The sequence below is a fragment of the Phymastichus coffea genome, unplaced genomic scaffold, assembly GCF_024137745.1.
Source record: "Phymastichus coffea isolate CEN01 unplaced genomic scaffold, Cenicafe_Pcof_1.1 PCOF00039, whole genome shotgun sequence".
NCBI classification, from domain to species: Eukaryota; Metazoa; Arthropoda; class Insecta; order Hymenoptera; family Eulophidae; genus Phymastichus; species Phymastichus coffea.
In genome coordinates this window covers 891234-1025827 of record NW_026706850.1, presented here as the reverse complement: position 1 = coordinate 1025827, position 134594 = coordinate 891234, and the positions used below count along the sequence as shown (strand labels likewise).

The window sequence follows — 134594 nt, the reverse complement described above, 5'->3', positions numbered from 1 at the left end:
CACGTGCACGCTCGGCTCCTTGTACGAGTCGCGTGGACCGGCTGTTGTTTTAATGAATAATTTAATTATAGCCGACTATCATTGGCACATCGATGGTTCGATGAGATATACGAAGAGTCAAAGACAAGAGAGAAGAACGATTATTTTAATGGAACCGACGTCGAAGCAGGCTACAGTTTTACTTAATCAATTGAAAATCAATTTTACCATTTTGCACTGTCAGATTGCTTTATATAGACTTGACAAGATATTCCGACAATTAATATTTATAATTTTAAAAGTTGCACGTCGAGCTTTCCATTTTGGTCTAAAGCGATTCAATTCTTATTTCTTCTCTTCTTTAGAATATGCGAACGCAATTTTCGCATTATTTCATCCCACCTACGACTAATTAATTCCGAAATTATTGTTTTTACATTTCCATCAGAATGTCGTTATTATTAAGACTGCTTGATTATGGAATATTGTCTATTTGAAAATCATTGAATATAAATCATTGAAAATTGACGTTTCACCTTTCAACAGATTGAACAGACGCACACGTAAGAACTTGTTTATTCGCATTCATTTTTTCTGTTTATCACAGTCTTTGAATTATGCAAATCACGGGGATAGACTAGCCCGTATTATTCATCACGCGAAGTCGCTTGTCATGAAAATCAACTCACACTGCAACTTTGTCATAAACTAAGATCTCTGATGCAAGAAATAAAAAGAATCTCATTTTCAAAACTTGAACCTTACATTCTTCTCTCTCTCTCTCTCTCTCTCTCTCTCTCTCTCTCTCTCTCTCTCTCTCTCTCTCTCTCTCTCTCTCTCTCTCTCTCTCTCTTCCCTCTCTCTCTCTCTCTCTCTCTCTCTCTCACTCACTGTGTCTTCTCGAGTGGAGCAAACAGGGTTAGATGTGTTTGTGTAAGAGACGGGCAATTATGGATTTTATTTAGGTAAGTTACATGTATGTCAATTATTTTAGACAGCTTTTCTGAATATACAATGCATAGACATCCAATATAGTTCATTCACCGTGTAATCCTTGAAAATTTGGCACGAGAAATTTCGACAACAACGACCGCACGACGAAGCGATTAATATTGATCCATATTTTTTTAATGACCGGAAGGCTTGTTATATTGTATACTTTTACTTTGAAAGGGAGGTAAGCATTTGCTTTTGAAACTCCTCGGCTTGACGTCACCACGTGCTTGTATACTTTGCAATCGTGACGCAAAACTTTTAACTATCCGATATATATATATACAAAAATTATCGATTGTCAAAGCTTTTTGGTCATCTTTTCACTTTCTTTTATTTCATTGCTGCTATTGTGCTCGCATTTAATTAATTTCATGGCTACCACGACAAAGAGAATGAAAAATTCAAACTTGTTCAATCAGTTAATTATGGATAGTGCACTTGCCACTGTATGTCTTTATACGATTTGATTGTTTAAAAAATTGTTCGTAAAATTTTTATACGTCATAAAGATTCAAAACAATTGTATTTTGAATTCAGTGAAATTTTATAGAGCGCTATTTTTACGGCAACTTCTGATATTTAAACGGATATACACGACACGATTATCAATATTATACAAAACAGTTCTTTTTAACACCGCGCGTGAATCCACAAGCAAATTAATGAAGATCTTCTATTACATTTAAAAAAATTAATGTCTGCAGGTACGGCATTTATAATTATTTTATTGGAAAGACGGATGCTTTTTTTGTTCTATGAAAGTTTCATACACTTACGTAGTAGTTATTCAATTATTCAACACCATATATGCGGCATATGTCAACTTTTAGTATCTTCATCAAAAATAGTAATATTTTAGAAGTATACATTAAATTCCAATTAACCAATCCACTACTCAGTAAAAAAAAAAAATAAAATGAAGCACACGAAATAACGGACAAAGAGCGCACATAGCAAGATAAATGAAAACATACAACATAAAGGGTAATAAGGAGGAGTGTGTAAGGAGATAAAAGCTGAATGAAAAAATAAAAAACAAAAAAGGGTTAAAATTACCAGTGCTAGCAGAATACATAGAGGTTTTCCTGTGATGCGGCAGTGAGTTGCCGGCGTTGGTTTTAAGGTGATTTGGCAGCAGCCTCGATGGCAGATACGATCTGTTCATCCTCTTTTCCACCTCGACGACCACCTCGGGATTCAAAACTACATGCACATCGCGCGACATTCGCGGTTTTTTTGAACGAGGAGTTGGTGGTGGTGGACACATTGTATAGGTGTTTGTATATATGTATATATGTATATATAGATATATACACACACATACACACACACATTCGAGTATTTTTTTGTTTGGTAGATGTGCAGGTGAACACAACAAAACCATGCAAAACCAAACAGAAAAGAACCAAAAAATATAGCTTCATTGACGACAATAATCTTAATAAGGAAAAAAAGGGATATTTTTCAAATTTATCAAGGGAATTCTTTCGCAGTCTGGCAATAGACAAGAATTTTATTTTTGGTTGGTTAGATATGATCCATATCGAGAGAACATTGATGCACTTCACAGTTCTATTATTACGATTACTAAATTTATAAACGTTTCTCATATTTAATGCAGCGTTCTTCATCATCTACTACAACGCACTATGCAATTGAAATTCGAAAAATTGTTACGATACCAAGAAAAGCACTGTATAATAAATTAATATAATAAAAATAATGCGTATGACGAAATCGTAAGCTGAGAAAATTCAATTGAAGCTAATTTATTCTCCAAATTCCAATACTGCACAAGATATCCCTTAATTATTATTCAATATGCCCTGGTGGAAACTTATATATAGTATTATAAGATATAATTAAGTAGCACAAATACTCCGAAAATATCTGGACGTAACAGTACTTTGAAATATTAAAAAAATAACTAAAAATACTATACAAATAGTCATAATTCTAACAAAAAATACAACTAATTAAATTTTTTTGCTATTCTACATTTCTACCAGAGCACTCCGTGCAAAAAACATACAATAACAAAAATATATAAATAAGATGTATATCGCGAACAATAAAAATGTATATTTTTCAACTAAAATACATACAACGATCCAAACGGTATACATGTATAGCATACTAATTGATCTACCAGGCCAAAAAATGAAAATACTTAGGTACGAAAAAAGATAGGAAAGAAGAATAAATCCCAGTGCTCGCATATAAGTTATAAAAAATGGAAAATAGGTATTGAATGCATTACCTGGACGTTGCATGACAGTTGTGAGGCCAGAACGACGCCTTCTGTCGCTACTAGTACTTGATGTGCTACCCTGACTACTGTCACCTCCACTCGTCCCGCTACATGGCGATAGTGCTGGACTACCAGGCTGTTGAAAGACATTTTAAAATAAAGTTTATTCAATCACACATTGTCCGTCACTGTGAAAAGCAAATAAGAAATTATTATCATACAGGTTGCAAATGTTCTCTGCTACCAGGTTGACTCCAACTGCCCTCTTCCCCACTACTATTACTATGTTGCTGTTGATAAAATACATGAAGATTTGCTCCACCATCCGAAGCTCTTCTTCCGAAACTGCTTGCTAAAAATGAAAAAGAAAAGGTGATAATGAATAGTCAATAGTCGTATTTTTTATTATCAAACTAAATAGTTAACATCGTAAATAATAGCTCTTGAAAGGTACAAATTTGTATTCAATTTACAGCAGAGTATATACGAATTTTAAATTACAAAGCACGAAGCATAAGGTTTATCTTTTATTGATTACGATTGTGAAACTATATAACTTATTTGATATTCAAAGAATTTCAACAGCCTTCTCTTTTTCCCCGTTTTAATTTAAACAGCTAAATAAAGTTGTAGAAGATCAAATAAACACGATGAATGCTTACATATAAACTAATTAAATATTTGGCCGTTATTAATGTATTAAGCACATTAAAAAATAAATTGTTTAGTTCTTCAAATATTAGAAAATTCACTGATTTATGTAAAAGAAAGTACTCACTAGCTCCCATAGCGGAGGGTGGCTTGAGCAGATGTTGATCCTTGATTTGAAAGTTCTGCGGGGGTTGATTTTGGACATACGGCGAGTTGAGCGCGAGATTCGTTTGTGGCAATACCTGTATCTCGACATTTAGATGGTGATTTGGCAGCATATGTAATGGTGGGCGACCTACGTGATCCACGTAAGGATATACGACTGTAGGTTGATGTGCTGTATCTCCTGGACCAACTGTGTGACGACGTGTCGCGTGGTATGGTGTACCTACTGGTAATTGCAAACCACTGCGTTCCTCCATCTCGGCACTTTCCACTTCGTCGAACTGCAATTTAAAGTTTCGAGATTAGATTTTCTATAGATTTTTCAATCACGTATATTATTTGATTTGAAATTGAAACTAGTGTATAATTTACCTACTACAAATTTACGAAATAAATTAATAAAATGTTTCTTTGCAACACAATTTTAATATTACAGTTCACCCATAACGCTTACCAAATACTTTCGCGCTTGTTTAACAAGAAAATATCAAAATACTTCACACTGTAGTAAATAACAAATAACACTAAATTATATTGTATCCAAGGCGAACGTTTGAAAAAAGACTATGGTCTAGCATCGCGCGAGTGTGATGTACTGCATAGCTTATATCTTTTGCAAAATAGCGCAATCAAATAATAGTCACATTAGCAATGTTAAATACAAAAGAGCGTGATTACCTTTTCCAGCTGATGAGCGTCATCGGATACGTAGCCGCCGGCCGGTAGAGTTTGTATGCTGGGCACACTCGTAACAGCAGCGTTCTCCAATTGGTCGACAAGTAAATTGTAAATTGCCGAGACGTGATTGAAGGCGTTGCCCTGGACTGCTTGCAGCAACGTATCCAAATCCAAGCCTGGCAGCGTTAACATACTCTCGATGACCATTTGATTAAGAGGCGGTGATGATTGCTGTTGCTGCTCAACTTCTGGTTTATCGTCGATTGTGCGACCATCGCCACCCATCCACGGATGTGCCAATATCTGGGGGATGGTAAAACGACGCTCTGGCTCGACTACTAGCATGTGCCTTATCAGCTTCTCGCACTCTGCAAGGGAGACAGCAAAAGAGGGATTATTTGATAAGTGCGGCTGATTGTGTAAAATGCGTTGTCGGTGTATGTTGTAATGCTCGCTCTCTTTCGCATGAACTTTTACTGATAGCAAATACTGAAGCGCTATAAGTATACATTTTATATACTTTTTTTTCACTTCGGCTTTAGTTTTATAGTTCTGTTTTTCTGGCTTTGTATTGTTTTTAACACATGAATAAATACGAAATACTTCAAACTGGGTGCGAATGACAACGATCTTTCTAAATTATTAAAAATATGGAAGTTTCTTAATGTCAAGCAGAACTGCTTACTATGTGAATATTAATTGAAAAAGTAAAAATAAATTACCTCCAGTCATGAAAAAAGGTATCCTAAATTTTCCTGACACAACAACTGCTCTCAATGTATTCATTGTAGGCCCATCAAATGGCAAAACTCCACAGACTAATACATATAATACAACTCCCAAGCTCTGTAAAGTGTGCAGGTCATGTTAATAAAATAAACAAAATATGCAATATATTTTTTAAATGTAACGAATTTCCTTACCCAAATGTCAGCTCGTGGGCCATCATAATTGTCTCCCTTAAAGAGTTCTGGTGCTGCATAAGGCGGTGAACCACAGAAAGTTGTAAGAGTAACACCTGGTGTATACTCGTTGCTGAATCCAAAATCAGCTAGTTTTATATTATTGTCAGCATCCAGCAACAAATTCTCAGCCTGAAAAATTGATTAATTATTATTATACCTATTCAAAACATAATTATTGTAATACAATATATAGAAGTCAATTAAGGAAAAGTGTTCACAATAAGTTAGCAGTTTAATTACATACAAGATAACTGATCATTTGTAAAAATATTCCATTTATTAATGGAAAGTTTTCTAAAAACTATAGATAAATGTTTCAGGATGCAATAAAGAATTTAAGACAAGAGTAAGTAACCCTGATTTTTCAGTTAATCAAAATGATTTTAATTTACCTTGAGATCTCGATGAACAACTCTTTGTTGATGCAAGTAACGAACAGCTTCAACAATTTGACGGAATACTCTTCTAGCTTCATGCTCTGCCATTCTCCCATTTCTTACAAGATGATCAAATATTTCACCAGAAGCTGCGTATTCAGTTACTAAATATATCATTTTTTCCGTTTCCATCACTTGATAAAGTCTAATTATGTGTGGATGTCTCAGTCTCTTCATTATATGCACTTCACGAAATATTTTTGCTAGATTTTCTTCGCTTAACTTAGTCTTGTCAATGATTTTGATAGCCACCTATAATTACATGACATTTCCAATTGTAATCACATGTAAACTATTAATTTGTTTTATTAAATCACACATTCTTTACATTATTTCGTTATTGACATTTATTTCATCATTTTTCACCAGGCCAATTGTTTGTAACTAAAAAAAGGATATATCCTTATCTTAATTTGATAAAACAGATGTGTATTATCTGTTGATATAACATAAGAACTTGATTGTATGGTTATAATAAACTATTTTACAATTTAGCCAAATCACTTTTGCAGGTTTATGTGTGTATTTTTTTCAAGGTTTATCCTATTTATTTGAAACATTTTCGAGGAAAAACGCCTCCAATGATTATTGTTATTGGAAACGTTCAAAGACTTCTATTTAGCAATTACGCTTGCCCTCGTCTATTTGCAACCTGAGCAAATAAATACACATACACATATATTATATGGAGCAAATTGTAAGAGCAAACAAAAATATTTTCTAATGATTCGCTATCCAAAAACAACCTCGCGCGTAAAATTTTCGTATTTTTCTAGAACTGTATTTTCATTCGTACTAACCTACGATACAACAATCTCAGACGTATTTGAAAAAGTATCAAAAAAAGCTAAAGAGGTCGCGGGAAAAAGAGGCAATGGAAAAGCAGTGAGAGAGCGCGCACCAGCGTACACCGTGTGTTAAAAAGTGAAAAAATAAATAGTCGCGTGTGCGCCGCAGTTCGAGCTAAGAGAGAGGGGGGGGAGCGTGCGAGCTACATCACGGCCCTTTAAACGTCACATACACGCGTATGCCAACTATGAGCGAGCGAGAGAGATAGAGATAGATAGAGATAGGAGAGAGAGAGAAAAAGAAATCTACAACTAGATCTCGTGACGCAAACATCATGCGCCAAATGTGCGTGTGCGGCGATTTCTCTCCCATTCATCCGCGAGAGCGCTCGATTATATGCTCTTATCACTAGACAGCTAAAATGTCTGTTTTTTCTCTTTTTTCTCTAGTTTTATCTGCACGTTTTGCACGAATACGCACACGAATATGTAGAGACGATACACGGTGAATGCACACACACATACTACGTATTCATACACGCATATCGAGGGAGAGTCGGTGAAAGAGAGAGCATTGTCACCTTGGATTTGGTGACGACGTGGGTGGCCATCTTGACGACGGCGAAGTTGCCCTTGCCGATGGTCTTCTCGAGTTCGTAGTAACCTACGCGGATGAGCTTGTTAACGGTGCTGTTGGGCGGGTGGCCTTGTACCGTCGTCGTCGTCGGTGGCCCCGCCACACCGCTGCCTGCCATAGCTAGTACACCTCGTCGTCGTCTTTATTGCCACCGCCACCGCGTGCAATATATAAACGGCACTGCGGCAACGTCTGTGTATAAAAAAAATCCAACCACGATCAACACACTCACTCACACAACACCTCTCTTCTTTTTCGAAATTGCTCTAAATGCGTGTCTATCACAAGTGCACGCACGGATTGAGTAGAGACCGAGACAACGGTAGCAGCACGATTAGAGACGACGACGACGACGATCAGACAATCGCGCGAGAGCAGCGCGAGAGAGGGCCTGCCGTCCTCTCCCTCGGCTCAGACGTCTACTACTGCCAATCGTGGATTCTCTCGTCGGATCGGAGCGACAGTGCCGCGGCAAGGCAATCGTGATTCGCGCCGCACAACACATCTTTTTGCCCAGCTGACTGTAATGATACCGTAGTGTAACGTGACGTACATTTAGTTTACTAAGTGCTTTTTAAAACCAAGAGGGGTGTGTGTGTGTGTGTGTGCATTTCATTTTCATTTTTTTAATCTGCTTTCACCAGTTCCGACAATTTTTAAGTTTTCTTTTACATAGTTTTAGATTATTGATCAAAGATAAGAAAGATAATTGGTTTGCACTAAAAACGTGCTCTTATATTGGGTGAAATTTTGCTTATAGAATATTGATATTATTAGTTTACATAATTTACAGTGTTACTTTTCATATCTTGACGATGTTTGTTGATAATTTGAAATGACACTTCAATTTTCATAACAGAAACATAGTGTCACATTCCTTTCCTATCCTATCTTAAAAAAATGATGTGTTTAAATATATCAATCAGCGCATTGTGATCGATTGGTTGATGCTATACAATGTACGAAATTTTGAATTTTCGTATACTTTGAAATATTTTTATTATATTTTTAGGAGTGTGAGATTTATATTTCAGCAGTAAATTCAATTTATGAATAATTAGTATGGATAATAATCTGCAAGAATGGAAATATGTGGTTAATAAATCGTTTTCTGAGCATAAGATGTTATATTTTGAAATTATCATTACAAATCGTTAATTTTATAACATCTGTAATATTCAAATTAATATTATCTTACAATTTAATTGAAAAAGAGAAAGTGAATAAAAAAATAAGGAAAAAAACGTTTTTATCTTGTATACATTATAAATTAAGAAGTACGCGAGCAACAGAAACTAATTATTAGAATAGTAATACCGTCAAACTTGAAGAAAATTCACGGGCATTTTCATAGAGACAACAAAAAACACACGATGTTAAGCGTATTATTCAAACTAATATACGATGGGAGCCATAATCACTACGCTTAAGTATGCAAAGTTTAATGTTGTATAATAGCATGACAGCTTATCGATCGTAAGTTGAATTAATCTTTTGGATAATTTATCTCGAAATGAGTAAAATTTTAGTTTTTTTGTGAAAGAATAGGTGAAAGTTCTATTTTTATTCATTAATGAATATTGATGTATATATGTAGTCTACTTTGAACAGTATGATTTATTCATGCTTATTAGAACCTCCAAGTTGGCATGTAAAAGGTTCCAATAATGTAATAAATAACAGAAAATCAAAAGAAAGAGCGGACGAAGCGCACTAAAGAACACTATAGTGTTATAACAAGAGAGTTTGTAAGTATTGTAATGATTTTTTTTCTCTTTGTCTTTATTAAAAAACTACTAAAACTTCAATGCAGTATTTCAGTATTGAAAATTTAACGATAATATATTTGGAACAAGATTTCAGAAATAAAACGACAAGAATTAGAAATGCAATTGATAAATACTACATTTTGAAATATATATGATACATCTTAACTAAGCATACCTGAATATTCACTTTAACATTATTTCATAAGAATGATGTATTTTGATCGTTCGAAGTTATTTTAGCAACATATTCGGCAAATGGTTTTTACTAGACAAATCATTCTCCAAACTTGCTAGAACTTATAGTTAAAGCTCCCAATCTCACGTAGATTAACAATTATGACAGACTGGCAAGGTTGACTTTTCTATAAAAATTTTTACGCAATTCCACCACCAGTGCGTTAGCTGTCTTATCACTCCACTGTTGTACATAAATACTTATTTCTTTTTTTTTTAATAGTTATAAAAATCTAATATTACGAAATACAGAGGCATTCATCCATTCATTTTTAATTTAAATAATGAACATTTTAGACGACATACTGCAACTTTTATCGTAATTAGTCAATATAATTAGCTTGTAGATATATAGGAAAATGCGACAATAATTGACTATAAACTTTTGTCGTGATAACAATTGAAAAAATTTAAAAGGTTTAAAAATGTAAAATAATTGATTCTCAGCTGCGCCTATAGCTTAATGGGAAAACGTCATCACAAATTTCACAAACTGCGGACCAAGGTTTTGTCCAGCATTGATAAGTTGTATAAAGAAAAAAGAGAATAAGAAAATGAGAAAAACATGACCGGTCACACTGTAATCTATATCGAGAGTGCTCCGAACTGAGACTTTATTTCAAGTGTCCTAAGTTATATATAATACCTATATACTTTCATACATACATACATACATACATACATACATACATACATAACTCCGCCACCGCCGGTCCCAAGCCCGGGACCCTGCTACTCAAGATGCAGGGAAGGAGGAGGGGGAGGAGTATCAACCTCGTTAAAAAACCAAGGCTCATCTGGCCCGGATGATAGCACCTTGTTAAAGGGTCCCCGTTCAGGGTAACGGACCCCCAAGCTGAAGGTGTGAAGCGACCCGTGCCGATGTAGCCTTGTTGGCTCTCGGGGGTAACAGAGAGTCTCAAACGGAGCCTTGGGAGCACCTGGCGAAACTCCCTCGTAACTAGCCTTGTCCCACGCATGCGGGGCTCTGCGTGGGATCGACGACATCTTCCCTAGCTGCTCGTGGGATCAGAATGGATACAAAAGAAAAACAAACAACAAAAGAAGACGTGGAACGGACAAAAGAAGGGGACGATGGCCAGCAATGTGCAGACTCGATGGTGAGCTTGTGGAAGCAGCTAATAGAGGGCGACAACCGAGAGCAAGAGCTCTTAAATGCGCTGGAGCACAGGATGCTTGCTATCGAGAAGGTGATAGTGCCTGCTAAAAACATTCACAAGAATGTGAAGAGCGATCACGAAGCGGCCATGTCGTACCTTAGGCGACTGCAGAAAGTGCGGCAAAAAAATTCAGAGGCAAAGAAGGTATTCGAAGATAGATTAGAGGATACGCTGAGACAGACAACAAATGAGGATGAAGATAGGAATAAAAAGAGACCTGCAAATAGTCCTCCTGTTGAATGTAGGGCCGCCAAGGTGAGTGCCACAGAGGGTCGTATGGCTGTTAGCCGGATCGAAGGCTACAAAGATATACCAGCAGATCAGGCTAGCCGGAAAATCAGAGCGGTAAGAAGGCAATCCCAGAGCAACCGCGAGGAGACGGAAGAAATACCGCAAGGACGTGCTGAAGAAGACTGGCAAGTGGCTCGAAGGCAGAAAAAGCCTAAGAAGAAAGAAGAAAGACGTCAAGAAGGCAGAGGAGAACCAACTCTTAGAAAAGTTCCGCCAAGGAAAAACCTTCCAAGGTCAAGGCCGGAAGCAGTGCTGATAAGAGCAAATGGAGAAAATAAAATCTCTTATTCGGATATGCTGAAGGAAGTTAAAAAAAAGGTTAGCACCGAACAGGTGGGGTCCCAGGTTGGTAAGGTGCGGGAAACAAAGGATGGCAACCTATTGCTAGAGTTGATAAAAGGCTCCAAACTCGAGGACATCAGTGTGGCGATACGCTCGGCTGTCGGTGACCAGTTGAGTGTAAGAGCTTTGGTCCCGACAGTGACGATGGAGCTACGAGATCTGGAAGATGGGATCACAAAAGAGGAGGTCAAACAAGCCCTGTCAACAGCCCTAGAAGGATCTGACCCTGACCAAATCGAGATAAAAGTACTCCGAACAGGACCGAGAGGTACCCAAGTGGCACTCGTGAAAGCGCCAAGAGACCTGGCGTCAGAAAAGATCCTGAAACCGGGAAAAGTTAGGGTAGGATGGGTCTACGCTCGCGCGCGTGAAAACAAGATGGTAACCAGATGTTACAAGTGCCTAGAATACGGACACATTGCGGCTGAGTGCACAAAGAAGATTCAGGGAAAGCTATGCTATAGATGTGGGGAACCAGGACACTTAGCGGCAGGATGCGAAAAATCGTATAAGTGCCTAGCCTGTGAAGCGGAAGGTAAACCACACAATCATAGGACGGGTGATACAATGTGCGCTGCATTGAAGGAAGCAAGGGAGAAGCTAGATCCGAAACATGGAAATGGCCGAGCTTCTTAACACAAACATCCTGCAGATAAACCTCAACCGGTCCCGGGCAGCTCAAAATCTTGCCTTACAGACCGCGAGAGAAAGAGAGGCAGGAATCCTCATCATCTCAGAGCAGAATTACGACATGCAAGACGTGATGTGGTTTCGGGACGCTAGAGGAAACGCGGCAATATTCGCATGGAAAATTGAGAACCAAGACACAAGAGTGCTGGCAGCTGGAAACGGATTTGTAGGTGTGGCGATAGGACAGCTGGCCATATACAGCTGCTACTTTTCTCCAAACGCCACAGATGTCATAGTGGAGCAAGATATAAACGCGCTATTGCAAGAAATCAGCAAATGGAAAGGCCCACTTATAGCGGCAGGGGACTTCAACGCCAAAGCAAGGGCTTGGACGGGAGGGCCCCAAGACCATAGAGGCAACCTGTTAGAGGAAATGATGGCAACACTCAATCTCACGGTGATAAATACACCAGGGGTCCACACCTTCGAAAGAGGATGCTCCAGGTCGGTCTTGGACCTCACTTTTGCCTCGACGATAGCGACAAAAGTCATCACATCGTGGGAGGTGCTAGAAGAGGAGCCATTAAGCGATCATCGATATATATTGGTCAAAATTACAGGATGTTCACGGAAGCAGTACAAAACGAGAGGAGGATGGAGTCTAACAAAAATAGATAAGGAAATCTTCGGGCAGAAAATTAGCATAATAGCTAGCATGGAGGGATGTACAGCGGAAGAGGCAGCAGAAAGACTTATGCAGGACATCACGGACGCATGTAACGCGTCCATGCCGCGCAGACCAGCACAATACCATAGGAAACCGGCTTACTGGTGGAGTGAAGAGTTGGCGGAGCTGAGGAAAGAATGCAATAAATGCAGACGCAAGTATCAGCGAGCGAGAAGAGCGAACCGGCCAAATATGTCAGAATACCAGCAGGACTATAAACAAGCCAGAAGAACTCTGCGAATTGCAATCATCTCGAGCAAGAATAAATGTTGGAAGGATTTAATAGAGACGATAAATCGTGACCCTTGGGGATTACCGTATAAGATAGTGATGAGAAAGCTACGAAAGACATTCGGGACGAACGTTCCAAACGATGAACCGAGCCTGCGTCGAATAGTTAAAGTATTATTCCCTGCAGGCGAAGTTCGGACGAGCTTTCCAAAAGAAGCAAGTGGTTCACCGGGAGAACCATTTACCCTACAGGAACTGACGAACGCAGCCAAAAGATTAAATGCTGGAAAAAGCCCAGGATTAGACGATATTCCAAACGAGGTTTTGCGATTGATAGTTCTCAGGAACCCTCAGATGCTGCTAAATGTTTTTAACAAATGTCTAGCTGAAGGAATCTTCCCAACCAGGTGGAAGAGACAAAAGCTGGTACTGATACCGAAGGGGGAAACAAGCTCTGCCGCGGATCCTTCAACGTACAGACCATTGGGAATGATAGATACAACGGGGAAGCTGCTCGAAAGACTCATTCTCAACAGAATGGAGATATGGATCGCAGGAGAAGAAAGCGAGGGGATTTCTCCAAACCAGTTCGGATTTCGGAAGGGAGTGTCTACCCACCATGCACTACAGAAAGTACAGGATCGGGTATCAGAAGCCCTCTACAAATTGCCAGATCGAGGGGGGTACTGTGCTATAATAGCCCTGGACGTCAAGAATGCGTTTAACTCTGCTAGCTGGGAGCGAATATACCAATCTCTCGAAAAAGAGAAAAAGATGCCGTATTATATGCTGAAGATGTTGGATAGTTACCTGAAGGATAGAACACTAGTTATAATTGCCGAAAACGGCAGAATAACTATCGACCTGACAGCGGGAGTGCCGCAGGGATCAATAAAGGGACCCTTCCTGTGGATCTGTATGTACGACGGATTGCTGAGACTGAAACTACCTAATGGAGCATCGTTAGTTGGGTTTGCTGATGACTTGGCATTGTTGGTGGTAGCAGAAATGGTAGAGCAGGTGGAGGCCATTGCAAATGAAGCCCTGGAGCTGATCGCTGAGTGGCTAGCTAGCAGGCTGTTACAGCTAACGGTTCGGAAATGTGAAGCTATCTTAGTGACGCGGAGAAGAAAGTTCAACCCTCCCCAGTTTATAATAAATGGAGAAATTATTCCTTTAAAGAGTGAAATAAAATACCTAGGAGTATGGCTAGATAACAAGTGGTCTTTTAAACACCATGTCAAGCAGGCAGCAACGAAAGCATCGATGGCTTGCACATCACTTATGAGGATCATGCCTAATATAGGAGGCCCATGGCCAACACGTAGAAAATTACTGTCAACAGTGGTGGACTCCATCCAACTGTATGGCGCCTCTACGTGGGCAGCACGGGCCTTGCCAGCGGATGTAGACAGACATATGGGATCGGTTCAGCGTAAGACGAACCTACGCATTATCAGCGCATGGCGGTCGGTCTCAAGGGACGCAGCGAATGTATTGGCAGGAGTACCTCCAGTGAGACTGTTAGCCATAGAAAGAGAAGAGATCTGGAAGAGCGAAGAGGAACAACGGCAGCGACAAGGAGACCTCTCTGAGGAAGAGAGGAATCGTATACGAAGAGAAGCGCGAGAAACACTTTTGATAAGATGGCAACAGAATTGGGAGGCAACAAAAGACGGAAGATGGACCTACGAGCTCATTCCAAGACTAAGAGAATGGGTACTCAGAGGACACGGAGTGGTTGACTATTACCTCACCCAGGCACTGAGTGGACATGGATCCTTGGAGTCTACCGGGCCAAGAGAGGGTTTCGTCTAGACAGCAAATGTGCTTTTTGCGGAGTAGAGAAGGACGACGCAGAGCACACACTATTTGAGTGCCCTGCAAACGAACCTGAGAGACAAAGACTGATAGTAGAACTAGGATTGACTCGGATAACGAAGGACAACCTGATACTGACCATGTTGACGACGCGAGAGAGATGGGACCATATAGCTACCTTTATTAGGGGAGCTATGAAGACCAAAGAAGAAAAGGAGAGAGAAACGCGAGGAAGAGACTGAAGAGATTACAAGACTGATGGGCTGAGAATCACAGCAAACGAAGAGGGATCCTTCGGAATCAGAACAGGCCCCACCGAAGTAATACTGAAAAGGAGTACCGGTGGGTGCTAGAAGTCGACAGGGGAATTTCGTGTTGCGGCTATGCGTTATAACATGGCCGTAGGACGAAGGGTTTTTAGTCGGTATACCACATATTGGAGACTCCGACACAAGACGGCACATTGGTGCCGAGGTCGTTTCGACGGCTTCGTCAACAATGGCCGTCTGGTCATTAAAAGATTTTTACCCAACCCCTTATAAAAAAAAAAAAAAACATACATACGTACATACGTACATACGTACATACGTACATACGTACATACGTACATACGTACATACGTACATATACATGTAGCAGCCATCCGTCGTATAGCTTAAAATCCTCACGTGCGTGCGGCACTCACGCTTCTTTGACGTCATCAGGCGGACGTCGCTTCACTATACATCAACATCATACATATATCCATCAAAAGATATTATAAAAACAGAAAAATGGATACAATGGTCATTTTAGAAGTATCACCCTTTAAAAACGAATGATCTTATTGAAAATACGACGTACACACGTCATAGTCGCGCAACAATAAAAAAGAAAAAAGACATCTATTTCCATCGCCTAATTCTCTTCAGATTACAGATAAAAAAAACAACACGACTGCACGTTTTGTTGACCCATTCCACTTACCATACCAGTCTAAATAATGTATGACAAAAGTACATAAGAAAACAACATGTATATATGTGCTAAAGCTAGAGATTGAGAAAAAGAAAGAGTGAAGGTGTCTCTATACGCATGTACGAATAGGTCATCGTATACGATATTTAATTGGCATGTTTCCGATTCCATATAGTGTAACCGTGCGACGTAGTCAAGTGAGGCTACAATGTAGTAAGCTTGCATCATGCCATCCACGTGGTCGCACTTCTGCCGCCGCACGTTATACAGTAAACTATACATAAGAAAGAGAGAGAAAGAGAACTAATGCTGTGAGTACATATATATATAGAAAAAGCAGGAAAAAGAACTGTTTGCGACACGTATATTTGTAGTAACGGCCGTAGCTGCACGCTGCACACGTTGCACAGTACTAACATAACTATATATTAGTGTCCCGTGAATTGTCGAGGCAAATATACACAACATACGAAGTCACCATGTGCGGCATCTGGGCTCTCTTTGGTCTTGACACCAATTCGCTTACCTGTATATGTGATAACTTCGCCAAAATTTCGCATCGTGGGCCCGATGCATTCAAGATCGAACATGACAGTCGTGTCAAGGTATGCGAATTTAATTGTTTATTATTTTTCGATATTCAGTGCACAGGGATTCGACTTTACGCATGTCCAACAAATCGAGCATGCTTAAAATCTCGTTTCACACACGTGGTATCGAAAAATAAAGTCAGAAACATTTGTAGCAAAGTGATTTCAGTCTTGTTGCGCTCGAGTGCAAACGTCGACATAAGGCTTTTATATTTTATCACATTAGTATCAAAATCTACTATTATTTGAACTCAAGAGTCTGCAAAAAGAAATGATTTGTCACGTTTTTTTGTAGAACTCTTACCTGGGATTTCATCGACTATCCATCGTAGATAGTTTGTGTGGTATGCAACCTATTCGGGTATTCAAATATCCATTGCTTTACTTGCTCTGTAACGGCGAAATTTACAACTGTAAACGGGTGTGTATTAATGGCTGTGCAACAATTTTTTACTTAGCTTTTATGTGCGTATTAATCAACAATTCAAATTTAGGTGAAGGAAGAGTATAACTTTGAATATTCAACAAAATGTGATGTTGAAGTATTAATACACCTGTATGCCTCCCAAGGTTTGGACAGTGTGTGTAAAAATTTGGATGGAGTTTTTGCCTTCTGTCTGCTGGATATGGAAAAAAAAAAAATTTTAATTGGCAGAGATCCATATGGAGTGAGACCTCTTTTTAGACTTGCCACCAAAGATGGACAGTTAGCTGTTTGCTCTGAAAGTAAAGTAAGTTTTACTTTTATTTTGTATTTGCTTTCAATCCAAATTTCGCTCCAATAATTGTTGGTTGTGCCGATTGAAATGTTTAGGGATTGGTTGGTATTGCTAAAATACTAAAGGGAGACTATGTGGTTGAACCATTCCCACCTGGTACATATGAAGAGTACAATCTTTTAGATAATGGACAGGTCAAGTTTGTTAGGGCTAAAAGGTTTCATGAACCTGGACAGAAACCTAGTTTTCTTCCTTTGGTACCCTGGAAAGGTATTTTTTTTAATCTTGAAATTTTTGCTACTCGTATAAAAAATACTGCTGAATATTGATTAAAAAACTTTTTATAGATCTAAGTTCAAAGGACATTGAAGGAAATATTCGGAAGCTATTTGAAGCTGCTATTGAAAAACGTTTGATGGCTGACAGGAGAATAGGCTGTTTATTATCAGGTGGTTTGGATTCAAGTTTAGTAGCTGCACTTCTTGTTAAGTATGCTAAACTATACAATTTCAAGTACAAAGTTCAAAGTTTCTCTATTGGTATGGAAGGCAGTCCTGATACCTTAGCAGCCAGACAGGTAAATGTAGATCAATTAAGTCACAATTTATCATATTTTATTGAAAACAAATAGATGTCAATGATGTACAACTTTTAGGTTGCTGATCACATTGGTACTGATCATCATGAAATAATTATCACAGAAAAAGATATAAAAGATGTTCTTGATGATGTGATTTATCACCTTGAAACTTTTGATATTACAACAGTTCGAGCTTCAATTGGGTAATCTTTTTTTTTTATCATAATGAATTATTATAAGCTATATTTTAAAAAGATTTTTTTGTATATAGAATGTACTTGCTTGCAAGATATATTCAAAAGAATACAGACACAACTGTGATATTTAGTGGAGAGGGTGCTGATGAGTTAGCACAAGGCTACATTTATTTCAAAGATGCCCCAAATGCATTTGACGGCCACACAGAATCTCTGAGATTATTAAAAGATATTTACCTTTATGACGGTCTGCGAGCTGATAGAACGACTAGTGCATTTAGTTTAGAATTAAGAGTGCCCTTTTTAGATCTGCAATTTACAAACTATTATCTATCTCTCGATCCGTCTCTTAGACAACCAAAAGGTAGGTGGCGATTTTTAAAATTAAATATTAAACGAGAAATCATTTTCTCACAATCCCGATTTCACTTCTAGATGGCGTGGAAAAACATTTGCTTAGATCCTCGTTTGACGGAACTGGTTTATTGCCGACAAACATTTTATGGCGTGAAAAGGAAGCATTTAGCGACGGCGTGACTTCTGTTAAAAAGTCGCTCTTCCAAATCATCGGCGAAATCGTAAAAGATCGCGTCAACGACGAAGAATTAGAAACTGTCTTGGAGAAATATCATCACTGCCCTCCAAAAACTAAAGAATCTTATTACTACAGGTAATGTATAAATTTTAACTATTTAGCAATATTTTTACTGAACGATTGATTTGTAAGCGAAACCGGAATAATGTGTTGTAGGAAAGTTTTTGAATCGCATTACGACGGTTGTGCAGAACACTTCGTTCCTTACTTCTGGATGCCAAAGTGGGTGAAGGGCGTTACAGATCCTTCGGCTCGTTTTATCTCGCATTATAAAAACAAAGAGTAATTGAATATGGAACATATTTACATATATTTTTTTACATCTATTAAAAATGTTCAATAAATCGTCACAAAATAATTAATTAAAAAAATGTCTTTTTTTTTAAAAAAAAAGTAACAAAACAAATTATCAAAGTATAATTAGAATAAAGAATGTTAATTTGAAGTGTAAAAAAATAAAATGTACCCCTGGTGGGACTCGAACCCACAATCCCCGGTTTAGGAGACCGATGCCTTATCCATTAGGCCACAGGGGCTGTAGCGTATGATTTGCTTATTACGCCACAACAGCCAAGCGTTTTCTGAATGCTTCTTTTTATTTTTTTATCAAACTTTATTTTCAAACTACAAGTCTTGTATAAATTTTCAGTTAATAATTGTAACAGATGAAGACATTTCATCAATGAACATTATTTTTATTGACTTAAATTCTAATTTCTAATTAATTCTTAATTCTAATTTCTTCTACGGAAAATTGGATATATAGTATTAATAACTTTTATTATAAGTGCAATAATAACGACGTAGCGCGAGTGTTACACCGCACGCATACATGTCTATGCTTTAGCACACACAATTTTAAAAAGAAATATCCGCGTAAAGAGAACCACGTGACTGTCTTAGCTTATTGAGAGTTCCTTAGCTCGTCACGTGTGCACGTGCATTTTTTTTTTATCCGTTAAGTATTTTATATTACGATTATTCGATATACTATTCTGCATTTCCTGTAGTCTAAACAAATAAGCTAATCGAATATTGATTAACTTTTATCGTTAATCAGCAACTTCGGTGATATAATACTATCGCTTGTTTTACTTCTCATCGCGTTATCGCAACTTCGTCGTATACGTATATATGATAATTTGGTGTTGATTCAGTTTGGCGATGATAAGCGCGCCAGTAATTAAAATCATTTATTTTTCGAGGCTAACGCAATTTCAACTTATGAATTAGAGAAAACGCATTCGAAATAAAACAATTATTATAGCTTTTTTTATAATTTTTAGTAATTACTTCCACCATAGTTTCGTTACTTAATGCTTTGTATTATTACATCTTTTGATGAATCAAGAAAAAATAAAAAGAGAATCCAAAGCGAACATAACATCACTCTATGAACACTCGTTCACATTTCCATAAAAATACAATTGATTGCAGATATCAGTATATATATCTTTGTAATAATGTGTGTGAGTGTCTGGTACTTTGTCGTTTTACTTATCAAAGCCACGCATAAAATTACCTGTAGCAATATTCAATATCGATTTACACAATATGTAAGCGGGAAAAAGTTGAATATATGTACTATTAGCGTTATAATTACATACATACATATACGGTTTGTACGTACGTCGCACTTTTCGTTAATTGCATCAGGAATCAGGATAGCTTCAAATAATTCATCCTCTGCTGCAATATCACCATGTATAAAAACAAGTATACGAAGCGTATATTATGTAAGTACATACAACCGTACAATTAGCTCTTAAACTTTTTTGTTTTATATTAACATTCGTTCAAAATCAGTGTAGTGTTTGTGTTCATCACTTTTACGTATAATAAGAAATTTCTAAATCAATTAGATGTTATAACTTTCAAAAATTTAAATTCTTGAATAATAATAAAGATAGATGTTTGACACATTAAAAATTACAATTTAATTAATACATCGGTATAAAACTAACAATTTAAATTCAAATTTTGCCACCTCATTATTCTGAAAAAATGGCAACACCGCACTACAGTAGTTTTAAATCGCGCGCGACAATTGCGCGGGAAACCAACGCGGCAACGTCGTCGAATACGCGCGCTTTTTCCGTTGCATTCTCTCCAAACTGCCGCGTCGTAAATACATCGCAGAAGTCCGTTGTCCATAGTTGTTTGTCGTCGTGCTCAAAAACATAAACGTATTTCTTCTGTGCCACGGCAAAAGAGAATCTCGTAACCGTCGATTGTCGTTCGCACGGCACCTACAAGAGTTACTCGGTGAATCGTTCGAGCAGTCTGAAAACACGGCTACGAAAACGAGAAGCCAGTCGTCAAAGATGTCACAACCATCCGTAGCCTCGTACTTTACTACGAGGAAGCGGCGGGCCAGCGAGGAACTCAGGGCCAAATCGAAGGTTCTAATCCTCGACGACAATGGTAGAAAGGAAGTAATGCCTATCATCCCTGAAGGACAAATTACTAAGGTTGAGCAGATTCCAGCTAAAAGTATGGTAGGTGCTTGTTCATCTTTGTTGTTTTTTCATTTGGTTAGGGTGCATACCTGCAGGAGCTCTTTTTCTGTTGGACATTTAAAAAGGGCTTCTGCTTCGATTTGTCGTTTCTTCACTTCGGTTACGAATCGAAATATCATTTCGATTTATTTATTATTCATTACATAATTTCTTCGTTTCATTTTGTTGTCATTACATCTACTTATCACTATTCGATATTGCTCTTACATTATTTATTTGAATATTATTAAATATTGAGGAGCGTAATCGATACATGTTGAACATGGCTTTTCGTTCTGTTTAATAACAAAAATTAAATTAGTTTTTTATTGATAAAACAATCGGGAAATAAATAATAAATATAAATAGAATACCTTTGTATTTAAAAGTTATTTTGCTAAAACCAAGCAAAAATATGCATTTACCTTGATATGTGGTCTTCATAAAATAGTTTCACACTTTGCTTTTTGGCACTGTTACACTTGATTAAAAATTTAATTTCAGAACTGTAACAATAAATAATATAATTCTGCTTCACTTTCTAACACTAAACGAATTTATGTCCTTGAACATTGTTAATTTTTTTTTAAACCTAAAGTTTGTAGAGAATTCAAAAAATTAATATTTAGGTCAGTATTTCAAAAATATGACAGATACACATGCAATGAAATAAGCAAAGTAATGACACACTTGTCACCAATATTACACTCAAATTTTCGCTTGCATAACGCTTTTGCCGAAGTATTGCAAAATTGAAACATTATGTAAACATTTTTTTCATAACAAGTTGCAATACCAACTTTTTCTCTCTAACAGGATATTTGATGGATACCCACGTTTCATGAAATGTTTTGATAATCACTTCCATGTTTTCAGACAAAGGTGCCGATAAAGAAAGAGATGGTCGTGCGAAACTTACAATTCGACTTGTGCAACAACAAAACTACGAAGCCAATAACCAGCAAACCACGAGCAACGCGAACGCGCAAAGTCGTCGAAGATACTCGTCAACCGGATATACGCGAAACTCTACTTAAAGTCAACAAAGAAATTGAAGAAAACAAGAACGTGGTATTTCAAAAACTTGGCTCTCTTAGCCCGAAAAAAATTCAAAAACGTGTCACAAGAGCCACAAAATCCAAACCGATAATCGAACCCAATTTTGTCAGCGAGCCAACAATCTGTAAAACTCCCACGAAGTCATTGCCAATGAAAACAATGAGTCTCGATGAAGTCAAGACAAAAATCACTTGTAGTTCAAGACTCGCAGAGTTACGAGCGAGGATCAATAAATTCAAAAACTGCGAGGGCAAACTAGAAAAACTCGAAAATAAGTTGCAGGAAAAGAGACTCGAGTCAAAGGCAAATGAAAATCGAATAAAGATCAAAGAATTCGAGCGGATTGAACTTGAGATACCAGTTAGCCCGCAAAAGACACCCAGAAAATTCACAACTCCTACTAAAACTATTCATCTCTCACCAAAAGCCAGTCCCGCAAGAAGATTGCTATTCGAGCCTAAAGAAGTACCAGCCAGTCCAGTTAAGAGTAGTCCTACGAAGGTACCGGCTTATCAGAAATACCAGTCGCTCGTCGATATTGAAGGCAAAGCTTTGCCTCTGCCCTACAAGTATAGATTTCTGGTGGAGGTCTTTAGAAGCGTTGATACCGTTGCCGCGATACTCTACAATCGTAGAGAAATTATTACTTTTGCCAAACTCAAGCCTGCTGTACAGGAACTTATGCGGCGTAATTTTACAGTCGAACACCTAGCACAGGTACGTTATTGATTTTTTGAAAGGCGTGACTCTTTTATTGTATGCCTCTCGATTTAATTCCATTATTTATTGCTTAGTGGCTTCTTATTTTTATTATACATTTTAATAATTCTTTTGCTTATTTATTTATTAGATCAAGAGTGTATACCCACAGGCTTACACCTTCACACAAGAGAAGTTACGTAGCTTTGGCACAGGTGCACCGGACAGATACGAGCTAGTTATCACGCCCATGATCGTGAACAATCAAGAACATAGCGGTCGTAATACTCCTGACGAGGACAACGTTCTCAAATCCGCCCTAGAAACAAACATGAGCCCAAGTGTTTTACTCGATCGCAGGCGGAAATTATACAACATCTTACTGTCGATTGTCAAAGAAGAGCACGAGAAGTTCCTACTTGATCTTGATCCGCCTATGAGAATATCCAAGGAGATGATTACGCGATGGCATCCAGAATTTGATGTTGAAAGCTGTCGTGAGATCGAGAGAGCTAAATTGCCACAACCTCCTGTTCAAGAAAAAGCCAGCACGGCTAAAGAGGTACTTGAAAAGGCTAATAAGATGCTGAACGGTAATTCCAGAATGATGAAGGCTGTCGAGATGCTGGCCGGCGGACAGACTCAAACGGTAGCCAATGTTGCGCAAACGACAGGTAATCAAATGTTTATAATAATAAAATATTGTTGTTTATTTTACTAGATTGAGTAAAATCTAGTTGATTAGCTCGAAAAGAAATGTCTTTATTGATTTCATATTTTTTTGATTACCATGTTATGAGATTACATGTCAAGTAGAAATTAAATTTTATATGAATATTTTGCAAAAATTCTTTTTCATTCGCATCGTAACAAATATGTTTAGTTCAAATAACATTAACGCACATCACTCTGTCGTCTAATTTTATTCGTTCTTAGAATTGTTGAAATGCAATATCGTAAAGATGCTATTGTCAAATAAATATCTCAACAAAGTCACGTTATCCGCGTTACGTTATCTAATTCATCAAAATAATTCATACATAGGTACAACAGAACAAGCAGGCAAGATGCCATATAACGTAGAAATTTCAATTGTGGATACACCACCAGCAACTCCTCAAACTCAAAAACCAACCTGTACGCCGCTTCTCAATGGCATTCCTATGTCACTCTTGGAAAAAATTCGTGTAAAACAAGCACAAAAAGCATTAGAAATGATGACGAGGTCGACAGAAGCAAACAAAGATGCAGTGATGTATGCAAGACTACCGGAAATGGCGAAGATTGTCCGCAACATCTTCGTTGGAGAGAAGAAAAATGTGTTATTACTCGAGCACGTAGTGAAAAAACTTGACGATTCGTATCGTACTAAACTTACTCCTATAGAGCTCGAGCAACACATTAAGTTACTTTGCAAATTATTACCTCTTTGGGCGACGTTACATGTGGTCAGAAAAATCGATTACCTTAAATTGGCCAAGGACTTTGATATGACCAAAGTTATCAAAAGACTGGAGGTTCTGGCGAATGAAAAGGCTTGATAGATCGAAATTAATGTTAGTTTTTAAGTTTAGAATTCTAATGCAAAATCTTAAGTGATTTGCTTAAACCGAACTGAAATATTATATTGAGTAAACTTATTTGGAGTTGTAGTGTGTTAAATCGAATTTTGTTAGTTTTCGTCGCATTGTTTTTCACACAAATCTGAAACGTGGAATTCCTTTTGTTGAATTTCAGTTGTACATTGGAAGCATAAATTTCGTATTGCAAATGAAAGTACGTTATGATTGATATTTCATGGTTATTGAATAATACTGCGATGAAAATACTTTGATAAAGACATTACAAGATAATCTAGAATCTTATTTTTAAACGAAACTCATTGTATAAAACTTTTTGCATGGTACAAAGTTCGATAATATATCTTTCTATGTAATATGAAAAAAAATTTTATGTTTACGTTAACGTACTTTTTTTACATTGTAATGCGTATCGTTGTACTATGAATGCCGGGAAACAATTTTTTTGACAGCTTTAGAAGCAATATATCCGATTTATTTATTTATTTTTTCTGAAAAGCATGAGGTGACGCATATATATTATTTTGTTGTGAGCAATATACAATAAATAATGATTGATTTTGTACTAAATTTGTTGATAATATACAACAAAAAATAAATATAAGAAAATTGATGTATATAAAATTCATATTTTTTATTGCAAAGAATATTAAAAAGTTTTAACAATTAATTCTTGCAGCATACATATATATACACATAGTATAAATAATTTCTTAATTATAATACGACATTGTTTGTTAATTGATCATGCTGACTGTTACGTCAAGTGATTATTTGATTGCTGTAAGACGTATATGGTTGAAGAAAATCGTTTCTGCCACTCTTCCAATGTTGCTCCATAAACAGTTTTATCATTAAAGATTTTGGAAACTATGTCGCGCATGGTTTGATTGGTCCTAAAAAACAAACAAATCATAAATGGACTTTAAGAATAAAGACTAAAGTTTTCAATTAAACAACTTGCGTACACATTCATGTATTAAAGACCTTTGAATCACTTACCAAGTTTTAAGGACCTGTTCAAACTCTTCACTGTGTTGTAAAGTTCTTTGATAATTTACATGCGTTAACTTTAACATTTCAAGAATACATTGGTAAGGAACATTACTAATAACAGTCGGAGGATCCACTGGAGATTCCGGCGTATTGTCGAAAATATCTATGGCTCCTTCGCTAATTCGCTTACTTAGCGATACATTAGCAAGATAAGTCTTGTAAAAATCTATTAAATAATAAACAGGGACTCGCAACATTGGGAAGTTCGACACGCTCATTCCACAACGAATATCTACAACTATGGAGGCTCTATTTAGACACGTTTGTAAATGTTTGTAAGCACCAGTTTCTCCCTTCAACATTATTTTTCGCAAAGTATCAAAGTTGATATCATTGAAAATCTCCAACTCGTTACTGATATCAATGCCGAGCCATTCATGTTTTATTCCTGTTTGTATTAACTTAAATTTTTTCACTTCACTTAAAAGGGATTCTTTTTTCTTCAGTATCGAGATACCTGATAACTTGAGATGTTCAAAAGCATTTTGTACTTTTTCAATGCATTCAGCCTGCAAAATATTACATGTAATTTATAAACGTGTATTATAGTGAGAATATTATAAGATTAATTTTCATGTACCATTTCATTATCGACATTTTTTATTTCATTCACTAACTGTGTCAAAGTGTCATCAATACAAAAATCTTTTTCTAGCACTTGATCTCGATGTATTTCCAATTCTCTCTCAAGATCACTTTTTAAAATTTCTAGTTTTTTTACTTCTAATGCCAATGGTAACCAATCAGTCAAATCTGGCCTTAATTCTTCAATTATTTCCTGAAATACAGATATTAAAAACGATTTACCAGTCTATGCACATATTTTGAGTCAATGATATAAAATTTTTTAAATTTACTTCAATCCTTTCTACATAGTCCATAGTAATTTCTTCATTGCTTTTCATCCTGCCAGCATATATGTGACGATTCGCAACATTACTAATGTGTTCGCTGCATACTTCAGCTATACCTCTATCTATATTAGCTACATTTTCAGCTTTTATACAATTTTCCTCAATATCCAAATGAATAAGTAAGTCAGTATAATATGTTCTCAGAGCTAGAATAGCATTAAATAGCACAGGTATTTTTATTGGTCCTAGTAACTCTGAAATAGTATTCCAAATCTGTAAACAAATTTTGTTTGATATAACAGCCAGTGAAACACTATAAAGTTAACAAAATAATGCGTATAAAAAAATACTTTTCTTTTTTCAGGTCCACCAGAATAATTGCTAACAAATGATAAACATTCAATAAGAGTATGCTGTGATATGTTATCAACAGTTGGTGGCATTAAATTCTTACAAATATCTTTCATTTTTACACAATTTTGTATTTCCATGGACATTTGTTTAATCTTTATCTTAAAAATTTCTTTTTTTATTTCTAAATTCTGCCTTTCTTCTTTCTTTTTCTCCAACAAATTTGCTGTCCCAAAAAATAATGATTATAATTAAATTTGAAATCTATTTAGCTATTTAAAAAAATGTATTATACCTTTTTGTCGACATAAATACTCTTGTTTTTGCCATTTTTCCTGTGCAATTTTTATCTTTTCATTAAGCTTTTCCCTTTCATCTTTCAAATGAATTACATTTCTAACACTTTGAATTAATGGATCTTTCGGTTCTTTCCTAATTTTGTAATGTAAAATATTTTTTCTTGTCTCTACCACTTCATAATAAGGTCTTACGGTTTTTGATAAATCCTCCCATAACAGCCCTAATACTCCTCTTTGAAGCCTGTTATTCAATTACAATTAAAAATGTTGCATTGAAAATTTATGTTACATCTAATAAAAGTTAAAATTACGTGTTCATCACAAGAATTGAAGTACATGTTTTCGGACACTCGATTTTCTCTAGCCATTCATTGAAATCAGTCACATCAGCCATATTTGTATTTGATACAAGTTATATCTATTATTCATCCTAAAATAAAAGAAGTTTCTGATAAAAATTAAAGAAAGCAAAAATTCATACTATTATTTATCAAAGTTTAGATAAAATTGTTCTTATGATGTGTCACTTTATTTGAAATTACATGAATATAACAACGACAACAACAAAAAAGCCAAATTAAAAGAAAACACTACCGAATATAAACACTTTCTTTTCTGGAGATTTAGCGATTGTCCAATCAAATAAAATGATGTACAACTTTTTTAATTGTAATTGTTAATGAATTATTATGAATACATTCCAAAAAATAATAAAAATAACAGTTACACTACCATATATATGTATAAATACAAAATTTAATTCCTACTCTTGTGTTTTAGTAATGTATCATATGGAAAATAAAAACGTTTTTAAAACAAACACACACTTTCATTACATAGGTATTGCGATTATTAGACTTTTTTTATAAACGATAAAAGTAGTGTATGGTTAACGGATGTAAAATTCAAACTTCAAACACAATTAAGGCAACTAAACTAAATCATGTGAAGTTGGCGACTTTTCAATTAGTTCTGTGAATGCACTTTAGGGTCTGTCTCCATAGGGCCTGCCTGAGCACGTCCGAGCCGGCCGAGATTTTTTATGGGCACGCCATCTCTATAATTTCGTGTTCATGCGTTTCTCGTATTGGCTGCGTCCGATCGGGCTCGTTTATGTAAACGCAGCCATTCACTATGAAACTCGCCATTGGATACGCAATTATAGAGATGGCGTGCCCATAAAAAATCTCGGCCGGCTCGGACGGACTCAGGCAGGCCCTATGGAGACAGACCCTTATGGTCGCGTTTGATTTAACCGTCATAGAATGTTTATGACATATCACATATGGAAAGAGACGTCAATTCTGACACTTATCAGACAAGACCATAGTGCGCTGATTTATATAGGGACTTTGATGGAACGCGTATTTTGAAATAAAGAAAATAAATAATAAAACTCGTCACTAAAACAATTAATTGCTATATATGAATTTTATTAATATTAATATTAATTACAATATGAAAAATAAAAGGTATGTAATATTATCCACGGATTTTGTATGGCAGCACAATTAAATAAAAATTAATTTCTGTTGAGCGAAAATCGACACCCGATATTGGATAGGATATAATTATTCATAGTTACAAAGACTTTAATGCATAATATATAAACTGTATTTAATAGCTTACGGAATAAATTTTTTATGTTCATTGATTTTAGAAAAAATACCGTCTAATTGTATAAGACGTAAAACAAATTGCAATTGGAGTTCAAATTTTGTCCTCAAATATTTGCACAAAAAATATATTTTACTATATCTGCAGGAATGTTTCATGTTCGCGGAATCTAGTGGAATAATTTCTAGGGACCTGAAGAACAATGTTTCGATTAGTAACGATTGCCTACAGTGACGTCACACACGAAAATGTACAGGAAGACGAGAGTAATTACCAAAATTAAACTTACTTTGTAAAATTGTTTTCACGCTTACGTTATCGACTTACGTTATGGCTACTTTAAGACCTTTTACCTGCAATGATTTATTCAAATTCAATAACGTGTAAGTACATCGAAACACTTTATTATACATTCAAGCTTTTTCAGCACTTTTTCTTTAACCTCATTTAAATTAGTAATTAAAATTGTATATTTATTACAGTAACTTAGATCCTCTTACAGAGACAGTATCCTTTACAATTCGTTATTTATTCAATTAATTATTATTACGATTATTTTATTTGTAGAAGAATAATGTTATTGAAAAATCATTGTAATTACTAGTTACTAGCATCAGGAGTGTCTCTGTATTTACTTAACAACAAATAGTATGGATTATCATTTTATATGCAATATTTAGCTCATTGGCCTGAATATTTCCAAGTGGCTGAGTCTCCAAGTGGCGAAATTATGGGCTATAGTAAGACCATCCTATTTAGGTTTTCATGAAAATTTTAACAGTGAATTAACAAACTCTTTAATTAAAAATAGTTATGGGGAAAGCAGAAGGAGCTGGTGAAAACTGGCATGGTCATGTCACTGCTCTTACTGTTGCTCCTGATTATAGAAGACTGGGCTTGGCTGCAACACTTATGACATTTTTGGAGGATGTTTCAGAAAAGTATTTATCTTTATACAATTTCAGATTAAAATTAGTTTTTATCCATCACAGTATATCATTATGCACCATTCAATTTTTTTCAGGAAGCAAGCCTACTTTGTAGATCTTTTTGTTAGAGTTAGTAACAAAGTAGCCATAAGAATGTACCAACAATTGGGTTACATAATTTATCGGACTGTTTTAGAATATTATAGTGGTGATCCAGATGAAGATGCTTATGGTAAAATCATATTACATTTATATCCTTAAAAGTTATAAGATCAAAATCATAATTTCTACTTTTTTTTAGATATGAGAAAAGCATTATCAAAAGATGTAAAAAGAAAGTCTATGATTCCCTTAGCACATCCTGTGCGACCAGAAGAAGTAGACTAAGAATGCTATAAATAATTTTTATTTATTTAATATAACATGAAAATGAGACATGATCATAAATGACATTTTACTATTATTCTATTTTGTATGTATGAATCAATGACTATGTATGAACATTATGGCTCCATACCTCGCATTATGTATAAGCCAGATGCAACATATACATCATATATTTAGACTATATATTTATACAATTCGTACATTAATATTGAAAATAAAATATTAAAATCATTTTATACTCTTAAATAAAGACTAATTTCATTCATCAACCTTGAATATGAAAATAAAATTTGTATGAAACAAAATTAAATTACATGTAAGCGTCAATAGACATATTTGTACATAGTTATACTATGAATTTTATATAACATATACTAGAATTTGAACAGCGTGCACCAACCTTCATTTTTTATTGTCCATAGATGAACCTGCTTGTGATTAAAAATATTTCTTTGTATATTATACTTGTTTTATTAAAAGTTTGACCTTGCCACTTTATTTATTGTAATCGCAAAGGCTAATTTAATTAGAAACTAACTCTATTTGAAAGTGAGAGAAAATATGTCTTCACAATATAAAGTTATACGAAAAAGAAGTGTCCACTCCACTTTTTAAAAGCAAACAACATCTAGCTATCTCACAATTGTCAGGACTTTTGTCAAAGATTACAATAATACAATAATGCAAAGGAATATATATAGCTGCTCAATTTTCTGCTTTCTAACAATAATGAGAGTTAAAGAAATAGCATTTTTCTTAAAACTTTTAATTAATTTTTAAAATAAAATATAATTCATGTACATGGAAATAATTTGAATTTCATATATTTATATTTAAACGAAAACAGAAATTAGCATAATTTTGATGAAATATTTTTAAATTAGATTAAGTTAAATAACATTAGATTCAAATAGAATTTTGCACATTGCATGAACTAATCAGATAGCGTTTATTTTGGGTTCAGAACATCCAGTCATGACTGTTTTATAAAGGGAATATATATATATATATATATATATATATATATAAATTGTCATCCCATATTAGGTCGGTAAAACAGCTCTTTAGCAGCGTTGCTATTTAATTATGTGTGTTTGTGTGTGTGCGTGCGTTCATCTCTCTGACTCAGCTGGTGTGGACACGATATATGGAAAGAAGCGCAGTGCAGCCGCAGCGGGCAGACGGTGACCTGACGGTGATCAAAGCAAGATGGCACGTCAGCAGAACGACGTCGACGAGCTTTTCGACGTGAAAAATAACTTTTACATCGGAAATTATCAACAATGCATTAACGAGGCACAAAAAGTCAAAGTAAGTTGCTATAAGGACCTTGAGAAATATACGTGGTTACTTATCCGGTTTGCGTAGACTTTGTGGTTTCGACACATGCTTCTTTTTTGTTGTTTATGAATTGCTTTATCTGATATTCTTGTTTAACAATTCATGACTTTACAATGTTAGACTTATGTATTCATAATGATATTGTTATTAAATTTTTGAATGAGTGGGTATCGTTTCTGAAATATAGGTTAAGACAGGGAAGTGTTTATTTGCTGCTATTAATTGAATGGTAATCAATTATTAATATTTGAAAAAATTTATTAAAAAAGTATAAACTTATTATTATTAAAAAAGTTTTATTTTATATAGCTATTACTTTTATTAACTCTGCTAATTATATTGAATAATAGTTTCTAAAGAATAAAATGTGTTGTTGCATTACTATTTTGGTGAAAATTGCTACTTTAAGTGGATTATTATATAATTTCAATTACATTGTTTATTAGACTACATTAAACAAGTGAGATATTTATTAACTCATGAGTACTATTGTTAGCTTCTTGATCATTTTTAAATGAAGTCTTCATAAATAAATTTATTTGATAAGTTTATATATTCAAATGATATGCTAATTACTAATTAATTAATTATTCATTATTTTATAGGTTTCTTCACCAGATCTTGAGGTAGAACGAGATGTCTTTTTCTATCGTGCATATATTGCCCAGCGTAAATTTAGAATAGTATTAGATGAAATCAAGGACAATGCTCCACCAGAAATATTACCATTAAAGTTGTTGGCAGAGTACTTTGCTTATCCAGACAAAAGAGGAAAGATATTGTCAGAGATTGACAAATCTGTAGCTGATGTAACACCTAAAACTCATAATTTCAAGATTATTGCAGCTACAATTTACTTTCATGAAAATAATGTGGACAATGCTCTAAGAGTATTACATGAATCTGAGAACATTGAATGTTCTGCATTGAGTGTACAAATTTACTTGAAAATGGATCGTCTTGATTTAGCTACCAAAGAAGTTAAACTCATGCAAGAGAGAGATGATGATGCTACTCTGACACAACTGGCTTTAGCTTGGGTTAATCTGGCTACTGGAAAAGAAAAGTATCAGGAAGCTTTTTACATTTTCCAAGTAAGCTTTTATTAATAAAAATAGTTTTTGTATTCTACAGAAAATGCTAATAAAAAACTCTTATTCAAGGAAATGATTGAGAAGTATTCAGCTACCACAATGTTATTGAATGGAAAAGCAACTAGTTTAATTTTACAGCAGAAGTACGAAGAAGCTGAAGCTGTGCTTCAGGATTCCTTAGAGAAAGATAGTAATAATCCAGATACCCTAATTAATATGATTGTCTTGGCACAACACATGGGCAAACCGGAAGAAGTCGCAAATCGTTATCTGACTCAGTTAAAAGATTCTCATATGGAGCATCCATTTGTTAAAGAATATTTGCAAAAGGAAATTGAATTTGATAGGCTAACTGCTGAATTTGAAGCAAGTCTTCAAGCTTAATGCATTAAAAGTTACTATAAACAACTGATAAATTATATTTGAGAGGATATAACTATTGCTTAGTTTAATTTTCATTTTTAATCATTTCTTATGAAATTTTGGTTGCTTGGAAAGAAAATATTAATCAATTAGATGTATTTATTAATACCTCTCGAATATATTATCGTTGCTATTGACAAAAAGTTGTTTATAGAGAAGCATACTTGCAAGCCTTAAGATATAGTATGCTCATACATACTATATTTTATTTAATGAAATTTTATTATTATTCCACACAAAGATTAATTGACTGACATGGTAACAGTTGTTTCTTTTTTAAAAGCTATCTTTATAGAAAATTTTGGTAAAATAGAAATATATTCATGTAAAATAAGGTTTTTTTTTAAACAGTTTTCTATTTTACGATTATTTTTACTTAGAGTCATGGTCAAAGAAACAACTGCTTTGTAACAGCGTTTATTACAATAAAATTTAAGAGATTGCTGCCATTTTATAATCTTTAGCATGAAAAAGAAAAATTGTAATGAGAATTGATTATTACAAGAAAAATATACACTTTCAAAATATGAATTTCATAAAATTTTCCACTTTTCCAACGTATTACTAGGTACATTAATTTTTATGAATTTTAGAACTTTTGTTTATATATTTTTAATACTTGCAATGTTTATTTAAAAATAAAAAGAATATTGATTCTGAAATTATGTTATTATTTATTTTTGAGTTGGTTATTTGAGTAAATTGCGACCAATCAACATTTGAAAAACAATATAATGTATCCTTGTATATTTGACATTTGAAGAAAGTTGAAAACAGTTAACAAAGCAAATCAACGAATTTCATTTATATATAAAATTATCTATTACGAACACACTGCCGTATCAGCTGAGTTTGTTTTTATTGCTTGTGCGGTTGCGGTAGGTCGTTGAATAACCGCAAAATTTTAGCTTGATAAAAAATAGTATAAAGCAACGTCCGATGATACTAAGTTCATCAAAATAATGTTTTGCAGTACAACCAGACATTAAAATTAAAAGAACTAATCAAAGTGATACCAATGAAACATAATCTTGGCTTTACTAACGTTCATTCTATTTTTATGTAAACAAACTTAAAGTGACTTTGCAAATTTTTATAAATTTATTATTAATTTAAATTAAGTTTTCTGGTCAATTTTTATTGTTTTTCATTTTGTGAGCGATTGCAAGTCTGTGGCTAGGTAAAAAGAAGTAACGTTATTTCAAACAGTTACAATAATTCAAATAATATCTGTGCTTGAAAGCTATATCAAATGTTTTTCAGTCGTATATCATTCTGCCAAAGGAATAATCTTTTCCTTAGAATTATATCCAAAATGTCAACAAACACAGAAGAAAGTCTTTTGAATTCAGCAAAGCTCTTGGTGCCCAGCTTATCAGAGCCAAAACACAAAGGTCAAGATGGAAGAATTGGAATTGTTGGAGGCTCATTAGAGTACTCTGGTGCTCCATTTTTTGCTGGTATTAGTGCCTTGAGAACTGGAGCTGATTTAGTACACATTTTCTGTTGTAAAGAGGCCAGCATCCCAATAAAATCTTTCAGTCCAGAACTTATAGTTCATCCAGTTTTGGATGATTTAAATGGGTTAAATTTAATTGAACCGTGGTTAGAACGTTTACATGTTATTCTAATTGGCCCTGGACTTGGAAGAGATGATCAAGTGTTTCAAACAGTGTCAAAATTGATTACAAAGTGCAAGAAATTATTAAAACCTTTGGTTATTGATGCAGATGGTTTATTTTTGGTTGGTAAGAATCCAGAATTAATTAAAAACTATCCTGGTCTTGTGCTAACTCCAAATGCCATGGAATTCTCAAGATTGGTCAAAGCTATTATACACAAGGATATGACACCATCTCCAATTGTTGAAGATAAGATTATCAAGGAGCTAGGTGAGATAATAATTTATTATATCTTAAAATCTACTGTTTCAAAATTCTGTGACAGTCCAAGAATTGTTCATCTGGTATAAGCAATTTAGCATATAACAGATGAACAATTATGCAAATAATAGTTACTCTTATTTTTTACACCAGTCATTTAATTTGTTTATAATTTTTTAGTTTTTTTTTATATAATTAATTTTTAAAAATTTATTTTGATATCTATTTTATATTTTTACACAAAAAAGTAGGTCTTTTAAGTCATCATATATGAATAAATCTAATTGTGAGTTTAGTGTTTAATTAATTTTTTCTCAATGTCTTCAACAGCCGAAGCCATAGGCGAACAAGTGATCGTAGTACAAAAAGGAAGTAGCGACGCGATTGCCAACGGCTCTAAGAGTACCGATCCAATTCATTGCAGCATTTCTGGTTCAGGTCGTCGTTGTGGTGGTCAAGGGGATCTTCTTTCCGGTGCAATCTCGATATTCACATGCTGGTCAAAGGGTCGGACGCCAAATACAAACGATCCGATTTCACCGGCAATGCTCGCTTGTTACGCTGCTTGTCGTCTTGTGAGGGAATGCAATGCCGAAGCTTTCAAAGTGAAACGACGCGGAATGCTTGCTTCGGATATGATCGAGGCAATCGCTCCGACTTTTTACAGACTTTTCGAGAAGGTTTAGCTTGTGACGCTGGTCGGGAAATTCGTTTGAAAAGATTAATTTCTTTTGTTTATTCAATCATATATGATAATAAATATAATGAAAATTAATTTGTTATATTTTATTGTTCTAAGGATGGATGCAAAGATTGATGTATACAAAATACTAATGCGTTTAATTTGTGTAAATAGATTTTTATACTTATTTTAAATCATACAACTGAATTATCCACACAACGTACATGAACACACATATAAAAAGTATGCTATAGCAAATTCCTCACTGTACTTCTTGTCTTCCTTTAAACAAGTCATATAATATGGTCTTTAAATAATTAACTGCAAAGATTTTTCATGACAAAGATATGATAACCAGTGGAATAGATTAAAGACACGGGAAGACTTTTCAATAGAGTGTGCGAAGTGTGATTATGGCAGTGGCTTTCAGAAATGAATTTCGGCGAGAAAATGATGGCGTAGAATCTTGAAAAACAATTCAGTTAAATTAAAAATTGCAAATAAAAATAAGCAAATATGTTGTATAATAGGCTAATTTTATTTTGAGTAAAAACTTGCATTTTCTGAGCTCTCTATTGTTCCAAGTAATGTTCCTCACGCATCTCAAATGAATATATGACTTTAGAATTTCCGATACAAATTATGTTAAACTATTATGTAAATAAAGTATCATATATTGATATTGTATTACTACTTGCTATAAGGATCAAAATGAATGAAGTTTTAGTCAACGTCTTTTTTAGGACGAAATAATCAAAGTAGAATTCTTACGAGCATATGATTTTTATTTAATGATCAGATCTTGGCACTTCATCGTTACCTAACTTAAATTCACATTTTTAATTGCTTTCATATTCGCAACAGCTACTTTCATCAACGCATTCGAACATTACAAATTGATTGTATAACGATGAGCTGTAAAAATGAAAATGACAGTAAGGCGGAACAAAAGAACAGCAAAGATGAATACCTATTGAATAATAATTATGTGAATCTCAAAATAACTTGGTAGTATTGTATGGCATTGTATATAAGTTAAAAGCTCGTTATTTTTATGTCTTTTTATGGCATCAATTGAATACATTGAAGCTCTATGAAAATAAAACTATAGGCCATCATCGAAAGAAATTATAACGATAAATACTGCTGAACTATATATCACTGGTGACGAAAAGTTGGAATTCTCTATATTTTTTGATATCACAAAAAAATTGTGCGCTAGATAAATTTTATATAATCTTCTGTCTGCCGGCCAAAAATACGAATATTATATTTACGCGTTAAATATAACATAATAATATGTTTACTTTCGAACTTAAAAACTACACTATAACAGTACAATTTGTATAGTTGTCCAGTCTTGACACTAATTTCATTCTTCGTAACAATGTCATTCTTATCAATCAGTATTTCATAGCATGAAAAAGGTTTTACGGACGAATCTACAGACAAGTTCGAAGCATATCGTTGATATATTTGATCTAGTATTCAAAGATATAATTATATGCATAAGCTTTGTATTAAGACTGGCATTGAAACTCGACTAGCAGTCAAATAAACGTAATGAAAAATCATAGCGAGTATGCGCTGCGTTTACAAGTGCCTCAATTAAAAGGTAAAGCCTATATACCATATGGCCACGGTCCAGTAAAATTGCACTATAGGTATTTCGAAGTACAAGATGGCCAAATAAAAACGAAGAGCAACGATTTTTTTTCAAAAACAGTGATAATCTTGTACCTCGGGCAAACCGTCACTTTGTAAAAGCAACTTACGACTAACAATTGCGCAGTTTTACAGCTCTACGTAGAAACTTTGGGCTGTTTTCGGCGCAGTTCCGCAATCTCGAGGAATGCTCTGCTTTACTCTTTTCATATAGTATTAGGAGATTAATTGACAGCACTAAAATATCTCTTTTCGCGCGCCTAACCATCGGAAAAATATTTGGTATGTCTCCCTACAGTTTGACGTGTACTATAGCTAATGATGTATTTCTTTTTAGTTCTGCAAAATGAAGACTCAGTCATATGATAGTTCTAAAGTACAGAATTCCTCTCTTTTCGTAAAAATTAAGAAACTCTCAGCAACAATCTTTCTCTCTTTCTCTCTCTCTCTCTCTCTCTCTCTATAGAAACAAATCCCACCGACATACAGTACGACGAAAAGAAGCCACTATCTGGCACCAATAAATAACAATAGGAAGGCGCTCGATGAATAAAAAGAAGAAGCGAGGGATGTTAAGTAATGACAAGTAGTATGCAATAGTACTACGAGTAGAAGGTTAGCACGGATGAATGATTGCCGCGAATCAGAAGCGTGGGTGGCAAATCCCGCGTTAACGCCTCGAGCCAGGCCATGTACAGCGGTGCTGAAACTGCACCTTTCCTCGGCATCGGCAGCGACCTGAAAAGACAGTCATAAAGATGCTGTTGAAGCTATAATAAGTCTGACAAGTCTACAACTTACATTACTACCAGAGTCGAACAACTCGAGTTCTCCAATAACAGTTCTCGCAACCTCAACTGCCTGAATGTCTTATCCCTCAGACTGTTGAGTTCAGCGTCGGTTACGCAGCATTCTGCAACGAAATAAAATAATAATTGTCAATTCACGTTTAGTCGACGCTTCGAGTGGAAAATAATCGTCACACCGGTATTCTCGGTATTATCATTTTTGCGGAAATCCAAAATGATTTTGTCGAAGAAGCTTTGAGTTTCCGGTCTGGGTTTCACGCTGATATCGTCGACCATCTTCAAACTCGTATACTTAATACGGAATTTCGCCATGATTTCCGCCATCCTGACGACAGATATTTATCGTTAGAGTCGTGACAATTAAATCGAGCACATTTACTTGTTGGCGAATGCGAGCTTACTCTTTTTCTTGAGCACCGATATCTTGCTTGTGATTGGCCAGAGCGAAAAGTCTTATCTTACAATGCTCCCAGTTCGATCTGGTGCTGATTATGTATGGTAGGAGTATCGTTAAACCTATAAAACACATTTTTTTTCAACGTTTCGTTCGAGCAATAATGGATTTTGTAATTGCAACAAAAAAAGTACCTCCGTCGTCGTATAACCACCACACGTCGATAGTACCATTTTTATGTTTCTTCTGGAAAATAGATGTATATTCGGGTACAACCGATAGACCATTTTGTTTGTTGTGCCTGCAGTACAGAATTGTAAATGATTTTTTTGTAAAAACTATGATATTGCGGCTAGCAAGCTTACTTACATTATCAGTTTATCGGCAACAATCCTCTTCTTATTCTTCAACTGTTCTCGGGCGTTCCAATGGGTCGGCGAGTCTCTCATTACCACAGTCGCGTCAGGCGGAGTATATTGACTACCTGTCATGAAAAGCATATTAAATTCAGTGGAACTACTGGTGTACGAAACGAAGAGAAGAAGATGAAAATGGCGCAGCGTTGGCAGTGAAAGCTTTCGTAGCACCTGTCTCGAGCTCACCGATGGTAGGCACACTCTGTACGCGGGCGATGCCACGTCCGCTCATCGACAGATCGCTGTCGGCGTGCATGAGCGTGTTGCCCGCCAAGTCGTAGCTGCTCTGTACCAAGGCGCCCTGCTGCTCGTCCTCGGCGCTGCTCGCCACGCTGGAGCAGTCCAATCCTTGGGCTATGCGCAGGATCGCCACTGCCAGACGGTGATCGAAGGCGTTGCTGTTGACACGGAAGGTTTAAGCGTTTGAGAGGCAAAGCGGCGCGCTCGGCCGGTCCGCGAGAAGGGAGTCGCGCGGCCAGACTCACTGGAGAACGTTGAAGTACTCCTGGAGGTCCTTGTGGCTGCAGCTGCTCCAGTGCGTCTTGTAGCCCATGAGCACGACGTTGGGCGCCAGCTTGCCGACTCCCGAGGTCTGCATCATCGCCGAGGCGCCCTTCTCCAGGCTCAGCTCCTCCACCACGTGGTAGAAGGACTTGACGCGCTGGCGCTGCAGCCAGGCGTAACCGGCGCGCAAGTGGGCCGAGCGCACTCGGTACGACATCCGTGACTGCAACAGTTGGGAGGCGTGACTGGTGAGACGGTCGAGCCGCGGCCGTGGCCGCGGGCCGCTCACTTACGGGGTAGACCTCGCCGCAGATCAGCAGCGAGTTGTTCTTGGTGATGAGGTTGGCCAGGTGGAGCAGCGGTGGGCGCACGTTCGGCGCGCCCGACAGCGCCAGAATCTGCGGGCAGTAGTTCTTCACGTGCTCGTCTATCGAGTTCAATCTGCAAGGGGACACAATGCGACAGTGTTCGGCGAGATTTCGATGCGAGCGAGGGGGAGGGGGGGGGGGCGCCTCTCACCTGTACGCGATCGACAAGGCCGTCTTGTAGGTCTGCGCCTGCGTGCTGCTGCCCCAGTTCACGTCGGGCTTCCTGTACACCACTATGAGGTACAGCGCGAAGATGATGACGAAGGTGACCAGGGACGTCACCCAGTCGATCAGGAACATTATCGCCACGCAGCCGATGAAGCCCAGCAGCGACAGCCACGTGTTGTAGTACTGCAAAGCGAGTCGTCGTCGTCGTCGTCTGCCGGACTGATTTCCGCGTCGAGCCGAAAATGACGATACGTACCTTGAAGGTCGGTCGCCAGCCAAGGGGCCTGACCAGCGCCGCGTGGAATGTGCAGAAGTTGATGAGGGCGTAAGAGGCAAGGTAGAAGTTGGAGATCAGAGGCGCCACCGCGTTCAGATTAGCTGCCGACAAACAGCAGCTCGACAAGCCCGTTCCAAACGTTCGCCCGGCCAGTCGCGTACTCGCGTACTCACCGATCAGCAGAAACAGAGCGGCGACGAAGAAAGTGAGCACGTAGCCGCGGTACGGCTCCCCGGATTTGCCGTAGCCCTTGCTGAAGTATATCAGCCCAGGGTAGATGCGATCCTGGCCCAGTGCCTGGATGAGTCGTGGCACCGACAGCAGATTCGTCAGCGCGGTCGACAGCGTCGCGGCGAAGCAGCCCGCGTAGATGAACGGTCCCCACACTGACATCAGCTGCATCATCTGCACGGAGACGCCGCAATCAGGCTAACGAAAATTCAAGCTTCACCGGGGCGCTTAAACGAAGCACCAGGGCAATGAAAACGCGCCTACGCGTCTCTCCGTCAGCTCGCGTGCGTTCCCCAGCGAGCTTTCCGTCTCATCGGCGCTTTCAGCTTTTATTAAAATCTCCCTGCCTCTGCTTTTTTTTTTCTGCATCACGAAATGCCAGCTCCCGTTTGCGCGCGGCTGCATATTTTTTACGCCGCGCGCACGGAGAGGCGGAATGCACGCTCTAGTAGAAAGAGGGAAGAGCCTTTAGAATTGGAACAACCCACCTTTCCGCGAGTCTTTCAAGATAAATGCACTGCTCAGTGGCGACGTTGCGACGCGCGGGGCAACAGACTTGTCAACCGAAGTTTCGCATCGGTGGTTGGCCTGTCCACCGAGCAACTCACCGAGTAACTGTTGTGCAGTCCCATGTTGCAGCCAGCAGTGGTCGGGCAGGGTTGGATGACAGTGGAATTGAAAACGAGACCACTGGCGTCGCGCGTAGCGGCACCGCCGGCGAACAGCACGAAAGTCACGTAGCTGGCCATGGAAATGAGGAGCGCGAGCAACGTGCCCACGGGTATGCTGCTCGCGGGATCTTTCAGGTCACCGGATATGTTGGCGCCGGCTTGGATGCCCGTCACCGACGGGAAGAAGATGGCGAACACAGAGAAAAATGTCTGATTGCTGTTCTCCGAGAAACGGTAGTCCGGATACCAATTGTCCGTGAATACCTTGCCTGCCAATTTTCCCATTTTTTTTTTTCATCGTTTTCGTGCGAGCTCGTCGGCCGCGATAGATCATTAGATGACAAGCGTTCACTCACTTGAAAATCCATTGAAGCCGGATGCCTTCTGCTCGATATTCCGAGGCCCAATCACGGTACCGATCAGAAAGTCAAAGATAGCGCCAACGATTATGGCTATCAAAAAGTTTTGCGCCTGCAGGCGAACGAAAACAGTTGTCAGCGGGCGAACTACGGCGTAAAACGCACGCGAGCGCTCACCTTCGATTCCCATTCCATGCCGATGGCACAGATCAGCACCATAGCGAGAATGGCAACGATGCCAACGACCCGCACGTCCTGCACGCCATTGTCGATGATCTTGAGGCCGTGCTCCTTGAGCAATTCGTTCAACGAGTCGCAGAAGCCAATTGTGTTCATCGACGCCGCTACGGCGTTGGCGAAGGCGAATACGATGCCGACCGAGGCACCGAATTCCGGACCCAGAGAACGAGAGATTATGAAGTAGATACCCCCTGCAAAATAAGAAAAGACGCCTGGCTGAACGCTCGCACAAGAATTTTCATTTGATATACGGAGCGAACCTAGGCTTGGACCTTTTTACATTCGTTAAATTTTTCAGATAAACCAATCAAAATATGTTAGAAACGACGTTTTTCTTCATGTTACGCTCCAAATTTTCACCACTGAACTTTGACAATCGCAATTTAACCGTGAATTAACGAAACAATAAAGCTGCTACGTTTCGACAGTCTGTCAAGATCAGAATATCGAGCGAAGAGTGGAGCGAGCAGTACATTTGGATACTAGCGCGAGAAAGTCCGTGTACCGAAGAAGCCACGCGAGGCTGCGAGGCGAGATCTGGAAGCGCGCTTGATTTCTCGAGCTTGCGTAAAGTTTTTCCGAGTTTCTCTTTTAATTGATCGAACTACTGCCGTAGGCTAAAAAAGTATAAGCTTACGCGACATCTTCGGGTGGGCTAGTCATCGTTATGGAATAGTACTTTTCTGACGGAATCGCGTAGATATGAGCCACATCGAAGATTGTTTGCATAACACGGTACAATCCATCCCAAAAAGAAAATTGTCAATGGCAGCGTGGAAAGTGAAACCGCGCACGCAGTAAGTAAAAGCACGAAGAGCGCGCGATATTTAATTACACTTAGAAGAGCCGCAGAGGCGGGGAGCGAGGATGGAAATAAGTGGCTCAATGTCTCTGGCAGGGAAGGTGGAGTCGTGAGTTTAATGCCTCGATCGTTATGTCGTTTGAATCATAATTAACGGGCTGCGCTATCGATTCGCGGAAAAGTTTGGTCACCAGAGGAAAAAGCGATTAATCTAGTAAAAGTACGAGGGTATCGAATTAAATCAACGACAATCATGGGTAAACATAGCGCGAGAGTGCGCGCGCGCGCGCGCGCTCGATCGATCAACCTTCGAGAGCGTCGTGTCTTTTTTTCCACCCTAATTTGCTGTATACACCTATAAGATGTAATAGCTTCGTCTTCTTTTTCCTTCTGCTCACCGTGTCACCGCGCGGCGCGTTGCGTGCCCGTACGTGTAATATCCACGTGATCTCCGAACTGTCGTTATACTTATTAACTACAGTTTCCGTTGCATACTTGTCGCCAAGGAAAACTGACTGATGCGGGTTACTCTCTTTCCGTCCAGCCACGTGACAAAGCTCGGCGGAACGATCCGTCGGATGTTTCCGACGTAAAAATATCTTTCTTTTTCCCTTTCCAGCTCGGCTAACGACGACGAAGCAAGCGGAATTGGCCTTTTTGGAAAAGCACGAGGGTCATCGCACGAGCTGCTGCTTCTCCGAAGGCAGATTGCCTTGATTGCTGTGCTTAAACCACGTACACGCGAACAAGCGCCAAGAAAAGCAAAAGGAAAGACTCACCTCCCTTGACCTCCCCATTGGTGCTGATAGCGCTGAGACTGAGCGTAGTAACGACGCACACGAGCGCCGATATGCCGATGATGATGCAGGTGTGAAAGATGCCAGCCTGCGCGACCACCCAGGAGAGTCGCAGGAACAGCATGACACCCCAGATGTTGAGCAAGCATGGTATGAGCACACCTTGAATCCAACCCAGCTTGATTCCCTCGTGATGATAGCCCCCTGGTGCCTGTGACGCTGGCGCCGACAGGCCGCCGCTCTCCATCGTCGCCGCGTTCGCCGCTGACGGCGTCGCGTTCGCCGCCACTGTCGCTGCTGCCGTGGCGTCCTGTACACGTGTGCACCCTTACTCTCACTTCGTTCGCATTTTTTACGAAAGCTCGCAAGTTCACCGACAGCCGAATAGTACTTGTCACTGGCATAAAGACGCCGCGAACACCCTCCTCTATTTCATTGTCACGAACGGCTTGTGCAGCGAACAACCGCGATTAACCGCTTACCTAATCGATGAATAAATAACGTGTATTTTTCCTCGCGGCCTATATATGCCTTTGGATCGGGGCTCCTCTCTCCGATTACAATTAAGATTGCGAGAGAGAGAGAGAGAGAGAGAAAGATTTTTGTTCGGGAAAAACTTTTGGGCGAGGGATTGTCCCAAGGATCAGAGTAATGACATTGACTCAGAAGCCTCTCTCTCCCATCTAAAGGCTGTATTTACGGCCAGATCTTATCATCCATTTCCCTGGGAAAATTTTATCCAAGTATATGTGTGTGTTTGTGGATGATACGTCAAGAAAGGACAAACACAAAGTCCACGAACGGTGGCATTGATCAATTAGAAAAGAACATATTATGCGAAGAAAACACCGAGGATAATGAGTTCAGCGTTCAGACGCGCAGGAATCCGCGGAAAGACGAATGCAAAATATATCCGTTCCGTCGACGACCACACGAGAGCTATCTTGTGCGATCGTCTTATCTTGTCGTAGCTTCGTCATCCCTTTTCTATGTAGATCCGTAGACCGTCCGGCGTTCTTTTGAACAATGGCTCAGTTTTGCGTAACGTACAACGGCGCGCGATTACGTGACAATGGTGCCACCAAATCTTGTTTTGATAATTGAACGATTAATTAGCTTCGTCGTCCAAAGCGTAATGGCCAATTAAAATGGATTGCACGTATTTGGACAATGAATGGAATTTCGCAGCAGAAGAAGCGCGCGGATGGACTTAATGGACTTTATGTTTTTTTTTTAAAATGGCAAATAAGTTTGCAGTAGATGTAAATCGAAGTCTATTTTTTTTTTCTTTTCAACGAATTGTAACGCAGAGCGCGCGCGTGTGTTTGTGTGTTGAAATGGCGACTAATTCTACCTTTATTTACGCCTAAGCAAACTTAATAAACTATCGTACCACCTGCAAAGCGGTTTGTTCACTCTCGCAAAGTTAGTGTGGGATACACGCACACGCGCGCGCACACACGTATACAGCCTCTAGAGACGATGGCGACGTCGTCGTATGTCACGTGATTGAGGGGAAGTATTTTCGTTTCTTACGTCGCAAGTTGCAAGGCAACTTGCTTCCTAGTTCTTCTCTTTTTTCTTCTTCTTATGGCATTTGCGTCGACGTGACTTTTCGTGAGTAGCAAGTTGATTTTTCTTCGGGTGACTTTGTTAGCGATCTTTCGATCTTTTTTTTTCCTATTTTACTTTATTTACAGAACAATGTTGCAAGCTCCAGATCTCCACGTGGAACAGAGATTCGTCAAAAGTACAAGATTTTCATAGAGAAGAGTAGAAAAAAAGACGTTTGAAGTTAATGTTTTGAAGATGACAAAAGTAGTAAAAATTACAAGATCTATTAATGCAATCTTTATAGATTGTCTTATTGCAAGCTAGCGCTGAGAAGGCAGAGGCAGAAGAAGGAAGGATAATGAATCCGTTACAGCCAGCGCTTACAAGATGTTCATTTTCATTTCATTTCATCGCATACAATAACAATCCAGGGTGGTTTTTCCAGTGGACAAATTCCAGTTGCCAACGCTATAAAATGTAATTTATTTGTCATACATGATTACTCGCGTTAATATTTCGCGGACAAGGGGGAGAAAACACTCAGCGAGCTATTTTTCCTGCATCCTCGTACTCTCTGTTTTTTGCCCATTGTCCGCGAGGACACCGGCACCGCGAGGACTGCCTTGTTCTCGTTCTTTTTCGCGTATAGACTCTCCAAGCCAAGAGAGTCTGGGATTACAATGGAAAGAGCGCAAGAGAAAGCGTTTTCTTCGTTTGCGAAAAATTTCGTTCCGGTTGGATTTCAGCGAAATATCACCTTCCTACAGGTGTCTTGGTCACTCGTCTTTAGACGTTGATTTTTGCCTTCGAGGAATATCCAGTTTCGTGCGGTGGCGCAACGGAGGATGACACCCCGACGGAGATGCGCGCGAAATATCTCTCCAGGGTGAGCAGTCAAAATATACTTCGACGAAGGCGAATTGTCTTCGTCGATATTTTCTCGAAGCTTAACACCGTTGCTTTGCCGTTGATATGTGGTCGAGAGTGAGAACGTGGGAAGAATGAAGAAGAATGTTCTTCCTTACTTTTTCTCCAAGTTATTCGGACGGTTGCCCAGTTTTTATCGATCGGGCGGAGGAAGAATCGGCAGTGACGTCATGCGGGGATCAAACATACCGTTGCAAGTATCGGTGTGTATGGGAAGACGCATTAAATGGATTCGATTAGAAGCGGCAAACGATTGCCCCTGAAAAATCATGGCCAATTGGCACGTATCGCGGGTGAACGAGTAACGATTAGGCACGAAAAGTGCGATCCGCGTCGAAACCATAGACAATGGCGAGTAAAAAACAAATGTCTACAAAGTCCAATTCCATCTCCGAACGAATCCAAGGCGACGGCACCGTTCAAAGCTAAAGAAAAAACAGTGCCGGTCAATCTGCCAATATATCGTCGATAATTGTTTCCAGAGGCTCGTAAAGCGTCGTCACGGGGGCATAACATAACGCCCGCGCGATACATGAGCCAGTTCGATCCAATTCGGTCTGGTTTTAATCGCAACGGCAACCGCCTGCTTCTGCCACTCGCCTTGAGTTTTTTTCCTCTTTCCCCTCTAATTGTCATCGTCTTAATCTAGTTTTAAGGTTGTGCAACGGCAGACTTTTTCTTTTTTATGATTGTTTGAGAATGATTAGTTCCCGTTAAAGCTTCGGAGGAGCGGCAAAGTTCTCTCTCTCTCTCTCTCTCTCTCTCTCTCGCTCTCTTTGTTATTTCTGTCCGATTCGACGTAAGATGTTTTAGTTTGCTTTTTCAATTAGAAGCGTGACTCACGCGATTTTCCAATGCGCGCACGCAGTTCGATCAACCGTTCTTTTTTTTTTTTTTTTCGATTACCAAGAATTTTTTACTTTTGTTGCGTCTTCTCTGATTAATTCGCGTATTTGCCAGCTGATTTTCCGTATCGCCAGAATGATTTTCGATTCCGATAATTTTGATCATTAAAAATTTCAGTGCGAGCTTCTGAAAGCAGCGCGAACAGAAAAAAAAATTGGTGGAATATTAAAGCTCGCGTATACTTTTTCGCGACACATAAGTCTTGACATTATTCCGAGGTCAAAGAGAGGAGGGACAGGGAGAGAAAGCTCCAAACAATGAATAAATAAGGGAGCTAGAATGAAATAGTCAGCATCTACCGCTTTATTAATCTACCGGTAAACAAGAAAAAGGAAGAACAAACGAGAAGAAGCCAAATCTACGACGGTCAAAACACTTTTTCTTGCTCAAATAAAACTGGAAACCCCAAGGCAGAAGCGAAGTCGTTGAGTGAAATACACGATAAATCGAAAGCTTTATGCGCAGCGAAGAAGGAGGAGAAAAGATAAATGAAAAATAATCGAAATAACTCACCTTGCAAGCGAAACTCCCCTCGTGCAACTCGGCTAAGGAGGGTCGTTTGGCTCGACGACTCAGCCTGCAACGAACAACGGAACATGATACTATTTCTATGGAAGAAAAAAAACCGAAACTCGATCTCGCGTGAGAATATCGAAAGCGCGCTGAACGTTGCTGTGCGAGGTTGCGGGGCTCGCGAGAGCAACAAAAAACATTAAGTGAAAAATTGTATTAGCCCCGGAGCTGTTTAACGGCTCTCTGCCCCCTCGTGCCTTCAATATCGCTGTGAAGTTGGTGCAAAATTTAATCATAAAATCGTGGTTTACTATGACGAGCGGGCAGCTCGCGCGTGTTAACAAATTTACGAAATGTAAATTGGAATTTCAAGTGATATTTTACGCGGGAATTGGGCATGCAAACGGCCAAATTGATATAACCCGACGAATAGCAGTTTCAGACGAATTTTCGACAAACAAAAATCCAACCAATCTTTTGATTTTCGATTAATATATCAGTTGCTTAAAACGCGTACACTTTTAATTTAATTAGTGCATGCTCTGTAATGTGCCTGCGCACACAGCAAAAGGACGATGTGGCATTCATCAAAATATGATTATTTTATACAATCGAAAAATAAGTGTTGCGAAAGAAAATAAGCCTTTTAATATTGGTTGGTCCGTTCGATAGACCAAGCTTTTCTGCCAATTAGGATGGTATTGAGCTAATTGGCTGATCTATATCTACGATTTTCCGAGAACGCGTTTGTACCAACGTTTTTAATACTTCTGTACTATCAGAGGTAATAAGCTTTTCTGCAGAAAGCTTTTGCGAATCAGAGAGCCTTTTCGGAATTTCTCATAGATAACAATAAAATGAAACATAAAAATAAATGACTTTTGGTCGACGAAAAATTGCCTTTCGACGAGATCGTAACAATAATTGATAATTTTGAACTCAGCGGAAAGAATTTCATCAATACCATACGAAATCTCAAGGAGACAAAAGGGAGATACAATAAATTGAAGAAAAAAAGAGAACTCTTGCCTGTAATGATCAAGTCGGGGCACAACATCCCAGAGGCCATTGACATTGAGCGTCATTGTCGGCCTCTTGCTGTTCATCGTGATTTGCTCGTTACCGTCCGCTTCGCCGCAGCCAGCCTTTGCTTGGAACCGACCCTCCATTCCGATTCTGCAACAGAAGAACGAATCGTTTATATTCGCTTTTCCTATTAATCCAAACTGCCCTTTTTCACTTCCTGCTCGTGCTACCTCCGCGTCCACGGCTATAATTGAAGCAGACATTGCCAGAGGGCTTTTGTGCAGCGCTGATTGGATATTATTTGCATAAAAAGCCAGTTGCATTGAGAATCGACGGAAAATTAAACAGCTACAATGCGCGTGGGTCGCGCTCTCTGACTGATAAAGTTTTATAATAAGACACTGAACTCGACAAAATTAAAACTTCTTAATTAAACATCTTGTGCAGCGTACATAAGTTCACAATTTTTTAATTTAGTGGCGGTGGCGGGGGGGGGGGGGGGGGGTCGAGATACGTTTAGTCTATAGGTGCGAAAAAATTCTTGGAAAAGTCGAGCGACGAGTTGAATTTAGAGTGAGATTTTACTGCCTCGCCCCGGCACTTTGCCGACTGTTATGAGCCCTTGGAGTCCGCCTTTTTTTGCTCTCGTCGTTGCCGCGTGCAAGAGTGTACTTCTGGAGACGAGACGCCATATACAATATTACATAGACATGTTTCCGACGAAACCATGGTTCGTCCTCTCGCCCACCCGTTGCATGTGAGCGCGACAATTATTTCGCCTGCGCATTACGAAACGAAATTGCTATAATCATTCGCGTAATACGCGTTACGATCACGATTCCCGTGCGAGCACTCTGTCAGCGAAACTTCGATTGTTGTCACATAAGCGCTGCCCAACGAACAAAGTGTGAAAATTTACGTAACTAGTTTCGAATTGAAGCCGACGAATATTTCATCGAAGACAAAACGCGCGAATGTCTAACGAGCCACGTAAACTCGGCAAAAGACTCGTCGCGCAGCCGTTGTCGGGAAGCTTTCCGTCGAAAAGCCTTGAACCCATCCCCTCGACGCGATAAATACGTATACGCGCGCACCCGATATATATTCTCTCGGCTCGTTCTCGCCCTTCTGCACGCGTATACATGTGCATCGGCGACGGTTTGTCGATCACGGCTGCTTAGACGTCTTCGTGCCTATATTATACATCTGCCAAAGCTCCTTTGCGTGGTTAGCCATTTTTTCGTACCGAGCTTTATTGTTGTTTGCTTTACTTTTATTTATTATTGTTTGTAATTGGACGGTTTCAACGTGACGAATGTTTGCACGGTGAGAGACGAATGCTTTTTGTTAATGCTAACGCTACAGAATGAATATCACGAGATATTAAATCGAACGTCAGGGAAGCTCGATCTGGCAAAATAATTTTGGATCGAGGCTGAATAAATGTTTTGATATTATTTGGGAAAAACTCACGATAAATGCAACTTACAAGGAACGTTGCAATTTGCAAACGCACGCCGTTGTACGAACTATCGTCAGTCACCTCGTATCCAGAAGCCTAACGAAAACTACGAGATACCAGCGGCAATCGCAAGAAAAGCCATTGCGAAGAAGGCGTGAAAAGGAACTGCAGAAACCAAAAAAGAGCTGTATCGCGATGTCATACGAAAAAGAGACGTATAACGCACAGACGGGGCGGCGCGCATAATTCGTACGTCGCCTATCACGGACACACATACACGCCATAAATCGTCCGCAGGCGAGTCGCAACGGAGGCTAGGCCGTCCCCATTCGCGCGACCTTGAGGAAAAGCACAAGACAAAACGCGCACCGCGTGAGTCCTATTCCCCGCGAGTAAACACCAGTGAGGGAGTGTACCGGCCCCTCTATCTCCCTCTCACTTTGCTCGTCCCCTTGGCAATACATGAATTGGGTCAGACACGAGATACGCTCGCTCGCGCGCGTGTCGTTACTCCCGAAAAACTTCCGTACGAATAATTTTTCCCAAAAGATACGATCCTCTGCCTTTCTTACCTGCGCAATAACGACGATCATTTGCATGTCTATCGGTGCGCGGATTATTTTACAGCTAAGCAGATACGAGTATATCGAGTCTATAGCTGACGCTATCGTCGCTTCTATATAAATCATGCAATTCCATTTCTTTTGTTTTCATTCTTCTTTTATTTTTTGGATCTGTAATGCCGGGAGCTAGAAAGTAGGTCATCCGATTAGCCATTCAGGTCCACTATCAGGGGCTTTAACGATTGATCATGTTGTTCTCTTTAAAACAATACTACGTGAAAACATTGATATCGGCCCGATATCTCACAAATAAACCATACTAACCGTGTAAGCTGCTATCCCTTGACGCGTTCAAAGGAAGAAAAAAACTTTCAAAGAAAACTCAACGACCTTTTGGTATTAACCTTATCTCTCTCTTTCTCTCTCTTTCGGTCTCGACATTCGTATTACCCTCATTATCATCGTCGTCAGCGTAAAAGTTGAAGACGCGCGTGACCCAATTACATCGACAGCAACAAAAAACAGTAAGACAGCCGAAAGTTAATTTGTTCGTTTGCTTCTGCACGCGGAATGATGATGAAGTCGTAAAGCTCGAGAGCGTGTGTTGCACGCATGTATATGGCGCTATTTATAGTCTTCGGCTGCGAATCCGATCGCCAGAGCTTTTTCGGCAAAACGGATTTCAAACCCTTTTTCTTTTATGGACGCCAGGGAGAAAGAGAGTGGTTCAATTTGAGAAAGGTCGTGCCAATGATGCTCTTCGTTTCGTCTTATATTTGATGTTTTAGATTCGTCTTGATTACTTGAGATCTACTATTCACATTGTTTACATCTTTGCTTTCGCACCTATGATCGTAAGCTTGTATTTTCAGTTTTCTGATTTATCTCCTAAACGTTATTTCAGACTGAATATTTCGATTCGGAAAAATATTTCCAAGCAGCTGCAAGATTTATCTACATAAACGTGCTTTTGCTAATATTCGTTCGAGTTCTCCGTGTTAATTTTCTAATTAAAACATCGACGAGATCAAATAAAACAAACGAAGAATCCAGCAGAAAAGATGAATGAAACTCGGAAAGTTTCGTTCGTCGACGAGCCGGTAGTCGAGTATCAAGGTCGTAGAGATGACAGCCGGTATTTCCTGCACGCGAGTGATGATTAAGCTTTCTCCCTCGCTCGCGAGCTTTTCTGAGCTTTTGCCAATTGCTACATTTCGCAATGATTTTCCAAGAGATAGCGAGCTCGAATCGTCGATTCTCTATCACAGGTGAATAGAAAATGATTCTGCTTCACTGGACTAAACATCGCGTCGCCCAGTGCAACTGCACTCGCGGAAAAGTGGCATCAATGTAAACAAATACAAGAGGCAAAAATAGCTTGACAAGCCCAATAACAAATCGACTTGTTGCCAAGCCGAGTGCGTTCGCCTCGCAAAGCGCTCGAGTAAACGCCGAAACGTCACTTCCGAAAATTTCTCCGCCTGGAAAAACCAAATGTCTAGATCAGAAGTTATTTTCGGGAGAGCACCGGTTGATCTTCCGCATACTTCCTTTTTCTCACTCTTTCGCTATTCGTAACGATCGCGAGACCCGATAATCCAGAGAGATAATTCATTTTCGAGGCTTACAATTATTAGAAAATAGCATTTGAACCTTTCGATAACTACGATAAAAATCTCGAGAAACTTTCTTTGTTAACGTACCGCACATTCCTGCAGCGCAAAAATAAAGAAAGAAAAATGTGCATCGCAAGTGACTAATAAAGAAAAAAAAAGACTCATAATCATACGCGTACAGGTAAGAGAGAATCGGTTGAATCCGGTAAAAGCCGGAATTCGCGTGTTTCAACTGGAATCCATCTCTACAAATACGTCGCATGTACACAAGTTCTTATCGCATCTGCAGAATCGTCACGATGATATCACGACTAATATACCTTTTCCAGCTTTTTGCCTCTCGACTTCAAATTTACGAGCACCTGCGCTTTTTCTTCGCTTTCGGCTTTTTGTACTATTTTGGTGCGATTTTTTTATGCGTGTGATTGATGAAAAACTTATTGGCAGTGCATGACTATTTTTTAAACTTCATAAAAAATAGTTAAGACAGTTGCAAATGGCCTTAAAAATTGAATTTCACTTATTCATCGATCAGTTAGGAGAAATTTCGTTTGCTCACGATTAGCATTTAGGAGCACTCAAAACCCCGTTAAGTATGGTACAAAGTTTGATCTTTCATTATGCACGCACAGAAAACGCACTCGGAAAAAGCTTTGATCAAAGTCCGTGAATTATGAACCATCGATTCGAATACTTTTTGTTAAAACACCCGCGAGAACAAAGACATGCGAGAAGCGATGTCAGTCGATCGTGGCTGAATTGCAACAACTGAATAGTTTACGATTTCAAATGTTATTATATAGCTGTCTTGTCTTATCATTTTTTATTACAATTACAATATATACGTACTCAATCTTCAACAGGTAAATATATCGTGACAAAAAGGGCAAACACGACATCGAGCTTAATTGAATTTAGTTTTATCACTCGGCGAAAATCCAAGTTAATCTGTCCCTACCAATTAAGGCTAAGTACCACTCGAACGAATTTCGGAAATGTGATTCGTGTAAAAAATTCAAAGCTGGCTTTCCGCTCGCGTTGTGTTTTAGTCGTGACCAATGCTCGTAAGAATCAACCGTAGCGTCCATTCGGAAAGCTCGAAAACCAAACACCAATCCGGAACACCGTATTGATACGCGCGCGCGCGCTGAAGACGATCTTTCTCCCGCGAGGCAGTACAAATAAATCCAAAGTTTTCGTTTCACGGCCGCCTGCTCCTTCGACGATTATTAATAAAAGCCGCTAGTTATAGCAACGTGCTGCGAGCTTGCATTGTGAAATATACTCGCGCGTTTTCTTCCGACAAAGTTGAACGCTCGTTTCACGTTGCTTGGCTTTTCGTCTCGTCGGCGGATAGGCGAACTACCCGAATCGCACTCAATCAACGCAGAAAAGAATTCGGGGCGAAACTGATCTCTACTCGCCGACTTTGGCATGCAAAAATCAACCTACGCCCATTAACTTTAATCTTTTGCATTTTTCTCTTCGGCGCCTCAACGCGGGAGATGAAAGCTTTTGTTTTTTCCGAATGTCCCCTTCGTATACGAACCGACTGTGACGCGAAGTCCCTTCTTGACGAGGCCGTTCGTTCGTTCGTTCTCAGCGCTGTGCGCGCTTCTCTCATTGATTAATTGTCAATTGTTACTTCTGTACGGCTCTCGAGGACCTCCATTCACAGGATTAGATACACAAGGACATCCTGCGTGAAAAGTATTCCGCTTTTATCGGGACGGCTTTTCAACTCGTTTTTGGGGCTTTCGGGGACTCCACGTTTGCCCGTCATTAATTGAAAACAAAAAAATATGTTTTCTGCTTCGAAAATCGCCGTGGACGGTTATTCCATTCCGGAACGAAATCTCATTCAAAGGTTGAAGCAACGAAGATGAACGACGAGCGTCGGTCGAAGCTTGCAAAATCGGCGATATCGTGGCCACAAGCTGGACGCTAATCCGCGAGGATTTTTTGACGAAATAATACGTCGCGCACGCCCACGCCAATGACGCTAAAAAAATTGATGGATCGATCGGACAATTAGCCATATCGGCGACGTTATATAGATGTTATACGGAGAGGGTGTGTTGCGTTGTTCGATACAAGCATCCTCGCTGCCGTCAATCCACTCGATGCTCGTGTGCGCGAGTGACGCCACACGCCGATGAGGCGTCGCGACGTCGAATGTAAGCACACACACTTCCGCCCCGCTGCGCGCGTGTTCGTCAATCACATGCCCTCGCGCGAGCTTCCTTTTCCGCTTCTTCTCGCGCGAGACCAAAAATGTCCCAGAGGCATCGGTGTCTTGTATCGATCAGACGCTACACTTGACTTATTTTTGGCTGGCGTTCGCTTGCCCAAGTGAGTTACTATTCAACCGCGAAGATGAGAACTCACGAGAAAAGGTCCAACGTTAATTGTCGGTTCGAGTAATGCGTAATATACTTGGAAGGTATAACGAGTTTTGCAGAGCTGATAAGAATGTGCAGGCAAGAGGATACATTTGCAAGGTCATTGTTAATGTTTTTCCTCAACAAGGCGAAATTTGGTCAGGCCGCAATGATGAAAACGCGTTTGTTTTACACGTGATATTTTGCATGTAACTCGACTTAATTTTATAACGGGCGTTGCAGCGCGCTGCACGAGGCCGTTCTTTTGCAACGAACATTCGGATCGCAAAGCCGAATCTCGCGCTCGGACTCGCGCGCAATCCTTCGCCACCACTTATTAAACACAGGCTTATTAAAACCGAAGCTTGCGCAAGCTCGCGAGTACGAGTATAAATGCAGATGTTTGGCAATACGTACCGGCTGCCACGACGGAGTGGGGCTGTCATTTTGCAACCGTTAATGTTTCATTCAAGTCCGCGAGCTCCCCGACGAGAGTCGACGAAAATTCGTGGAGGAATCACAAGCACACTGGTCCGTCTCGGTTTTACTGCAAGGCACACATAGTAGCGGGCGTCTGCTGAGAAGCAAACCGACCGACCGGGCGCTCTGCCGGCGCTCGAGGATCTAATATACGCGCGAGCCGCGCGCCCGCTGGCTGCCCTGTTTTCTGACGATCGCCGCCGCCGTCGCTGCAAGCTCACCAGGCATGCGCACCTTTGCTCCTTGCAAGCACGCAGAATCCCAGCCGACGCGCACGCCTGAATCCTCTTCCAGTTGTTTATGTTCCGTGTCGCGATTCGATGATGGCCCTACGCGGCTCTTCCCCCTTTTCTGCTGCTCTGTGCACTGGAGATGCTGGCTCCGCTCGATGCTTTCGCTCACTGGCTCTCGAGTGGCGTTTTCTCGCGGGAGCACGGACGACAACTTGTAATCATACACGTGTTGGCAGGGATTACGCGCAACGGCGACGGCGATTAATTCTAAATAAAAGTGGCGTTGGCAGCCTGCGTCGCTCGTGGCAATTACGATCGAGCTACATTTCCGAAAAATCATAGACATGGACACCCCTAACGTCGCTCCCACATTCGTTCTGAGAAATTCACTTAACCTTTAGAGGGCGGGAAAACCACTAAAGTGGCTCAAAATAATTTCTCAAGTTAGTCTACAAAATAGGATAATTCTAGGGTTTTTGGATATACTGATTACAAATTTGATGTCATAAGTCAAAAATTATGAAACGACCATAAACCAACCCTAAAATAAGGGTAAGCTATGCTTTTAGTCGCGAAAATAATCTCTCTGTAGTATGGGAGTGTGCATATAGTTTCAATGTAAAGACAGAATAGAGTCGTATAAAACTATATAAAGTCATGTAGATTCAAGGTTAAAATTACGAAAAAAAACCATAAAATACCCGAAGGTACTAGCCCCCTGTGCCAAATAAAACAATTTTTCAAAGTGTCAAAATTAGCATCACCCCTGAGGACGGGAAAGCCATTATAGTGGCTCGACCATCGATCGCCACTTCACGTATGAGTATTCTCCGATATTAGACACTCATGTTATGCGTTTCCCATAGAAAATATTGAGCAGTTAAAAATTCCAAATCCCCGTCCTCTAAAGGTTAATATTGTTTGAATATTTGCCTTTGCCGGAAAAAAATTTGTTTACCTCGAGAACCCGTTTATAAACTTTCGAATTCAATAAAAGCGTTGTAAAAGAGAAGCCTCGCAATGAGAAACCTTTCTCCCCCTAGACACGAACGAGGCTATGTAGATGTGGCTCAAGTTCATTCATACTTCTTTATAGATATGAAACCAGACGTCGCAAAAATCACGAAAGCACTTCTCATCGAGCTCTGTTTACAATGCGACAAATCTACGGCCTCTCGTAAGTCAGTATTGGAATTTTCATCTTACGAAAATCAACGACGTCTTATTTCCTGATTAGCCGTAAATTTACACAGCATTTCCGAGATGAATTGAACTTCATTTAGAACATTATGCGAATCAAATTTTTTTAAACTCTAACAGATGGAAAAAATTCTGATACCTCGCAAAAACAAAGAACCAATGATGAAATTTGGCGAGAGAACTTCCGATGCTGGTAATATCCTCGCACAAGTTGTGTGCGGAAGTGATTTGAACTTTGTGTGTGTGAGCGCGTGCGAAATAAACGACTCCTCCGTTAATCAGTGATAGATTATAAGACCTCATCTTTATGAGCTTTTTCGTATTTGTATGAAGCGGGTGTGTATGTGTATGAGAGAGAGAATTTAGATGACGAGTACACGTGAGTTTTTTGCGTGATTCAAGTATTAAAGAAATATTACATTTTTTGTATTATAACAATCAGCGCTGAAAAATTGTTATCGTAATATTTATCGTGATTTCATAGAAAGTGCTCGACAATTTTTTTTAACTTTCATAGATAATATATCACTCGAAAATGAAAAATTTCGATTCACTTACGAGCGACAGCGACATTTATGCACATGCTTTATCGATTGTCGAAAAAAATGATATATACCTGAATATCGAAGAAAGTTTACGCTTCATTTTGTCTCAATTGGAGAGCGTATCTAAGAGGGTCGAAAAAGCACACAATATCAACTAGTATATCTACGTCACGTTCTTCAAGGAACTCTCCTCACAAAAGACCAAACTGCTCGCTTCTTCAAACGCTTGACATCCCGCGCTCGTCCTCAATTCAATGCCAGCGACAAGGTAACCACAGGCTTCGCTCTCAACTTTTGTCGCACTTACTCTTTCCACTTTTCTTTGTTAAAGTTTCCTTTTTACTGTGGATAATTATGTTTCGATTTTGCGAAACGAACTTTTTTCCCTTTCAAGAATTTACAGTGGTTCCTATCTTTTCAAAAAATCTGGCGATTACGTTGTTTCAAAGAAAGGCACAGAAGAAAGTCGACGAAAAAAGAAAAAAAAAGCACCAAATATTTGCAGTTACACGCAGATCTATACACTTGACAAGTCGCCCGTAAGCTTAGTGGCACGACTATCTCACCTGTTCGCTCTGAACGCCGGTTTATACCGCGCGGCCAATCGCTTGCACGATAGCACATTATTGGCTATCCCCTCTCTCTCTCTCTCTCTCTCTCTCTCTCTCTCAGTTGTGCAGGTGTTGCAGTCAAGAACATGAATATATGCCTGGCTTATTTAGTGGAAAGGGGATTCCATATTGTGATTAGAATAGAATTTTTTCATTTTATAAAAAAATGAGAGGTGGAATATTAAAATTCACATGGATCAAAAGTCATTCATATCGGATGTGATTTATATGCAAAATCAAGCATTGACTCTGAAAAATTGGTTAAATAGAAAATAAGATTTCAAGCGATCTACTATTACAGAATTTTTAAGATTTCTTTCAAAAAAAGTCTCAACTTATAAAAATTTGTTTCACGATATTTGGTTTTACCGAACAACCTTACGTCCGTGTGTATACACACACGCGCGCGCGCACACATACACCTGTAGATATATATGTATATATGTATGCACAGAACAAGGAAAAAACAATAATTATGCAGATGAGAATAATTATTAGAAACGCATCATAACCCTTAAACACTATTAGTACGTATATAAATATCGTTGTTATAAATAAATCTTAAAGTTAGGTCTTTCGTAGCAATCCCTTAAGCGAGAAAAAATAATTCAATAAGTTCGCTAGTAGAATCACAGGATAAAAAGTTGTGTTCAATGAAAACGATTCGATAATTTTTCCAAGACTCATTCGTTACGTCAAAAAATTTACTCGCGAAATTATTTTTACAGAGCAATCGATTATATATGATCACGAAAGTCCTTATCAAACGTCATTTGAATGAGAAACTTCGTGGCATTAACGAATCGTTCTTTCACGCTTGTATACCTTATCGTATATTTTCAGGTGACAATTTCAAGTTGGAGCTTCGAGTAAATTACCCCAGTTAGACTATCGTAACGCCTGCTTGGTATTTCTACAATTGGAATATCACCCAGCTTGTTTTATAATATAGTATTGTAAGATTATGTGCATCATTGTTTTGATTGTGTGGAAGTGCACGTCTTTCTCAGCAGTAAGGGAGCAAGGAGTTGACATAATGCTACATACGGAATACTAATAGCAAAAACACTAATTAGTAACATAATGATTGTAGTGAGCTTTAATGATTGTATTCAGACGCTTCTCAAATCAATTTTCTTATTTTGAAGAACTAAGTATCTACTTGAAACTTGATTGAATAAAAAAAAATATTACTGTTACGTAGAGTCGCTCTCGGTACTAACTTTACCTTGTTTGGATTTCGAATTTTTCCAACAGCTGCTTGAGTTTCAACGTCAAGGTTCTAACGTCTAATTTCAAGCGCAAACTTTACTACACTACGCATTTCCATATACGTTAATTAGAGGTTTTCTAAGTAATATTCATAGATGTTTAGAAAAATTATCTAAATTAGTTCATTTCTAAATAATCCAACACAAAAAAAAAGAATCTAACAAAAAAGAACATGACATTCCTTTTAATTAACTTGCAAGTTCAATGTCACTGTAAAGCAAGAGATGTAACGCGTGCGTGTGCTCGTATTTTTTCATGACCTCGATAATTCATAAACGTGGTACAATGAAATCGAGATCCGCGAACTGATGACCAGAACGAAGTCTCATAACTTTTTTGATTATTTTTCATAGCACAAGCGTAGAATACAAAAGAATTTATAGAGACGTCCGGTGACATAAATCGATTGCACGTGATTACGTATATTCTTCCCGGGGATTCATTCGCCATTTGTGGTTTTTCGCCTAGTACATTCGCGTATGCTCAAGACAGGAGAAGAAAAATAGCTTCACAATGAACGATAAGAAAATATAGAGTCAGATAATTTGTCCTGAGGATTCTGAGAATTGTTCGTAACTAGATGTAAGTTTTACCAAAAGTTGTTGATTTTTTATCTAAATTTATTAGCTCGGTAATGAGATATAAGGTTGCTCATTTCTTATCTAAAACTTGACGAAAGCATTAATTTGCATTGTAAGCGATACAATTTGAAGGAATTCTTTATTTTATAAAAAGTACTGTCACTGAAATTTTTCTAATAAATTAAGTGAATCTACATTGAAAGCTTCAACTAAGAAATTTTATAAATTCCTAAACTTCAAGGTTAACAACGGCACGTTGCGAAAAATAAAGTATTTCTAATATTTATTAAATTACTTGAAAATCATCGATATCTACATAATAATTCAAATCATTGTAAGAGTAAAAGCTACATTACACGAACAATTGCATCGAAATGTAGTCGAGCACGAAGCAAACCATGAAACTTCAGCATGGCAAACAGACGTAACTACTCGCACAGAGAAAAGCTCGAGATCAATAAAAAAAGAAGCCTTATATACCTCGTGTGCGTACTCCAGAACCAACAAAATGAAGTAAACAAGCCACCTGTTGATCGATCGGGATAACACAAAAATCGTATCATTCGCGCAACAAGTCCGTATCACCAATTATTCAATCACGGCACACATTCGTCAAGCTCCCGCACTGAACAATTGTCATTCACTAAATAACTTTGCTCGCGGTATCCAGCATTTATAGCCGGCGGGCGTGTGTTCAGACGCTTTATATTGGAGTTAGTTAACCTCGCGCGCGGCTTCGCGTAAACATCATATATTGAGCAACATATATGTGATCTTTTCCCCCTTCTTCGTCCCTACTTCTACTTTTTCATGTCTTTTCGTGCATCATCGTCGGCTCAAATTGCTGCAAGTTTGGAAAAGCTCGAGTGGCGTCTTTGCTCGTAATTTTCTCGTCGTTTTTGCGAAGCGGAGCGCCAAGTTCGCAAGATTGTTTTCACAAACGTGAAAGTAAAATATTTCATAGAAATATAACGCATCCATAATTAAAATCAATCTATTCATCTGCAGTATCGATGGTACGCTTGAGCTTGCGATGTGAAAGTGATTAAAAATCTTGGCACGGTGCTACAATTTCAAAAAAGTAAAGCAGTTTACTCCTGGCGTCTTACTGCTTTGGCAAGTGACTCGCAAAGATATACAATTACCTTTCTCACTCCGAGTTCAATGGCAGTTTGATTAATTTTGCAGGAACGCGTGCCAAAAGTAATCGTGAATACCCCGTTACTAATTCGTTAATTTATATTGGAATGTTTTTATTTGATGATGCGTCGCTTTAGAATTTCAAAAGTATTTTCAAATTTAATTTTATGAATAATTTATTTATAATGTTATTTCTTAAAGAAAAATCTCTAACAACCTTCTTACTTGAATTCTCAAATATTTTAAAAAGATATCTTTGACAACATTTTTTATTTTGAAAAACATATTCTCAATTTCAATGTGACTAAAAATTCAACAATTATTGGCAAGATAAGAAAAATGATTTCACTTGTTACAGTTCGTTACTGAGAATGAATCTAATAACACGGAACATAAATATTTGCAACAATAATTCTATACCATATGCTCGTAACCTCGATGACGCGAATGATTAAAGAAGCACATACATACCTACGTGTGATAATTAGAGATTACAATCTTAAAAGGGGCTAATTCGTGACGAAGATAAAAAATTATTTGATATATCTGATGTAACTGATCTCAGTGCGATATTGAGCTCGTAAAATAATCAATGGAATTAGAATTTGCGAAATTAGACGTGAAATATTCGATTATCCAATGAACGAAATATACTTCTCCGATCACATAAGAGCATGTAGTTTTATCGATCGATAGTATACACCTGATATTTACGATAAAGAAAATTATTTTGTTTTTTTATCAAGTGGCTGGTGATGACGTGACAAAACAGTGTTATGAAACGATCAATGAAAATCTAATAGCGATTAACAATGTAGATTCTCAGAAAATAACACGATTATAACGTCACTTATCACAAATTCGTTAATCTAACAGACGATATGAGATTTTTGCAAATGTCGATTTGATACTTCGAGAAAAGTTTATTTAAATGCTTCAATTAACAAATTTAACGTGCAAAGATATCATATAAAAATTACTTTTTTTACAAAATTATATGCATACCGTGATGCTCATTGCTGATCTTCAATCATAAAAAGAATAATACTTAATGTGCGATCCTAATTATATTTGGTAATATCCATTTCTATATATTTTAGATAAGGTTCAACCCATCAATAAAAATATTTCATAACGTATTCTATTTGCTGTCCTCGAAACCTGAAAACGAAATCTTTGAAATCACAAAGCAAGAAAAAAACTACTTGACATTATTATTACGTCTCACATTTCAATTAAATTCACGATCCAATATCGTGGCGAAACACAGTGGCAAATTAATAATAATCTTGAACAATCGACAGTCAGCGTTCGTATGGAGTGTAAAATAGACCTTTTAGGGGCTTTCTACGTAAGAAGATTGGACGCCGGACGTGTACCGCTGTGAAAAAAAAAATAGTCAAAAAAAAAGATAAAAGATAGTCAAATGATATATTATTGTACTAATAATTTTAATATAATAGATTTATATTTTTTGTCATTGCTCACATTCTGCGCAATCACGAACACACCCACATATTAAACAAACAAAGTGTTTTTTAACTTGATAATTGTCCGTTGTCCGACGTCCGATGTCTCTTTATATAGAAAGTCCCTTAATCCGCAAGCGCTCAAGTAATTACATCGAGCAATGGCCAGACGCGACACGACACGGACCAAGTAAGATTCTTTTTCGACGCGATCGTTTTGCCGGAAAATAGGCTGAAATTTGGTGTGTTCTATATTTTTTTCTGTCGGTTGAGATACATCTTTTTCAAGCCTAGTCCAGTTTGAGCTAGATAAAACTAGTTACTACCATTCGTCTCCTCGCCTATGTATAGCAATTTTTTTCATTTTCCCTTTTTTTTTCGTTGGCACAACCTTGAAGCCTCGAGATTATTCCTTTCTCATTTCATGCACTCGTTACTGAGTCGACATTTCTATACTGACACCTAGGTATAATTTTTTGATTATCATAATTTGTCATCAATTAAACCGGTCAGTGATTGGTCAATTAAATTTGAGCGAGGAAATACTAATTAGTCGTTGCCAAAAGTGGTAGTTGTTTCCGCAACGATAAAATCTCGCTTCTTTTATTTCTTTTTATTATACTAGAGACGTTAAATTGTTGCTCGATTGCACTAACGATCACTGATGATGACTGTGAGCAATGTGCATATATGCCAAGAGATAATCAAAGATGTTCTCCTCGAGTACTGAATATTGTTTGTATTGTGTAAACAATCGTATAGAATAATAGTCGTATTGATAGCGGCATAAAGCACTGGCAAGAGTCATATAATTCATCGATCATAAATCTGCGAGCTTTCGAATGTATACGCATGTGTCCCAACTACTTCCAGTTTATCATATGTATATACAACGTTGTGCGACGTATTATTAGTAGCAGTGACAGTCGAAAAAAAAGCCTTATTCATGTGTGTATTCGACTGATACGTGGAAACTTTCCGTTTTTCCAATGATTAATCCGTGAAATTGCTTAGACAAAATTCGTAAAATGAATCATGAAAGTTTCTGATGTTTGCGCACATCACAAATTTTTCCAATTTTTTTTTAATTTTCGAACAACTTCCCTCGGAATTTGTGTACGAACTTTTTGCGACTTTGCAAAGGTAAATTCAGTATAAAGCGAAATTTCTAAATGAATTATCGTACAATTTATCAATATAGGAATATTTTAGTCAAGCAATTACTATTTCTGTACGAGAAACCAAATATATATACACAGTACACACACATATATATTCTTTCGTTCATATTTTGCAATGCCTAATGGCTTCTAATTAGAATAAAGTCGTGACTTTATTCGACGCTAAGAAATCGACATGCGTCAAATACTTCAAATGCGTTAAATGATGAAGAGAGTAAGGGAAACAAAGTAGAGTGGTGTATCTTCGATATATCGTAGAAATCGAATGAAAAATCGTTTTTTAAAGTTTTCCTACTAATGTGTAAATTATCTTGACAACATCCGCTTGCCCAAGCGACGCATATGACGTTTTCTCAAAACACATTACTTATCCGTTGTCAAACATAAATTAAAGTTTCACTCTAAAAGAAAAAGAATAATTCCCTGGTGGGAACCAGGTAGTCTTGCATTTGGAGGATTTCCAGCCACGCGTTGCAGCAGCACTCGCGAAAATCCGTCGTGAAAGCAACCCCGCTTGCGTAACCGTGCCAAAAAGGTTTCAATGAACTTGTCGATTTGGCATTCGACGGAAAGACCAATGATTATACGTTTGTAAATCAATCCCGAGCACGAGTGACATTTGTCACCCTAGGAGTTGTTTATGCATCAATTACGCAATCACTGTAGACGTACATACTTGCATCGAAAAATTCGATAAATTTATACATAGAGAAGACCGGGACAGGACATACAACCGACGAGGTCGGTTGGCCGATGACTAATAACCCGCGATCGTAACGACAGAGCCCGTCACGGTTGATATCAGTGACGTAGATAAGTCCAAAGACTGTTTATGTTTACTTTCAGTTGAAACGCACCATTTAGCACGGAAATAAGTAAGCTTGAACATTACTCTCACCTATTTCGTCAAAATTTTGTTTCTGAAAAAATTTAATAACTCGTTCAAAATTGACGATCACTCAAGGTAGTTTGTAGAGAATGCTTTTTTAACTATCTATGATTTTCATTTATTTATTTTTGACAATTTATAAGATTATAAGTTGAACATAGAAATTGACGTGGCACACTTGGGGCATGTTGGCCGATAAAAAAGTAAATAACCATGCGAGTTATTTATTAATAAATTGTTTTATAGTGCAAAATGGTTCGGAATTATTAGAGGAGAACGAGTAGAACGTTTACTTCGCCAAATGTCATTATACAAGCAGTCTATGGCATCAAATTTGAGCGTAAGTAACTACGACAAACTACAAGAGATTTTTAAATTCCAGAAATATCTCTGCTAAGATATTACTCCAAAATAACAACGGAGGATTTAGAAAAATACCATAGCAATCCTCAGGCCCATATAAACATTGCAGTGGGAAAAAGGTAAAATAATGAAATATGTATAGTGTGATTAGTTTGACTCTTTTTTTATAGACATGCATCAGTAGAATTATGTATATATATACATACGTAGAGAATGAAATTGGATACGCGTTTTTTTTCTTTTATACTAACAACAAGTTGTTTGACTAGAAAACCATTCGGTCGTGTCGAGAATATAATATCTTTGAAGAACATCTTACCGAAGCAGTTGGCACTGGTTTCTGACAGTGTTTTGGTTATTATTTCTTATGTAGGTATATAAATATGTGACAACGATGCCTGACTAAACGTCAAAATTACTAATGTGCAAAGAATTACTTATTTTTTAGTAGCAATTGTATGAATTCTTCAGTGTGGCAATTGCACGAGAGGAAGAAAAAAAACAGGAGCAATTAGCGCGTGCGGCTCGCCAATGAATTATGCGCGCGAGTCGACGAGAATTAACGGTGTTCTTTTTTTTTTCCTCATGCGCGATTCGCGATGAGTCCTTCGACAAAACCGAAACTAACTGGATAACTCGTTGCTGCTTCTTTTTGTTTCGATTGCTTGGTTAGTGTCGTCGAATGACGCGAGACATTTCGAGAAAAGTGAAACTTTTGTCCAAGTTTCGGAATGAATCGAGTGCCAATGGCGAATCAATTGAGGAGCGATTGACTTTTAATTGCCCGTTGTAATCGAATCGTAAAGTCGTCAACTCCCTTGGCGCTTTAATGGAGAGTTATTGGCAGACTTTTCTAGGAGCTCTTTTCTGTGCATATGCTACGTTTGTTATAATTTCAGTTTCTTTTCTATATACTCGTTGAAGGATATTTTTTACGCAAAACGAAAAAATATTACGGAGATGGATGATCTGATGAGCAACTTGAGTTGTCGCTCGATAATTTAACAATACAACATTTATTTATAAAAAAGAAAATTTTGTGTGTAATCAGCTGTAACAGTGCGTAAATTACACTAATAAAAACTAACACGGACAATGAAATAAATCATTAAAAATAGATTGACGTTATAAGTCGCATTTGGCATAATTTTGATCATAGCTCAGTGTAATGTCTCATTTGTACCAAATGAAAATATGATCGCAGCGACGGGAACGAAATACTGATTTACTGAGTGTACTTGGTGCGCGAAACATACGAGATTTCGATAATGGCACATATTTTTTGGACGACAACTCGGTACGCATACTAAAAGATCGTGGAGTGTAAGAATCAAAATCTGATTGTTGATGGCGTTGTCGTGCGACTCGCCTTCCCGAAATATCTGCGGTTTCGCGATTCCTTAACCATTGTCTTCTTCCGTAATTACCGTCTATGTACAACGATTCATAAGTTGTAAGTGAATACTTAGGAAATTGGCCTTGAGCCGGTAATTTTCGTAAATTTGAGCATGCAATTTGATCATTTATAAGCAGATAAGTAAATATTTCGCCTGAGCGCACGCTGCAACGCAGGTTACATTTCTCCGCGGCACTTTGAAATTCATTGTTCTCGTTTATTGAAAAATTTACTGGCACGTACATAAAAATTGATTTCGCCTATTGCGCATCGCCGGTAAACGCGAGACGCTAAGCTACATATAATCCAGCGCAGCTTTTTACGGCTTTTCAAGAGGACTAAATAAAGCTTTCCCCGAACCTGTAGCTCATTCGCTAGGAGCGCGGTATGCAGAAGAAAAAAAAAATCCGTCCTTGTTTTTGACCCTGAGCAGCTTGCACCGCAAGCCCTGTAATTATCTATCAGCTATTCATTCGGCACGCAGTTTCTCCAATTGTCTTGCTTCTCGTTCGCCATTCACTGAAACTTTCATATTGTACGAAAAGCTTCGCAGATTTGTTTGCTTTTAAGTTGCGTGAAAACGCACTGAGAAAAAGCTGCGGTGAATCGAGAGAAGGATAACATTGAGGAATGTTGATAAGGCTGTTTTCGCGTAATTAATTATCGAGTTAATCTCGCCTAACGGAATCACACGCTGATTAGAAAAAAATTGTTTGCGAAACAACGCCGAAAACTTTTAAATAATAAGTATACGAGACAAAAGCATAGAATGCGATCGATGACACGCAAATCGACTGACTCTTTTTGTTCGAGTGCTCTTGCCCAGCTGACTGATCTATTCGAATCGTACTTCGGCATAATGAATCGTAGCGCGACGATTTTCGAAATGCTCTCGCGGCGGCAGAAAAAAGGGAAGAAACGCGGCGAGAGGCGCGTCTGCAGCTCCAAATTCGGACGGTATAATCGCATTGCGTAGTGCGACAGCAAGTTACAAAGCGCGCGCGTGTAAATCCAGTTGAATCCAGTAAGGACCGAACGGTGAAAAGGCTGCGAGCGACAGAGAGGCGATTCTGTTTCATTCATTTTCCTTTAATTTTTTGGAGAAATTTACACGCGGTCATTATAAGAGTGACGCAATTGATTTTCATTAGCCTTGGAATTTTACTTGGATTAATTGATTTTTGTCCCTTCATTGTCGTTTTCCACTTTTAGGTGGATTTCCCAAACAATAGATAATTTTTTTTTTCATTTTTTTATTATTGAAAATTGTACAAAAAAAATAAGTAGGTATACGATGAGTGGTACGGGAATAGAATAATTTATAAATACATAACAAAATTAGAATGATCTCTATGCTAATTATAAGAATGACGTAATGGAAAGTACTTCAAAAAAGGAATTTTTTTAAAATTCACTATAACTCATCTGGTGAATAATCAATGGCATGTTCAAATAATTTGAAAAGCAATTCATGTTTATTCTGTAGGAAAGTTCGGTTTTCTGGAATTTCAGCGATTTTTTGATAATTTTGTATAACAAAATCTATCGCATATTTTAAAGTTTCTTTCATGTTGTAATTTTCAGCGATTTCCAAAACAAATTTTATATTTGATATTTGAATTGATTTTCGAAGATAGGGTTCAAATTTTTCATGTTTAACGCATTTCGTTTCATTGATAATAAAAAATGTGAATACTGCGTCGTACAAATCTTTAAGGCTGTACATATCAGCCATTTCGAAGATGTCAACAAAGTTGTCCAGGCTGATATTACGCTGCATATAATCATCAAGAATTTTTACCAAATCAAATTGCTGCAAAAAGTGCGCTAGTTGGAATAATTCAATATAATTATTTTCTATTTCACATGTACCGGTATATAAAAATGTTAAAAATATTTCTACAATTTCAGGTTGCCACTCGTTCAAAATTATTTTATTTGACTGCTTTTCAATCATATCTGTTTTAATCATGTTGGCTAGTATCTGGTTTCGCTTGGTAACAATATTTTTGTGAACTTTAAATGATTTGTCCCTTGCTTCAATAGTGAAGTCACTATCTTGTTGACTATTCAATAACAATGTGAAATCTTCAATTACAACTGAAGAAAAATAATCTTTGATATTTATTTCAAAACACACAGTAATTAACTTGTGGCCAGAGGAATCAAATTCGGAATATCCTTGACCTCTAAATACTTTGCTTTCAACTTTAAACAATTGTAATATGCATCTAGATTTAGGAGATGGATGGTTATATGCTGTGATATATACTGTGATTTGTTCGTTCGGTTTGAAATGGAAATCCTTTACAGTTTCTAAACTTATTTCGACATTCTGAAGCCCTGCCGTAAAAGTTGACTCTATGGTCATTTTCAAAATACACTGTCTATTATCATGCAAAGTAAGGACTGGAAATTCTACACTATCCAGGGGAGGCATTACGAATTTCGATTCGAAAGTTAGCGTATGTTCTAAATAAATTTGCTGCTTCACATTACTTATCTCAAATGTCATGTTTTTCTAATTAGGATACTCTAAAAAATAAATTTATTATACTATTGTATATAAATATCATAAGGATCTGCGTTATTCAATATACCTTTTAAATTGAAACAGTACGTTTCGTAGGTTTTCCAGAATTGTATTAATGATTCTGAAAAAAACAGTGTAAATTCAAATATATCACTTTTACAACAATAAAAATATATAAAAATAAATAATTAAAATGTGTTAATTGAATGATATGTATATGTTTCCTTACCACACATATTATTATTGTTTACTATACGTTAAAATTAAAATAACTATGAATGAATCAACATATATGTTGTGTCGTAAGTTTCAACAAGTTTTTTATAAAAGCGTCTCTTTTTAATCACGTGATATTGACCTTATAAAGTGGACAAGAAAATTGAATAATAATGAATTTGGAAAAATAAAAATTTAATAAATACAAAAAATTAATGAATCAAAAACACATTTAAGCGTACATTGAATACATTTTACATAAATAAGATTTGAAAATAATTTATATCAAATAATAACAGATGAAAAATAAAACAAAGACATTATTTAAATTGTATTAAAAATCAAACTTCTTCGTCATAATTTTCATTAAATAATTTTCTCAATTCTTAGCTCAAGAAACGTTAATTAAAGTTTTGAAAGCACAATTAATTCAATTTATAATAAAATATTCACGTATGTTCTTATATTCATGTATTTTATTTCAGATCTAAACGACTGAGAAAAAGAGAAACAAAAAATTGTAATATTGTCATAGGAAATCCTTGCTTTTCTTTATACTATTTCATTTAAAATACTTCTGAAAAATGAATTAATATTTACCTAAAATGGTATACAAACAATTTTACACTGAAGGCACTTATTACCACTATTTAATGATGGCAACCCGCTGGTGTCTGAATATTGACAATGAGAAAGAATGAACCACGAAGACTAAAGTCTAAGCAGCCCAAAGGTGAAATGACTTCGTTTGTTTTTCCTCGTATTGTGTAGATAACTCGAAAACCAATAATAAGTCTAAACGACATATAACAATACGATGAAACATATATATAGGGCAAATTAAGTCAAAGTTATATCTATTATATATGTTTATGTCAATAGATTACGATCTGGTGTACAATTCGATTCATTTATGTACTATTTAATAATGTGAGAACTTTGACGTTACGTATTCCAAATAATATGCGATATTAATTAATTTTTATCAATACTAATGTACATATAAATTTTAATAAGTTATATATATAATATATATATGTACAAAAATTATCATTTGTGATTGATGTTATGTTACAAACATCTTAAAACTAAACTCAATCAATAATTTCATAGGATTTGTATGATCGAAGTTTTTAAACAAAATAAAATTTAATTGTAATCCGTAAAAATTAATTTTTGAATAATTTTTTTATTGCAGAAATATTTATATCATTACATGTGTATCGATATCGAATTATTTAGTTTAATAAAGATACAGTAAGTTTTCTTTTTTTCATTAATTACTTATCACATTTTTTTTGTTATCACGGTGAGATTGGTAAGTGGATAAACTTAAAATTTTACGATTTGCTCAAAACTCATTTCAAATTAACAAAAAATATAAATCGATTTTGATGAAATATAAATGTAAATATTTTATTTCATCAATAAATAAAAAAACAGTGTTTCTTATTCTACAGAAGTTATACATTAAATTCATATTAAATAAATTGACTAGAAATATAGTACAGTCTCATTTTTCGACTAGAAAATATGTTCTTGGCACGCATAAAATGTTTTGCTTCACACTGTATTTTTTGGCAAACTGTCTTTGCTTTCATATTTAATTACTGTTTGTTCAAAGTAGTTTTATTAGAATTTTCAGTTGATAAGCCAGAAAAATTTGTGCATAAGCTTAATGAAGTTACATCATCTATTTTTTGGCGAGTGACCTTTGCTATACCTCTTCGTATGCACTCATTCAAAAGCTTCTCTTCTTCTGCAGTTAGATCTGAATTTTCATCTAAAAATTCTGATGAAGAATGAGGTCTACAAGCATTGTCACCAAGTTTTTCTACATTAGATTCATTAGATTCGTTAGAATTATTTGTTTGCAATGATGATACGTCATTAATATCTTGTCCAGTTATTTTTGCAATTCCTTTCTTAATATATTCATCAAGAATTTGTTCCTCATTTACAGAAAAATAAGTAGATTGATTGAATGCTCCATCACAATCACTGACTTTTCCATGCATTCTCATATTTATACACTCAGACTTTTGATTTTCTAAGCTCTTTGAATTTGATACATTAATTTCAGTTTCTGCTTTATGACCCTGTTCCTCAACATCATCATCATCATCTATTGTTAAAGAACTGAGACTACTTGCTGTAACAGATTGAAATTTTATAGGTGTAGACTCTTCTTTAAAAACTGCCAAATTATCTTCAAAAATACTTTGCTTTAATGAATCTTGTATTGTAGGACAAGATTCTAAAGAATGAGTTTTTTCTCGCTGGAAATATATTTTTTTCTTCAATAATTTTTTATCTTTCTGCAATCCTGAACCAGAAAAAATTAACTGGGCAGGTGAGTCCGGAAGGTCACTTGGAGAAACAACTTCACTGGTTCTTCTGCTAAAATCACTAACTATAGAACTTTGATCGTCTTGCAAAGACTGCTGCTCATAGCCACTTAAAGAACCTAAAGAACTACATCTCGAAAACATTAGTGGAGTTAGTTGTGAATATTTATCTTGATTTCCAAATGTCATCATTTTTTCTTCTTGTTCTTTACTGCTTAATTCTATTGGAGAGTGCGTCGGAGTTACATTAATAACTCTTTCTAATCTCTCTTCATCACATTTTTCATCAAAATCTATTTCATTTGGTAAATAAATTTCTATGTCAGTGTTTTCACACTCCTTTTCTTTGTTTTCTAATTCCATGAAGCTCTGAAAGTGGTTTATTTCTTTTGTTTTCTCTTTTACTAATTCTAATTTTTCATCTGCAGCAGTAAATTCTCTCAATTCTTCCTCAATAGTATCATCTATTCTAATGTCATCAAGTTTTAATAAATCTGAAGTAGATGTAGAAGTAGAAAATTGTAAAGGGGTTTGGAATGGAGTTCCTTCGGTATAGTATGTTATGAGAGTATTTTCTTGTTCGCTATTTATTGAAAAATAATCAAAGTAATCAACTTCTTCAATAACTGAATTCTCTTCAGCATAAAGCAAACTATAATTAATTGGTTGATCAAATTCCACTTCAGTAAATCTAAAGAATGAATGTGATTTTGAGTTGATATTGACTGATGTTGATGCCTGTTTTGATGCATTTCTTGTGATTCTTGTCGTCATCAGCTCTTTTCAATAAAATTTTTGTTAATCCAATGTACTGCAGATAAAAAACTAAAATGACATAATAAATAAAACAATTACTTGTCCAATACTGAATTTAAAAAAATTAATTTTAATTAGCTAGTACGAATACTGCTAACATTTGACTAATTTACAAGGAAAATATAGTACATTATGTACCTTCTTAAGTTTTATTAAAGCTTTCGTTTTATTATTTACACACTACCACTCCATCCTTTAATATCACATTATTGTTTAATTAATTTTCATGTTTGATTTTAGTACATTCATGATTGTAAATTATACTGCTATAGAAAATTTTCTTATTACAATTTTTTCCATGTAACATCTTTACTCTGTGAAAATAAATTTAAGTTATATTTTCGAATTTACAATGTTATTATTATTATTATTATTATTATTATTATTATTATGAAAGTGAAAAAAATAAATGAAAACATTTACTGTACCTTTACCTTTATATTGATAATTAACTTGAACTGAGTTGTTATTTGGCTTAAAGCTAATAAAAACTTCATCATATACTTGCTATGTTAGATTATCATATCATAATGTCTTTTTATATCCTGAAAGTAATGAATAAGATAGTTTATTATACATTATTGCTAGTGTAAACATTCGACAAACTAAGGTTATTTTACAGATGACGGCGTTTGTAGCAAAATATTTAATTATTATCTAATTAAAATACACTCACATTGATCTTCCTTACTTCCATTGCGAAAACACTACATTTTAAACTTTTTAGCTCAGATATTGCAAATAATCGTTTGGCAAAAATAATTATTGAGCCGCAACATCGCGGCTGCTAGATCGACTAGCTGACAAATTCACTGAGCAGCGCTGCCTGACAATCCTGACACTTGTCGCCGAACTTCCGTGCAGTGACGGTATATGAAGTATTGCAACGCCCATGTTTGGCGGGCAGTGTGCCAACGACGTGTGGTTTATCTTTTCAGGAGGACTGTGAAGATGGCCCCCGGGTTTTTATGGGAAATTGCTAGCGAAAATGGGAAAACGGCATTAATTCCGCTAATTGTCCCTGATACTCGTAGTAATTTCCCATTTTCGATTAGTCAACGGGAAATGGGTGAAAATTGGCATTTTCTCTTGGCACCGGAAGTGGCCTCTTTCTCTAATAATTGTTGTTGAATAATTACGATTAATGGCTTAAAATTAAGATTTCAATATCCCCCGTCATACCCCGTATTCGCATTTATGCTAAATGTTACTCATTTTAAATAAAAATTGTTCATAACTTTGATGCTTTGAATGGCGGGAAATCGGTGTCAGTCCGTATTTCTGCGTTCCGTGGTCCAGATAACACAGCTGGTGTCGCATACATGTACTGGACACTTGTTAGAGTCGTCTGCTCTTAAACAATAATAATACCTAATCTGATAATAATACTTTCTTGTACAGTTAACCTCATAAGCCGTGTTTTCGTTTAAACAATTTTCCTTTTGTCGATATTCTATCCAAAATTGAAGAAAATGTAAAAATTAGTAATATGCGGCAGTTAGTCGATAAAACAGGTCAAACGTTTGCTAATCACCAGATATCCCTATATGAGTTCTACATTGCGTAATTATAATAATAAGTAATTCAAATTCTACTCAATTAACCATTCACATTTTATGTACATATACATAAATAATTTTTTCTAAGGTTTTCTATAAGTTTGTCAACATGACAATTTTATAATTAATATTTTAACTATATAAAATAACATAATTCTGAACAAAGTAATAAAAAAATTGAATTGACTAGTTAAAATTGAAAAAAACAATCATTGATCAAAAACTTATAGCTTAGTTTTATATTTGTTGAATTATTTAATAACGAACTTAATTTTACTTCCATTTGAATTACTTATTTTTATAATTACGAATTTGAATTACTTATTATTATAATTGCGCAATTAATGTATCTCATATAGGGATCTGGTGATTAGCAAACGTTTGACCTGTTTTATCGACTAACTGCCGCATATTACTAATTTTTACATTTTCCTCGATTTTGGATAGAAAATCGACAAAAAGAAAATTGTTTCGTAATCCGGGAATAAGGAGCTATCATCCGCTATCGATATTATTTCTTTTTAAACAGCAGAAAAATGTTTAATGCATTTTACGCGCTGTACGAACGCCCGATTTTTTTTCGCAATTTTCTTAAAAATGGAAAATCCGGAAATAAAATTTCAAGCGGAGACATAATCCGGAAAAAGGGAGAGAACGTTTTAGCTCATGAAAACTCAAAAATATGATTAAAAAATTTTTTTGGGCGTCAGATTCACAAGTCTGCCAACATGAGGGTTGCAATGCTTCATATACGGGCATACGGCCCTAACTGGAAATGGAATGCTGAAATATGAACTGACACCGTTTTCTCGCCACTGGCGACACGAAAATTATTAATAATTTTAATTTGAAAATTATGCAGCAAATAGGAAATGCGATTTGAGGGGCTGTCGAGGGAAATTAAAACCTTAATTTTGAGCTAACAAACACAAAAATTCAACAATAATTATTATAGTAAACGAGCCTGTTCATGTACCGAGGAAAATCGTGATTTTCACGCATTTTCCATTGATAAATCGAAAATAGGAAATTATCACCGATATCAGGGATAATTAGGGCAATTAATACCGTTGTCAAAATTATTTCAACAATTTCCCTTACAATCGAGGGGGCTACGTTCACAGTTTTATTTCTGATATGGTAATTGTGTTATATATATCTCTGCATAGGCCAAGATACTGCGCACTTCCAATGCGCAGACTTCACGCTGTGTTGATTATAGTTGTGTGTAGCCAACGAATATATCTAATTCGTTGGTGTAACCTAACCATGGAGGTGTTATGGCAACTGTGTAGCTGTATGTATAAATTACAAAGTGCAGAACCGCTTTGACCAACTCTCATGGTGCTACTTTATGATTAAGAATCAGCTAAATAAATTGTATTAAAACAGTATATCCTTATAAATAAACACTTAGTTAATCAAGCGAAAATGAGAATTGCCGTAGAAGGATGTGCTCACGGTGAATTGGAGATTATTTACAATATAATTTTAGAGTCCGAAAAAAAGGATGGCAAAAAAGTTGATTTACTGCTTTGTTGTGGTGATTTTCAATCTACAAGAAACTGGAAGGATTTACGATGCATGAACGTACCTGATAAATATAAGGATATGGGCACATTTTACAAGTAAGTTAATACTTGGTCAATTCGTTAATTTTTTGCAGATCTCAAACTAAATATCAACAACAAGATCTAGACAAATAAATTTGATTTTCAAACACAATTGCAATCTTTTGTAGGTATTACACTGGTGAAAAAGTAGCACCTTGTTTGACCATATTTATTGGTGGTAATCATGAAGCATCGAATTACTTACAAGAATTAGCATATGGAGGCTGGGTAGCACCTAATATTTATTATTTAGGTTATGCTGGAGTTATAAATGTTGCTGGCATTAGGATTGCAGGCATGTCTGGCATTTTCAAAAGTCATGACTATTATAAAGGTCATTACGAGTATCCTCCCTACAATGATCAGTCGATACGAAGTTGTTATCATGTTAGAAATTTAGAAGTGTTTAGGTTGAAGCAGCTTTCTGGTAATATAGATGCTTTCATGAGTCATGATTGGCCAACAGAAATAACAGATTATGGCAATGTAAAAGCTTTACTAAGACAAAAATCTTTCTTTAGGTATGATCACATCTTATTTTTTTCTTTTTAATACAGTTATTGAAATTTTATTATTAATTTTACAGTGAAGATATTCAAAATAAGACTCTTGGTAATCCTCGTGCTATGGAATTATTGAAAAAGCATTATCCATCATATTGGTTTTCGGCGCATCTGCATTGTAAATTTGCGGCTATTGTTCCAAATGAAAACAATAGTACAAAGCAAACAAAGTTTTTAGCATTAGACAAATGCTTACCAAAGAGAAAGTTTTTGCAGATACTAGAAGTAGAACACGATGAGAGTTTAGATATCAAGCTGTCCTACGATTTGGAATGGCTGGCAATATTATATTTAACTAATCATTTGTTGAGTGTTAAAAGTACTTACTGTTACATGCCACAAGGGGAATCTAATTCAGGACGAATTGTATTCACACCAACGCCAGAGGAAAAAGAAAAGGTTCATCGTAAATTTAATTATGATTTAACTGTACCTCTCAATTTCAAGGCGTCAGTAGAAGTTTACAATCCTGACAATCCAAATACGAGGGTTAGCCAACCAAATTTAGCTGTCAATGACCAAACTACTGAATTTTGCAATAAAGTAGGCATTGATGATCCATTTGCTTTATTGAAAATAGCAAATAATATTATTGAAGATGAGAATAAGAGCAACGAAACGTCGTTCTCGTCGTCGAAATTCAATGATTCCAGCAATAACTTATCTTTCTCCACGGAAGAAGACGACGATTTGCTGAGTTTTGTTATAGACACTACGCCAAGTTATTATCCAATATCAGCAATGACACCATTGAAATTACCTGCTGCTAAAAATGATAGTGCATCTTTTGACGATAGCGAGAGTTCTCAAAAACCAGACCGTTCGGTTTGTAGCAACAATTCGAGAAAAAGTCTTGACGATTTAGAAAAAGAAACTTCTGTTGGTGAGTAAAAACTGATTAAAAAGCAAATTTCTACTTTGTTTAATGTGCAAAGTATTCATAAGATTTGTTATCTTGTTTCAACAGAATCTAAAGACTTAAGTTCTAGTTCGATATTAACATCACCTTTGAGATTACCACCTCCAAAAAATGCAAACGATTCTTTTGAGAATAATGAAAATTCACAAGATCAAGCATCACAGATGAAAAGTCCTAGAAGAAGTATCGACAAAGTTGAAAACGAATCTCTCACGGAACGACCGAACTCGGAACCGAAAAAGTTTAAGAGGCGAAATCAATCCATTTATCTTGCCTCGGATTCGTGATAATTGATGTTTTTTATGTAAAAATTTAAATTTAATTAAAATTGTTATTATAATAATTTTGCAATTATTGCAAAAACCATTATTATTATATGAAACAATTTGCGCAAAAAATTTTTTTATATATTGAGAAGATTATTAATAAAAAACAAATTTTTTTACACAACTGTTTCTTCCTTTTGAAAAAAATGAACGTTTGGATTAACAAAGTATAAAGCCAATTGACTGGTGAGCAAATACAACGTAACGCTTGAATAACTAATATTTTCGAATAATTGACGTAATGCTCATTCAGAGCTGCGCGTGCAAGGCCGCAACGCGAAAATTGCAACTACGATTGAATCATTGGTATCTCAAGAATTTCACGAGCTTTTACATAATAATTCTTGCCGGGTCATCCTATTGCACAATGCTACAATTACAAATTTACGGAAAGTTCATTAACAATTAAATTTAACGCAATATTCGCATAAAGAAACGACAAGAGATGTTTATTCAAAAGAATTTATTATGAACATTGATATAATTATAAGATGTTATAAATATATATTTACAAGAGTGTCGGCAAAGTAAACAATGTATAATAAAGATTTGGCAAAAATACGAGATATGAGTCATTTTTCATGCATGAATGATGAGCGCACAGTAATAACGAGCTCGTATACATATACAACTATATCACATACTTTATAGGATTCAGCTTAACAATATAAAGAAAAAACGTCAAGTCACGTCTCACAGATATTGCCATATTTTTTGTCGTGCAATGATAAATATAATCGTTATAATTTTCTAGTTATTGGATTTCTCTAAGAGATATGAAAAACAAAACGCGTTACAAAATAATGCGTACCTAAGACAAATCGTCAATCAAATAAATTAAAAAAAATGTCAATCAAGTAGATAAAATATAAACCCAGTCAATATGTGAAATTTCATTTCAAGTTAATCTTAAATATAATTTAATTGACTAAACAAAAACGACAAAAATGTAGTAATTTGAACATACCAATAAATACATCGTCAACATACGATTATTACAGGTTCACTGGAGCGTCGGTTGACGTACTCGTATCAGCTTGAAAAAGTATTTGAAATACTTAAGAAGATAGTCTGGGCATAACCGGAACAAAGACATTATAGTCTATGTAAGGTTCAATCAATCAAACGTAGTTCAATGACAGCATCGTTTGAGAATTCAATTTCGGAATCGCGTCGTCGAAAGTTAAGCGAAATTTGTGACAAGCTTTCTTGGAATCACCGTCGCGACCACGATAATCTCGCGAATGAAACGTCGTACGAAAAGTGGCTGCCTCGCTCACAAAGCCGCGTTGCTTTCAACGTCCTTCTTCTTGTTGGGATTAAAGAGCACTTGAATCTCTTCGAGCGTTTTGCCCTTGGTTTCGGGCGTAATCATGTAAACCCAGGTTGTGCCGGCGGCGCAGCAGCCCGAGAAGAACCAAAATGTGGTGTGAATGCCGGCAGCTTGGTTGAGCGCGTGGAAACCGAGACCGACGACGAAAGCGAATACCGAGCCAATGATAATTCCCGAAGCGACGGCCGGGCCCTTGACGTTGGTCGGGAAAATCTCGCCGAGGATGACGTAGGGAATGGTGCCGATCCCGAGCGCCACCATGATCTCGTAGAGGACGAGCGCGGCGACGGGCAGCCAGGTGACGGTCGACACGTCGGCGCGCAGGCTGTACTTCAAGAAGAAGAAGAGGCCGACGAGGGCGAGCGCGAGCGCCGCCGACACGCCGGAGAAGAGAACGAGGACGCGGCGCCCGAGGCGGTCGATCAAGCCCGCGGCCGCCAGACCCGCGGCCAGCTGGGCCACCCCGAGCACGATCACGGCGTACTGCGGCTTCAAGGCGGACTCGCTGTGGCCGAAGATCTCCTGCGTGTACGCGACTATGGCCATGTGTCCCGACAGCTGCTGAGTGACCTTCAGGCTGAGCAGGATCCACAGACCGCGACGGTTGCCCCTGTCGGACACCAGCTCGCGCAGCGCGCTTCTCCCGGAGCGCTGACCCGCGAGCACGGCCTCCCTCATGATCGCCACGTCCTTTATCACGTCACCGGCATTCGAGACTCGTCTCAGCCGCATGAGGCTGCGCACCGCTTCCTCCTCGCGATGCTGGATCAGATAAAAGTACGGCGACTCGGGCATGAACACGAAGGTCGCGACGAAGATCACCGGCAGGCTGAGCGAGGCCACGTTCAGTTGGTCGTAGGTGAGGTAGGCGCCCAAGCTGGTGACGAACAGGCCGCCCAGGTTGGTGCACATCTTGAGCATCGTGCCGAAGGCGCCGCGGATGTCCTTGTCCGCGATCTCGGCCAAGTAGATGACGGCCACGTTGTAGATGCCGCCGTGCGAGATGCCGGCCACGAGCCTGGCCACGTACAGCACGGGGTAGCTGTGCGCGCCGATGATCAGGCCCCAGCCGGCCAGCTGCGGCATGGCGAACGCCAGCAGCGACAGCTTGCGTCCCAGCCGGTCGACCATCAGCGGGCTGAGCAGCGAGCCGAAGATGCCGCCGAGCGTGTACAGCGAGGCGATCCAGGACGCCTGCTGGACCGTCACCGGGAAGCTCGAGCGCGTCGACAGCAGGTGCGGCAGCGCCGGCGACGTCCAGCCGAGGTAGCCGCCGCAGGCCATCACCGCGAAACTCGCTGCAACATTGCCAAGGCTCAGCGCTTTCAGTCGCTCGCTCGCTCGCGCGTCGGCGATGGGGCGGGTATTACGATTTTCAAATCGCTATTCGCGGGCGTGCCCCGAAAGAGAGAGAACAAGACGAATTTACGTATCCCACGAGCAAAGCGTCGTCCATCCTGGGCATCCTAAGCGCGACGCACATTCGCGAACGTAGCGAGACGTTCAAAGATTATTACGATTCAAAGACGTCAGCGGTGCTCTTCGCCGAGACCCGGTTTTCGCGGGCGAAGCCCACGACTAATCCGCAGAACCCCCGCGCGCGCTCGGGATAGCGATTGCGCAATGATAACGAGGCGCTTGGTTTCACTCCTCGCGGTTGCTGCTACTTTTCCATGACCAATCCCGCGCGTCGGACAAAAAGTTCGAGCGTTTTTGTTCTTGCTGCTGGCATTCCCAATTGGCGCTGTTGTTATGCAAAAGTATTATTTTACGACGCTTTTGTTTTTGCCGATTGCTTTTTTTTCTTTTTTTCTTAATAAATGCAATGAATGCATCCAATGCACGTCCAATGTCGGTCAGTCGCCACGGCTAAGCCTGATTTTGGAATTTGTAACGTTATCAATATTGCTTGAATTAGGTAAGATATTAAAAGGCAAAATGACGTGTATATAATATCTCTTTCTTTATTACTTTCGAGATTACTTTCGAGTCGGTTTAATTTGTCATTTACAATTAAAAGCGCGAGTCCAATGCTTTTACTCGAAAGAGCAAATTAAATATTTTAGCATTGTAAATTGATAAATTCAAAGCTATAGCTTCAAAAAAAGGTAAACCGACGTGTGAAGTTCGAGAATCAACTTCCCGGCGCACTTAATTGATTTGTCAATGCTAAGTCTGGGCCGCAGGTGAGATTTCACTGCAAATTTGGGAAAATAACCTCGACCTTCGGGCTTCAAGCCGAATGCGATTCACCGAGGATTTTGTCGTTAGCATGCATTTCATTGACATTCTAAAAATGTTCCGGCAAGGATCAATCGTTAATCACAATTTGCGCGCGCGAGACATCAACGACAGGTGAGCGAGATCAACGTACAGTGGAACCTTGCGGACACACAGCGACGAGCCTCCAACTGTCTTTTCATCCACTTACTGTTATCGTATATACATGAGCGCTTGATGATAAATGGAAGTTGGTTTTATCTTACAACGTGCGGTCCCTACGTTTTAATTTTACCAAGACGAATCTTTTTTTTCTTCTTTGTTTTGTTTTGTTTTGTTTTATTTTTGTTGATCTGACTAATCGCAGTTAAACGATCGCGTTGCATAAGATAAAATTGGAAACGTTTAATTTTTCCCCGAGGTTGAATATTTTATTACCAATGTTATAGTCGACAAAAAAAATAAGGCAAATTATCAGGGTAATTCTCGGCTGTTTCAGCAACGCTAGAGACACTAATCAATGGATTTTTTTCAAACTTCATAATTATTATATATACGAAGGTAAATATTTGTCCTAACTTGTATGTAAAAATATAAATTAGGAAAATTATATTTTAAAAAATAACAACGATAGTGGGATGTAAAAAGTAAATAAAGAAGACGGCGGTCAGCCGGCGAGCGTGTTTGAAGACGTGGGTGGCACAGCGGTCAGTTGATGGCGTATCGCTTACAAATAAATAGTGCTTAATGATCGAAACTCTTAGATTTCTCTGCGATGGGGGTGGGAAATATTCCGTCAATTTCATAACACTGGCGAGCTATACATTCAAAGTATTGTATTACTCTTTATATTCCGATTTTCTTTTTGTTATATATTGATTGTTATTTAATTAATTTTTTATCTAGTTTTTAAGTACCAGTATTGCAAGCTGATCTCTTCAAGCCTTCTCCAATTTTATCATGAATTAAGGAAAATTTTTACCTTCGTGCAATATAATAAGCGTGCAAAATTTGAAAAAAAAATGGATTGTTGAAAGAGCCAAGAAACACCTAGAAGCGCTTTACGCTCTTTCCGAGAAATGACGTAAAAATAATCAGGTAAAAAGTGTACGTCCGCTCGGAATTTTATAATTGCAGACACGCCGCTGAATCGATGACCACGGGTGTATCGTTTGCTTCGATTAACTCATCATTGCACATTGTATATAACTCGATCACCATTCGCAGGAACAATAACAAAGAGTCCGGTCGTAGCCAAACGACGAAAGAAACGGCAGTCTTCGCTTCGTTTCGACGTTAAAAGATACGTGTACCCGCTCTTCAAGCGTTCATCTGCCCGATCATTTATCATGTATGCACTTGGCGATGAATAATTGCACAGAATAGTACCGAGATCGATCTGTTACCGTCGGCCCCTTTTTCGCTCGGCAATGACGCGAACTGCATGGAAAAGTTGCTTGCGCTCGTCATGGCTACGCGTGCGGCTCCGCGAGATGTGAACGAACTGAGGCAAGTTAATAAATGCAGACGGCGCTTACTTCCCGTAAAATTTCGAAATAGCACGGGGAAGGAAGATCATTTTTTTCTTACGGCTGTCGTTACGCACTCAGTGGTCGATCTAATTCCTAGCGACATTTTGTTACATTAATCACCTGCTCGAACGAGATATTTGTTGTCGTGTCGTGGCGCTCGATAATCGAACTCACCACTGATAGCCGCAATGATTTGCAGCCAAATTCCACCCCTTTCGCGACTGCTCGTCGAATCCTGCAGCTCGACCTCTTTGCTCGTCTGCTTTTCCGTCGTGGCATTGCGATCTATGTGCTGCTGCAGGTCGGCTGCGCTCCTCAAACACGGTAACAGATTGATCACGCGCATTTCGATTTCTCAAAAGAACGGGCACATTCGACGCTCGATTCCGCACAGAAGAACCGGCGAGGAAGGTAGACTTCCCGCGCGCAAAAGTGATCGCCAAAAAACTGGGAGAATACCAAGCCGGCGCGACGCTTTTATGCCGACTACGAACTGCGAGAGAGAGAGGAATGCCAAGACACGCTGCTGCCGATTGCAACGTGTGTTTTCCTCTCCTCCTTCTCGCTCCTCCACGGACTTAGTTGTCGTTCAGACACATGTGGCTTTTCCGGGGTTACTCTGTGCCATTTTCAATTATTTCTGGCCAAATTTTCAATACTTAATAGGTCAGCCAAAGATTGGAGAGGAATGTGGTCGATGAAAATGCATTTTTTAACAAATTATTTTTGGGAATTATTTTTTGAGGGGCGGAATCTGTGTTGTAGAAAAAGTATATACACACCCACACACACATATATATATATATTTATTAAAAATTTTACTCTTGAAATGAGTATACAACGAATTTAAGAACTCGATTTTCCTGATTAAGGAATCGCAAAATCATATAAAAAAGAACAGTTCTCATGTTGAGAAGCATTTGGTTAAATAACTGATCCTATGATAATTATAATAATAAGGAAAAAGCCAAAGCTTTTTGAAATAAACATTTTTTTAATAAATATATCTCTGCTGAATGAGGTTTAAGCAGATTTTCCGAAATAGAATTATTTTGTCTTGCATTGGAAAATGCTGACATAAGTAAAATACGTGGATAATAAATAAATAATTACAGCGTGCATCAGATATTTTTTTAAAGCGTGCAAACAAAGCAATTCTCACAGAATTTTCTTTTTCATGTGAAAAAAATGCCGATAAGAATCGAATTGTGATTTAATCGTTGTCGTGTTTATTTTTTCTCGAATAGTAACAGCCGTACGAATAGGATTCGTCGGGGGAGGAGGGGGCGGCGAGGAGAAAAAACATCGTTAAAGTGGAGAAATGCTTTCGTAAATGGATGACGTGTCTTATCAGCAAATCGTCGGGATGAAAAGTGCACGACGAGAGAGAATACATCAGATCGTCAACGTCAAGCATCTCGCATTCTAGAAAAACCAGCATCGTCACCGAGCGAATCTCGAGCGCTTGACATTCCATCGGAAAATTGTAAAGTACGACGTTGTATAATGCCATTCGGACGCGACGCGTATAATCATTCGCGGATCGGCGGATCTTTGCACCCAAAAGTAAACGACTTTGTAATTCGGGTTATTTGCGCGCGCACGAAAGAAAAAAAAAAAGACCGAAAGGATAAGCAGAGCGAGAGTCTCGCGTTACAGAAGAAATATCGCGCGTTTATCGCAGAAAATGCAACGTCGGTTATAAAACCGGCACTATCACCAAAGCAATATTTCTCTCTTTCTCTCCGCGAGCGTTTGTGTAATGAGCCGCTTCAACGCGATTAACATTAACAAGCAGCGGCGTGCTCGAGAAATTTCGGAAGGAATTATAATGTTACTTCGACTGTTGCGAGTGGCGAGTAGTGAGCTGCCGCGAGCGTCGTCGTCAAAGGCGCTCATTCAAAAGTTTTCCAATGTTTTCGCGGGCAATTAGCCCCGCGATAACGACTTGGCCAATGTTCTTCGTCCGAATTTGATTCTCGATGATGCTCTCGATGGCCGCAACGCGCGCGTGCCAAAGTCGACAATATTGAACTACATGTTTTCGACCACTCAAGGTTTTGCCATCTTTTCAATGCTGCGTGTGTCATTCTGTTTTTTTTTTTTATATCCTATTCTACAGCGCGCCACGACGTTGATATCGAAGTGGCGCGGGTGGCAACAATCGAGCGGTCTATGTTGCGATTTCTTTGAGTTCTCCTACATTTGCCATGCCGAATCAAATGAGTTTTAAGATGTTCATGTTTTCAAACCGTCGATATTAATTGCGAGTTAATTTTTCAATGAACAAGTTGAAAGACACTTTGCAACCATACTCAAGCTCAAGCAGGCGCGATAATCAACAAGAATCTCGCTTAACGCAAACAAAAAGGCGTCGACGATATCTCAGCTCAATTAGCATTGATTTCCAATAGCAGAAAAATCTAACGCCACGTGTTCTATTCATTGTCGTACGCTAAATAGATTTATCGAGAGAGAGAGAAGAAGGACCACAAGCAACAATGTGATCAAGTGGTCCGGTGACTTATAGAAAATTGGATCTCGAGTTGTTTTAAAAGGCGCTGGCGCCTATTAAACACGAAAAGACGCGTCTTCACGACGCGTGCAATTTGTCTTCGCGGCGTGTGTTGCAGTCGAGTGCGTTCTATACTGCAGTAACCCAAATGGATCAATCCTCATTTTTTTCACCTTTTTTTCCATCACGAATACGTAATTTCCATGGAATCTCGCACTTCTAATTATCGCCGGATCTATGTAGAAAAAAAATGTGTGTGAATTTCTACATCAATACATAAACTTTCAATAGCAGTCTGTGGTCTCACACTAAAGCATACATTATACGTATTTTGTAAATACTTCAATGTTTCGTTCTATCGATCAGAATTAACAAAACTTTATGGAATGTTTTTTTTTCCTTAGATTATCACGAAAAAAAAATTATCAGCTGCGTTTTCATTTATTTGCAAGCTTAAATATATTTTCCCTAAATTTCTTTGCAACCGTGCAAATGTCAACTATATAGAAATATTGCCAGTTTAGTATCCGAGAACCGCATGTATTTAGCGATTTCATTAAAAAATCGGCGTATAGTTGAGGAAAATCCTACGAAGATGGCGTGATCAATAATTGGTAAACAAAAAATGGCGGGAGCTTCCACAACTTGACTTGAATAAACGGTAACCTTAAAGCGTGCATTTGACCGCATATAAATGCACGTAGTGAATTTTATTAACGCGAGTGAAAATAAATTATTGTAATCGTGAAAAGTTACTAATAGTTTATAAATGTTATGGAAGTGTAATTAGGGAACAGTTGATCAACTGCTTGTTTTTAAGGTGCAGAAAAAATGGAAATAGAAAAGCAAATAATCAAGACGTATAGTAGGAGACAGCCTATTACGAGATACGAGTCCTGTGCCGTGCTTGTACCTAATTATACAAATCCAACACAGGTTCGAGAATCCAGATTGAACGACAAAACTTTAATGATCGACAATTTCGACGATACCTTTGATAGATTAGCCACCGGAGTTGTGTAAGTATATCAATTTATCATAAATCATCAGTTGAGTATGTGTATGCGTACTTTTCAACGTAATAATAACGTATATTATGTTTTCGTAGAGTACCGTCTCCGGAAAATTCATTGGATGAAAATGGAGTTGATAGTAGAAAGAGAAGTGACACTGTTGATATTTTCAAAATGCCATTGCAAGCTAAAAAGAAACCAATACAAAAAGAAAAGCTAAAGAAAAAGGATATGGTTCCAAAAGCTATTGGTGTAAAAAGGAAAAATGTAGTCATTGATAGTGATGATTCTAACTCGAGCGATCAAGAGGAGACTTGCAAAAAACAAGTTGACAATAAAAAGTCCAAAGAGAAAATAAAAAAAGTGGTTAAGCGGAAGAAAAATATGTCTACAGCTAAAGCTGTGGTAGGTGATAAACTTGTTGCCAATGATAGTGTAAATGAAAATGCATCTGATAATTTTGACGATAAGGCAGAAAAAAGCACAAATACTGACAACTTCAAAAAATCAATTGAAGGTTCTGTAAACCAACATGAAATTCAACGCTATTTTCAAGCAAGTACTCCTAGAGTAAATAAAATACAAACTAACATAGATATGCAAAATCTATCTCCTGTAATAATGGATACTGCAAATAAAAGAGTATTACATTTGAGCATTGATGAAGAGCATGCTGAAAATGCTGCACATGATAAACATAATAGAAGTGAAAATTTTAATCAGAATGTAGAGTGTAATCAGAGTAATACCATAAACACAAATGATAATTTTGCAAAACCAAGAGAATTTACAAAAGTTGATCTGTTGAAAACTTTTAAACATCTATGTACAAGTACTCCTAGAGTGAATAAGATTTGCATGCCTGTTAATCTTCAATATTTGTCTCCTATAGCATCAACTAAAGAAAAAAGAATCACTGGTAATGAAAAGTCTTCAACTGTAGATGCAGATACTAAGAATGAACAAAATAGTGATATGGAATCAAATTTCAATGATGTTCAAGTGCTATCTGAACTACTAGTAGAATCTGTACAGTCACCAACTAAACTTAATGAAATTGAACACAGTGTTATCAAAGAAAGTAATGAGCCACTATATCAAGAAAAATCTTATGCAGATCATTCCAAACATCAGGAGTTGCCTGCCTCAAACATACAAATTCAAAATAATAATCGAGATGAAAGCATAAATGGAAATGGTACATCAGAATCTACAGTTGGCAATCAAGATGATTCATTATTAAATGTAGATGATCGATCAAACACAAAACAATTCTTATCTGAAAATACTCAAAATTATGACCATTCTCCTCTCATATTTGATGATTCAGTACATGTTCAAAATGAACTAGGAAAGAGTAATGTAGTTGCAGACATTGACAAAGTGAATGATATTGAAATAAATTTCAATCAGAACTTCTCTAACAATATTGAACAAAAAAATAAAGAATTAGGTAATTCAAAAACTACTGATGTTGACCCACCAATTTCTAAGAATAATAATTTTAATATTTCAACTGAATCCTCATTTTTTCCTGATGATTGGACTAATGATTATGATTCTACTTATGGCTATGAGCAACTCAAAAATAATCTTGAAAAAGATAATACAGTTGACTCTAAGCTCATTCAAGATAAAATTAAAAATTCTTTTAATGGTAGTGAAAATACTAATATAAGTGAAACAAATGTTACTGAAGACAATGAAGGCTTAAATATGTTTGACAATACAGAATTACAATCTGTTAAAGATTATGAGCAAGAAAAAGCAGAAGATACACATTACAATGGAAATGTATTTAAAAATAGGAAAAATGAATTGGATGAACAAGAAAAATATCACAATGATCTAAATATTTCTAATAAGGATTATCACGATTCAACAAATTTAGAAAAAGACAATATACAAAATAGTCAAATTACAGTTGAAGGAAAACAATTTTTACATAGTAGAAATAAAAGTACAAACGAAGATAATCATGATTCAATATATGCAGAAGAAGATATTCAGAGGAGTCAAGTTACAATTGAAGAAAAGCAACTTGAACAAATTGAAGAAAGCAAAGATGTATCACTCCTTAATCAACAAAATGGAAGTTCTACATTATCAATCATTGAGAATTTGGATGATTTTATATCACCTGGTTTCACAGCAAGACCTTCAAAAAGAAGAAAAGTTGATACAAATGAGATTCCAATTTTTCATAATCTGAAAGATGATGAAGCACATGTGCAAAATGAAAAATATTTTCAGCATGAGAATAACAGAAATGTTGTTGCACATATTTCTATGCCTGAAGATTCGATTGGTGAAAGTGTAAATATTGAACCTATTGAAAATACTAACTCAGCCAATCCAGATCAACAGGAAGAGAATAGCCCAAAACTTCCTGACAAAGTATTGCAAATAGTTCTTTCAAGAACAAATAAAAAATATGAATCGCCAATTTTATCTCAAGAAAAACTAATAAAAAAAACACCTGCAAAATATGTATCAGAAATATCTGAAGATTCCAATGATGAAAGTTTTTCTAAAGAAAAGAAACAATCAAATACTATCAGAGTAACAAGAAGATCAGTTAGTGAAGATAAAATGAGGCAGCTTTATGTACAATATCAATGCAAAAATTTAGCTATCTATGCAGTCAGAATAGAAGATCAAAAAGTGAATTTGCCACTGACAAGAAGTTTGAAAAGAAAATCGATAGAAAGTAGCATCTCGAAGGATAACGAGCTCGACAATAGTTTAACTAACGGAAGACTAAGCGAATTCCTTTCGAAATTGAATGATCCCGTGAAAGTGGCGATGAGGCGAAAAACACAAAAAAAATACGATATGCACTTAGCTGCGATTAATGAAAATCAAGCAGGCCAAAATTCTGAGGACGTGAATGGTAAGAAAATAGTGACTTGGAGCAACGGTAAGCGAGTTACTTTCAACGAAAGGGGAGAAAACTCTAAAGAAATCGAATATAATGGTTACGTAAGTCAGCCCATATTTTTAAAACCTGGTAAATCTTGGGCCAGATCATTGTCTATCATCAATCACTTCCATAATGGGAAAAATCTTGACGAGTTAGCTGCTGGTAGGGAAAATTGGAGGCATAGCGTTCAAACTATCTTGAACATGCAACCAGAAGGTAATAATTTTATATACTTACATGTATTTCGATAGTCGATTATCTGTCTTTATTGTTTCAGTGTCTGGTCAAAATAACTTGCAAAACCATGAAGAAACTCGAAGAAAATCACGTGCTTCACGTGTGTCTACGCGAAGAGAATCCAAATCAATGAGGAAATCTTCAATTGCTAGTAACTCACGATCATCTATGAGAATTATACCTAGTGGGAAAATGTCTACTCTCACTAATGATCTGATGAACTCACAGAGGATTAGTTACGTTTCTGACAGATCTAGAGCATCAAAAAAAATGTCTTTGAGTAAGTTATCATTTACTTATAAAAAGCTTCCATGTTTCCAATCTCATTTTTTAATCACATGATGTCAATTAGAAATTCAAAGGGATACTCTCATCGAGACTGAGGATGATCTTATTAGATCTGCCAAGGATATCATTCTGAAACGATGTAAACAAACGTCTTACGAGTCATTTGATGTTTGCTTCCCTAATTCGTAAGTTCACGAGTTTAACAGCATTCCTATTCTTTATTGTGGACGCTAATTTTGTCCATTTCTTATAGATATATAGAAAACTGTCGCAAAATCGGTGAAGGTGTTTACGGAGAAGTATTCCTATATGAGAATGGTTCTGAAAAGTCTGTGATAAAAATAATCCCCATTGAAGGAGATCAACTAGTCAATTGTGAACCGCAAAAGAAATTTCATGAAATTCTTTCGGAAATTATTATTGCCGAGTAGGTATTACATAATTTTTACTACGAAATAGAAATTATTGGATAATTAATTTTTATTTTTAGAGAACTGCACAAACTGAGATCTAATGATCAATTCCATACAAATGATTTTGTTGAAGTCAATAGGATAATGTGCGTTATTGGAAAGTATCCCGAGAAGTTGATAAACCTTTGGGATGCATATGACGAAGCGAAAAAATCTGAAAACGATCGTCCGTCTATGTTTGAGAAGAATCAGTTGTATATAATTTTGGAGCTTGCTCATGGTGGACAAGATCTCGAAGCTTACACATTTCAAAACGCATCAGAGTCTTATGCTATTTTCTTACAAGTAATTAATTACTTATATTAAAAATACAATATTAATTTTAAGTTAAAATTCTATTATTTCAATTCTAATATTCGATTTTTTGCAGACTGCATTAACGCTGGCCGTTGCCGAACAATCTTTGGAATTCGAGCATAGAGATTTACATTGGGGTAATCTTTTGATATCAAAAACAAAGGATAAAGATTCAACTTACAAATTAGGCAACAAAGATATTTCACTGTCAAATAAAGGAGTCAAAGTACAAAGCAAAACTTTTTTTATGATCAATTACAATTTTTTATATGTAAATTTTTATAATATTTTATGCAGGTTACAGTAATTGATTTCACGCTATCGAGAATGTCATATCAAGGTTGTAACATTTTCAATGACTTGTCAACCGACCCTACCTTATTCGAAGCACAAGGAGAATATCAATTCGATATTTATAGGATGATGAGGGATAATGTCAAGTAAGTACTATAACTAGAATATGTTTATAAACTCAAATTTTTATTTTCATACTGATGGTAAATCATAAATTTTAGTGATGATTGGCAACAATTTAATCCATTCACTAATATATTGTGGTTGGATTATATCCTCGATAAAATGATAACCGCAGTAAGGTATAAGAAGAAGACGACAAAAATTCATAAAAATGCTATCGAAGAAATGAAGATCTTGAGAAAAGAAATTTTGTATTATTCAAGCGCTTTTGATTTTGTGACTAATTGTAAAAAGGTTCAAACTTTATTTGACAGTATTTAATGTGCCATTTCGTTGGCTGCCTTATTCATCGTTGCTTATACAAAATTTTAAACCTTGTTATTAACATTTTGTAGTAGCTCTTGTATATATTTATTTTTAATAGGAAATATTTAATCATAGGTTATTGTATTTATCAAAGATTTATATAGATATAAATTTTTTCTACATAGTTGTATTTTGTTTAGACTTAGAATGTTTGACATTCTCGATATGCAAGGTGTAAAGTATCGTCAACCTCATAAATTTCTACGTCGATGCGATCCTGATTCAATATAGTTGATAAAAGCATCTGTTGGATAATCTAAAAATAAAGAACAAACAATTATTTTCAATTGCACTCTTTTAAAATCTTTGAAAAACGTTACCTTTGCTGTCTTATGTCCAATTTTATTTCCATATATTTGGAGTTGTCGCAGCACCCAAATTTTTTTTATAGAATATAGTAGTTCACTACAGCCTTCGTCATTGAAACGATTGTATGATACATCGAGTATTATTATTCTAGAAACTGATATTGCTCTACTTAATGCTCTAGTGGAAATAAATATACTGTTGTAATATTAGATTGTTAAAATAGCGCATTATTTTTAATCATACCTGATACCATGATTAGTGATGATATTGTGTCCTAACAAGAGAGTTTGCAAAGTTGACCCTTGTTGTAACCACTTTGACAATATTTCCATTCCGTGATCACCGATATTATTACAACGGAAATCTAAACATTTCAACGTTCTATTATACTTTGCATCTTCAATCATTGCTTCAATATCGTGACACGAAAAACTAAACTTTTGTAAATATAGCTCTTCCAGCGACGCGTTAGACTGAATAAAAGTAAGAAATTAATAATCATCACATAAAAAAATGTTTATTATTATACATTACTCGCAACATTGATCCGATTGCTTCAGCAATATGTTGACTGTTGAATTTGTAGTACAAACATTCTGTGATAGGTCGACTTAGATCCAAAATTTTCAAACTTTTATTATGGTATTCTTGGTCTGTTCGCAATATAGTAGTAAAATAAATCAAGCTTTCTTCCGTTTGATCGATGTCAGCTACTTCAAGTCGTTCAATATAAATATTTTTTTGCATAGTCAATGCAACTTTCATTGCACCCTAAAATTGTTACTTAATTGTATAGATATGAAGTAAAAATAATATCAAGATGAAACAGTACTTCGTTTCCTATTTTGTTCCCGCTTAATTGCAATACTTTCAATTTCAATTTTTCCCCGTTATTTAGTAAATAACTAATGCCAGATTCTGTGATATTATTGTAACGGCAATCGATTTCCAAGATATGATCATCATTCTATACAAAGATTTATACAGCAAATTAAAAAGAAATTTCTTGATGTTAGATTGGGTTTTCAAGCTTTTTACAATAACGTATTTAATTATATCGATAAATCCAAAAGAGTCAATTTGATTGTAGGATAAATTGATTCTCGTAACATCGTGATTTTTCTTTAAAAAGAGTCGCAAATAGGGAGCGTCCCAACTCTGTAGATACCTTCTGAATAATAATAATATGTTATTTTTTAAAACTCATGTCAACGTTATAATTATTATTTTCATACTTGATTTCCAAGAAAAGATCTCCACCTTTCAATATTAAATTTCGCGTATCGTCCTCATTCTTACGACATTTACTTTCAAAAAAATCATTCTTTATGTATACAACATGAGTGCTGCTGTAAGAGATCGTATCGATGGTTGAATTTGAACGCGATTTTGGTATTGCAATGGTCAATAATCCATAACGGTCGATTTCAACGTCGGTATCTTCCATGTTTTTGTTTTAAACTGTCGCTGCGTTGTGCGGAAGGAAGAAAAAATTCGCAAGTAAACAAGTGTCCTAGCAACGATCAGAGATGACAAGAAATACCATCGACACGGATATTATCCCGTTAGACGAGATGTTCAAAGGTAAATGATGCTTTTGTGTTGCAGAAAATTTATAGTAATAATTAATCTATAAAGCTTATTGTTCGATGGATCCAACGTCACGAGCGATGGGTATTGAATTATTACCTTTGTCGCAAAGTGACAAGTGGCTGAAAGCTGCTAATATATTAGACATGGAAAACGTCACAACCACCGATACTGGACTGTGCTTTTTTAAATTTCAAAAGAGAGCTATCAACTACACGCAATTCCTCGAGTATATTAGTGATTTGGCAAACTTGAAAAAACTTGACTTGGAAGATGTTAAACTTAAGCTGCAGACATGTGACAAACCTATCTACCCTGATGACGTAAAGACGAAAAAGAAAAAACGATAATTTCTTCAGTACTCTTTTGGGTATATGTCACGCTGAAAGCTCTGAAAGATTTTAGTGATTATAAGTTATAAAAGTAACAACACAACAATTATACTAAATCTATATACATACTTTATTTATTAGATTTATTAGATTTCAAGATCAATATTATATTGATATAAATCACTTCAATTTTTTCTTGTTAATAAATACTCTGGACTCGCAATTACATTGCTTCAACAACATTACTATAAATTTCACCGTTACCAATGTTACCAATACCATCAGAAATAGATGTTAGAGCATGAATTTTATTCACAACTTTAAAGCAATTAAACCGTAAATTTAAATCACAAAAAATGAATTTTATAAATAATGAAGTTCCAAATAAATTTATCAATAAGTTCTACGAAAGAGTCTTAAGACACTTGAATCACAAAAGAGTGTCCTTCAATTTTACGAATGTAAGTTTTTTTGTACAATAAAAGACTGCTTTATAAAGCAACATTAATTGGAAATTTCATTTTTGCTGCTTCCGTTGAATATAAAAAATAAGCTTAGGACAAAAATAAAATTGATTTAAAGAACATATTAAGTTCAGCGATGATTTCACCATGTATCAGTGAGAGTTTAAAATAAATAACAGAATTACGTAATTGTAATTGAAAATAGTTCGCGACGAATTTACGTATTTCTCTGGATCCATTTAAATCCCTCGCGGATGTTATTCAAGCTTACTCTTCCAAGGAAACATGCAATAAGCTGATACTCAGGCATTGTGCGTCGTCCGCAAGATCGTGTTGATAAAGATCTTTGATAAGTTATTTGATGTGGTAATTCTTGTAATGAATCGACGACGTTTGTTGCTTGTTCAGTTACCTTGTGTCGACCTTCGCACAATACTTTTGTCGTCAAGCACAAAAGCCACTGCAAGATCTGCAAAATAAAAATATTCATAAAATGCAATGATTTTACGTGTTTGAAACTCAATTAACTCCCTATTTAAATATTTTACCTCGCTACTCGATGGAATTTTTGTGTCTTTTTGAAGCCAAGCATTTGGAGCCCAAAGATACAATTGAATTATAGTACCTGCCATTTCTGTGCTAAGACGCTGAAATGATATTATCTAATTAACATTTAAACCCACAAAATTTTTTAAAATGTACTAAATAAACACTACCTTGTAAGTACTGCGCGATAATATATTTTGCACCAACGCCGAAATGACAGTTGGAATAGCGTCGGGTAGCGGTGGAAGTTCATCTTCTTTATAATCATAATTTTTCAATAAAGCTTTTTCCTTAGCAGTCCCATAAAATGGATTTGTCAAACCGAAAATTTCATAAGCTATTGTACCGACTGTCCAAAGATCCGATTTCGTGTAATTGAGACTGGTAAATGGTCCTGGATCAGCTGTCACAATTTCAGGAGCCATGAGTGCAACATTTCCACCCTTGTCAGTATCATGCGAAGTGTATGGAAGATAAAGACCATGATTGTTGTCTGCTAAACAGCAGCCGAAATCGGTAATAACTAGAGTAGGACAGTTGTCAGTTTCTTCAGATATATCAAGAAGAATGTTGTCAGCTTTAAGATCTCTAAAGAAATGAAAAGAAAAAAATCATTAGAATTATTATTTTATTTGTATTTTGTTGAAGTTGTGTGAGTTTGAATGTACCTATGAGCAATTCCATGTGAATTCATGTGACAAACACCTTCCAGCAATTGAGCAAACAATAGAATGGATTCTCGTACACTGACTTGTCGTTCGGTTACGTATTGTTTCAAAGTGACATCATATCTAAAGATACAAAAAATGTTTCATTTACAATCAACTTTAACTGCAGTGAAAAACAATTATATAACATACCTTTTCATTAGAATGAAGAGACTCATGTTCCTTCCAGATCCTTCAGGATTTAATCGAACTGGTAGAGCATCTGGATACATCTTGATTGAACCAGGTAAATAAGGAACTCGATCAGCAAAAACAGAGTACATAGCTACAATATTAGCATGAGGTGGAAGAGTTCTTTTATTGTCAGCCATTTTCTGCTCCCAATGAGACAATTCCTCATTCCTATAATGTTTCCATGCTGGTACTGTTTCTCTGTACATTGCTCTCAAGATTGCTGTTGCATTTGATTCTGCGTCATAATTGAACATCATTTTAATTGCCAGTGGAAAGGCAGATAGATTATTTGCTCTATCAACTGTAATTTCCTCATTATTTTGGTTTTCATCATTAGTTTTTGAACGAGCTGCATATACTACTGCTGAACATCCTTTAGCTATCAATGGTCCTATTGCAAAATTTTTCAAGTTCAACTGATCTTGATTATTCAAAGTACTTTCATAATTTTTATCATTTCTAGGCTTGTTCCACTGCAATCTCATAACAGCTTCCTAAAAATATATAATCAAAATAGCCACTTTAAAATTAAAATCAACTATTTTTGCTCATTTGAAGTAGAAACCTCACCCTAATTTCCCAGCACACTCCTTCTAATTCATCTTCCTTGGTCAAAATACCAGTGCCAGAAGCTAATGAAATTCCCACAAGTGCAAAGAAAGGAGCTGAATCGCCACCAAAGAGCAATCTGCTGGCAGCACGACGTCTCAGATCGGCAGCCGAGGTGTTCGTGACCCTTTTTAAGACATTGTCAACGAAGAGTCGACGTGCCTGAGCTCCCAGGTAGCCAAACGGAGTGGAGGATGCATTGCCAGTAGCCGCTGATGCCTGGCCCTGGGACTCAGCTGTACAGCAGAAGTCAATGAAAAACAATGTTGCCAATGGTCAAGGACGGACACTTGCCTACTCGTGCAAGGTGTATCTTGTTGTCGTGGGCTCTCGTGGATTGAAATTGCTCCGGCTTCCTGATGAGGCGAAGGAAGAGCCGACCATGGTGCACGAGGCGCTGTGCTGCCGTTCTAATCGACATTTCTCCGCGCTCCGGAGCCGCGAGCGCCCAACGGGCAAAGCCCGGACCCCAGAGAAAGCCTTTGAGGCTTGACACCAGTAATAAATCAATTTTCACTTGTTGCTGTCAACACAACGCACAACAGGTTACGCGAAATAAAGCTTAGCTTGATATTTAATTTTTGTATTGCGGAATAAAAAGGACGGCAAACACGATATAACCTTACCTTTGAAGATGATTACGCGATTAATTTTACGTCGCAGCTGCGCTTGCTCCTGCTGTCAAGGTTTCTCCGCAGCGCCAGAGATATATGACGAGTCGTGTTTTTACATATATAGTACCTATATAGCTGTGATTTCTCTATAACTTGCTGAGGGAATGTTTCGTTGTTGACACGAGAACGGTCGTGAGGTAATTCAACGATTGCATTTTATTATATATATTTACGACATGTTGCTTAGTTTAAAGCAGAAGAACCTGAAGTTCATTGTGCGTATGCGCGGAATTTCGGAGAGGACATTTTTTTAAATAAAAATTTCAACTTTTTTATTTGTAGAAGTATTTTATAAAATATAACAAAAATTTTATTGTAATTTATATACAATTTATTAATCTGTATTTTTATCTTAGATTATTATTTTTAAATTTATGTTACATTTGTACGGATCTCTTAAATTTGTACTTGCTCTCTATTGAAATAGTCGTCTGCTACACTTTAGTTATACGGGTAGCATTTACAAGAACTTGTAGTTTTTATAATAATGTAATAATTGTACACGTTTATTTACAATTAAGATTATTTAAAACTTGTAAAACTCCCAAAACAATTAAATGGATTTCACAATAGTATAATTAAATGAACACGAATCGTTTCATTTTTATATGATTTTATTTTAAAAAACACACGTACCACGTGGTTTTTTCTACGATTTTTGGTTTCCATTCATTGACAAAAAAAGTATTTTGGTAAATAAATTGAATACTAAATTATAACTATCTTATTTTGCAATACATTTTGATACTTTACGTTTGTTAAAAATATAATTAATTTTTTAATCAGCATTACAGGACTGGAACCCTAACCTTTAGATTTGAGTAATAAAATGTTAACAAAACGAATTGTCAATTTGTCTGTCAAGTGCAGAAAACTATTTTCTGCATCTAACTCACATATAGTTGGTGGTTTATATCAAGTTAATGATTTTAGAGGTACAGTAGTCAATTGTAATGTGGGTTTACATTTAACTAAAATAATATACATATTTTAGATCATGCCAAATTGATGTCAAGTAGAGATGATAGAAGCCCTACAACTCAATATAAGGTGTTTGAGCCTAAAAGTTCATCGATAGTTGTGAATTTATTAGAGTTTAACTTCAATGATTCTAATTTAAACAGTTCCGATATTATCAAAGCATTGGTACAGTTAGTGAAGTTATGCAAACAACAATCATGCTCACCAGATAAAGTAGTACATGAAGATTTTTTCAAAAATTTGTGTGATTTGATTAATTCACAGTCTGACAATATGACACTCCCTGATACTGTACAAATTATAAAGCTCTTACACAAATTAAGACTACATAACTCATCAAAAACTTTGTCATATCTTTTACAACATCTTGATACACTAGTGAATCAAGCTTCATTAGCAGATTATAATAAAATATTGTCTGTAATTATGCAAATGCCATCTGTTCCATTAGCACAAGCGATTAAAACCCGCTTGATACAAAAGTTTCTTTTCAAAATATCTACAGGTTTTGATGGAAACAACTTTGAGTTTTTAACAGAAGCTTTCAGATTTGCTTGCTTCAACATACAAGATAAAAAAATTTTGAATATAATAACTCATGCAATTAAAAATAGTAATTTTGACATACAATCACCATATAATATTCTATCATTATTAAAAACTTTGAATGTATCAAATCATTATTCAATGGAATTTGAAGAAATTCTCATAAAAGCTCAAAATGCTTTAATTGTAAACATAGACCAATGTAACAGTAAAGACATTTCAATAATGTTAAGCATGTCTGCTAGGAAAGAAAAATTCAGCAGGTATGTTATAAATTTATAAATGTAAACTTTTAAAGCCATAATGAATTTAAGATTGTTTATTGGAACATTTTTATTTTCAGATTGAAACAGTTTTATAACAAGACACTATATGATAAAATTATTCAAAAATTAATATCAGCTGAGTGTAATTTATCAGAAGGCATAGATTGTTTAAATGCAATTATCAGTGTGAAACACACAAGTAAAGAATTATTAGACTACTTGTCTGGTAAAATTTACGTAGAAAAAGAAATTGATAGGAATACGATTAAAAGTTATGTATCATTCTCAATGCTTGAAGGATTTGCTAATCTTAAGTATAAACCAATTTGGTGGGAAACATTTGAAGATCTTTTTAGAAATATTGATTTTAACAAATATAACATGGAGACATTGTTATATAGAGCTTATCATATGGCATGCCTTGATTATTATCAGCCTGAACTGTTGGAAATTCTTTTTAAGAGAAGCTTTAACTTTAGAGGCAGATATACAACACATCATACTTTTTTACGATTGTATCAAAAATTGAAGACGGTGCCAGGTTACACTGGCCCATTGCCATCACAATTACAGATTCAATCGTTTGAAACTTTGACACGTACGGTTACGGCTTATCCTATATATACAAATCTCAAGGAAGCCTTAGGTGGTGCTGAATATGTGAAAACCAATGTTCGAACTAAATTATATCATCAAATTGGTAAAAAATATATTTACATATTCAAGAATTTAATGAACATGATAAATTCATTAATGATTACAATTTTCAGATCATGTCATAGCTATTCAGCCTGGAGGTGATCCATTTGCTATTAATAGTATTAAAAAACAAGAATCTGCTGAGAACTATAATAGTTTATCAATGGAATATTTAGAAGATTTGAACATTCCTGAAAATTGTCAAGTGTAAGAGTTCACTAATCAGATACTTTGAATATTAATTTTAGTCATATTAACTTCAAAAGTGTCAAATTATTTGCTATCAATTTGACCGGTTACTGTGCAGATATAGGCATTATTTTATTGGAATATTAATAATCTTAATTTATTTATTTCCAGTATTGCTGTAATTTGTGTACCTACCAAGTGGTATGCTAGAAATACAGATCAAATATTAGGAACATTTGCAACTTACATTGAAACTTTAGAAACATTATCTTGCCAAGTGATAACAATATCTGACAGTATATGGCAATCTTTACCAAAAGACTCTAGAACTGCTTTTCTGATGGATGCTATTAAAAGTAAATTAAATGATAACAAACAGAATGTTGAACTTGTATATTAGAATATATTGGACTGACAAAATGTAAGACATATGTTGTACATTGAATATTTCATTAAATGAAATATTAGTTGTATGCATTGGACAATATTAGAAAAATAATTGTGCAATACAAGCAACGACCAAGTTTTGTATATAATAGTGTAGGAAAATAAAGACTTGATATCAAAACATTTATTATAGAATTACATTTAACTTATCTTTAATCGACAATAGAAATTTATTAAAATAAGTGTTATAGAGTTTATATATATCTTATACATAAACTCATACCTTAAACCTTACACCTTGTCTAAATCAGCTCTAGTAATGGTAAAAAGCGTATTCTATGAAATCTTTCGACATTCACCGCGCTTTTTAGTATTCGCGAAAAGCTTACAAGTGAAACAATTTAATACATTACGATACAAGTGCGGGAAATAGATTCTCGCTTCGCTTGGGCGTAAACACCACACGAGACGAGGAACTCTTTCCCGAACATGTGCCGTACCGTATTTTTTGATACGATGTGTGGAAAGTGCGATTTTCAACGCACGTTTTTTGCCGAGCATGCGGGAAAAACGCACTTTCCGCACGGAGTGTCGAAAAAATGTAATTTAATTTAATTTTAAAGCTTTGAATCTTCTTAATTGTTCAAGCTTTCAATTCGAGCTTAAATATTGTTCTGGTTAAGTGTTAAGGTTTATTAATTTTTTTATCGAGTAATAATTAAAAGTGCAATTTTGTAACACCTATTCAGAAAACGATTCACGGTTATTTTCGTTAAATTATGAGAAAGCTAAAATATGAAGAGTCCGAGACATTAAAACTTTTTCTATTTTTACAGAAGTTTATAATCGATCCAAACGCTTTTGATAACCTTTAAAAAATTGAATATTTAACGCTGGTTAAACGTCAATAAGAGAATAAATTTAATAAATGCCTTTCAGTATCGGATTGAGAGGTGTCGACAACGGACACCTGTGCCTTTCGCGTCGCGATAAAGAAAACAAAAGCTATTTGTATCTGTTGCAATGAATAAAGTTGCTCCATATTTCAAATAAAAAGAAATTTATTCATGAAATGAAAATTAATAATTTTTATACGTTATGGATTGTTGAAAACACATAAAATGAATCTAATATTTACGTTTTCCGAAGACTAAAAAGAAAATCAATTTTGCGTCCTCGTACCCTCTCGTTAAGTTAAATTAAGTTAATCTCTGTTCAAATCCACCAGGGTAATTGTATTTCGATCGTCACCTGTGATAATGAAGTCCGTTTTTTCATGATTTTCATCCGGAAAGAATCTTTATTTAAGCACTCAGCCGATCGAACTTTCGAGCTATCGATCTATAAAATTTATTCACGACAATCCTATGCACTTTTGCATGTCTAACTTTATCTGTTCCAGAATTCGAATTCTAAACTCGAGGACTTGAGTTTTTGCAAAAGCTCAATATTTAACAATTATTAAGACTCTTATCATCTTCACAATAATTATAATGTAATTTTTACCGTATCGACGAAAAAAAATAGTAAAAATAACTTTTACGGCTTTCCGACCCCATGAACATTCTTCAGCAGATCCGAGGCATTTTGCAACAATTTCCTTGTTTCGTCATCGTCGCTATTTTGAAATTGCACGAGTATCACCAGATACGTGGTGACCGCACCAGTCATCTAAAAAATACACAATTAGTAAATTGAACGGTTGGAAGCTGTTCGCGCTGAATTCGAATGCTTACGGAAGTCAATAATCCACGATTCAGACAGAACAACCCGCAGGCATTGAATTTCACGGGTCTGTGCAACAGTTGCAAAGCGAATCTTTCCAATTGTTTTCGTACCTGAGGATCCCATTCGCTTGCCAGTGCTTTGCTCACCAATGATCCAGTAACCTGAGCCTTGTATCGAAAAATAATGTCGGCTCTTTATTATACATTTCAAGTGAAATAAATCAGACGAAATTGATAAAAGCCATACCTTGTAGGTGACCATATATGGGGGTTGAACGAACAGCATCATCTTGTAAATGTGAAAGATTATCCAGCCAATCTGACGTATAAAAACGTACGACCGTCTAGTGGAGCTGTTGATCTCGGCGTACAGGAAGTACAGCGTGATGACGAGATGTATCAGGCAGCTGAGCGTGCACAGTAGTAAGATCACGCCGTACGCTTTGTTCACGCGAATGATACTGTCGCAGAGTATCTCGTGCACCGCTATCAGCTGCTCGATCGCCTCGGACGCGCTGCCGCTGCCGCACATTGCACCCGCGAAGACTGCCGCTCGATCGCGCGGCGTACTATCCGCGCGCGCGTCGATCGTACCTTCGCTGGGCTTGACGGCCGCTCGGCTGAAGCGACGTTGTCGATTTCTCGAGTCCGACGGCCCAACGAACGGTCGCCAGACTTCATGTCGCGACCCCCGTGCGGCTGCTCGACAATTGCGATTCGTTACAGGACGACGACCAAAGCTATCCGGATTGATATTCAAAAATTAATTGATTACCAAGACCCATATCCTTGCGAAAGTAGTCGATGATGTCGTTGGTCTTCGTAAGGCACTCGATGGTACTGTTCAGCCTCGAGAATCTTTCGCCGAGGTTCATCAGGATAATGGCGTACTGCATCTGCAGCGCCACAATCACCATGTACATGAAGTACATGGGACTGTAATTGATCGGGCCCTTATCCGTATTTTTCGTGTTGTTCATTTTAGGCATGTACACGATTTTCCAGGAGATATAGTCCAATGTCGATATGCTTATCAAATAGACCATAGTGCAAGCGATCAGGATTATCGACAATTTGCGAAGGTTGATCGTCGGCGTTGTGGAGACGTCCAGCTTGGCATCCGCCTGCGCGTGGGTGTGCAATATATGTGTGTGTGTGTGTGTGAGAAAAAGAGAGAGCAGTGCGCGAGAAATCGCGTCGCGCGCAAACGTTCTCATACCTGGACTATCTTGTCGAGGGCGTGATGCACGTGCTTCCATCGAGTGGACGAGCCGAGAATCGCAAAGATTGTCACGCAGATCACGAAGAACACGTCGCTGCCCGTCACCGCGATCGCCGTCTTCGAGAACAATCTGGTGCTGTTCTGCCAGCCGTCGCGCGTGTCTCGGTATAAGCCCCAGCACTGCGCTGCAGTCAATGCTACCGCCAGCGCAATTCTTATGATTTGCGTATGATTAGGCGTATGATTAGGCGATCGTGCGGCGACATACGACGGTACGGCAATTCGAACGGGGCTTACCCGTAAGCTACGGCCCCCGAATCCACCTTATCGCTGGTTTTGGCTTCTTTGTTCGGTATCAACTTCACGGCCGACAATCCGCAGACTTTGCTCATGTAGTCAGTCGGCACGAGAGTGTAGTATACGTCGGTTTCGATCGCCTCTCGAGCTTTCGCCTCGCAGTTTTGATTCTTCTGCCTCGACAACGCTTCTGAAAGACGCGCATGAAGCAACATTATAACGTATGCATTACGTTCAAATGACTTTACCTACTTTTTTTTAGATTGCGCCAAGCTTCCATCGTTCGATACTGTCCTTTCTGTTGTTCAAATGTAGTTATAATGACAAAGCTTCATAGTTGTGGGTAACACGAGAAAAAGAGTTAAACGGATCCATCTTGATTTGATCATTTATTTATTTATCCAGCCGAGCGGTGGATTTTTACGCGAGTGCGATTATCGTGGTAGCTGTGTTTACGACCGTTTTCATTTTATATCTCAAATGGCAATCTACACGCAAGCTTTATAGATTTTTATTCAAATTATTATTCTATATATATATATATATATATATTCTAAACTAATTCCGCGCTTGGATTACGTTGAGTTATGTATACAAGAATTTACAGGTCCAACAATTATAAAAATACATATATTAAGTAATTCAGCAAATCCAAGCTTGCTAAATCAAAAGTTATCTGCTTCTTGTTTGTATATTTAATTAATATGCAGTTTGATGTTTGAATCAAATCAAAACTGTTATAAGGGAAATAAAATATCCTCAAATGCACTATATATAAAATAATTCTACGACTTGAAATGCTTAATATCCGTCCATATTTAATAGTAAATAATTATTCAATTATATTGATATTTAAATTCAGTAATTATTTCAAATTTAATAACGTTTTGTAAGAAATTTAGTTAGAGATAAATTATTTTGCGATTTTTTTCTAAATCAACCGAACCGTTAGCTGCGTCTGATAATTTTATTTCCTTTCTTTCATATTTGTCCGTGATCTCAAACTTTTCATCGGTTATATCCATATTATGTTAACAAAACTACTGATCATCGCAAATTTTGCAAATTCAGCGCTGTTGTTTCCTAGAATTAATTTTCGAAATCTCAACAATCAACTTTTTCACTATTTAGCCGTGACAATTTGGAAGTTTCATTTAAATTTATAAGTTTAATTAAAAAATTAATGAATTTATACAAGCCGATCATCACTTGACAATATTTTATATGAAATTATCTATTAATTTATAATTTTTTCCAATCTTGATGAAGTTTAAACGAAGGTAAACTTATCACGAATAAGATATTCGATAATTAAAAATATATGCCCGTAGGGAATTGAGTTGAATTGAATTTAATTAAAGTAGGGGATTACTTTATCATATTATTTAGAAGTTATGTACATTGTATGTATGTATGGATTTGACATACGAGGGTGGTCCGATAAGTATTTAGCCTCACCGCCCGATGGCGCCACTCTCGCAAAAGAAATATTATATCACGTACTACAACCTTCTCGATGGTTACTGTCAAGATTTCAGCCGGATCGGAGTTGTAGTTTATTTTTGAGAGCGTGCGAAAGCAAGTGTGTCCGTTGATTTTTGAAAAATGGAAAAAAAGCAGTATCGGTCGGTGATTCGATTCTTGTTTTTGGAAGGGAAATCGCGCAGCGAAATCAAAAAGTGCTTAGATGTTGTGCACGGTGACTCTTCTCCTTCGATGTCGACCGTTAAAAATTGATTTAACGAGTTTTAACGTGGTCGCACGTCGATTTTTGATGAGCCACATGGCGAGCACAAAATGTGATCTACATCGACTATCTGGATAGGGACAAAACGGTCACAGGCTGTACTATGCCGAATTATTGGGCCGATTCGACGTCGAATTGCAGAAAAAACGGGCCCATTTAGCGAAGAAAAGTGCTCTTCTACCATGACAACGCATCGGCTCACACCTCCGCCGTCGCCATAGCCAAATTGGTCGAATTAGGCTACGAACTGCTGCCCCATCCACCGTATTCTCCAGATTTAGCCCCGTGCGCCTTCTTTTTGTTTCCAAACTTGAAAAAGTCAGGGCAGAAATTTGAGTCGAATGAGGAGGTAATCGCTGCCACGGAAACCTACTTTTCAGACCTCGGGGAAACGTATTTTTCAGACAGGTTAAAGAAGTTGGAGCATCGCTGGGCCAAGTGTATGGAACTAAAAGGAGACTATGTTGAAAAATAAAACGCCACTTTTCCAAAATTTTCGTTTTTCTTTTGTAGACTAAGTACTTATCGGACCACCCTCGTATAAATACAAGTGTTGATTAAACTCTAGACTCTAGGTGCTAACGATAATTTGATTCATTATAACTCAAAATCAAATCGTTCACTATACCTCACCTGGTGTATGTATGCATACATATATATATATATGTATATATATATATATGTTAATAACAGTTTCCATGGTGAATAAACACGTGGTTACGTGGTAAAACAGATCGTCTTTAGTTGTAGATGGCGCGAAATTTAACTACCATCACATATAGCAAATGTATAATTATACGTTTTTTTCAACAAATGATTTTTTGCTGGTCGCACGATCTCATTGTTATGCAACATTCACAAGTCTGCGCATCAAATTAACGCGTTGTCTATTGACGCGGAAAGCGTTGAAATATGTGCGATTTCGTCGATATTCGATCGCCTTACAGTTACAAAAACTCAGTTGAAATGCAGAAATGTCGCAAAAAAAAGAAAAGCGAGAAGTAGGCTAGCCGTCACTGCGTATCGACACTCGGTGGTATTGAGATAATCGCCTGTCATTTACGCGTTAAATGCACGAACGTACGTTTTCTTTTAAAGTCTGACAGACTTGCATACATAATGACAGAGTATTTGCATCGAAACACGAATGACTATAACTCGTATCAAGAGTAGACGTTAAGGAAAATGTAAAAATGAAAAGAAAAAGATATCGTGCGATGTACACGTGAATACGTGAAGGAAGGTAAAGATATGTACATATATATAGAGAGGGCATCGCAATCATCGAGTCGAGCATAGCGCCCCCACCATTTTAGTACATTTCACTACTTTTACAACACAACACACATATGACACAGGTCTGGCTGCAGTGTTTGTGTTGATCACGCTCAGTCTGCTGCTTTTTGCTTTTTAGTGTGTTTCTTGACATCCTAGTTGTACGCGACGACAATGGCACCAACGCTCAGCAAACTCGCCACCAGGAAAAGTGTAGCCTCGGTTGCTGCCATAGGTGCTGTTCTTTGGTTGTTAAGTCGTAAACGCAGCAAGAAACGTTACTACTCGAGCAGCAAACCGAAGTCAGTTTCACGCATACATTCATTTTTTTCCTTTCGCTTCCTCTTCTTTTGACTAGTCATCATCGTTTCGATATGGCTACTTAATAACGTGTTATTTTTATAGGAATACTTGGCCACCCAACAATGACGTTCAGTATGTTATCAAGGAGGTGAGTGTTGTCGCGACCCATTAAAATTACTTTGACAATCAAGGTCGAAGATTTATACACACGCGCGCGCATGTACGCACACACACACACAGATGTTTTTTTAATTTTTTTTAGGAGAAGCCTAAGAAACCAAAAGCACATGTGGACAAAGAATTCTTTAAACAGTTGAAACAATTACTTGCAATAGGAATACCTGGAGTGATATCTGTCGAATCAGGCTATGTATTACTGGTGGCTGTTTCTTTGGTTGCAAGGTCCTTGTGTGATCTGTGGCTCATTCACACTGGCACACTCATTGAAACGTAAAATTTTCATTACAACTGTAATTACTGACATTGTAGAAATTATATTACAAACTAATGTTTATTTGCAGATCAATTGTCAACATGGACTTGGATTTGTTTAGGAAACGATTGTTCAGATTCATTGCTACAATGCCAGTGGTAAGTATTAAATATTTCTCTTTCAATTATGTAAATTAATTTTAGGGGTCAAATATAAGAATATCATTCAAAAAAGCACACAGATAAAAACCTGATAGCATTCAAGTTGCATATTTATATATGTACATACATGTATTAATAGTATAAGAATAATTAGTAATTTTATGTTGAAAATATTTCATCAAAGTTATTGTTTCTAAATTGAAATATTAAATTTTAGATATCAGTAGTCAATAATATTCTAAAGTACAGCATTGGAGAAACAAAACTGAGACTAAGGACAAATATAACGCGTTTTTTGCTGGATCAATATTTGAAGTGAGTAGTTTAAACTTTTTGTTTCTGCCTGACCTAGTGTTGTAACAATGACTTACTACATATGCATAAGCGAATTTTCATTTCAAAATCAAGGGAAAGTGATTTTAAACATTGCCTGCTTCTCAGTACAATAAAGATTAAAGGTCATTGTTATAGGTTTACTATATAAATACATTGTATTATTATTTGACTAATTCAATTAGCATTTATCATAATAGTACAATAAAATATTTGCATTATTGCATGTGTCACTAATTTTTTTTTTCAGAGGATTTACATACTACAAGATGAGTAATTTAGATACAAGAATAGCCAATCCTGATCAATTACTGACTGCAGACGTAGACAAATTCTGTGAAAGCTGCACAGACTTATATAGCAATATTGCCAAGCCAACATTGGACATTTTTATTTATGTTTATAGACTTACCTCTACTCTTGGTGGTCAAGTAAGTTTAATAATACATTATTTCTCTCTAATAAACATTGATTAAATTGTTATTAACCATTGCAGACTCCATTTTTAATGTTGACATACCTTCTTGTTGCTGGAACATTCTTAACTCACTTAAGAAAACCTATTGGTACATTGACTGTGAAAGAGCAGAGACTGGAAGGAGAGTACAGACACATTAATTCACGACTCATCACTAACTCTGAAGAAATCGCTTTCTATCAAGGAAACACACGAGAAAAATTAACTCTTCTGGCCAGTTTCCATAAATTGGTGAGTGTTTTTGTTAACATTTCTTTTCTTTAATAATAACGTAATTTAATACTGATGGTATTCGATCAAAATTTTAGGTGTCACATCTCAGACATTTCTTGGAATTCAAAGTAATTATCGGCGTCGTGGATAACTTCATTGGCAAATGTACGTGTATTTTGTTTTTACAATTTTAAACGTTATTAGGATTATTAAAATGATTAATTTTTTCAGATGTCGCGAGCGTTGTTGGATTTTACGCGGTAAGCATACCCTTCTTCAAAAAGGATCATCCACTGTTAACTGGAAGTCCAGACCACAGATTTAAGGCCTATTACACTTATGGACGTATGTTGGTAAAATTAGCTGAAGCAATTGGTAGATTAGTACTGGCTGGTCGTGAAATGACAAGACTTGCTGGATTAACCGCTCGAGTAACTGAGATCCGGAAAGTACTGAGTGACCTGAATGACAACAAGTACGAGAGGACGATGATTACCGATCCTAAAAATAATCCTATCGGATCACCTGGAGCTGGAAAGATACTTGCCAGAGACAATATCATTCGTTTTGAGGCTGTACCCTTGGTTACACCTAACGGCGATGTTCTTATCAAGGAGCTCACTTTCGAGGTTAAATCAGGCATGAATGTACTGGTTTGTGGACCAAATGGTTGTGGAAAAAGTTCGCTCTTTCGTATTTTGGGAGAGGTAGTAAAAATAGCATCGTGGTCTGTCAACTAATTCAATCAAAAGTAACATCAATGATTTTTTCGCAGTTATGGCCTGTATGGGGTGGTGTAATGACGAAACCACCTCGTGGAAAGCTGTTCTACATTCCTCAAAGACCATACATGACATTGGGAACTTTAAGAGATCAGGTAATTTATCCACACACTCGAGCTGAGATGATTAGACGAGGTAACGCCAAAGATGAGGACCTACAAAAGTACCTGGATCTTGTTCAATTGGGACATCTACTGGAGAGAGAAACTGCACCTGGCGAACCCCAAGGTTGGGATGCTGTTGCTGACTGGATGGATGTGCTGTCGGGTGGTGAAAAACAAAGAATAGCGGTCGGTGTCTACAATTGATTTTTCAGAAGTTTTTGCGTGAACGTTCAATTGATATTTAACTTTGTTCATAGATGGCAAGGTTGTTTTACCATAAACCTCAATTCGCTATTCTTGACGAATGTACAAGTGCCGTTAGCGTTGACGTCGAAGACTCGATGTATTCGTACTGCAAGAAGGCTAACATAACTTTATTTACTGTGTCTCATCGACGATCTCTTTGGAAACATCATGAAGTACGTAATTTTAACACATTCGATCTGGCGAGATATACATCTTTTAGAATTTTATTAAAAATTAAACGTTATAATCGCAAAGAACCTATTTTCGTGACAATATCCAATTAAAGGAACTCATACCTAACATAACCTATACATTCGTAGAAACTATTATACTTGATTAATTTTGAGTTTTCATGAAATATTATAATTATTCATTCTTAAGATTGTTTTTCAGGGTACATAGTAAATAAATAATAAAATGTGAATATTAAATAATCATCGATGATTATAAAATCACACAATGTAGACTTCCTTAGATTGATTTCCTTAATTTTTGTCAATATTTATTTTTTAGATAATAAAAAAAATTATTTGATTTATTCACCGAAATGCACATGAAAAAGTCATAAATTTTCAAAATACACCCATCGTGCTAAGGAATATAAAATTGGAATATTAGTAATTTAATAATTGGTTTGTTTGTTTCAATTACAGTACTATCTCCAGATGGATGGACGTGGTAACTACGAGTTCAAACCAATTGAGCCTGATACTGAAGAATTTGGCTCTTAATTTTATATACTTTTGATGGGATGGTACAAGAGAATTTTTTAAGACAATGTCAATTTAGAATAATTATATATGTGTAATGCATTTTTATAAGAGGTTACGGAGTTGATAGTGCAATAGATATGACTCCTATGAGGAGACGAACGTTATTTCAATTTGGGATAAAAAAGGGTTAAAGCAAAAAAGCAACACCAGTTGTCACAGTGCTGAAAAAATAGTATATTTTTGTATCAATGTTTTTATATGTCGCTTTAGATTAATTCTTTTTCTGTTTCTCTTCCTTATGACTATATACATAATTAAATGGTATAATTTTGCAAATGGTTCAAAGAAATTCTATACCATTTCATTTTATTTTTAATTAACTATGTAGATTGTATATAAGATTAATTTTGTAAAATTTAATATTATTTTCTTCTAGCAAACAAGAATTTGATATACAAATGTAGTTGATTTAGAGCTTAAAGAAGATACCACAAGGACTTACAAATAATAGGTTTAATGAATGAATATACTATGCAAATTTAAGTCACAAAGAAAGTGCACAAAGAACTTTTGAAAACGCGATTGTTGCCACTATATTCTACCTAAAAGTAGAGAATTATAAATTTTTAGGTGAAATAAGTATATTGTTCTAACAGTGAATTATTCACCGTATATATATAATGAGAATTATATACAGACTATGAAAAATAGTAAAACATTGAAGAAAAAGACATTGTATATTTTTTACATAAGTTCTAAATAGATACTTTTAGAAATAATGTCATCTGTGTTCTGGCCAAAACGATTTTTTTATTGTTGTTGGAATGGGTGGTCATTGTTATGTGTAGATCGCATTCGTTGTAAATATTAATGTTAAACAACATGTATGTATATGTGGGATTGCTGGACAATAAAAAAATTAATCAATTTAATAAGATTATCAAATTTATAGTGTATTAACTGCCTTTTTCTTAAGTATTAGTACCTACACTTTGAATTCATTTTAAATCAAGTAAAACATAGATGATAAAAATATCAGATACATGTTAGTAGAGGGAGTATCCACGCTATCATTGTTTATTGCGACAATGTATTAATTATTTAAAAAGATGGTATTATTTGTTAATTTTCGTTGTTTAGTTTTGTAAACACAGACAGATTTTAGCATTATTGTGATAAAATAATTACTAATACTTGATAATATAACTATACTAATAAGCAAGTAAATTATAATTACATGACATTTTTTTCGAAATTAATGAAATAAACTTTGTCGACTTGATCTGACATGATATCTTTTTCTACGTGTACCTACAATTTAAAATAAAAAAAATTGTTGAAGAATGTCTCATTTCCACCAAAATTCTCATATATATTTTATAAACGGGCTCTCTAAACACTAAGCTACATCACTGCGTTATCAGGCATTTGAAAAACGAGGATATAGTCAGAGCGCAATGTATAATCAGTTGACACGCTACGCACCAACTTGTAAAAAAAAACAAACATGCAGTATCGTTACCCTCCGGACGCGCAAAAAAGCAGTATTGCTTTTACAAAAAATCCGTTAGCAAAAAAAATATTAATTTCTTTTTCGCACCAAATAAAGAAGAAACAAAAAATTGAAAACTCAAGTATAGCAAACATTGAAAAATCTTTGGTTGTTCCAGTGACGTAGCAACTTGTCCTTAACGCCCCGGCATCATATTGTCGTCACCCCCCACTATGCTTCGCGCAGCGGCAGTTCCAAGAGCTCTCTCACTCTCTCTCTCTTTTTCGTGCAGGCAGCAGTCGTGGTCCCGGCTCCCGGCAGTCAGTCGCTCAGTAGTGTACGCGCCTCGTTCGCTTTCGGGTTGGTTTGGTTGGACGCTCCCGTCGCCGCGCTGTGTGTAGTACGAGTACAAGCACGATCGATCCGTGTGAGACAGTTTATGTTATACTCGTGATGCGCTAGTGTCTCGTTGCTGCTGCTGCTACTGCTGCTGTGCTGCTGCGCCTCTGTTCTCGCCCCGAGTGCGTGCGCTCCGTTACAAACGTGTACTTTAACGGCAAGCGACAACATTGTCACAGTCATCGACGTCATCGTCAACAACAATAATTGGGCGAGAGAGAGAGGGAGCGGGAGTTGAGTGTGAAATGAGCGAGGCGCAAAGTAACAGTTCAACGTCGTCGGGGTGTGGCTGTGTTGGCGATGGATCAACGTCGACGACGGCGATAACGGTCTTGGTGTCGCCGACAACGGGCGGCCAATTCGATGTAACAGTCGAGCGCGGCGACAGCGTCGATAATTTGAAGAAAATCATCTCCAAGAAACTAAAAGTTGCCAAGGAGCGAATCTGCCTTTTACACCGCGAGAGGTGAGTATTTTCATATCTTCTCCTAGTTTCCCTATTTCCGCTGTTTTTCCGCAGAGACGGAGATTATAACGTGCCGCCTTACGTAAGCAGCGTCTCGACCCCCCACACCACACACGAAGTAACTAACGCCGTCCTTTGCGGGCGTCGCCGCCGCCCCGGTTTTTCTCTCATATATACCTCCTCGGCTCGGGCGCTCTTTCTCTCGGGCTTTGCTCTTTTCGCTTTGCAGTGGTGCGCGCGGTGTGGGTGTCTTCGAGTATGTAGGTGGACGCCGCCGCCACCGCACACACCACCACCACGGCTATTCCCGGATCGATGCGCGACATTCTGTTTCTTCGTCTTCTACCTTCGCCTCTGCCGTTAAAACTTGTTGCGACGACGACGACGATGGGCATTCCGTTGTGCCAACACACATAGGCGAGCGCGTTATATACGTGCGAGAGTACGCGTATGCGGCGGCAGAGCGTCCCTCAGGTTGCTGGCCCCCTATAAGTATGTGAGAACGAGAGAGCAGCTGTACGCGAGAGAACCTCTTCTTTGTGCTGTTGCTGCTGCTGCTGCTGCTGCTCGCTGCTCGCTGCTGCTGCAGGTTGTGGGCTGCATCGAACAAGCGCACGCAACGTTGCCACGCGTAAATACCACCAGGCGGACTTCAAAATTATCACTTTGTCGTCCCCCTCCATGGCCAATGTGCTTTCGTCTCTGCTTGATAAGCCGAAGAGGGACCATATCGATTGGGACGCACAACCGTTTTGTTTTTCCAGCCGCAGTGCGTCCGTGTGTGTCAATGACACCAATTGTTTTTTGTCGCCGCGCCGGGCAAAAAGGGAAAAAACGACATTCGTGCCATAAACAGAGAACAATGCGAGCCTCGAGGAATCTCTTGCGTGCTTATTCCGCAAATCGTAGAAAATAATCCATAGAGAGCGAAAGTCCGCTGACTCGCTCTAACCTTGAATATATATACGCATATAGATGTATACGCGCGCGAGTGTTAGTGTGTTCGTGTGTGATTCACGTGTGCGCGCCTACGCAGCCTCCGCTCGCTATACACAATCTCGCGGTGGAACGCGAGAGAGAGAGAGAGAAAGAGAGAGAGGGGAATTTCGGCCTTTCCGGGCGTGTGAGCCTTATAAGCGGCGAGACTTGCTCCCAGCGGCAGGTGCAAGCAGGTCTCTGACGCATACTCTATCTCTCCTGTCTTGCCTGTGCCTGCCGTGCGCTGCCTGCTGCTGCCGTTGCTGCTACTCCTGCTCCTTAGGCACTCTCTCGTCGTCGTGTGAATCAGTCCTGGCTTCTTTTTCTTCTTTTCGCCTTTCTTATTCTTTTTTTCCTTTTTAGGGTGGCTTCTCTTTTCGTATCGAGGGAGAAAAGATTTTTGTTACGTATTGTCCTTTGAGGAATGCAAAGGTCTTTTTTCGTCGGGCGATCGGTAGGTCAACCTCTAACGCGTATATACGGGTGGTAATCAATTGTGTGATTTGAAAAATACGTTTTGTTAATCCGGCATAATCATTAGAGAACATGAGTGTGCCATTGAGAAAAAAAGAAGCATTCTTGAACGTTTGACTTTCAAACCTGCGTGCACTGCAAACAAAAATATTCGTTATTTTGATTATTCACTGGCAAAGATAAGCTGGTTTGTTTGCCTTTTCGACATTCTTCGCATTAAAGCGTCGTGAGTACGACCTTCAAACCTCCCGACAATAACCTCTGGCAAGGACTGGTTGGATTTTCATAAAAGCCTGTCCCTCACTTGTTAAAACCTTTATCTGGCTCGCACTCGGGAATGAGGTATTCGTTGAGCGAAACGATCAGCTGTTAATCCGATTAAGAAAGAAAAAAATAAGGTAACGCGCCGACTATGTATCGCAGTTAAATGACCTACACGGGCAATTGTTTATGGAGGGAAAACGACACACGTACACGCACGCATCTGAGAGACTATAATTAACACTGACCGATAAATCGATTAACGAGTCGACAAGTCGTGTCCTCGTCGGTTTTTTCTTCGCTCTTCTGTAAGATTTTTCCCAAATGCAGGCAAGCCAAGAGTTTGTAACTCCTTCTCGCCGAGGCTAATTTTAGTGTACGAGCGAGCGACGCAAAAGATCCAGCGCGATTTACGGTTCAGCCTTGCTAACCGTTAGCCGCGGCTTGATACCGCAGCGGCGAGCGGTGAAAGAGCTGAACTTTCGGCTCTCTTTTTCGTTCGTCGACGTCGCTCTCTCTCTCTCTCTCTCTCTCTTCAATGAACGACGAACTGGACCCTCGGTGCGCGCGCGCGCTCGACGGATTTTTGTTTTATTTTTCGCGGATCGCGGTGCTGCTTTGCCGCTTTCGCGCGACATTGAATGAACGCGCGCATTGTGTATGCGACTTTCGCAACGCGCGAAATTCTCGTTTAACGAGTGCTGCTCCCGAGCGAGACGTTGCGCAACTTTTCACGTCGCGTACGAGTTGTCGATTACACTTAACGTTTTTAACGAGTCGACGATCGCAAGCGATTTACGAGAAAGTTCATCGACAGTCTTTGGGGCCGACCTTCCCGATTCGACTTTCACGAAATTTCCGCGCCGAAAAATTTTTCGTCGGCAGTGCTCGAAAGTTGGCTGCGTGCGGCGGCGGCCGGGGCACTTTCCCATTCGATGCTTGTTTTTTCGCCGGAGCGGCGCGGTCTCGCGCCGCGGCGTAGTGCCGGAAAAGAAAAGTAGCGGGTCGCTCGCGCGCGCGTTCCGGTTCGTGGTCGTCCGAGCATCCGCCTCCGCGCGGGGAGTTTCGAGAGACAATTTTCGGCGACGCCGCGTGGGCTTGGCTTGATTGCGGATATTTATAGGATCTGACTTTGCTCGCGTTCGCTTTTTTCTCCTCTCTCTCTCTCTCTCTCTCTCTCTCTCTCCCCCTGTCTCTCTCTTTGTTGTACTTTTCGGAGCGTAGCGCGCGCGAAATTGTTTCTCATTCGACGATAGCATGTGCGAATCCGAAGGTCGTCGATGATCGTCGCTTCGTTAAAATGGCACGAGTACCTTTTCGTTTTGAGGTTAACTCCGTAACTTTCTCCCGATGTAACTTCGAAACAATATTGTATAGATATATATACGCTCGACGATGTCGCAATGTCTAACGGCCAATCAGTCGGATGCACAGTCTTCCAAGAGATCCCGTAATAATCCGCGTGCGAGAGAATAAAGGGAGAGAGAACGTGGCCCAAGCAGCGACGCGATTGGCCGTCACATTTCGAATGCAAACGCACGGGGCGGCGACAAGGGGGGCAAGCGTTTTTCGGCGGCGAGCCGCCTCATTATCAATGCCCAAGCGCGCGGTGGTTACGAGCGAGCGCACCACGGACGACGGCAGAGCGTGGGAGGCGGCGGTTTCCTCGGAGCCGTGAAGGAAAATGTCCGTCGCGAGCAGGCTTCTCCGATGCACCGCCGGACGAGGGTCTATTTTCGTGCACCGAGCCATCTGCCTTCGTCCTCTTCGATCATTGTATTATTTCCGTGGCGGAGAGAGCCGTGCACTCGACGTGTCGCAATAGATGCGCTGGCGAGAGCTCGCTCGCGTCCCCTTTATCTCTGCGCGTGCGGAAGGTGAGAGAGAGAGAGAGAGAGAGAGAGAGAGAGAGAGAGAGAGAGAGAGAGAGAGAGAGAGAGAGAGATAAAGACGAAGAGCGCGCCTCGCTTTTCATATGGCGCCCGCCGCCGCTGATGTCGTCGCCGTCACTTGCGAAATGCCATTGCCGGTCGCTCGCCGATAGACGACGGAAGGCGACATAAGCGGTCGTCGATCATCGCGGCGCGCCCTTTATCAGCGTCGGATAAGCCGCTGGCGACCGTCACTCATTCATCGTATTTTTCTTTTGCTTGTGCTGCAGGCAGCTGCGCGAGGGCACGCTGGAGGAAAATCGGCTGCAGGACGGCAGTCGACTGACGCTGCTGCCGAGCGTGGAAACCGGATTGCTGGTAAGTGAGCGGACCCATCATCCACGAGTGCCAGCCGCTCTCGTTTTTATCGAATTCGCTGCGGCGTCGCCACGATGGAAAAAGTGGCGGCGAACGATCCCTTACCCACGGGCCGCCGGCCGGGAGAACGAGAGCTCCGTCGACTCGTGGTCGCGGTCGTCGTCGCCGTCGCGCGGACGCGAGAGCCCGTTACCGAGGCGGGGAGCGCGGCCTCGGCGCGCAGGTCACTTGGTTTCTCGGTCATCCGCGTTACACGCCAGCTCCTTCCGCCGCGCTCTTATCGCCGTCTTTTTTTTTTTTTTTTCGGGGCGCCGTACCGTTATCAATGGCGCGCGCGCGTGGGGTACGGCTTCCGCGTCACCGTAGACGCAGAGAGAGAGAGAGAGAGAGAGAGAGAGAGAGAGGGAGAGAACGCTCGCGCCTTCGTCTTAAAATACGACGCCAGGCTGTTGGCGATGGTTTGACGGAGCGAGCAACGAGCGAGCGAGAGAAACGAGAGCTTCTCGGCAACCGGCACTGGCGGCGGCGGTCTTTATCTTATCGGATCGACGCCGCCGCCGGCAACTGCGCCCACGGAATTCCGCTGACGGCGCGATTACCCACGGCCGACTGCTTTGAAAACGCGCCGTTCCACGGCATTTTCAACTTTGCCCGTGCTCTCTCGCGTTCGGTTCTTGCCTCGGGCCGCGCGCGTTGCCCGCCGATTAGCAGACTCGCGAGCGCGCCAGTTTATTCATCGGCTCATTAGTGCGCAAATCGAATGTCAAGCGGATCGATAAGCCAGCGTCGCCGCCGTGCACGCACGGCGGCGCTCGCTCGCGCTTTATTTATAGGCCGCGCGCGTGCAAATATAGCGGTCGGCGCGGAGCTTTCGTCACGGCGCGCCGTGACGAAAAAGCTCGCTCCTCGGCGCCGTGCCCTCGCGCTCGCTCGCGGTTTCCGCGCGGCACGGAGCAGGCCCAGCTCGTTATCGCCGCGCCGCTTCCATCGCATTCGCGAGGCTCCGAGCGCGCGCTCGATCGATTCGTCGTTGAATTGGCGCGACGCGTTCTCTTCCTCTCCCTCCCCCTCCCCCGCCGCCGGGAAAAAAAAAGAAGGAAAAAGCCGTTCGTCGGCCGGTGCTGCACGCACATGTGGCATCGCCGAAATGCTGCAACTCTCGCTCGCCTGCCGAGGTCATCGCACTTGCGGCACCGGCAGGGGAGCAAAGCGCTGCATACGTGGCTCCGAAACCCTCTCCTCCCGCGCCGCGTCTTTCTCTCTCTCTCTCTCTCTCTCTCTCGCTCGCGCGCGCGCTCCCTCGCTCGCTGGCTCGGCCGTTTTCCAATTCTCTTTTTCTCGAATGTCTCGCGGGAAATAGCGAGCGAGCACGTGTTTCACGGTCCCGATCGACTTCGCCGAGTGGACAGTGCGGACGTTCGGCCCCGAGCACGTTCGCGCATCGTCGACGACGGTCGACGCGCCGGCGGGGCCGTTCGTCGTCGCGCGCGCGGGCGTCGATTTGCAGTAGGGAGGGGAAGAGTCGAGCTTGCGTCCCGAAAAGAAGAAAAAAAAAATGATAAAAAGGAAGGCGCCGTGACGCGCGCGCGTATCAAGCTCTCTGACCCTTCCGACGCTCCCTACCACGTGCTCGCGTTGTTCGCGACGTGGCCAGACCCGGCGGAATTCCCGAAGAGCCCGGGAGGGGAGAGCGATTCGATTACTTCCCGCCGCGCGTCGTACGGCGCAGCCTCACCGCGATATTCTGCGCACTTCGCCGGTGGACGAGCGACCGCCAAGGGAGAGCGAGAGAGAGAGAGGACTAGCAGGATCCGCGCTGGATCTCGCGCGATATTCGACCGATTCGTTTGGCGAGCGGGAGGTCTGCACGCAGCCCCGCAAAAGCTGCCGCGGAGCCCGACCGAAGAAGTCCGTCAGGTGTGCACGTAGGCTTTCGACGAAGAAAGCCCAGCGGGTCTTCTCCGCGACGTGTATCTCTGCGCCGCTGCCGGCGGCAGGCGCGCATATCGATTTACCTCATCTCTCTCTCTCTCTCTTTCTCTGGCTCTCTCCCCTGCCTCTGTGACCCTTCGCTCGCGAATCCTTTGCCCCAGGAGAACGAGAGAGAAAGAGAGAGCGAGAGAGGGGCGAACCCAGACGTTGATGCCTGTCACGGTTCCCGGGGAAGAATTACGACTGTAATTCTTTTTTAATGGGGCTGCTTTCCTTTTTGAGGCCAATTATTTAACTATGACGATTTCCCGCCGCCGTTCTCTAATCACGGTTTAATGGATGAAGACCCTGATTCATTAAAGCTCATTTGACGCGTCAGACTGGACAGTTGAATATTTTTCGTAAATAGACGATGAAAGCCGATCGGCGATAACCGAAGCGCGTTTCTTTTTTTCTATCTCCATTCGCTCGCGCGGTAATACCGGAGCGACGATTTCCGTCGAAATGAAAAATGCTCGATTGCGTCCCGCCCACCGACCCTTTTTTTTTCTTTCTTTTTTTTTTTATTTGCTACGCGGGAGCGTCGCCGCTCGTTATCATTCGACGCGTGAGCCCCGTAATTGGCAGAACGGCTAATATGCATTATAAAAAGCAGTTTCGCGGTCGAGCCGACGATTCGCGCACCTCCGTCAACGGAAACGTCGACCGCTGCTGCCCGGCGCTCGGAGAAAATAGAAAAAAAGTTCAAAGAAAAAACGGCGAACCGGGTCGAGTTTCGAGAGCGCGCGTCAGCGCTCATCGCCGTCCCACACCGGGAGCGCAACCCGCCAACGCGAGGCGTATCACGCGATGGCGCGCATCAAGGTCTCGCGACGTAGGTGTACCTCGCTTCTTCTTCCTCCTTGCTCTGCCCGCTTTCCGCCTTTTTCTTTTGGCCGCGCGCGAGGGTGTTCGATTGCGCAACCGTGCGCGTTTCTCCGCAGGACGACTCCCGTCGGCGCTCCTCGGCTTCCAGCTTGCACTCCTGCCTTCGCGCGACCGGTTTCTCTCTCGCTCAATTGACGCAAGCGAAGGAGATCGCGATTAGCTTTCGGCGCTGTAGCCTTGACGTCACGTTCTCGCACGGACGCACCGAGAACGTGCGCGCATGTTGCCAGTTTTCGAATTCCGCGAGCAGTCTTTTGTGCCTCGGCGGGGATTTTTACACTCTTTAGCCGGTGCACAGTTGGCGCGCGATGCTTGCGTACGCGCTCAAGCGCGTCGTTTTGTTTGGGCAGAAATCACGAAAATTGAACGAGTCGGCGGACGGCTTGGTCGAGCGCCAGCGGATCAACTGATAAATAACCTGATTAATATCGTAGTAATGGCTTCGCGATGACGCGTACGTTCGATGGACGCAAGCTTTACGATTGCGTTCGTTCTCGCTTGTGTTTTAATGATGACTAATTTTTCTTTCACCAGTCACGTTGACACTCTTGTCACATGAATTATACTCGAAGGTGCAATGATTATAGTATTCAAAACGGATCGACATAAACGCTCGAGATAGACTGAAGAGTTAGTAAAGACTTGAAAATAAATGAGAAAAAAATAATCAAAGAAAAAAGAAAATAATACGACATAATAAGAGAGAAAACAATACAAAAATAGCTAGAAAAATAACACGGAGAATGCAAATGATTCTTGAAAAAACATAATAAAAAAAACTGAAAAAACGTCAAACACGTGACCAATAAAGTGAGTGAAAAGGAAAGACTAATAGGATAGACGAAAAAAAAAAATTACCACCATAAATCGCGGAAAACCATCAACAACGTCGAACAAGCGAAGCCAAACGATTGAATCAATGGTAGGGTACACGCGAGATTCACTTGCCCGAACTCCGAGGCACTTCCGCGACAGAAGCCGAAGCTCGCTCGCGCGCCCATCCGTTGCGGTGTGTTGATGACTGAAAGCGTGCCCCCGCGGACGTACGGTGATTCCAACTGACTGGCAAAACAAAAATGAGAAAACGAGAGAGAGAGAGAGAGAGAGAGAGAGAGAGAGAGAGAGAGAGAGAGAGAGAGAAAACAAAAAATAAAAAAAGAAACGATGAATCGCAGGCACAGCGACCGGAGCAGAGCGTGATGCAGGCGCTGGAGAGCCTGAGCGACTCGCAAGTGAACGACTTTCTGTCGGGCAAGGCGCCGCTCAACCTGACCATGCGACTTGGCGACCACATGATGCTCATCCAGCTGCAGCTCTCCACCGTGACGCCAGCGACGGCACAACAGCAGCAGCAGCAGCAGCAGCAGCAGCAGCAGCAGGTGCCCAGCCAACAGACGGAGCTGGTAACGCAACAACCGTCCTTGCCAGTCGAGCCTGCGCCGCCGCCTGCTAGGTATGCCGCCTCACTTTCTCCTCCTGCAGATCCGAACTTTGCTCTCCATCGGCATAGTCTGCTTGGAGATGCGCTCGCGGATGAACCAATTCTGCCGCGCGAGTACTCGACTCGACTGAACACGTCGATTCGCGCGATCACGCGGGTCGCAGACGATTCACGATGCACCCGATCGATATGCATTGAACGCCTAAATGAAATGGCGGGGGGGGGGGGCACATCCATTTGCCAATGGCTGCCTTCCGAGACTTGCAAGTTGGATATATCCATGGATGAGTGCTGTAATTGTAATGCAAATCGATCGACGACGCGGATGCTTTTGAAGAGTGACGTGTGCTTGATGTTACGTGCAAATGCCATTCCTTTGTCCGATGTCATTTCGTTAAGTTTTGAGAACGTAAGGAATTTCGATCCGGTGCAACTTATTATTTTAAGCTTCAAGAAACGATTCAGGACGGCGCGTCAAAATCGAAGTCAAAATTAACAGAAAGCAAAAATGAATAAAGTTCTCTTTCACAGCATCACGTCCAAAGCTCTACTTGGACGAATCCGTAAATAAAAATATCTTCAAGTAACCGTCTCGCGCATCAAAGAAACTAGATAACGATACGAATCGCAAACTCGAAGTTTGAAACTAACAAATTTCGATGCAACTTTGCAGACGTTCCACAGGGGTATTTTCGTCGCTCGGTACGCCAAAGACAACGTCACCCTCAGCAACCTCGCCTTGTCCCTCGCAAATCTCTGTTTCGTCTTCGCTGGTCGGTAATTTGGGCTCGACCAATCCGTTCGTTGCTACCTCGACACCGCCAAGTCTACCGTACTGCACCAGTACTTCGCAACTCCAACAGCAGACTCCGCCGTCGACGCCGCCTGCTACGACGCCGTCGCCGCCTACCGCAGCCCCGACTATAAATCGACGACACCATCGTCATCTACACAACGCAAGGCATTCTTCTTCTCATCATTGCCATCACTATCGTCACATCCACCACATCCGCAGTGCCAGGAAGAATGGACAAGGTAAGTTGATTTTTACGATTCAAGGTGTGTCATTGAATGGCGTCGTTGGCTTCGGCGGACAATGCAGTTTTTCTCGCTATCTCCATTTTCGACTTTACCAAGTTTCGTGTGCGTCAGATTGTGTACAAGACATCTTACAACTGCCGTAAGCCAAAGGAAAATAATTGTAAGAACGCAAGATTGATTTATCAACCCGTATCAATTACAATAATGAAAACAGATCCGCGGATAAAAATATGAGGAAACGTGACGTGGAGCAACGCGTCGTTTCAAATTTTTCGAAAACCGATTCAGCGAAACAAAGCGAAAAGACCCAGCTTACGATATCGGAACGTCGACGCACACATTAAGAAAACAATTTTATCCCCTCCCCCGTAGGCGAGCGAAAGATGTTTTGAAAATGGACACGCGCGTAAACATTGCGGAGATACTGGTTTTCTCACGCGCGTATAAATCACGTTGTGTGCGCGTATTTATCCAGCCCGACGCGATAACATTGACAGTCGAAAGTAAATAGATAAATCTCGCGCTCGCGCGCATAATCGAGCGCGCGTTCGCCGCTACGTGAAATTATGAAAATTCGACGAAACCGTACATGTAGTCGCTCAAAAAAAGCAAAGAACGTAAGGCTAAACGGTCGGCGGTCGTATAGGAACAGGCGGCTATGCCTCCGTGGCACGTAGGGTTTCGAATTAGCCTACTAAAAGAAGGCTTTCAGAGAGGGCGGACGACGACGAGGGTACATTTTTCCGTCTTCTAAATCTTCCTTAATTGTATTTTTCAGCCAAGTCATACTCGACATTGCTGCCGTGCCCGTCCTGCGACTGCAGTCCCGAGATTGACGCCAATTGCGACACCACGACGCCAAAGAAGCAGCAGTGCAATTGTCTGGGCGCCATCAACAGTAGCAGCAACGCTGCGAATAATACGAGCCAGGACCTCATGGCTGCACCGGTGATCGAGGCGACACCGCCTACGACGCCAACCAGTCCCGATGCACCTGCCTCGTCCACCGACGTCGCTGTCTCGGGTGCTACCCTCGACCCGAGAGCGCTTCTCGAAGCCTCGCGAAACCTCACGCAGAAACTTAAGATGCTTTCTTCCGAGGTGCGTATATGCGACGATGATGTACTCTGTCAAACGACGCAATGTTCGCTAAAGCATCAGCCGAAGTTGAAATAACAGCGCTGATCTCCGAGGAAAGAAAAACAGAGCCAATCGTTTTCAATCAACTTGCGACGCGTCGACTCGATACGATGCCTGTTTAAGCGAGTCTTTATCAATAAGACCACTCAAGTTATAGATACGCTTGAAAAACATGACTCAACGTCGTTGGGAACTTTTTAATTTTTTGCCTAAATACTTTTACGCGTAATAGCCTCAAGGTTGAGATTACGAGGAAAATACGACTTAAGTGTCGTCTTTTGTGTCTTTCGAACTCTTTTTGTTCGAAAGCAACGACACTTTTTAACATGACAATAGTAGTATGTTACTTACGTAAATATCACGGTTCGAACTTTGTAACGCAGTTTCGTGTCAAACAAAATATGTGTGAAAGATTGCGTGTACACGTATCATCAGTTCTACAATGATATCACGCACTTACGCATACGCACACTTGCAGCAGGAGAATGCCAAACGCCGCCAAGGAGCGATAATCGAGAGCATGCATCATCACGGCAAAGGCGTGTACACGGGTACATTCAGCGGCACGCTCAATCCAGCGTTACAAGATCGTCACGGACGGCCAAAACGCGATATCAGCACGATCATTCACATACTCAATGATCTGCTTTGCGCGACACCGGCAACAACTGCTGGACACTACAGGTACCATAGGCATCCTACGACGCAGCAGCAGCATCCGCAACAACATCAGCAGCAGCAAAGATCACTGCCACAGATTAGCAGCAGCCAGACAACTAACGCGAACATTGCAGCTAACAGTGTTGGAGCCAGGCAGTGCCCGGGTTCGCCTAAGTCTGGATACTCTAGCGGTAAGTTAACTTTTTTGACTGGTGACTCTATCAAAGAATAAGTGTTTTTTTGACAATCGTTTGTTGTTTCATTCAGAAGAACTTTCCAAAGAAAACGAAGCGACGAAGGGCAAGATGAGGCGGCTACGTTTGGTGATGGAGCAGCGTCGTGAAAAGATGCGCGCGCGACGTCAAGCTCGTGCCGCGCCCTACACAACAAAGTGGGCAGAATTGACACCGACTGAATCGTCGTCGTCGTCTTCATCATCATCATCATCATCCTCAACATCATCATCATCATCATCATCATCTTCGTCGTCATCGTCAGCGTCATCGACATCGTCAAGCCCATCAACGAGTAACAAATCATCGGCTAATGATTCACAAACTGAGTCCGAACTACAACCATGTAGTTCCGAACCGGTGGTCGCTTAACGCACTCGAGTTGCTGCCCGCGCGAGTTTACTGTAATATAAAATAGTGTGTGCGTGCGTGTACTGGTGAGAGACGCTTAATTCTGTTCCTCAAACAAAGAAACAAAAAAAGATATAGAGTAAGCTGTGGCAGTACGACTGCTTTTGGCTTTAATTATTATTAATTAATTCATTCATTACTTCGTTAAAAACAAGACATGAAAAATAATAATATGCCACATGAGAGACTTTTTATACGCGTACACACGTCGAAAGAGGGTCCTAGAGAAAGATGGAAGATTAATGAAAAAATGTATGGAAATTCACTGACATGATTATGCAGGAGACTTCTTCAGTTATAAGTTTCTCTTTCAATTAGGTAGTAAACACACACACACACGTGCGCGCGCACGCGCGCGAAAGCAAACAAGTTGCGCATCATTTCTCTAGTGTCTATAGCCTTAGGTTCTATTTAGGAATGGAATTGTCATTTATCATAGGAGATGAAGAAAAGAAAACTGTGCTATCAAGGAACGCAAAAAAGTGCGTTTTCGTTGGCGTTTGTAACATATACTCGGACACATTGTGCAACGTACCAAAACGATAGGACAATTTTTTTGAGTTCTCTTTGCTGTTTTAGGAACTATGCTGCTGTTGTGTCATGAATTACGGCGTTATGTGTTGTGTGCTTGTGTTAGCCTTGTTGTTACTATTATCGAGCTATTTACTGCGTTTAGGTATCAAATTAGTTAATGAGCATCTCTTGAGTGATCTCTTGTATGTTATTATTATTACTTCGTACTATTATTATTACTTACTTATTTTATTTTCTTCTTCCTTCGTTATCAAGTGTTGGATTGGAGTGATAAACAAAACATAACCAAGCAATTTTTAATGACACCAGTGATCGAGGTTGGAAGAGAACGCATAGAATAATAAGCAATTAATTAAATCTGATTTCTTTTTTTATTTTTAAATTGCCATTTATGTTACATACGATCGTAAAAACTTATCGATGCTTCTTAAATTGCGCTATTACGACTTTTGTTTTTTTTTAATTTATCCTAGTTCTTTGCTGTGTTACACGCAGAACGGACTTGATGACAATACAACTACCGTTACAAAAAATAACGACGATGAAAGAGAAAAAAAAATAGACACGCGCGGGTAACCTCATGGTTCTCACTGATTGCGAGTGCCAAGAGCACATATTGGTCATAAATGAGAAAAACTGTACAGGTTCGGTAAAGAATTGTAATTTTTTAAAGGAAAAATACATAAACATAGTGTTCTATAAGTCGGTAAATTGCACGAGATTGAACATATATGCAGTAAATGTAATAAAAGTTTAGGTTTTTTTTAATTATTTTACGTTAATATTTTTATTGCAGACACAACACGGTCCAAAAATTCATTTGTTACAAAACAACAATGATATACATATATAAATAATAATTATCCTAAACCTTGAAGAATTGCTAGATCATTCAGTGATAATTACTCTAAAGTACCGACGAAAAATTAAAGAATTAATTTCAGATAAAAAGTATTTACAAATAATGTACAATAAACGAAAAAGAAATAGCAGTGCATCGCATATAAAAAATTGAATAAAGAATACGCTAAGAAACGATACAAGTACTTTGAAAAAACAAAATCTTGTCTTTTCATTGCATATCAATCGTCATTATTATTATTATTATTATTTTAATTCCAAAGCAATTTTGGAATGCAATCGCTTACATGCCTAAGTAAAAAATCGTCTGAAAAAGCAGTTTTCGAAGTAAACTTCGAAATGTATTCGGTACATCAAAACATGCAGGTATAACGACATGAAATAAAAAATTTAACTAAGGAGAGATTTCGGAAAAGGCATTACACGTTGGACGAGAACAAGTGGACGGGAAAACGCGCCGCAAAAATTCTTTTTCTCTAAAGTTAAGATAATAATTATGGCACCACGTGAAAAACAGTTAAAATTCAAGAGGAAGGGGTTCAGGTCTGGTCGGAGGAAACTTGGTAGAAAAATTCTAAGGTTTCTTTTTTTTTGGCAGTCAATGTGCGTATCTAATAAAGATTGATTTTCTTGGTGATAGTTTGGCGACACATGTGGCACGTCTTGAGTGGAGCAGCGCAGTTTTCACAAGCACCATGACCACAAAGGAAGGCGACATTACGACGACGTTCCATGCAGATGCTACACAAGTTAGCCTCCTCCAGATCAGCAATTCGAGTTTCGAGGTAGCGTAGACGCTCGAGATCTTTGTCTTTTTCGCGATCTGATTTGTCAGGGTAACCGTTTTTCGCTTTTTCTCGCTCGACTTCTTTTTCTAACTCCTCTCGATTTAACTGGGAGTCTGTAACATCGATAAGTTGGCGGTTACCTTGCAAGCTTGCGAGCGGAATGAGATTTTATATTTCGAGAACAAAATAGTAATTCAATTATGATTTTGAAAGTTGAGAGAGACACTTAAATATCAAGCGAAATAAAAAATATTAATACTGAATATGACTCGTATTGTGACTAAAAAAAACTATTTCGAACTGTTACACTCCTCGCAAAATAGTCGTCTAATTGAGCGGGAAATATGATTCATTTTTTCATTGCAAGTTTAAAATACTGAGTTGCACTGAAAAAATGGAAAACTAAAGCCTTAAATTCACGTTGTTCATTAGTATTAGAAATAATTAAAAACTGCAAGTCAGTCTCTCTCAATCTTAATAAGTAAAAAAATACATTTATATCGATATAAGATGCCCAGTCGCACCTTGATACATCTGCGACTTGCTGAAAGTGCAATCACATTGCGAACAGTTGCTACAACCAACACTACCACCGGGGCCACCCAAAATGTTCTCCCCAGGAAGTCTATGACAACTAGTACAGTCACGATTGGGTGGTTTCCTATCGTCAACCGTTTCAATCTGAAAAATTGGCGGTTCGGCAATCGATCTTTGCGGACGTCTCTGATCCTGGTATGATTTAACAAGATCGGCAAACGGTGCCAGTTCGGTGTCCGCCGTCAACAAATCCATCGGAGTTTTGCCCTTTTGGTTGCGCGTTTGCTCGAGGACAGTTCCGTTCGTGTCGTTGCTCACCAGGAAACACACAAGTGTCAATTCTGTTTTAGCATTCTGCCGCTGCAAATCTTGCCATATCTAAAAATCATAATGAAAAATCAGTTTACTTCCACACTCTTTTTGAATGATATTGAACACTTACCGCATACAAAAGTGGTGATTCTCTCGAGTTTTCAGCGGTGAGTGTACTGTTACCTTGTGATTTGCACTTGATAATAGCGATGTGTAGAGCGGTATCGCCATCCTCGTCGATACTTGTGATATCGGCATTGTGCCCGATCAGCAGCTCGACGATACTCCATTTGCCTTGCGAGGTAGCTAAGTGTAAAGGTGTCTGACGGCGATTATTCTGTAGATCAACACGCGCACGACCCGCCGCTGGCGAGAGGAGAATTGCCGCTACCTCTCGATGTCCATTCAACGAGGCCAAGTGTAAAGCCGCGAAGCCGTCTTCCTTTTTCACGTCCACCAACGGCCGAGCACGGGTTACTAGCCTTTGCATTGCGCTGTGAAATCGAACGATTGACTGCAATATCTGGATGCCAACTCGTAAAAAATCGGATTCTTAGTATTCGTCTATTGAATGTTGTGGCTGTTCTCAATAAAAACTCATATAAAAGATTCACTGTAGCCAAGCTATTAATCATACTTGAAAGATCTTCAGCTCTTGAAAAATAAAATACACGAAGAACAAAGACTCGACAAGAACGTCAGTCTTTCAACGAGTGGTAAAGTCTCAAGAGGGGCCGGGCGTATGAGGAGAAGTAGGCAAATTAATGAAGAGAGTGAATGCCGCGTTCCGAACAAGAGAGAGTAATAAATTAGATAAGCTCAACGAGAAGAATCAACCGAAGCCACCCGCCTACGCGCGAATGACACTATTTTTTATTCCGGGATATGTGCCATAGTATATATACTCACTGTACGTTGCCTTTGAGTGCAGCGTGATGCAAAACATTGAATCCTCTCTTGTTTCTCAACCCAAAATCAATCCTCTCGCACGAACACAAAGCATCTACGATATCTAAGGCATCTTTGCCAATTGCATCGTGCAACGTTGTGTCACCGTAAGAGTCTTGCAAGTTTACGTTGCAATTGTAACGTAAAAGGATCTTGACACATTCCGAGTGTTGCTTGTTTACTGCTACGTGTAACGCGCTGCACTTTCCGTTGTTTATTGCGTCGATTGCTGCACCACGTTGAATTAACAACTCCATTACGTCAGGTTGATTGCTGTGAATTTATTTTTAATGTTTGTATTCTTATTGTGCTTTTTTCTGCGAAAATGGGTAAATAGTTATTTTTTTCCTCGGTAACTTTTTTTTTCATTTTCTATGACTCAGAAAAAGAATTGCAAATAATTATCGCTTTAACGCGGAACATCGTGCTATCGTTTTGACACGGAACGAATTTTAACCAACTGTTAGATCACAAATGACATTTTTATTGAAAATATTTTATATTGACATCGAAATAATACGTTATAATGTGAAATTTTCAAAATGTTTCTTCAGAAAACAAAGCTCACCCAAATGCAGCATAATGCAACGGAGTATCACCATCCTCGTCTACCGCAAAAAGCGAAGCACCAGCGTCCAGCAAGAGTAAGCACAATTGTTTCTGTCCCTGATGTGAGGCAACTTGAAGACAAGTTTTCCGACCACCACCAGGACCACCACGTGCGTCTACTTTACCAGGATATTTCCGTAGGAACTCTTTGATTGCGGGAATACCGTCTTTACCACGAGCCGCATCGCGAAGCAATTTTTCTACCTCTAAGTCACGGTTGTTCTCTTGTGCTGCATCTGTAATTACAAAAAAAATTGAGTTTTACAATGTTCTTTTTGACGGGAACCACGACATATTTACCTCTGTTTGCTTCAACAAAAGAGTTGGCAGCCTCAGAACCAGCCGGAACGAGATTAACGCTTAACGGATTGAACGTCCACGTGTGCCCAGCAAGTTGTATTCTCATGTCGCCGTCGGAATAGATTTTTATTACTTTACCAGTTTTTCCGAGTGCCTGTATAAGATTAGACAACAGCGTTAAGCTCTGCATAACAAAAATAAAGAAGCACGTCAAAGTCAATTGCCTTACCGCTTTCATCACGTCTATCCACTCGCCGTGACCTCTTTGATAGTGCTTCACCGCATTGGCATCTGATTTTATTCTAACTAAATCGCCAACGTTAAAATTCTCACGTAATATAATTTTAGTTAATGCACCTGGGTGGAACGTCCAGCGATTATTACAACCCTCGTATTGCACTCGAATGTCACCCTTGTCCGTAATTCGGTGTACCGTGCCAAGCTATGAAATAAGAATAATTATTTTGAAAAACTTCTTGAAGTACCTCGTGATAACAGTATATTGATCTACCTTTCCGATGTAATCAGCCATCCTTGGATTCCACCCACCATGACCAGCCTGCATTCCCTTAAGTGTGTCAATATTTATCAAAACTTTCACTTTATCTCCAACTACAAAAGTTGTATGACTAGGACTAGGAGGATTGGAAAGATTTGTAGCATTGACAGCATTATTATCGTTCACTGTAGTAACTGTTGGTGACGGTTGTCCCAAAAGTGGTAAATGCTCCTTGTAATAAGCACCTGCTGTGGCTTCTTCGACATAGCAAAGATCAACGCAGCCCTTGTAACCTAATCTATAAACGTTTGTGCTACCACTGGACCAAGTGACAGTTGCCACTGATCTACTGCTCTCATTGTCCCAGCCTCTTATGTCTATAACTCTACCTGTTTTACCTCTGCCACCATCCTGATTGCCCCACTCCCAGTCAGGACCTCTAATCACTTTGGCTCCAATAAAAATACCTTTCAGTGGTATTTTGGTGCAATTTTTCCTAGTTGTCAATTGTACCCTAAAAAAATATTTGATTGATACTTTATATACTATATTACATATAAACAAGCAATGCAGTAATACTAGAATACTCACCCTACAGAATTGACTGTTAAAAACCTTTGAAAGACATGGCTTAAGTCATGCACATCTGACATGTAACATTGTGTACACAAATCATAATCAAAGCACTGTGAACACTTCCACCTTATGCCAATAATGCCATGCGTTTTACAACCGTCACAAATAATATTCGAATGCTTGGCTCCTGCCGCGGCATTATCAAAGACCATCAAGTCGTAGGCATCTTGATAACCAATGCGATAATTGCTTCTAGATCCATGGTCCCATTGTACGATGACAGTCTTGTCAGGAGTTTTCTCGGCGTGATTCGCATTGGCGGGTGGAGGTCCAGCGTTGGCTGGTTTACCGATTTCCACAACTGTACCCGCATGGCCCTCGCCTCCGTCTTGGTCCGACCATTTCCAATCGACTCCTCGGACGACTCGAAGGCCAACCTCCAGCATATTTATAGGCCTTGTTGTAGAAAAATTGTCTAACTTATTATCACTACTGCTGATGATTCATCATTGTTGCACCCGAGGGATTCTCCATCCCTTCTGCGTAGATACTGCTGCACATCATCTACGGTAGCCCATCGATAAGAGCTGCAGCCAAAGAAAATAATGAAATAACATTGTATGCGTGGGTAGGTGCTGATTGAACCAGCAAACAAGAGAAAAATAATCGATTTTGGTTTCTATGTACATTAATTTTAGTCTGCGTGTGTTGCACGTCCGTGTGTGGCAAGAAGAGAAAATCGTCTTATGACATTTTTCAAACACAATATTAATTCACTATATACGTACCTCCTCGTGAATGATACAGCCAAAGACGCGTCCTCAGGATTCGTGAAAGTTCTGACACTTCCTGGTGTTCAACATGTCGAATGAAAAAAAATCGTTCTCTTCCACCGTCTGGACTCGTGAGTCTAGTACCAACGACTTTTTGTGATTCTGACAGAAGCAGTCGGAAAAATTCCGACATTACGCAGCATCACTGCGCTTGACCATTGGCAAAGATTAGGTGGGATATTACTAAACAGTTAAGAGACTAAAGAGCATGAACTAGCTTCAGCAGAAATCAAGAGGTCCGTACGGTGGCGTTCCTAGCGGCCAACCGTAGAACGTCTATTGCAGTCGGGGGAAAGAACTAGTAAGAGTCTTTAAGGGTCTGTCTCCATAGGGCCTGTCCGAGCCGGCCGAGATTTTTTATGGGCACGCCATCTCTATAATTTCGTGTTCAATGGCGAGTTTCATAGTGAATGCGAGAAACGCATCTATGGAGTGGCAGTACCCGTGGTTTGAAGTTTCCTGTCTGGCTGTCTCTATGCTCTGGCTATCCTCCATGTTCCTGCTCCAATTTTCATTCGGTAAGTTCGTAATTAATAATAATTCGTAAATAATTCCTACTTTTATTTTCATAAAATTGCAAGTTTCATAATCCCTTTTTAGAGTCATATGCACGAAGAGTTAGGCTTTCGAAATCCGTCAACTGTCAAATGATAAGTAGTAGCAGCAGCAGCAGTAGTAGTTGTAGTAGCAGTAGTAGCTGAGGGCAGGTGGTAGGTGAGAGAATCACAATGGCAGCCGAAATCAAGCCCGCGCCCGGGATGAACCAGGACAAGTTCAGCTCCAAGAAGCCTATACTTCTGTCGAAGCTCGAAGGTTGCAATGACGACGTCAATGCCGCCGTTATCATTCCCAGGGTTGACGGCGTCATCAGCGTCTGCGACGACAGGTCAGACTCACTTTTCTATTGTGTTTGCAATGCTTCTGATACTCGATGCATATCTATATGATGTATATACGATTAATTTATTTACATCGCATGCTTCTAGCTCGACTCTTATTGGACTCATTGTTTATAATGCAAATAGCAATCGTACAGTCACTTGCATCTTTTGTTAGACTTTTTTCAGACTATTTTTTGCATTGTACATATTTTTTACTCCTATTTTTTCATGTAATATATAATTTAATTAAATTATAGGTAAAACAGCAAGCTTTTTGTTATAAGTAAATAATAATTGTATGACACCTGAACAATCTTTCTTTATCTGCAAGTTCTTAGATAGGATGATTCAGACTGATTGCTTTATCTATCTGGCCTTTAAGCAATGTTTTGCTGTATTTTAGTTATGAATAAATTTTCTAATTACTATTGCAGAACTGTCAGAGTTTGGTTGAAACGTGACTCAGGACAATACTGGCCAAGCGTATGCATGTACATGGTTGCAGCACCAATCTCTCTTGATTTTTGTCCTGAAACCAGACAGCTGTTTGTTGGATTAGATAATGGTAGTATAAATGTATTTATCAAGATCAAATTCATTTATAATTTTTTCAAAAATTGTGAATCAAACGAATTTTTGGTTTTGTAGGAGTTTTTATTGGAAAGCGATTACAATCGTATGACAGCCATTCGAGAATACATGGCTCATCAAGCAAGAGTTGCTGCAGTAGTTTTTTCTTTGAGCTGTGAATGGGTACTTAGTATAGGTAGAGACAAATTGTTCCAGTTCCACAGTACTGAAAATGGAAAGGATCACATCAAATAATATGTTCAATAATCCAAAAGGTAACGTCTACAAAAAGTTGCTGTACCACATGCATGGAACATACACCTACAACATGGTGAGCATTATTAATTTTAAAAATGGTTCAATTTCTGGCATTCGATCAATCTTGGTAGTTGCTACATTATTTTGTATTATTTTCATCAATTTCACGCTTTCATCAATGGCTTTTTGTAAGCCATCGCCATCATCTACTTTTCGTTTCCGACAAAATTTATAGTGTCAAGACCAAGCAATAAGATGCATAACATGAAAAGGTTAGATAGGTTAGAAATAATCAACTACAAGAGGTTTTATTTTATTATTTTAAATTTATTAATAATCATATGTTAAATCATTATCAGATGTTTAAACGTGAGAAAACAACCTAACATCTCGAATAATATTTTTGGCATCATCCCACAGGTGTCTACTGGTGAAACATGCAGCATGCCATTTTTCAACGAGCTCCTTTGTCGCAATAGGAGTTGAAGACGATTTAAGTTCCCTCAAGAATGCCCTCAATTTTCTCAAGGGAACATTAATTACATTCAGGTGAGTTGGCCACAGACTGCGGTATAAATTGCTTTGATGCAAAGACCATCTATTTGTTGTAGCATTATTTGATATGCGATTATCGTCCTCAATCGTGCCCAGGACTCTACATGTGCTTCCTCCAATTGTATTAATTTCTTGCATTATCTTTTTTAATACTAATCTATGGCTCATCATATTGATGTCAATGTCAATTATACCTTCATTCTCGTTGGAAAACCACAGAATGAAATTATGACTTCTCATATTTTCCAAATTGAGATTGACAACACGAAAAGCTACTGGTACGTAGCGACGAAAATCATTTTGCATGATGTACTGAATGGTGAATTTCATTTTCACGTTAAGTTTTTCTTCTTCAAATGGCTTTGAATGTAAAACATTTTTCACAGATAGGTTATTCATTATTAAAGAATACTTTCGGTCAGAATCAATCGGAATTTATTTCTTTATAAAAACTGCCTTGACACAATGAAGGTTCAATGCACACTGTAGTGGGCATGCACGCGTCCTGAAACAAAGAAAATAAAATCACCAATCTCGGCTTTTCATTGGATCATAACCCATTAACGTGCAACATAGGCGGTACAACTGAGCATTGCATACGCTATATATTTTTACTCATTATTTTTCATAAAAAAGTTATATACAATTATTTTTTATTCTAAACTTTGTGTTTATTCGCTGAATTTATAATAAATATTTTTATTTTTACAGATTTTAATTATGAGACTAGATGAACGAAAAGTTATGAGAATTTGGACATTAATGCAGGTTATACTTGTTTCGCTTAAAACATTAAAAGTTATAAAAAAAAAGAAGAAGGCCTTGCGGAGATGGTGGGTGAAGCCACATATCGTACCGAGAATAAGGAATATTATAGGAGCATTTGCTACAGTATGCCAATATTTACAAATCAATGATCACGAAGAGTTTACAAATCAATTTAAGATGACACCAGGCAATTTTCAAGAGTTGTATACGTTAATTGCTGATCAGTTGCAGAAGCAGTATCATATTAGAGAGCCAATTTCTGCATATATTCGACTGGCTATAACAATACAGTAACTATTTATATACAATTATGTCAAGTATTTTCATCTCATAATAAAAATAAATATTAATTTTTATTAAAATTTCAGTTATTTCGTTCAAGGAGGAAATGCTTTAACTTATTGCGCGCACTACCGAATTGGAAAAGCTACATTTTTTAAAATCATACACGAAACGTGCTACGTTATTACTTCAGTTCTGCTGCCAATTTACGTGAAATTTCCCAACGAACGGGATTGGTTACGTATTGCCCAGGAATTTGAAGACAGATGGAATTTTCCGAATTGTGTTGGAGCTCTAGACGGGAAGCACATGCGAATAAAAAGACCAGCTCATGCTGGAAGTGTTTTTTATAACTACAAAAAATTTCATAGTTTAGTTTTGATAGCAATCAGCGATGCACAAAGTAGATTTGTTTGGTTCACCCTTGGTGATGGTGGTAAGAATAAATTTTTTAAAACAATAAAGACAGAGTAATTTAATTAATTTATATGTAATAATTTCTTTATGTTGTAGGTTCGTTCAGCGACTCCAGTGTCTTTCAAAATACTAATTTTTATAACAAAATTTTGAACAATGAATTGAACTTACCTGCTCCAACAAAGTTGCCTAACAGTGACAGCTCATCACCTTTCGTAATAGTCGCTGACGAGATTTTTGGTTTGGGATTTAACTTGATGAAACCGTACAATAGAAGATTGCTGCAGTCAAATCAAGAAAGAATTTTTAATTATAGATTGAGCCGAGCCAGATTCACTATAGAACGTGCATTTGGAATACTTTGTGCAAAATTTCAGTTATTGAATAGTGCTTTAGCTCATAATTTAGATAAGAATAAATTAATTATAAGCGCTTGTTTAGTGTTACATAATTTTTTAATTACGAAAAATGTAATCAACGTTGATGACGATTTTAGACACTTAGATAGGCAAATTAATCAGAATGTTATGCGAAACCCTATTTTTATTCGGCAAAACTTGGCAGAATATTTCAGCAATGAGGGAGCTGTTCCCTGGCAAAATAATTATATTTAAAGATAAATAATCTATATTAACAAAATAGAAATAAGAAGGCAGTTTTTATAAAGAAATAAATTCCGATTGATTCTGATCGATTGACTCCTCCATATTGTGTAGAAACTTGAAAAAAACAAAAAAACAAATGGTATATTAGTTTTAAGTATTTAGTAACAAATACATTAGTCTTAATTTTAGATATTTATGAAAATGAATGCGTAGCAAAGCAGTTCCGATAACCTCAAATTGACAATAGTTCTTCGATTCAATTTGCCATAAATAAAAAATGAGTGGAAACACTGAAAAAGATATACTACTTGATGAAGTTATCATACAAATCGTGAAACCAAATAATTTTATTTACGATAAGTCGAATGATAAATACTATACTGAATTTAGATCGCAACGAACACAAGTTTTCGAAACTATTTCCCAAGCGATTTATCAACTATACGAAGTGCACATTACAGGTGAAATTCATACACTATAAATCTTTATTTTAAATAAAAAAATATATATATGTATATATAATATTCATTAATCAATAATAGAAAAAGAGATTGAAGCGACATGGCTGTATTTAGTAAAAAAATTCAAAGGAGAAAAAGCAAAAAAACGCAAATACCAGCCATCTGGATCAGAAAGAAAACCCGAAGTGACCTGGGAATTGTATAATGAGATGTGTTGGCTTGATCCATATCTGAGTCATGAACCGCAAATTTCTTCAGACGATGTGGAGTTTATAACAAAATCAGAAATCACCGATAAATTTTGTCGGAAACGAAAAGTAGATGATGGCGATGACTTACAAAAAGCCATTGATGAAAGCGTAAAATTGATGAAAATAATACAAAATAATGTAGCAACTACGAAGACTGATCGAATGCCAGAAAGTATTCTTTAATAATGAATAACCTATCTGTGAAAAATGTTTTACATTCAAAGCCATTTGAAGAAGAAAAACTTAACGTGAAAATGAAATTCACCATTCAGTACATCATGCAAAATGATTTTCGTCGCTACGTACCAGTAGCTTTTCGTGTTGTCAATCTCAATTTGGAAAATATGAGAAGTCATAATTTCATTCTGTGGTTTTCCAACGAGAATGAAGGTATAATTGACATTGACATCAATATGATGAGCCATAGATTAGTATTAA

The 134594-nt window shown here is 38.3% G+C and overlaps 21 protein-coding genes and 1 non-coding gene across 39 annotated transcripts in view; 11 read left to right on the top strand and 11 right to left on the bottom strand.

Moving 5' to 3' along the window:
- LOC131663933 (serine/threonine-protein kinase SIK3-like) overlaps positions 1 to 7979 on the bottom strand; it is a 12033-nt gene extending 4054 nt beyond the window's left edge. For 2 of the 4 annotated variants that reach the window (XM_058934720.1, XM_058934719.1), the window contains exons 1-10: positions 7492 to 7979; positions 6078 to 6374; positions 5644 to 5814; positions 5443 to 5566; positions 4721 to 5088; positions 4005 to 4323; positions 3448 to 3578; positions 3236 to 3362; positions 2032 to 2178; positions 1 to 41 (exon numbers count right to left, since the gene is read on the bottom strand). The exon at positions 1 to 41 is cut by the window's left edge and continues 184 nt beyond it. In XM_058934720.1, coding sequence (XP_058790703.1) covers positions 1 to 41; positions 2032 to 2178; positions 3236 to 3362; positions 3448 to 3578; positions 4005 to 4323; positions 4721 to 5088; positions 5443 to 5566; positions 5644 to 5814; positions 6078 to 6374; positions 7492 to 7665 — 1899 coding nt within the window. In that variant the 5' untranslated portion in view covers positions 7666 to 7979. Of the gene's footprint in view, positions 42 to 2031; positions 2179 to 3235; positions 3363 to 3447; positions 3579 to 4004; positions 4324 to 4720; positions 5089 to 5442; positions 5567 to 5643; positions 5815 to 6077; positions 6375 to 6450; positions 6494 to 7491 lie in introns of those variants that run through there. The other 2 variants (XM_058934722.1, XM_058934721.1) reach the window with 2 other exon arrangements.
- A 7972-nt stretch (positions 7980 to 15951) lies between these two features.
- LOC131663838 (asparagine synthetase [glutamine-hydrolyzing]) lies at positions 15952 to 18754 on the top strand. The gene is made up of 10 exons (XM_058934534.1): positions 15952 to 16041; positions 16105 to 16335; positions 16616 to 16741; positions 16815 to 17051; positions 17135 to 17309; positions 17387 to 17616; positions 17695 to 17822; positions 17891 to 18180; positions 18252 to 18486; positions 18568 to 18754. Exons 2-10 carry the CDS (start codon positions 16210 to 16212, stop codon positions 18695 to 18697), a joined length of 1677 nt encoding a protein of 558 aa, XP_058790517.1. The 5' UTR covers positions 15952 to 16041; positions 16105 to 16209; the 3' UTR covers positions 18698 to 18754.
- A 120-nt stretch (positions 18755 to 18874) lies between these two features.
- Trnar-ccu (transfer RNA arginine (anticodon CCU)) lies at positions 18875 to 18947 on the bottom strand. Its single transcript has one exon. It is a non-coding gene; the product is annotated as a tRNA-Arg (tRNA).
- Positions 18948 to 20443: 1496 nt separating this feature from the next.
- Positions 20444 to 24875, top strand: LOC131663850 (DNA replication factor Cdt1). Its single transcript, XM_058934555.1, has 4 exons — positions 20444 to 20909; positions 21786 to 22685; positions 22819 to 23341; positions 23712 to 24875. Exons 1-4 carry the CDS (start codon positions 20736 to 20738, stop codon positions 24206 to 24208), a joined length of 2094 nt encoding a protein of 697 aa, XP_058790538.1. The 5' UTR covers positions 20444 to 20735; the 3' UTR covers positions 24209 to 24875.
- A 119-nt stretch (positions 24876 to 24994) lies between these two features.
- On the bottom strand, positions 24995 to 27875 carry LOC131663851 (uncharacterized). 2 transcript variants are annotated; one of them, XM_058934557.1, is made up of 8 exons: positions 27745 to 27875; positions 27119 to 27237; positions 26804 to 27048; positions 26508 to 26734; positions 26161 to 26430; positions 25884 to 26081; positions 25250 to 25812; positions 24995 to 25143 (listed from the first exon to the last, which is right to left on the bottom strand). In XM_058934557.1, the coding sequence occupies exons 2-8, from the start codon at positions 27199 to 27201 to the stop codon at positions 25005 to 25007; spliced, it is 1725 nt and encodes a 574-aa protein (XP_058790540.1). In that variant the 5' UTR covers positions 27202 to 27237; positions 27745 to 27875; the 3' UTR covers positions 24995 to 25004. The 2 variants fall into 2 exon arrangements, with proteins under 2 accessions (XP_058790540.1, XP_058790539.1); XM_058934556.1 differs by lacking the exon at positions 27745 to 27875 and adding an exon at positions 27540 to 27712.
- Positions 27876 to 28654: 779 nt separating this feature from the next.
- On the top strand, positions 28655 to 30169 carry LOC131663950 (N-alpha-acetyltransferase 20). Of its 3 annotated transcripts, none has more exons than XM_058934740.1 (6): positions 28655 to 28807; positions 28907 to 28931; positions 29074 to 29164; positions 29236 to 29365; positions 29449 to 29585; positions 29655 to 30169. In XM_058934740.1, the coding sequence occupies exons 1-6, from the start codon at positions 28755 to 28757 to the stop codon at positions 29738 to 29740; spliced, it is 522 nt and encodes a 173-aa protein (XP_058790723.1). In that variant the 5' UTR covers positions 28655 to 28754; the 3' UTR covers positions 29741 to 30169. The 3 variants fall into 3 exon arrangements, with proteins under 3 accessions (XP_058790723.1, XP_058790724.1, XP_058790725.1); XM_058934741.1 differs by having other exon boundaries at positions 28907 to 28932; positions 29078 to 29164; XM_058934742.1 differs by having other exon boundaries at positions 28709 to 28807; positions 28881 to 28931.
- Positions 30170 to 30905: 736 nt separating this feature from the next.
- LOC131663935 (coatomer subunit epsilon) lies at positions 30906 to 33250 on the top strand. The gene is made up of 3 exons (XM_058934723.1): positions 30906 to 31051; positions 31687 to 32175; positions 32245 to 33250. Exons 1-3 carry the CDS (start codon positions 30950 to 30952, stop codon positions 32557 to 32559), a joined length of 906 nt encoding a protein of 301 aa, XP_058790706.1. The 5' UTR covers positions 30906 to 30949; the 3' UTR covers positions 32560 to 33250.
- A 238-nt stretch (positions 33251 to 33488) lies between these two features.
- On the top strand, positions 33489 to 35176 carry LOC131663926 (ATP-dependent (S)-NAD(P)H-hydrate dehydratase). Its single transcript, XM_058934707.1, has 3 exons — positions 33489 to 33778; positions 33862 to 34490; positions 34812 to 35176. The coding sequence occupies exons 2-3, from the start codon at positions 33914 to 33916 to the stop codon at positions 35165 to 35167; spliced, it is 933 nt and encodes a 310-aa protein (XP_058790690.1). The 5' UTR covers positions 33489 to 33778; positions 33862 to 33913; the 3' UTR covers positions 35168 to 35176.
- A 194-nt stretch (positions 35177 to 35370) lies between these two features.
- On the bottom strand, positions 35371 to 59364 carry LOC131663924 (bumetanide-sensitive sodium-(potassium)-chloride cotransporter). The gene is made up of 19 exons (XM_058934706.1): positions 59215 to 59364; positions 47794 to 47940; positions 46765 to 46828; positions 42847 to 43174; positions 41203 to 41456; positions 41023 to 41137; positions 40604 to 40935; positions 39938 to 40169; positions 39744 to 39865; positions 39471 to 39670; positions 39245 to 39392; positions 38933 to 39174; positions 38634 to 38845; positions 38401 to 38515; positions 38226 to 38332; positions 38039 to 38153; positions 37814 to 37962; positions 37630 to 37741; positions 35371 to 37566 (listed from the first exon to the last, which is right to left on the bottom strand). Exons 1-19 carry the CDS (start codon positions 59295 to 59297, stop codon positions 37431 to 37433), a joined length of 3213 nt encoding a protein of 1070 aa, XP_058790689.1. The 5' UTR covers positions 59298 to 59364; the 3' UTR covers positions 35371 to 37430.
- Positions 59365 to 66426: 7062 nt separating this feature from the next.
- On the bottom strand, positions 66427 to 68666 carry LOC131663962 (uncharacterized). The gene is made up of 3 exons (XM_058934767.1): positions 68522 to 68666; positions 67773 to 67826; positions 66427 to 67707 (listed from the first exon to the last, which is right to left on the bottom strand). The coding sequence occupies exon 3, from the start codon at positions 67685 to 67687 to the stop codon at positions 66587 to 66589; it is 1101 nt and encodes a 366-aa protein (XP_058790750.1). The 5' UTR covers positions 67688 to 67707; positions 67773 to 67826; positions 68522 to 68666; the 3' UTR covers positions 66427 to 66586.
- A 570-nt stretch (positions 68667 to 69236) lies between these two features.
- LOC131663959 (adenomatous polyposis coli homolog) lies at positions 69237 to 71963 on the bottom strand. 2 transcript variants are annotated; one of them, XM_058934763.1, is made up of 4 exons: positions 71762 to 71963; positions 71514 to 71630; positions 71224 to 71399; positions 69237 to 71094 (listed from the first exon to the last, which is right to left on the bottom strand). In XM_058934763.1, exon 4 carries the CDS (start codon positions 71041 to 71043, stop codon positions 69529 to 69531), a length of 1515 nt encoding a protein of 504 aa, XP_058790746.1. In that variant the 5' UTR covers positions 71044 to 71094; positions 71224 to 71399; positions 71514 to 71630; positions 71762 to 71963; the 3' UTR covers positions 69237 to 69528. The 2 variants fall into 2 exon arrangements, with proteins under 2 accessions (XP_058790746.1, XP_058790745.1); XM_058934762.1 differs by having other exon boundaries at positions 71520 to 71630.
- A 1888-nt stretch (positions 71964 to 73851) lies between these two features.
- LOC131664032 (lariat debranching enzyme A) lies at positions 73852 to 76189 on the top strand. Its single transcript, XM_058934868.1, has 4 exons — positions 73852 to 74272; positions 74386 to 74778; positions 74844 to 75703; positions 75788 to 76189. Exons 1-4 carry the CDS (start codon positions 74076 to 74078, stop codon positions 76024 to 76026), a joined length of 1689 nt encoding a protein of 562 aa, XP_058790851.1. The 5' UTR covers positions 73852 to 74075; the 3' UTR covers positions 76027 to 76189.
- Positions 76190 to 76309: 120 nt separating this feature from the next.
- Positions 76310 to 81577, bottom strand: LOC131664033 (facilitated trehalose transporter Tret1-like). 2 transcript variants are annotated; one of them, XM_058934869.1, is made up of 2 exons: positions 81271 to 81577; positions 76310 to 78696 (listed from the first exon to the last, which is right to left on the bottom strand). In XM_058934869.1, exons 1-2 carry the CDS (start codon positions 81494 to 81496, stop codon positions 77342 to 77344), a joined length of 1581 nt encoding a protein of 526 aa, XP_058790852.1. In that variant the 5' UTR covers positions 81497 to 81577; the 3' UTR covers positions 76310 to 77341. The 2 variants fall into 2 exon arrangements, with proteins under 2 accessions (XP_058790852.1, XP_058790853.1); XM_058934870.1 differs by having other exon boundaries at positions 81325 to 81577.
- A 2738-nt stretch (positions 81578 to 84315) lies between these two features.
- On the top strand, positions 84316 to 90169 carry LOC131663878 (uncharacterized protein MAL13P1.304). The gene is made up of 9 exons (XM_058934607.1): positions 84316 to 84684; positions 84774 to 87817; positions 87879 to 88118; positions 88191 to 88311; positions 88380 to 88553; positions 88617 to 88884; positions 88970 to 89122; positions 89194 to 89336; positions 89412 to 90169. Exons 1-9 carry the CDS (start codon positions 84497 to 84499, stop codon positions 89632 to 89634), a joined length of 4554 nt encoding a protein of 1517 aa, XP_058790590.1. The 5' UTR covers positions 84316 to 84496; the 3' UTR covers positions 89635 to 90169.
- On the bottom strand, positions 89807 to 91618 carry LOC131663879 (FERM domain-containing protein C-like). Its single transcript, XM_058934608.1, has 7 exons — positions 91224 to 91618; positions 91027 to 91159; positions 90821 to 90955; positions 90523 to 90759; positions 90232 to 90461; positions 90000 to 90165; positions 89807 to 89935 (listed from the first exon to the last, which is right to left on the bottom strand). Exons 1-7 carry the CDS (start codon positions 91433 to 91435, stop codon positions 89822 to 89824), a joined length of 1227 nt encoding a protein of 408 aa, XP_058790591.1. The 5' UTR covers positions 91436 to 91618; the 3' UTR covers positions 89807 to 89821.
- Positions 91619 to 92028: 410 nt separating this feature from the next.
- Positions 92029 to 95206, bottom strand: LOC131663858 (serine/threonine-protein kinase Pink1, mitochondrial). Its single transcript, XM_058934568.1, has 8 exons — positions 95058 to 95206; positions 94726 to 94954; positions 94393 to 94667; positions 93781 to 94316; positions 93589 to 93711; positions 93091 to 93508; positions 92923 to 93021; positions 92029 to 92843 (listed from the first exon to the last, which is right to left on the bottom strand). Exons 2-8 carry the CDS (start codon positions 94850 to 94852, stop codon positions 92592 to 92594), a joined length of 1830 nt encoding a protein of 609 aa, XP_058790551.1. The 5' UTR covers positions 94853 to 94954; positions 95058 to 95206; the 3' UTR covers positions 92029 to 92591.
- LOC131663857 (uncharacterized) lies at positions 95108 to 98308 on the top strand. 3 transcript variants are annotated; one of them, XM_058934566.1, is made up of 6 exons: positions 95108 to 95242; positions 95892 to 96040; positions 96100 to 96895; positions 96976 to 97598; positions 97669 to 97804; positions 97958 to 98308. In XM_058934566.1, the coding sequence occupies exons 2-6, from the start codon at positions 95935 to 95937 to the stop codon at positions 98184 to 98186; spliced, it is 1890 nt and encodes a 629-aa protein (XP_058790549.1). In that variant the 5' UTR covers positions 95108 to 95242; positions 95892 to 95934; the 3' UTR covers positions 98187 to 98308. The 3 variants fall into 3 exon arrangements, with proteins under 3 accessions (XP_058790549.1, XP_058790548.1, XP_058790550.1); XM_058934565.1 differs by lacking the exon at positions 95108 to 95242 and adding an exon at positions 95665 to 95797; XM_058934567.1 differs by lacking the exon at positions 95108 to 95242 and having other exon boundaries at positions 95899 to 96040; positions 96100 to 96155; positions 96230 to 96895.
- An 81-nt stretch (positions 98309 to 98389) lies between these two features.
- Positions 98390 to 101699, bottom strand: LOC131663999 (gustatory receptor for sugar taste 43a-like). Its single transcript, XM_058934812.1, has 7 exons — positions 101672 to 101699; positions 101420 to 101609; positions 101120 to 101336; positions 100676 to 101024; positions 100148 to 100599; positions 99910 to 100068; positions 98390 to 99844 (listed from the first exon to the last, which is right to left on the bottom strand). The coding sequence occupies exons 1-7, from the start codon at positions 101697 to 101699 to the stop codon at positions 99713 to 99715; spliced, it is 1527 nt and encodes a 508-aa protein (XP_058790795.1). The 3' UTR covers positions 98390 to 99712.
- A 1263-nt stretch (positions 101700 to 102962) lies between these two features.
- Positions 102963 to 109343, top strand: LOC131663840 (ATP-binding cassette sub-family D member 3). Of its 2 annotated transcripts, XM_058934538.1 has the most exons (13): positions 102963 to 103515; positions 104581 to 104743; positions 104847 to 104892; positions 105007 to 105194; positions 105266 to 105335; positions 105556 to 105653; positions 105922 to 106102; positions 106168 to 106380; positions 106458 to 106527; positions 106594 to 107069; positions 107138 to 107434; positions 107506 to 107667; positions 108148 to 109343. In XM_058934538.1, exons 2-13 carry the CDS (start codon positions 104616 to 104618, stop codon positions 108223 to 108225), a joined length of 2007 nt encoding a protein of 668 aa, XP_058790521.1. In that variant the 5' UTR covers positions 102963 to 103515; positions 104581 to 104615; the 3' UTR covers positions 108226 to 109343. The 2 variants fall into 2 exon arrangements, with proteins under 2 accessions (XP_058790521.1, XP_058790520.1); XM_058934537.1 differs by lacking the exon at positions 102963 to 103515 and having other exon boundaries at positions 104435 to 104743.
- A 613-nt stretch (positions 109344 to 109956) lies between these two features.
- Positions 109957 to 124282, top strand: LOC131663856 (midnolin-B). 2 transcript variants are annotated; one of them, XM_058934563.1, is made up of 7 exons: positions 109957 to 110564; positions 114439 to 114526; positions 118561 to 118838; positions 119500 to 119861; positions 120646 to 120968; positions 121486 to 121858; positions 121935 to 124282. In XM_058934563.1, the coding sequence occupies exons 1-7, from the start codon at positions 110344 to 110346 to the stop codon at positions 122270 to 122272; spliced, it is 1983 nt and encodes a 660-aa protein (XP_058790546.1). In that variant the 5' UTR covers positions 109957 to 110343; the 3' UTR covers positions 122273 to 124282. The 2 variants fall into 2 exon arrangements, with proteins under 2 accessions (XP_058790546.1, XP_058790547.1); XM_058934564.1 differs by lacking the exon at positions 114439 to 114526 and having other exon boundaries at positions 110436 to 110564.
- Positions 124283 to 124304: 22 nt separating this feature from the next.
- LOC131663855 (E3 ubiquitin-protein ligase MIB2-like) lies at positions 124305 to 129269 on the bottom strand. The gene is made up of 10 exons (XM_058934562.1): positions 129064 to 129269; positions 128291 to 128862; positions 127712 to 128213; positions 127430 to 127642; positions 127201 to 127354; positions 126860 to 127136; positions 126253 to 126564; positions 125474 to 125837; positions 125019 to 125409; positions 124305 to 124607 (listed from the first exon to the last, which is right to left on the bottom strand). Exons 2-10 carry the CDS (start codon positions 128719 to 128721, stop codon positions 124318 to 124320), a joined length of 2934 nt encoding a protein of 977 aa, XP_058790545.1. The 5' UTR covers positions 128722 to 128862; positions 129064 to 129269; the 3' UTR covers positions 124305 to 124317.
- A 161-nt stretch (positions 129270 to 129430) lies between these two features.
- LOC131664025 (uncharacterized) lies at positions 129431 to 133905 on the top strand. 6 transcript variants are annotated; one of them, XM_058934855.1, is made up of 9 exons: positions 129431 to 129626; positions 129709 to 129994; positions 130424 to 130554; positions 130638 to 130890; positions 131238 to 131366; positions 131429 to 131650; positions 132084 to 132430; positions 132509 to 132858; positions 132936 to 133905. In XM_058934855.1, the coding sequence occupies exons 7-9, from the start codon at positions 132093 to 132095 to the stop codon at positions 133451 to 133453; spliced, it is 1206 nt and encodes a 401-aa protein (XP_058790838.1). In that variant the 5' UTR covers positions 129431 to 129626; positions 129709 to 129994; positions 130424 to 130554; positions 130638 to 130890; positions 131238 to 131366; positions 131429 to 131650; positions 132084 to 132092; the 3' UTR covers positions 133454 to 133905. The 6 variants fall into 6 exon arrangements, with proteins under 6 accessions (XP_058790838.1, XP_058790840.1, XP_058790842.1 ...); XM_058934857.1 differs by having other exon boundaries at positions 131411 to 131650; XM_058934858.1 differs by lacking the exon at positions 131429 to 131650 and adding an exon at positions 131053 to 131089 and having other exon boundaries at positions 129432 to 129626.
- Positions 133906 to 134594: the final 689 nt, after the last annotated feature.

Bases quoted from the DNA above. Each gene is read 5' to 3' on its own strand.
- LOC131663838 (XM_058934534.1), top strand. From the start codon at position 16,210: ATGTGCGGCATCTGGGCTCTCTTTGGTCTTGACACCAATTCGCTTACC. The intron at 17,052-17,134 runs GTAAGTTTTACT...TGAAATGTTTAG, and splicing joins CTGTTTGCTCTGAAAGTAAA to GGATTGGTTGGTATTGCTAA. The intron at 17,617-17,694 runs GTAAATGTAGAT...TACAACTTTTAG, and splicing joins ATACCTTAGCAGCCAGACAG to GTTGCTGATCACATTGGTAC.
- LOC131663850 (XM_058934555.1), top strand. From the start codon at position 20,736: ATGTCACAACCATCCGTAGCCTCGTACTTTACTACGAGGAAGCGGCGG. The intron at 20,910-21,785 runs GTAGGTGCTTGT...CCATGTTTTCAG, and splicing joins AGATTCCAGCTAAAAGTATG to ACAAAGGTGCCGATAAAGAA. The intron at 23,342-23,711 runs GTAATCAAATGT...ATTCATACATAG, and splicing joins CAATGTTGCGCAAACGACAG to GTACAACAGAACAAGCAGGC.
- LOC131663851 (XM_058934557.1), bottom strand. From the start codon at position 27,201: ATGGCTGATGTGACTGATTTCAATGAATGGCTAGAGAAAATCGAGTGT. The intron at 26,431-26,507 runs GTATTTTTTTAT...ATTTGTTTACAG, and splicing joins GTGGACCTGAAAAAAGAAAA to ATTTGGAATACTATTTCAGA. The intron at 25,144-25,249 runs GTAAGTGATTCA...TTTGTTTTTTAG, and splicing joins GAACAGGTCCTTAAAACTTG to GACCAATCAAACCATGCGCG.
- LOC131663950 (XM_058934740.1), top strand. From the start codon at position 28,755: ATGGCTACTTTAAGACCTTTTACCTGCAATGATTTATTCAAATTCAAT. The intron at 28,932-29,073 runs GTATCCTTTACA...AACAACAAATAG, and splicing joins TAGATCCTCTTACAGAGACA to TATGGATTATCATTTTATAT. The intron at 29,586-29,654 runs GTAAAATCATAT...ACTTTTTTTTAG, and splicing joins TCCAGATGAAGATGCTTATG to ATATGAGAAAAGCATTATCA.
- LOC131663935 (XM_058934723.1), top strand. From the start codon at position 30,950: ATGGCACGTCAGCAGAACGACGTCGACGAGCTTTTCGACGTGAAAAAT. The intron at 31,052-31,686 runs GTAAGTTGCTAT...ATTATTTTATAG, and splicing joins ACGAGGCACAAAAAGTCAAA to GTTTCTTCACCAGATCTTGA. The intron at 32,176-32,244 runs GTAAGCTTTTAT...CTCTTATTCAAG, and splicing joins AAGCTTTTTACATTTTCCAA to GAAATGATTGAGAAGTATTC.
- LOC131663926 (XM_058934707.1), top strand. From the start codon at position 33,914: ATGTCAACAAACACAGAAGAAAGTCTTTTGAATTCAGCAAAGCTCTTG. The intron at 34,491-34,811 runs GTGAGATAATAA...TGTCTTCAACAG, and splicing joins TAAGATTATCAAGGAGCTAG to CCGAAGCCATAGGCGAACAA.
- LOC131663924 (XM_058934706.1), bottom strand. From the start codon at position 59,297: ATGATACGATTTTTGTGTTATCCCGATCGATCAACAGGTGGCTTGTTT. The intron at 40,936-41,022 runs GTGAGTGAACGC...GAAAATTGGCAG, and splicing joins CGGCTTCAATGGATTTTCAA to GCAAGGTATTCACGGACAAT. The intron at 39,866-39,937 runs GTGAGTACGCGA...GTTTGTCGGCAG, and splicing joins CGCTCTGTTTCTGCTGATCG to CTAATCTGAACGCGGTGGCG.
- LOC131663962 (XM_058934767.1), bottom strand. From the start codon at position 67,687: ATGACATTTGAGATAAGTAATGTGAAGCAGCAAATTTATTTAGAACAT.
- LOC131663959 (XM_058934763.1), bottom strand. From the start codon at position 71,043: ATGACGACAAGAATCACAAGAAATGCATCAAAACAGGCATCAACATCA.
- LOC131664032 (XM_058934868.1), top strand. From the start codon at position 74,076: ATGAGAATTGCCGTAGAAGGATGTGCTCACGGTGAATTGGAGATTATT. The intron at 74,779-74,843 runs GTATGATCACAT...TTAATTTTACAG, and splicing joins AGACAAAAATCTTTCTTTAG to TGAAGATATTCAAAATAAGA. The intron at 75,704-75,787 runs GTGAGTAAAAAC...TTGTTTCAACAG, and splicing joins AGAAAAAGAAACTTCTGTTG to AATCTAAAGACTTAAGTTCT.
- LOC131664033 (XM_058934869.1), bottom strand. From the start codon at position 81,496: ATGCGCGTGATCAATCTGTTACCGTGTTTGAGGAGCGCAGCCGACCTG. The intron at 78,697-81,270 runs GTGATTAATGTA...GCAATGTTGCAG, and splicing joins CAAATATCTCGTTCGAGCAG to CGAGTTTCGCGGTGATGGCC.
- LOC131663878 (XM_058934607.1), top strand. From the start codon at position 84,497: ATGGAAATAGAAAAGCAAATAATCAAGACGTATAGTAGGAGACAGCCT. The intron at 88,119-88,190 runs GTAAGTTATCAT...GATGTCAATTAG, and splicing joins ATCAAAAAAAATGTCTTTGA to AAATTCAAAGGGATACTCTC. The intron at 88,312-88,379 runs GTAAGTTCACGA...CATTTCTTATAG, and splicing joins GATGTTTGCTTCCCTAATTC to ATATATAGAAAACTGTCGCA.
- LOC131663879 (XM_058934608.1), bottom strand. From the start codon at position 91,435: ATGGAAGATACCGACGTTGAAATCGACCGTTATGGATTATTGACCATT. The intron at 90,956-91,026 runs GTAAAAAGCTTG...ATCTTTGTATAG, and splicing joins ATATAATTAAATACGTTATT to AATGATGATCATATCTTGGA. The intron at 89,936-89,999 runs GTAACGTTTTTC...CTTTATTTTTAG, and splicing joins TTGGACATAAGACAGCAAAG to ATTATCCAACAGATGCTTTT.
- LOC131663858 (XM_058934568.1), bottom strand. From the start codon at position 94,852: ATGTCGATTAGAACGGCAGCACAGCGCCTCGTGCACCATGGTCGGCTC. The intron at 93,022-93,090 runs GTAGTGTTTATT...ATATCATTTCAG, and splicing joins TATCGCGCAGTACTTACAAG to CGTCTTAGCACAGAAATGGC. The intron at 92,844-92,922 runs GTAAAATATTTA...TTTATTTTGCAG, and splicing joins AAATTCCATCGAGTAGCGAG to ATCTTGCAGTGGCTTTTGTG.
- LOC131663857 (XM_058934566.1), top strand. From the start codon at position 95,935: ATGTTAACAAAACGAATTGTCAATTTGTCTGTCAAGTGCAGAAAACTA. The intron at 96,041-96,099 runs GTACAGTAGTCA...TACATATTTTAG, and splicing joins TCAAGTTAATGATTTTAGAG to ATCATGCCAAATTGATGTCA. The intron at 97,599-97,668 runs GTAAAAAATATA...TACAATTTTCAG, and splicing joins TAAATTATATCATCAAATTG to ATCATGTCATAGCTATTCAG.
- LOC131663999 (XM_058934812.1), bottom strand. From the start codon at position 101,699: ATGGAAGCTTGGCGCAATCTAAAAAAAA. The intron at 101,337-101,419 runs GTAAGCCCCGTT...GCAAATCATAAG, and splicing joins TCGGGGGCCGTAGCTTACGG to AATTGCGCTGGCGGTAGCAT. The intron at 100,600-100,675 runs GTAATCAATTAA...ATTGTCGAGCAG, and splicing joins TCGCAAGGATATGGGTCTTG to CCGCACGGGGGTCGCGACAT.
- LOC131663840 (XM_058934538.1), top strand. From the start codon at position 104,616: ATGGCACCAACGCTCAGCAAACTCGCCACCAGGAAAAGTGTAGCCTCG. The intron at 106,381-106,457 runs GTGAGTGTTTTT...TCAAAATTTTAG, and splicing joins TGGCCAGTTTCCATAAATTG to GTGTCACATCTCAGACATTT. The intron at 107,435-107,505 runs GTCGGTGTCTAC...CTTTGTTCATAG, and splicing joins GTGAAAAACAAAGAATAGCG to ATGGCAAGGTTGTTTTACCA.
- LOC131663856 (XM_058934563.1), top strand. From the start codon at position 110,344: ATGAGCGAGGCGCAAAGTAACAGTTCAACGTCGTCGGGGTGTGGCTGT. The intron at 110,565-114,438 runs GTGAGTATTTTC...CTTGTGCTGCAG, and splicing joins TGCCTTTTACACCGCGAGAG to GCAGCTGCGCGAGGGCACGC. The intron at 121,859-121,934 runs GTAAGTTAACTT...TGTTTCATTCAG, and splicing joins TAAGTCTGGATACTCTAGCG to AAGAACTTTCCAAAGAAAAC.
- LOC131663855 (XM_058934562.1), bottom strand. From the start codon at position 128,721: ATGCTGGAGGTTGGCCTTCGAGTCGTCCGAGGAGTCGATTGGAAATGG. The intron at 128,214-128,290 runs GTGAGTATTCTA...ATATTTTTTTAG, and splicing joins TTAACAGTCAATTCTGTAGG to GGTACAATTGACAACTAGGA. The intron at 127,643-127,711 runs GTAGATCAATAT...CTTATTTCATAG, and splicing joins TGGCTGATTACATCGGAAAG to CTTGGCACGGTACACCGAAT.
- LOC131664025 (XM_058934855.1), top strand. From the start codon at position 132,093: ATGAGACTAGATGAACGAAAAGTTATGAGAATTTGGACATTAATGCAG. The intron at 132,431-132,508 runs GTAACTATTTAT...TTAAAATTTCAG, and splicing joins CGACTGGCTATAACAATACA to TTATTTCGTTCAAGGAGGAA. The intron at 132,859-132,935 runs GTAAGAATAAAT...TTTATGTTGTAG, and splicing joins GTTCACCCTTGGTGATGGTG to GTTCGTTCAGCGACTCCAGT.